Source organism: Lagopus muta, chromosome 13 (genome assembly GCF_023343835.1).
Source record: "Lagopus muta isolate bLagMut1 chromosome 13, bLagMut1 primary, whole genome shotgun sequence".
NCBI classification, from domain to species: Eukaryota; Metazoa; Chordata; class Aves; order Galliformes; family Phasianidae; genus Lagopus; species Lagopus muta.
This window is the reverse complement of record NC_064445.1, coordinates 3,986,157-4,096,753: the sequence shown is the minus strand read 5'-3', so window position 1 is coordinate 4,096,753 and position 110,597 is coordinate 3,986,157. Positions and strand designations below refer to the sequence as shown.

General features: G+C 45.1%; 4 protein-coding genes, 1 long non-coding RNA gene and 1 other non-coding gene across 12 annotated transcripts; 4 read left to right on the top strand and 2 right to left on the bottom strand.

The window, feature by feature from the left end:
* Positions 1–10,778: 10,778 nt before the first annotated feature.
* MOSPD1 (motile sperm domain containing 1) lies at positions 10,779–30,695 on the top strand. Of its 4 annotated transcripts, none has more exons than XM_048959181.1 (6): positions 10,779–16,921; positions 22,384–22,513; positions 22,820–22,895; positions 25,753–25,982; positions 27,556–27,717; positions 30,027–30,695. In XM_048959181.1, the coding sequence occupies exons 1-6, from the start codon at positions 16,787–16,789 to the stop codon at positions 30,056–30,058; spliced, it is 765 nt and encodes a 254-aa protein (XP_048815138.1). In that variant the 5' UTR covers positions 10,779–16,786; the 3' UTR covers positions 30,059–30,695. The 4 variants fall into 4 exon arrangements, with proteins under 4 accessions (XP_048815138.1, XP_048815140.1, XP_048815139.1 ...); XM_048959183.1 differs by having other exon boundaries at positions 13,824–16,921; positions 22,384–22,641; XM_048959182.1 differs by having other exon boundaries at positions 13,827–16,921; positions 25,753–25,979.
* A 3,924-nt stretch (positions 30,696–34,619) lies between these two features.
* Positions 34,620–47,925, bottom strand: LOC125699773 (P2R1A-PPP2R2A-interacting phosphatase regulator 1). 4 transcript variants are annotated; one of them, XM_048959651.1, is made up of 10 exons: positions 47,551–47,925; positions 45,926–46,004; positions 42,614–42,670; positions 40,351–40,394; positions 40,217–40,271; positions 39,704–39,796; positions 39,091–39,179; positions 38,422–38,486; positions 37,720–37,816; positions 34,620–36,685 (listed from the first exon to the last, which is right to left on the bottom strand). In XM_048959651.1, the coding sequence occupies exons 1-10, from the start codon at positions 47,664–47,666 to the stop codon at positions 36,526–36,528; spliced, it is 855 nt and encodes a 284-aa protein (XP_048815608.1). In that variant the 5' UTR covers positions 47,667–47,925; the 3' UTR covers positions 34,620–36,525. The 4 variants fall into 4 exon arrangements, with proteins under 4 accessions (XP_048815608.1, XP_048815609.1, XP_048815610.1 ...); XM_048959652.1 differs by having other exon boundaries at positions 38,422–38,483; XM_048959653.1 differs by lacking the exon at positions 39,704–39,796.
* A 1,907-nt stretch (positions 47,926–49,832) lies between these two features.
* On the top strand, positions 49,833–60,297 carry PABIR2 (PABIR family member 2). The gene is made up of 10 exons (XM_048959621.1): positions 49,833–50,047; positions 50,262–50,340; positions 51,599–51,655; positions 52,022–52,065; positions 52,145–52,199; positions 52,426–52,527; positions 53,726–53,814; positions 54,362–54,426; positions 56,632–56,728; positions 57,782–60,297. Exons 1-10 carry the CDS (start codon positions 49,932–49,934, stop codon positions 57,930–57,932), a joined length of 855 nt encoding a protein of 284 aa, XP_048815578.1. The 5' UTR covers positions 49,833–49,931; the 3' UTR covers positions 57,933–60,297.
* On the top strand, positions 57,552–57,696 carry LOC125699982 (small nucleolar RNA U109). Its single transcript, XR_007379749.1, has one exon. It is a non-coding gene; the product is annotated as a small nucleolar RNA U109 (small nucleolar RNA).
* Positions 60,298–80,966: 20,669 nt separating the features above from the next.
* Positions 80,967–87,458, top strand: LOC125699742 (uncharacterized). The gene is made up of 2 exons (XR_007379694.1): positions 80,967–81,044; positions 82,891–87,458. It is a non-coding gene; the product is annotated as an uncharacterized LOC125699742 (long non-coding RNA).
* HPRT1 (hypoxanthine phosphoribosyltransferase 1) lies at positions 87,211–102,879 on the bottom strand. The gene is made up of 9 exons (XM_048959583.1): positions 102,745–102,879; positions 101,496–101,602; positions 99,902–100,085; positions 94,821–94,886; positions 93,921–93,938; positions 91,850–91,932; positions 89,583–89,629; positions 88,665–88,741; positions 87,211–88,094 (listed from the first exon to the last, which is right to left on the bottom strand). Exons 1-9 carry the CDS (start codon positions 102,769–102,771, stop codon positions 88,047–88,049), a joined length of 657 nt encoding a protein of 218 aa, XP_048815540.1. The 5' UTR covers positions 102,772–102,879; the 3' UTR covers positions 87,211–88,046.
* Between the last annotated feature and the right edge of the window lie 7,718 nt (positions 102,880–110,597).

Here is a 110,597-nt window from a genome sequence, read left to right as displayed (position 1 = left end):
CTTTATCTTTCCAAAGCTCTGGTAACTATATGGCAGAGTGGGGGTATAGAGAATTGTATCTGAGATGGCAGAAGCTGAGCAAATTCGAGACCTTTGATATTTTGTGCTCTATCAGGGCTAAATACTCTCACCACTCAGCAGTTTGCCATTCTTGAGCCAGACAATGGAAGAGAACAGGCTTCTTCTGCCACTCTGTCACACAGCCCCTTCTGGAAAGAAAAAAAATACAAAAACAAATACAACAACAAAAAGTAGATGAGTATGTCCCAGGACATCGCTCAGCAGCACTTCTTTTCCTTTCTGATTTTGTAAGTACGCTACGTGCTTCCACAAACTGTAACTCAGCCCTTAAAGCCTTCTGCCCCCTCCCCTTGCTCCATTTTCCTTTCTGTTATCCCTCCACTAAAGACAAGTCAGTTTGAAAGTCAGTCAGCTTTCTACAACATTTGAAGAGTGTGCGTTTGCAGAGTAGAGGACAGTAACTGAAGCTGAGGTGCAAATCCCACATTACTGTGTGCCTTCAGACTTTGTGTGAACATCTCATGGCACTTGAATTTCTTTTCACAGGCTTCAGTGAATTCAAAAATTCCATTTTCAGCTGAAGTATAAGAAATAGACAACAGATACATGCCCTGTCTGCAGCCCATTTTCTGCTGATTTATTGACTGTGCATAAATACAGCACTATAACTGTCATATTTAACCACAAAAGAGAAAGCTCTATGCTCAGGAAAATAATTCAAGGAACATTTGAGAGTTTCATTAAGTCATGTCATCTCTTCCATGCAGTAAAAGACGCCTTTTAGTGAAGGGGAAGAGTCCAGCCAGCATTGTTTCCTCTCTCTCTCTCTCTCTCTCCCCCAACCCAAACCCACAGTTTAAGCTTTTGCTGTACATTACAGAAGCCAGGAAGGTGGGCAAGGTTGCATTTCAGTTCTGTTGCAACCACACTGAGGAGAGATGTGAACCTCCAGCTACACTCCTTGCCACACAGCCATTCCTAGAAAGCTGCTGCCAGCAGGGCAGCAACAGTGTGCAAACACAGCTCCACAAAACAGACTGAACTGTCCTGTCTTTGGCTCTTTCAGGAAAGAAAGCACAATCCTCAGGCCCTCACAGGGCTGCCAGCTGCATCCACCAAAGAGTATCATGGTCCAGAGGGCTCCCAAGTGTCTCTGCAAGGTTTCCACGTGAACACAGCTGACACTGCCTGTGGTCCAAAGGTAAAAGACAGATCACCACTACCTGCATAACAGCAGGTACAGCTTAATTTCTATTTTGCTTTAAAGACCAGTGAGAAGGCTATGAAGAAGTGATTGATTGCATAAGATGGTGGATCGTTTTGCAATAGTGGTAGATAAGCAAAACTCTGACAAAATGTCTCCGAGGAGAAGCTTTGAACAGCAAAACATGCTGTAACAAACTTCCAGAGGCTCTCCATTTGAGAGCTGATTTCAAAGTCCAACAATCCCTCCAGAGAAGAAACAACATTCAGAAAGTTTGAAGCAATAACAGAAAGCAACAACAAACAAAAACCATCCTGACAACTGGAAAAGAAACCGAAACAGTAAGCATAGCAAGCTGGAGAAATGAGTTACTGTGAACGTGAAGATGAGAAAAAGAAATTAGAATACTGCACATATCTATGCATCCACAGAGAGGTACAAAATCAAAAATACAGGCCTCAGCTCCATGCATCTTTGTGATCAAACTGCAAATAGCATCAGATTAAGACCCTGCAAATCTCACTGAGTTTTCCCAACAAAGATTATCATCTCTTATGCATGCTGGGAGACAACAGAGAAAAGAACAGAAGGATTTCTGGTGGCCTGAGGCAGGAGCTGTGTGTAGCAGGCAGTCACAGCCACAAGCAGGGGCTCAGAGGCTGGAGGAGCCCTGGGGATGCTCTGACCTGTAGGTGCGTTTGAATTGACAGCCAGCCAAGAACTGTGTGAAATTCCCCGTTACTTCCTTTTACTGGTCTTATGCTAAATGTTGCTAAGCTGTACCTGGGAACTGGGCCAAAGCAGCTTGAGAATCTTTGGATGAAAGGCATTATATTAAAATATATATATATATATAAATCTGGAGTAGTACCCCTGTGGAAAGCAGCAATATGAACTACATGAACGTGCAAAGTAACAAGATTTGTTTTTTATTACATTCTACGAGGCAAAATACAAGATAGACAAAGAACACTCACATAGGCTGGGGATCTACTCTGAACTGAGAGATTTTACCATAAAGGTAAAGCCACACCTGTTTCATTGCTGGACACAGTTATGGCTTTCTACTATATCATCTATGCACGTCTTGCCTGCAAGAGAAGTTACCCCTTACAGCTTTCAAAAGTATCTCCAACAGAGAAAGTTTACCTGATGGTGCATTCCACATCCTGCCTGCACCTGATCCAAAGCACACCAAGCCCACTGCAAGTCTCAGGGAGCCCCAAGTTCTGTACATACCCATGACTGCTTTTGGGCTGTGAGTCACTCTTCAGCCCTCAGCATCATTTCAGTCCACAGGGGAACACCCACTATCCCCAGCCAGCACAGAGATGGGGCACAAGGTAGTGTCTCAGAAAAAACATCACTTTAATAGGTCATCATTTTCACCTTGCTGAAACTGAATTTTTTAATGGCCTCAATACATTTATCATTATTTAGTTGTCAAGAAAACAAAACTACAACAAAACAAACAAACAAAAACAACACAAAGCTACTACAGAAAACACTGTGTAACGAAAATGCATATGGTAAAATACAAGGCATTTAGAAAATGTTATTTTTTCCCCAGAAGAGTTCAGAATTTTATCCAAATGACTGTTTTTCACTGAAGATGGTTAAAGAAACAGAGGATTGTCTACACAAAGCACAAGCTTTAGTGCTACATAAGCTCCTACTGTTCCTCCTACAGACCTTCAACCAGCATCTTCTGCAGCTACCTGGCCTTCCTGCCTTGGTTTCCCCAAGCTGCACAATGACTTATTTTGCTGCTATCACTCCTCACCCTGCCCCCAGTCTGAAAGCCACTCAAAACTGTGCCAAGCCCTCAGTAAAAAGACAAGAAATCAACCCTGCCCTGTAGTTCTCTCAAGCTAATTTCAGACATGATCTAATGAGTGGGTGGTAACAAAACAACAAGACGGGACAGGAGAGAAAGGCCCAAGAAGCACTGCTGGCGTTAGAAGGAAACTCAGCAAAAAGCAAGTGTACAGGAGAACAAAACAAAGGTTCTTAATTAGTCAATAATTAGTTTTATTTTAGATAACCAAGGAAGAGGAGGGAAAGGCTCACCTCCTTCAGTATCCAGTAGGTGTTTGGAACAAGTTTCCAGTAAAAGCATAATCAGAGATAAAACCTTTGTCTTGTTAGACCAGCTCCACGCATAGGGTGACACGATGAAAGGAGATGGCAGGAGCAGGCAGTGAGGTGCAGCAGGACTGCCAGCAGCACAGACCACACGGGAAACTCACAGAACTGAGACACAGCAGCAAACCTTTGCTTTGAGTTTTGAAGAGCTTGAATCTGATGCAGTGGGACACACACAACAAAAGGCACAAGGTGGAAAACTGCAAGTCTGCCAGAATGAAAGGACAGCAAGGTGTTCCTAGCAGATGCTTTCCCATGAGTCTGAAGACACCTGCATTTGCCTTTCTCAAACTGGATATTTATGCCAGATGGGAACATAGAGAAGAGAGCAACTTTTCATTTAATTTTTTATCTCCTTCTCTTTCTCTTAAGATTTACCCATGTCAGAAGATGCAGCACTGACTCTGGACTAAATGGGGAGGGAAAAAAAAGCCACAAAGAAAAAAACAAACAAAAAGAAAAAAGCCAACAACCCACACATTCTGCTCTCTGTTCCTGTTTAGCTCTGCTGACGTTGCTCAGTGCAGCCTTACTGAACTTCCTGATCTCTCAGGTCCCAATTTTGTCACATCCTTGCACTCAATCAAATTCTGTGTATTAAGCTTGAAGGTTTGTTGGCAGTTAAGAGGACTTCAAATCCAGACATTTCTCCTGTTTACTTGCCGTGTGCTCTTATCTACTTTAGGATATGAATGCAACCTCAAACTGGAGAGGTTTAAAGAGCAGTTTTCTCTTCCTTTCAGAAACTCTTGGCAACTTCTAGGAGCTGAAGGCTAATTATTTTAGCACAAGGAGGGACCAAATAATCTTTTAATATGGTATTCCTGTATAATGTTTCCTCAGCACTTCTACATGAGAGAAAGAAGAAAGAGCAGTAATAAGAAGTCTACATTTATCTTTTTGAGGTACAGAACAGCTTCACTACAAGAAGAAATTAAATAAGCAAAAGCTCTTCAGGTTGGAAAAAAAAAATGACTGCAGAGAGAAGTGATAGCAGTCTATAAAATCCTGAATGGAGATGGGAGATGCAGTGTAACTGTTTGCTTTCTCTTCTAGTATAAAAGCTGAAGGAGCATCCAACAAAGTCATTACGCAGGTTTAAAACCAACACACCCAAAAGAAAGCACTCTTTGGTGCAGTCCATCATTACACAGTGGCAGTCGTTGCTTCAAGAGATTGCGGAGGCTAAAAATGGATTTGAAAAGACATCACACAAATTCATGGACAGTGTGATCAAACAGCAAATAAATACAGTTTACAATACTGTAAATGAAACCTCTGGGTTTTCCCAGAACCTTTACCACACTGATCTCCCAAAGCCAGGAGGATACACAGGATACACCAAGCCAAGATGTTTGTGCACGTGCACTTTTTCTGCATCTCTCACCATCTGCCACTGGCTGTTCCTGGAAACAGCGTGGCAGTTCCTGTTGCTCAGTGCAGAGCTACAAGGCCAAGTGGTGCATGTTAGTAATGAGTGGTCAAGAGTTCTCTGCATTCTCCTGCTTGGCTCTTTCATATCTTCTGGCAGCCTTTCTCTTAAGGTAGAAGATACTTCTGGCAAAGCTTCACAGTCCAACCAACCACTGTCCCTGCAGCAAAGATACTAGCAATTGTGTAGACAGAATGTAGCATTCACTCTTTCCAGTTAAGTGCAAATCTCACATTAAAACAAGGAAAAATGTAATTTATGTTTTTGCATTTAATTGTGGCCTCTGTATCTCATATTCAGTTTTGAAAGAGAAGACATTGCAGCTGCCCTCCATTCTCAGTAAAAAAAAAAAAAGTTCCCAATCCTCAGTAACAATTTGATGCTCTTTACAAAACAGTAGAGGCGTATTAAGGCCTCCATAATTAAGTGCAAGTAGCAATTTACCTGAGAGCAAAAAGTCAAGGAAAAATGCAAACAAAAGAAAAAACAAACTCCACCTTGAAGTCATTCAGTTTCATTAAAAAAAAAAACCACTTTAATAGAAGATTTTATATGCAACAATTATAATAGACAAAACTTTGCAATTATGATTTTGTCCACCCTGTTTAAAAAAGCTATAACAATGCCAGTTCTCTTCCAAACAATTGCAGAACAGTCAGAAACATTTTCAAACTGTAATCATTCCCTATTCAACTAAATCCATTGTGTTTGCAAGGAAAATCCAACTGAACAGGGAATTTGTGCCAGCCATTTCCCGTATCACATCACGCTCGTTCATCACCCCAATACTCCTCCAGATTTGCACAATTTATGTACTGTTGTGTCCCTGTGCCAATGGCAGGCAGCTTGTCCCTCACACCCAAGCATTCCCATCCTTTCTTGTTGTTCCTTTCAATATCTCTTCTCTAACATCCCCTTTGCTCCCAACACATACGCCTCCTGTTCCCTCTTTTTACTACTCTGCAGCAGGACAAAATAGAAATAGAGAAGAAAGCAGCAGAGTGGGGGAGAGAACAGGACATGGTGGGTGATGAACGCTAGGCACAGACTTTACGTACGCGTAAGAAAGAAAACAGGATGGAAGATCCAAGAAGGAAGATCACAAAAACCGAACGATGGCCAGGCACAGCAGAAGTTTGCAATGAGCCACTGATGACTCAAGGTTTCCATAGCATTTGTATTCTCAGCTTTGGATCACACAAAACAAAAAATACAAAATAAGTGGTACTTGCAGTAAGGCAAAGGTGTCCTAAATTGCCCAACACTGCTGCAACTTGGTTCTCCTGGGAAAAGTCACTAATATGGACTGTGCCCTACAAGGTTTATTCTCAGTCCTTACAATTTGGAGATTCCTACCAGGACCACACGGCCCCTTTTCCCTTCTAAGACTAAGAGGGCAGCAGGACCCTAAAATCCAAAGATATTGCCTGCATCTCTGACAGAGCAATGAACAGAAAATAGAAATACTCTGATAGCAGCATCTAAGCATATTCTTTTCCATATGTGGCACAAACTGCTAAATGCAGTACTGCATGAAGTCCCTGAGATTGAAGAGAGAGCAGGACAGCACCTGTAGTTACGTGGGTAGTGGCTCTTATAGGGAATGCTGCTATGGCCAGTGCATTCCTCACTAATTAAATACAGTCCTTTGGCTGCCAGCCAATTACCCTGTAACCCTGCCATGGCTGTGTTTGAAAACCTGTGGTCAAACAAGGGATATGTGGAGAGCGTAGAGGTAAGTAAACTCAAATTTAAAGCCTTGCTGCATACCAGATAAAACCATAATATTTCTCTTGCTCATCTACTATTTTCAAAACAAAAGCAAAGGGTATCTGTTATCAAGCTGAACTCTTACTTCCCATCTTGCAAAGCTGCAGCTTGCTGAAGCTCAGCTCAGACTCAGAGGCCTGTCCCATGGCTCCTTGCACCCAGACTCTGCTACCAGCACGTTCACAAGATCACAAGCTAAGGCAGCTGGTGATGTGGCAAACAGGGAGGGCAGTAAAAGAGGGTAGGGCAGGGTTACAACAGTGCTACAGAAAGCTGCTGCACTTGCTGCATGTACGATATGCAGACTGTTGTAGTTCAGTGCAACTCTATTGGAGCACAAAGTGAAAATCTCACATTTTTAAGAACTATTCTTGAAGCACTATACGAAGCTGTCTGTGTATAAGCATTATATTCAGCTAATCTTTTAGTCAAGAGTGCTATCTAATTTCATTGACCAGGTCTTTCTCAATATTTTTTTCCCTAACTTCATTAAAATAAATGAAATCTGAGGTCAGTGAATGACTTACGAGCTTTAGGGTTTTGCTAACTGTTCTTTCCTACTGAGATTTACTTTCTCATCATAGCCTAATTGTTAATTTCACAGAGGTATAGAACATATACATGCTCAACAGGCAGCTGGCAGTGGCCATATCCTGACTCCTGCCAAAATCCACTTATGGGGATCTAAATAGGCTTGGGAAAACTCTTCACTTTGTGGCCACTTTCTAACAAAGAAAGCATGCAGGCACAACTCTCACATCTAGGTCTCTCCAGAGATTCTGCCTTCATCTTAATTTTTATGTATTGGTACATAGGAGTTTCCTGTATCATGAGCTAGAAATTGCTTCTGTTACATTTCCAAAAGACATCAGAGGATAGCAATATCAGTCACTGTGGCACAGAGACCATAAATAAATTTTAACATGCAATAGAGGAAAAAATCCTGAACCAAGACCTAGAATGACAAAGCAACCCAGTCCTCCCTCTGAAAAGACTATTGCTTATTGCTTCCAAGGTTAATGAAACTATAAGCAAGCTGCTTTAGCAAACCCTATGAATTTGCATATGTCAATGTTCTGAATTGTTAGTTTGGAAGATATTTGAAGAATGATTAAGCTCAGAAGTAGGCAGGCCTCAAATACAGCAGCTGAATGAAAACTCAGTGAGCTTGTGTGGCACTGAGGCTAACCTGCTGCTTCTCCAACAGCTTCCCATGCTACCTGAATTTTGAGCCAGGGGATCAAACATGACAATTTCCAGGGACCTCAATGAAGAAAGTGTATGAATTTCTGGCTTCAAGTCTAGAGGCTGTTTGCTGTTGCCTCCAGAGGACCAGACCTTTTTCCAATGCTGTGAGCCTTGGCAGATGTGCACCTCAAAATCCTGCACGGCAAGGAAAGAAGTCAAAAACCTGACCTGAGTTTCTTAAGGCCATGTTAAATCTCAGTATCAACAGACAGGAGGAAGCTCTCTGGATGAGCTTAGATCTGGTTTGGGATCATAACACAGTGAAAGCCTTCTGTCCAACCACAGCTATGGGCATATCAAATAATTAAATTATTTCTTTGTATGAAAGTTGTGCCTTTCATATCTCATCAAAGGCAATAAAGGAGCTCGTAAATGACCAGCAAGACTGAGAATCAGTGATGCACTTGTGTTACTTTTGTACTTGCCAATATTTTGGTTCAGTGACAAACATTAATCCCAACTGTTACCAGTCACATAAACAAACACATTCAATATGCTTCCAATGGTTCAAGTGTTTTATTCTTATTCGCTAGGGGAGAAATTAAATCAGTAGGATTCAAAGGTACTTTTGTCACTGAAAATCACAGCTGACTGCTGTTTGCCTCATTTTCTTTACCAGTAAAGAAAGCACAATTTTGACTTTTGCTCACAAGTTTGATTTTTTCTCAGAATTTTTACACCTAGTACATTTCTAATGTAAAGGAGGTGACATTTGCAGCCTGGTTTTAAATGCTTGTCCAGGGCCATGGAGTAAATGTATGACAGAAATTACAGCAGAATCTCTATTCTGTTACTTACAATAATGAGCTTTAACAACTATTCAGTCTGCCTCCCTCACCTAAACAGGAAATCATGAATGCAGGTGGTTCCAGTTTTCAAATTATACGATCCCAGCCTTCCTCTTTTGTTGTTGTTCATTCATCCTTTTTATGTAACTGTTCCCTGTGAAAAACATGAAGGTCAAGATGACACTGAACTCTATCATTTGGAAGAATTATCAAAATTGTGGATAAAATTTAGCAGATTGCCACCCATTCTCCGATTTTTGGGAGACGAGATGTTAGTAACATGTTAGATAGAACCACCCCCGTGAACTGCACAGCAAATCTGCTGCCTAGGATTGTGTATGCCACAAAGCTGTACAAGGGGGAGCTGTAGTTAAATGGCATATTCTTGCTAATAGCAAGGTCAGATAGCAGTGCTGTTGCATTCAATACATTTGGGGGATCCAGTTTATATCACACATTGCCATAATGTTGGTGGCATGATTTCATCAACTTTTATCCCAGTACAATCCAAAGTGTCTCACCTGCAAAGTGTTTTTTGTAGTCCAAAATTTCTTGTGAGTGTAGTAAGGTCATGGCGAATTTATCAGCATTTACTACAAAAAGCACAAAGAAACTAAAATAGAAGATACACCAAGTGCTGTATCTGCATTGTCTGTACTGTGCTGTTTTAACTGTGCTGTTAGCATTGTATTTGGAAAAGAAGCAACACAAAGGCTGTACTAGACCAGAAATTTTGAGAGGATCTGTGTGTCAGTTTGTGCTGGAAACACCTCTGCCATCAAAGGCCCACTCTTATGGTAATTGAATCTTTCAAGAAATCAATAACTTTGTCAGATATTCACTTCAGGGGAAAAGCAACATTTCTGAGAGCATCTGGTGTCATTTCAATATTTTTCCCTTCAGAATAACTTTTCAGTACTGAGCCGTGCAGCACAGTGCTGATAAATACCGCACAGACCACATTACAACAGATTCTACATTTCAATAGATCCATAACGCACGTCTTTTTCTGGAAGTTTCAGTTGCACTCCAAATAACCTACTAAACTTCACAGATCTCTTAAGAGAGCTCTCTCCCTCCAGCATTCACCGTGGGATTTCCTGTTTTTCTGTTTCTCGTGGCTGAGCCAGGAGTTAGGTGGGCAAATCCTGAAAGAACATGGCAGAAAGACTGCATGTGGGCCTGCTGTGATGGAAGAGAGCTGCAGTTCAGGCTAGAGCTCAAGGCACAGCTTTCACCACACTCGCTCTCAAGCTGTCGAGCTCTCGTCTCTCTTAGCTGCCATCAGTGTGTTTATCAGGCAGAAGTGGGGAAGAGGTGAAAAGCAGCATGTGGAAATGCCAGGTTGCAGCAGGAGTGCTGCTGGGCCTGAGCAGTGCAGGGGCACAGAGGGCAGTTCTCCCATCAACTCAGCGCTCCCAGCCTGTGTGCATGCAGCACGGCGCTGGCAGCCTGCTGCTGAGTGTCAGAAGCTCTGAAAGAAAGTCTGCAGCTTCAAACAGTCAGAGGCTGTGCTCCAGCAGGGCTGCAGTTAGTCCTCATTTAGTCAACCTCTGCTTTCTCACAGAATCCCCACAGCTCGGTTCAGAACCATCCCCTGCCTTGCACTCAAGCAGCATGCACACAGAGCACACAGAGCTGTGATTAAACCTCGGCGTAGGCCACACTTCTCCTGCCAGCCCTGGTAGAGACATGGGACTTTTGTGATGTTTTAATGAGCTTCAGAAGGGAGATTCTATCTGAGTGAAAGCTGGTCATAATAAAGAAATTAATTTCAAATCATATTCTCTTATGTTTGCATTTCAGAATGAACATAAATATCCAGGAGAACAACAGGCAACGTGAAACAAGACTTGTAAACGTGCTGGTACAAGCTTGCGTGTGAGCCAGTCACAGGTGACCAATGTGCTGACTGACACTACAGTTCAGCTTCTCATGCAGCTTAAATGAGCACTCAGTTCTGCATCCTTTCATGACAAAGTGGCATTTCATCTCACAAGCAGTTAGCTTTAGTTCAATAAGAGACAGAGTTCCCAACAGGAAAAGGCTGAGTAGGATGAGGCCTCAAAAAAAAAAACAAAAACCAACCCTTTCCCCCCCCCCCCCCAAAAAAAAAACAGATTAAAAGCATTATTTGAAAAATGAAATATTAATACGGGCAAGGCTTCCAACCAAATGTTTCCTTTGGTATTTGCACAAGAGAATGTTATACCTCTAGTGGCAGTAGGAGTGAATTACTTAATATAGTGACTGGAAAATTCAGACTGCAGTTAAGTAGTTTCCCCATCTTGGATACAGGTACATACAAAAACATATGTCATTTTTGAAAAATGACATCTTAAATTCCCATGTCAGTAATTCACACAGCTCAGAGCCTGAAAGTCAAGCAAAAGACACGAGCAGGCCATTCCAAGTTAAATACTGTAATTCGTCCAAATAAAATGACAGAACAAACTCACACCCAGAATTCGGATGTGCCTATGGCTTCTGCTGGTCATCAAACACCTACCCTCAAAGGAAAGTCTGTTATAAAAATGCTAAGGTACAGTTCATCCCTTCAGGTACGTGGGAGGGCAAACTGCACGCTACAGCACTGCTGGAAGACACATTATCTTACATTTTGGAGGGAGGTGTAAGGGAAGACTGGTGCACACTGTGACAGTGCGGGGAGCTGTGTCTGTGGACACATATCTCCTCCCAAACCCAGCTGTGTTGACAAAGAGTCCTCCCTCAGTCAGCCCAGGGGTTTGTGAGCATTGCTTTGCAATAGGTTACCACCCCTCTGATCTGGATATACTTGTTCGAACACTCCCTAACCTCTTTCAGTGAATATCATCTGGGCCAACAAACACTTATTACTTAAAATGTTAGGCCACGCTTGCATAGTCATTTTTCTCCCTTGCAAAGCAAGTTCCAGCTATTTCTGCACCCCAGTCTTTGGCTATGCCCTTCAACCTCAGCATCCCCCACTCCAATAGATCAATGCTCTATTTTCCATATTTTCATAAGCCTAAATTGATAGGCTTTAAATTGGATTCCTTCCATGCTCCCGACTCACCTAACTAAATGCTAAGGTCTACGTTGACAGAACAGAGGATATGGCAAGTGGTTGGAAAAAATGGCCATGGGGTTCCTAGGTCAGATTTGTCCAGAGGAGAAATGTTTACAGAGCCATGGCCCTTTGCATTTGTCCCTGGGAAATGACAAGATTTATTTTACAATCACGTCACAAACAATCTGAATGTCCTGTCAATGTCACGCTCTGCTGATCCATCAAACCGAGTTGGATCTCCACAATCAAAGCTCTTTATGGCCTGAGCCTTAGTGTAAGTAATTGAAGATGTGGCTGTTGCTGAGTTGTGTATTCCCATATGTGGTTCAGAATTCTCCAAAGGCCTGTTGCTTTTTAAAGCCTTGGAGCTTTCTGAATTTCCAGATCAGAGGTAACTCCAGCCCATATGCCTCCTAGACTCCAATTTCTGTAATATGTTCACCACGTACTGAAGGTTGCATGAACTAAGCACAGATATCTGCTATCAGCAACAACAGTGTCTTGTTCTCTGCTCCCAGCCTTTTAAAAATCCTCTGTCCTGCTGACCTTAATAAAGAAAGAGTTCAATAGCAAAGGTGCATGGTTCCCAGGTATATTCCCAGCAGAACTCCATGCAGGAGCCCAGAACACATCTCAGTTCCACGCTCAAGAAACAGCGTGTAATGCAAAGAGTCCTTCAGAAAGTAGCTAGGATCAGAAAGAGAAGGACAAATGGTACTTGAGGTCAACTTTTAAAGACAAATCTAAATATCAGCATAGGCATTTGCCAGCAGGACAGCAGAGCCCTCAGTAAGGCTGCCCTGCCTCCACACTGTACAGCTGCACAAAGACTTAATAAGTTGCACACGTGGAACAACTGAGCAGCGGAGGTGTAGAATGGATTGTACTGAGAGCGAAGCCGTTAATAAGATTTGTATAGCAATGCTTTTTATGTTAATCTCTAAAGAGTTTGCTTTTGTAACATTTAACTGATAAGCATATAATCTAGTTTTAATTTAATCTCTGCAGGTGTTTCCCAATGGTAAATGTTAAATTTTTATTGCTTCCTTGGGCAGCAATAATAGGGAAAATCTCTTTAAAGCTCCTACTGTCCATTTGTATGCAGATAGCATCATATTTTATAATAACTGTAAATCTGTCAGGAGAGCCTCTTTCTTTTGAGATGACATTATAAGTGTCAACCCTGAAGTAAACATATTTGGAAGGAAAATGAAGTAGAGATGTTATTAGAGGTCTAATGAAACAACCGTAACTGCTGATTTCTAAGAGATGTATGCACACATCCTTGAAAGAAGCAGAGCCCACGCTGAGTTTGCAGCTTTGTGTTGAGCAGGACAACGGAGGTTCTCAGCAGGGTCCAACAGACAATACAGAAATAGATCCTACACTTCATAAAGATGATGACTATCTATAAAACCCTCAGTGATTGCTCTCTCTGAGGTTCCTAAATGATTATAAATATCATGGTGTCTAAGAACCAATTATGGCTTCTTTCATATAGCTTCGCAGAACAAAGGATATATCAAGAACTCCAACATCAATAAACATAAGTTCAGACACCAAGTACAAAGAAGCAAATCTTGATACCTGTGTGAAGTATATTTGGGCAAAATTGACTCAACGTGAGACCTGAGTGAGAGTTAAATGAATGTTTAGATCTTACACTGGCTTCATTCTCAAGAATGAGCATGCATGAAACCTGCCCTTGTTTAACTTTATTATTTTGAAGTGAGCTACACTTTAGGCAGTAGTTTTCCCAAATCACTGTATCTACTCTGAAGGAAATACAGCTTTCTGCATGCTGTACTCACCAGGAGAATGTCACAGGGGCCATTAGTGGAGGCACAGAAGGTAAAGGACTTCTATGCTCGAACAGGCTTGCTTCCAAGGCAGCTTGGAGCATGGGCAGTTGAGAGCTTTCAGATGTCTTTGCTCTCCTGTATGGACATGCCTTGAAAGGGATTACACTTTAACAGAGGTTTAGATATTTCCTCAATGGCGCTTTGATATGTGGCTCCCAAGGTCCACATTATTAGTCATAAAAACAAACACTGTAACCCCTGACACAAAGAATACATGCTAGTACATTTAAGTCCCAAGTGACATAGAATGGGAATGCAGCATGCTGCCACTGAGGGGTGGAAATTTCAAAAGTTGCCTCAGAAGCAAGTGGAAAAGAAAGCCAAACTTTTAATGGGTGATTTAAAGGTACAAGAACTGTTTGGACAGTACAGGTTGAACAATTCTTACTTTTATTATAAGTGAGAACATTTAGGCTGCTTTAAAAGGTGGTAGTTTGAATGCAGTATTTTTTTTTTTCTTCTGAGAGTCTTTTAAAATGAAACAAATATCTTTCATGATGTTGCCTGTTTTTTGCGTTGTTTTCTTTTATAAGCTGGTATTAACTAGAAAACACTGTCCAGAGAAAGACAAGATAAAAACAACACAACGTGGGTGTGAATGGAAATATTGCAGATAGGTCACCTCATTTCCTGAGGTATTTGAAAGGAGAAGTGGATTTGCAATGCCGTGCCATGGAGAAGGCAACTGTCAAAGAGAACCAAATTCACAGGGGTAATCGGGCATTAATGCTGTTTTTCTCACAACTCAAGAAAATCTCCACAACAAACGAGTTTAGAATCTCACATATAAAGTATTTAAACAGATGGATAATCACCACAGCAACCAAAAACACTTCCAGAGAAGTCATTCAGGAGCATTCCGTATTTGCAGACTCCGGTCTCAGGTTTCTGGCAGCAAGCAGGCAATATTTTATGTAACAAAGACAAGCCAGTGTTTTTAGGTAACTCACAGTGGTTTCCAAGGTGGGTAGAAAATTAAGAGGACCAAACATAAGCTGCAGGAACAGAATTTTTTTTAACTCCTCCAATTACACTTACAGCGACCTGACCAGCTTGTCGCATATTCACTACTGCATCTTATGTCTCTGCTTCTTTGGATCTATATTTCTGACTTCCTCCTCATCCACATATTTTTCTCACTTTTTCCTCCGCCTTACCAGCATTGCAAAAAGGACTGCAGCCTCGGTCCGCCTCTGATCCAGAACACAGTTATTCTGGCAAAAATAACGTAAAACTGAGAAGGAGAAACTGAAAGAAACAATAATCTGACTGTAAAGAACTTCACATAAATCTGTGAGATAATTCTCATCATTGCCATACATGGCAGCAGTCTCTATTTTCCACATCTCAGATGAGCAGCCTACAGACAGCACAAGGCACTCCTTACAATACTCTTTTCAACCATCTGAAGTATTGGGCACTGCTGGCAAGGCAGCAAGAGGCAGGACTGCATCAGTCTGGGTTTGGACATGCTCCACACCAAAAACTCTGCATCAGTGAGTTTATCAAGCAGCTCCGCAGTATTTTTGCATGCATCAGTACTTGTTAAATAGCAGCAGCACATCCATACATTCAATAACGTCCTGTATGAAACACAATCTCTCTCAAGGGCTCGCTATTGCAAAATTGTCAGTGACGTGGGGTGTGTGCTCTCTGATGCATCAGGCACAGCAAACAAGGACGGAACACTGACTCCTACTCAGCTGTACACAATACACATTTAATTGGAGTCAACACAGGGCTTTTAAGATACCAAAATAACTCAAAACAAAGCCCAGATAGGTGAGTGGAAAAGGAGGAGCCCAGTGTGATTGCTGATTGTCAACAAGCAGTCAGTATGTGTAAACACCATTGAAAGTGAGACAGTTGTTTTTACTGTTTAAAGTTGAGTGCTGGAAACTCACAGAATCACAGAGTGGCCAGGGTGGGAAGGGACCTCGAGGTCCAAACCCGCTGCCACACGCAGGGCCACCAACCTCCACATTTAATACCAGCCCAGGCTGCTCAGGGCCTCATCCAGCCTGGTCTTGAACACCTCCAGGAATGGGGCATCCACAGCCTCTCTGCACAGCTGTTCCAGCACCTCACCACTCTCATAGTGAAGAACTTCCCCCTGACATGCAATCTAAACCTTCCCCCCCTCAACTTAAAACCATTTCCTTTCAAAGAGTTGATTCCCCTGCTGTTTATAGGCTCCCTTTAGGTACTGAAGGGCTGCAATCAGGTCATTCCACAGCATTCTTTCCTCCAGGCTGAACAAGCCCAGCTCCCTCAGCCTGTCTTCATAGGGGAGGTGCTGCAGCCCCCTGATCATCTTAGTGGATCCAAAATGAGCTCTCAGAGAAGACCAGTCTGTCAATCAGTCTGAAAACAGTGATTCCAGCTTATTTGTAAGCATTTAGAACTGCTACTTCTAGCTGATTGAAAGTTGTTCAGACACAAAATAAACTAGTTTTCACTGCACAGACTTCCAGAAATTGACAGGATTATAATTCCTACATATATTTCAACTGTAGTATTAAGTAATTTGTGGCTATGAAACTTCCTAATGAACTACGAGCAACGATGAGACCTGCAGAAGGATTTGGTAAAAGATGAGCGTTAATGCATCTTGGCTGAGCTGCAAAAGTAATAGTTTTCTTTTACTCTGCCTTTCACGACTTTTAACAGACAAAATACGTTGCTTTCTGTCCTGCATTGCTTCATGACACGAAATGCCAATGGCTGCTGTTTGTTTCATGCAGAATTGCAAGTCGTTTCACTCTGCTAATGGGTAAAAGATTTTGCAGCCCTACTGGCTTGGAAGGCTTAATTATAAATCTTAATTATTCACCTGGCCCGTAATAAAAGCGCCGCAGTGTCCATCTTACAGCTGCTAGTGGCCTCGCACACTGACTGTGGGGCTGGATTTTTCGCACCATGCAGTGCTAAGAAGCCCAAGGCAGAATAAAAACAAAGGCGATAACGGACAGTGCGCAAAAGGAGCCGAAGTCCACAAACAGCTTAACAAAAATGAGGCCGCTAAGTAAATAAGAGGAACAAGGAACAAACGCAACTGCAGAGCAGCTCACAGGATCCACGCGTCGCTTCAGGCGTTCTGCTGGACGACGGCCTAAGGGCACTGGCCAGCCGGGGGGAAGGAAAAACACCCCGAAAGCACCCGCAGAACGGCCCACAGCGACCGCTCCCTACCGACGGACCGGCCGACATGGTGGCGGGAGGCGGGAGCGAAGCGGCGGGGGCGGGGCTCGCTGACGTCTCGCGATGGCTGGAGGCAAGAGGGAGCCCGCCGCCATCCCGGCAGCCATAGCGACGACGCTACCCTCAGTGACGGGAGCAGGCGGGGGGGCGCCGCACAAAGGGGGCGCCGGGCGAGCCCGCAGCCAGCGGCCCCGAGCGGTGAGTGCGGGGAGGGGGGCGCCGCGCGACGCCGCCGGGGCGGGACAGGAACGCCGCCTCCTGCCCGCTTCTCTTACCGGCACGGAGCGCCGCCGGACCCGGCGAGGCCTCGCTGCCAGGCCTCAATGCCCAGCGCGGGCAGCGGGCCGGGCCAGGACGGGCTGTGAGGGGCGGCGGGGACGGCGCGCTGTGCCGGGCGGAGCGGGGCCGGGCTGTCGGAGCCCCGCCGCCGCCTCGATCTCCGCTCCCGAATAACAAAGGGGATACGTAGAGCGTGTGCCGTCGCTCCTGTTTCTCTGCCTTCAGTAGGTGCGTCTTAAGAGCCCAATTAGAGCGGCTTCTTTCCCGTGTTTCTCTCAAGGAAGAGCGTTTCCCGCAGTGAATCGGTGCCGTCCTGACATTTGATCTGTGCAGCTGAACCTGGGGATGAAAGGCCGTGTAGCGCCGTGTGAGTGCGAGGGCCGGGGCACAGCGCCCTTGTGCCCCCATAGCGCCCTGTGGAGGGAGCAGCAGCTGAGCCCGGCTGGGATTCCACGTGTCCCTGCTGCTGCACGCCCCTCAGGTGTGTTCGAACAAAGCTGCTGTTGTCACCTTGTCGGCGTCTGAAAAAGTCAAGGAAAAATAACTGGGCTGTGTTCTGGGTTGCGTTAAAAAAGGGGTGGCCAGCAGGAAGAGGGGGGTGATTGTCCCCTTCTATTCAGCTCTTGTGAGGCCCCATCTGCAGCTCTGCGTCCAGACACGGGGCTCCCAGCACAGGAAGGATGTGGAGCTCTTGGAGCGGGTTCAGAGGAGGGCACTAAGATGATCAGGGGCTGGAGCAGCTCTCCTGTGAGGAAAGGTTGACAGAACTGGGCTTGTTTAGCTTGGAGAAGAGAAGGCTTTGGGGAGACCTCATTGTGGCCTTCCAGAACTTGAAGGGAGCGTATTACAGGAGGGAGAATGGCTGTTTACGAGGCTGAATAGTGATAGGACAAGGGAGAATGGTTTTAAACTGAGATGAGGACGTTTAGGTTAGATATTAGGAGGAAGTTTTTCACTCAGAGGGTGGTGATGCACTGGAACAGGTTGTCCAAGGAGGCTGTGGATGCCCCATCCCTGGAAGCATTCAGGGTGAGGCTGGATGTGGCTCTGGGCAGCCTGGTCTGCTGGATGGCAACCCTGCACACAGCAGGGGGGTTGGAACTAAGTGATTATTGTGGTCCTTTTCAACACAGACCATTCTGTGATTCTATGATGAAAGGTGTGGATCAAGCAAGTTGTGCTGTTGGTTCTAATAAGTGACCTCCTCTGAGAGTCTTCTGATTTCCAGCATCCTGAGGACAGTTCAGTGACGCTCTCATTGCTCTGTGCAGTAGCAGAGGGTTTGAGAAGTCTCAGAGTGGTTCTGCCAGTTCTGATGTCACTGTCCACCCACTTCAGTGCTTTGCAGAATATGTGCCCTCATAGATCAGCAAACTGAAGTGAGGTTAACCAGCTTGCTCAAGGTCACAGGGTCAGTGACAGAGCTGGCAATAATGGAACGCAGCCATCCCCACCGCTGGCTCTGTGCTCATCACTGGATGACTCTCCCAGATAATTGCAGGTAGTTTAAACATTGCGTTGCAATGTTTGTTTTGCGTTTGCAAAGTGTGTTTTGAGGCCTTCACAAGCTTTTGGAAAGATGAAACGTTAATAGATCTGCTTCTTGTGCTCTGTTTGCACGGAGCTCACGCTGAAGCTTAAACTTCTCCTGGCACTGGGAGAAATTTCGAGGTCTTCTTGGCTTATTTTGTGAATATGTGCTCCAAAGTCATCTGTACCTCAGTTGTGTGTTTGTTAAGTAAATGGTGTGGAAAAGCTCTTGTGAAGCTTTAGAGGGTAGATTATGGGATAGAACAGACATAGATTACACCTTAATTACAGTTTTTAAAAGGAGAATCTGGAAACTATGGCTCTAAAGAGTTCTCTGAATAAAGTGTTTACCAAATGATGTTCTGTCATTTGCCACTGTTTGAAAAAAGAAAAACCAAACAAGTGTGCTGGGAAGCCATAGTGATGAGCTGATGAAAGTTAAAATGGAACAAAAAGCTTCCCCCTCCTTGATTTATTTTTTCTGCACGTAATTGTTAAATAAAAACAAATCAGAAGGGCTGTCATTTCTGAGCCTAGAGAGAAGTTTCACTTCATGTTTTTTGTTTTTTATTCCTGTTAAGCTTATGAAGAAAGGGGTTTCAGAGGAAATGCTGACAGTTCATGCTGGTGTGACACATGCATTGTATATTTAGTAGCTTCAGGGAGGAGAGATCCTTAGTGAGCTGAAGAAAATATCACGGATAGTGGTTGGTGTGGACCTCAGAGAGCGCTGGAAAGCAGGCTGGCATTGCTCAGGTGTTCCACCTCAGCCCTGTCCTGCAGGGAGCCTTGAGTTTGGCACAGTCCTAATGCTGCGTGGAGTTGTGCTGGTGGTCATAGATAGAGACCACAGGTCTGTGTTTTGTAAGCGTTTGTTTGTTCTTATCTTTGTGTTCTGGGATTAATTCTGGTGACCATTGGCTGCACAAAGTGATCTGATAGGAGTTGCTGTGTTGTAGTGCAGCGTGGAGAACAGCAATGGCCACGTTCCTTTTAAGTGCTCTGCCAACGGTGCCAAAGCAGCACTGCGTAGCTGTGCTCTGGGCATCAGCAGGAGTCCTGCTCTGGGTTTGATCCATGCAAAGGCATTTTCATGATACAGGCTTCCTCTGTTTAAAAAAAAAATGACAGTTTGTTGTTGATGAGCACTGTGTGAAAGCTGCACTACTAAACTGCCATACCTCCCCTGTGTTTGTACAACTTACAATGCTGTCTTTAGGAAAAGTACTTGTGCTGATATTACCTGGTGAGGTATCCCAGCAAGGCAACTTGTCAGCTGAAATAATTCTCTCAAAAGGAATGCTTGTGGCTTGCCTAGAAATCTACAACTTTATATCCTGAATGACACTGCTGTGTCAGCAAATGAGTCTGTTGTAGAGCTGAGTTTGCCAGACTTTACTTCTGCCAGTTTGAGTGCTAACTTCTTATCCAGCCAAGTTAAATAAGAAAAGGAAGCAATAATGGGATGCACTTCTTTTTAGGGTTGGTAGCTTTCAATGTGAAAACTTGTGGAATCGAGGAAGGTTTGTGCACTGTTACCAATGGATGTGTAAGAGCAAGACCTGCTGGTAGGCTTATGGTGCACAGCTCTGCGTGCTGTGATGTGTGGGCTGGGAGCACCTGGCTGCTTGCTGTTGGCTGAGCTGAGGAAACTGGAGCTGTGCAGTGATGCCAGAAATCAGAATGAAACCCATGCAGAGTTTAATGGGACTGTGGTACTCCATCCCTGGAAGCATTCAAGGCCAGGCTGGATGTGGCTCTGGTCTGGTGGTTGGTGACCCTGCACACAACAGGGGGTTGAAACTAAATGATCATTGTGGTCCTTTTCAACCCAGGCCATTCTATGATTCTGTGATGCTTCATTTGTAATCATTAAATAAAAAACAAATGGTTTACATTTTAATAAATCTGGTCACCTAAATATCTGGCAGTATTTTGGTAGTGGTTGTACAGAAGTAGAACACTTGTTAGGAAAGCAATTGTTCATTTCAAGAAGATGGCTCATATATCTGATATGTATAATGTATGCAGTAGGTCTGTTTGAGTGCCAGGTGTTCTCATGTGAACTTACTGTATACTGTGTTAATTTTGGGAGGAAAAAGAAATAAAAAAAGTACAAAATCTGTGCATCAGAAGCTTCAGAAGACATTATTTCCTATGCTGATTATTTGGCAGATAGTCATATTAATAATGTAATAACATATTTGATGTATATTAATCTATTTAATCTCATTTTGCAATGGCTCGTACAGTTTTGCAGGAAATATTGTTTGCAGCTGCTCCACGCAGTGATCTTAGAGCTCGTTCATTCCTCTGAAACAAAATGCATTTATGACAATTCTAGGAAGCACCACGGAGCCCAAATTGCCACTCACAGATCTGTTTCTTTTTCCAGTCCCTTCTTAATAAGGTAGCAGAGCATCAGCTTTGGAACGCTCTCACTGGGGATTTGTTTTCAGAGTATTCTTAGTAGCGTTGCAGTGAAGCGGAAATCAACCTGTGCTCTGCACAGCAAGTGGGCCCAGGGAAAGGTGTCCAGTGAGAGCAGTTCTCTAACGAGTCGCTGCTTTAAAAAGGTAAAGAAACAGAAGGGCTTAACGAGAAGCACAGCCTGTGCATTGAAAGATGGGGCTACAAAAATACCTTCTAGCAAACATTCATTCCTGTCACGTTTCGAATACAAAGCGCAGATTTGGTGTTGGAAATGTAAACATCACGATGTTCTGAATGCAAAAATCCAAGCTTTTATTTTTGTTTGTTCGGGGTGCTATGGGAATTCAATGTAGACATTTCAGAAACTGAATTTCTTAAGGTGCAACCAGATCAGGTTATTTGTCTGGAGAACAGCTGGAACAGATGTTCTGTAAGGCTGCATTGAAAGCAGACATCACAGCTCGTGAGACTGTGGGAACTTTTAATTCGTTTATTATTTCCTATTGTAGAATAAAGCTGAGCCTCACAGGACACCTTTAGTTTGATAGTAAACCTAGGGGAAGTACAGTAAAATCTGACAATCTTGGGGGAAGAATAGGGGAAGCTGTTTCACTGTGTTGTGTCTGCAGTGTGTAAGGTCACTGGCATGCAGCGCGTGCTGAGGAATCTGCCCTTAATTTTATTGGACAAATTACATTTGGGATTGTTGCTCGATCAGGTCAGAGGTTCTGGTTTTAGTTCTGGAATGAGACTTGGAGTAAAAACTGTGGGGGTGGCAAAGGAGAATCACGATGGTTATGTTTTGTTTAGAGGCAGATTGGTAGAAAACCTTTCTCATTTCTTAACCCAGTAAGAAATCCAACATGTATCTCCTGTTATTCATCCCAGTTAATTTTCAATTCGTTGCCAGTAACTACTGTGCAATCATAACAAGACCTTAGTTTAGACAAAGCACGAAGATGTTCCCCATTCCTTTGTTCTGAATCTTCCTGTGTGAGCAGATACCTCAGTTACGCTTCATCCAGGAACGGCTGCACAGCTCACAGCGCACTGAGATCCTTTCAGTGATGCCTGCTGCTGTGTTTCCTCATTTTGCTCTTTTCTCAACTGTTTGTTTTCTGAGGTGAGAGTGGCGTTTATTTGTGTCGTTTGCTTTGTGTTGCACAGTCATGTCACAGAGTCACAGCAGACTGGGGGCTGCACAAGTGCTGATCCATTTCTTTTGGAGCAGTTTGTTAAATGGATGTGATCTGGTGGGAATAGAAAAGGCATTGCCACGTTTTTGAAGGACAATATTCGGTTATGCAGCTACCTGTATAGAGTTCTGCCTTCTTACATCTTTGTTGTCTGCCTCAGTTTACCAGAGGTTCAGGGAACAATCTTCTCACCTTCTCTCTTTTTTCCCTTTTTTCCTTCAGAATTGCCAAAATGCTTTGGAATTCTTAAACGATTCTAAAACTGAAGTTGCTGAAGATACAAAACTCATAAGAACACAAGAAGCAGCAAGGAGGATTCAGTGCCAATGCAGCAACAAAGAAGACAGCCAGAGTTAGTGGAAGGAAATCTTCCTGTCTTTGTTTTTCCTACAGAACTTATATTTTATGCAGATGACCAGTCGACACACAAGCAGGTGTTGACTCTATATAACCCCTATGAGTTTGCCTTAAAATTCAAAGGTGGGTTTCTTAGGTTAAGTTGTATTTAAGGATTAGTTGGTGATCTTGAACAATCCAATTATAGTTTGTGTAACGAATCATATTTGCGACAAAAGCAAAGCCCTGTCTTCACGTGTATCTGTTGATGACTCAGGTGTTGATGTGTGACTTGTCACCTCTGCTGTCCTTTCCTTTGCAGTTCTCTGTACAACTCCAAATAAATATGCGGTGGTTGATGCGACCGGAGCAGTGAAGCCTCAGTGCTGTGTTGATATGTAAGTAAAAAGTGGTTTATTTTTCCCCTGATGTCTGATTACCTAATTTCCTTCATTATTGTAAGAGGTAGTACATGATAGCAAACACAGCATACACTATATAAAAATTACCACGCTTTCCTGATCTCCTGTATTCTCGTGGCCATCCAGTCTTTACTGTTCTTTTACTCTAGGGAAAAAGTAATGGAGATTGCTTCTTTAGTTTTCTCTTTAAGCATAAACAACATGCTACTAAATGCATCCTGTAGTATAGTTTGTGAACCATCAGTGAGAGTATGGAGTCTCTGAGTGCTATCTTGTTATTTCTAACAAGAAGAACAAGACCACCCCTAGGGTTGGGATTTCTTTGGGAGAAATATTTGTTTGCAGATTGACAAAGTGAAAACGTACAAAGTTCTACTGAACACACTTCTGGGACATATTTAACGAAGGTACTTTTGCCCATCCTTCACCCTGACCACCTGTCTTGTACTCTCTGCTCTCTCTTCCACCCCTCCTTCCCCCTTTACTTCTCCTTTCAGGTCCCAGCACCATAACAGAGGAGAAATGAATGCTGGTTAAGTTTACTGCAGTAACATGCAGGGCCTGCAGGCTGCTGGAATTCAAAGTAGAGAAAGAACTAATAGATATGATACAATTGCCCAGGTTTTTTCATTATGTTTGCAACATTATCTCTGTGAGGTACAGATAGAACAAAATCAATGAGAATATCAGTAAGCCACTGGCAGAGTTTAGCAGGCATTTACACATTCTCAATGTTTAGTTCATCTTTGGCTTAAACAAATGTGTTAAATAAGAGGTATGCCTATTTCCTGGGGAGTTTTTGTGTGGCAAAGAAAACCCCATCTGGTTCTGTTGACGTTGTTGTCCAATGTCAGTGTTTACTGCAAAGCTATGAGCAGTACTAGGTAAGTGTGGCTGCTTGCCAGATAAACATATTCTACGGAGCTTCTAGTTAAGCAGTGGCCTCTGACAAGAAACATGAGCATGTATCTGTTTATAAGGGTCTGCAGAAAACATCTCTTTGCTTGGCAGCAGATGCAGTCTCATAGTGCAGCAGTATGTACAGATTTTGTTTAGGTCGATAGTAGCACATATAAGAGGAGAAAAAAAACTGTAAAGGAAGTCTTAAAGGGAGAAATAATTTATCAGAACAGCAGATTCAGTTCTCAGGGTTGTATGGAAGTGTTGTTGGGGAAAATCCCTCTGTTTTAATGAAAGCACTCACCCAACCACCACTGAGCTTGAAGCCTGACATAAGCACACTGCTTGGTTCCTAAAGTAAAACCACAGGCATTTCTATGCCCATCTTGCTTAGGAGGGATGACTTAGTTTCTGTTTCCTTGTTGAACGGTCTGTTCAAACTATGTACTGGTTATAAGCACTGCTCTGTGTTTATGATTGTAGATACCTTGCTGTGGCACAATTCATTTAAAAGAAACCAGAAACAAACATCTGTTTCTTGTAGCATTTTAATGCACATGTATCACAGAGATAGTGCTCATAATCGTTTCTGAAAAGTTTATCCTGTATTAATAAAGGTAAAACCACTTTTTTCCCTCAGGATACGGCAACCTTCTTGAAGCCACACCACTTATACACAGGTGTTTTTTCAGGTTAGCTATTATTACCTTAGAAATTTAGAATAGCCTCTGATAAAGAAGAAAAAAAAGTTTTCCACTCCAGAAAAATCCTTTGTTTTAACTCTAAGAGCTGCTATGACTTTTAAAAACCTGAATGTTTTCTTTTTTTAGTGCTAGATGGGTATTTTCATAATGAATCATAAATGCAGAGAGGAGGCAGGTGAGCAGAGCAGTGTTGCAAAGGTCTGTATTGCCTTTGATCAGTGTTATTTTTAAACTGTGCCTTTTACATGTCCTACATATGATTTTTTTTTTTCATATTAAATACCATAAAAGTAGAAGTAATGTAACAGCTATCACAGTGCCTTAATTTTGAAACCATCTTGGTCAACTTGTTCAAAACAGCAGAGTTCACAGTGGTTGCTGGGCAGTACAAAAGTCTGTGAGGGAACAAATGGACTCCAGGCATGGCTCAGCTTTGCCTGTGCTGCAGTTGGGGTCTGACTGCAGATGGGGTCGATAACAGCAGGCCTAACTCTTGCTAGCTGGTCAAGTGCCTGCAGTATTTCAGTTCAGGCTGCAGAATATGCTCAAGGTAGCAGGACTGCTGAGCAAAGCTTTGACAGCACAGAGCTCTGAGAGCCACGCTTGCTCACTTCTTGTATGGAAGGGATGGGAAATGTTTATATTGCAGTTACGTGCCTTAAACTGGTGAGTTTCTGATTTCAAAAATCTCTTTAAATCTAGATGACTCTTACCCATAGAGAGAATTAGTTTTGCTTTTGGGAAAGTATAATTTCAAAGCTTTGAGCCTGCAGAGACTTCTGCCATCACCTTGTCTGTCCAAGCACTTGGCAGTCCTTTTTTTCCCCTATCTACCCCACGTCCCCCTGTACCTTTTGACATATTGGACAGCATAGAGCAAAATTGTTTGAAGAGGAGGCATCTTTCAGATAATGGATGTTCTGTGAAAAGTGGCAGTCGGGCCCCTAATGGTGTCTTCTGAGAAAGAATAGTTGTGGTTTTTTTGGCCAGCCAATTGGGGCAGATATATTTAGGAACTAGAATGCCCTGCCATGGTGCAGCAAACGGGGAGGAGAGAGACGAGGCAAGATCAGAGCTTCAAGAACAGAGTGACTGAGCATAGAGTGGGGATGTGAACTACTGAATGCATCTGTGTGGGGAAAACAGGAAACACTGGCATTGCAGGGCGTGATTCCACACCAGGCATCGTTTTGACCAGCTCCTCTGCTTGACATTGTTGTACTCTGCAGTGTGATTCGTCACAGAGATGTTCGTGCTGCTCACTATGGTGTGATAGATAAATTCCGACTGCAAGTGTCTGAGCAAAGCCAGAGGAAAGCACTGGGGAGAAAGGAGATTATTGCCACTCTGCTTCCATCTGCAAAGGAACCACCACAGCAAAAGGAAGAGGAAGAAAAACGAATAAAGGAACACCTGTCTGAAAGTGTCTTTTTTGAGCAGACTTTGTGTCAACCAGGTAGTTGAAATCTTTATCCATCCTGTTCTCTGGATCAGTTTTGAATAGCTTAAATAATAGAAAGACTAGACTAAAATAAGCTTGAAAATAATTCTTATTAGTTACCTTTAGCACCAAAGGACGATTGCACTTGAGAAGCAAACTGTGACAGTTCTGCTTGTGCTGTCTTGATTAATAATAATTGTTTTTCTTCTTTGTCTGAAAAGTACAAAAAAAGCAGAATTGCCACTGGAAATTCTTTGTATGTTTTGTATGTGATGAAGTGAATCTAAAGTCTTGGGCAAAGCCTGGACCAAACAGCTCAAAGTGACAGGGAGAGAGAGAAAAAACATTGAGTCTTACTGGAAGTGCATCTGAATGGATCCTCAACCTCTGCTGAATTACAGTGTAATGTTCTTGTCACTGCTTGTTTTTCATGACAAGAACAAAAATAAGTTCCTGAAAAGAAACTGACTTGCTTGAGACTGTTTCTCCTGCTAAAATCAAACTGTGACAGCATTTATAAATGGTTTGCTGGCTGGTGAAACACCTTGTATTAAGAAAAAAAAACATCCATCTCAGTATGTATTGCAGGAGGATACGTGGTTAAACTAAACCTGCACTGTCTCTGGGCCCACAGAACACACTGTTAATGTGACAGTTGTTCCAGTACAGAGGGTTTGAACCATTCTGAACAACCTGATACTGGTCTTAATCTAAACACTGCTACTTCTTCTCTTTAAACCTTGAATTAAATTGTATTGCTTGCTTACAGAAGAGCAGCAAACAGCAACTTAAGGTCTTTGCATATAACCTGCAACCTAGAAAGAACAGTACTGGAATTAAAATAGGACACACAAGCCAGTCACAGTGAGGATAGAAAACTTGGCTAAAAGTATTTGGTAATGTGTTAGTTGACAGTGCTAAGAACCACCTGTTAGAAATGAACAGCTTGAAGTGTGTCAGTGAGGAGATTCCAGCCATTGAACTGCAGCACAGCAAAGAGCATGGAGGATAAATGAATCTGCAGTTTGCGTTTCCTTGTTTGGGTGACACTGGATTGTTGTGGTAGTTCAGTTCTCAAAGCAGGCTAAACATGCTACTCAGCTGTGGCATGTGAACTGGGGCAGGCCTTAAGTTCTCCCTTAAAGAAAGAAGGGCCACCAGCTGTGCTCTTGCTGTAGCCAAGACTTGTTTGGAGGTGTAAGAGCTTTCTGCCTCTGTACTTCCTTTTAGTGTTCTTTCCCAATTAACTACTAATTGCACAGGGAATGTATCAGTGTCAGGATGCAGAGTGAAACCTCAAGCATTGCTGAAACATCTAACTGCCAGGAGTGTGTATATATAGCTACTAGGCCTGGCAGACTGTTCCTCTAGAAGGGAGAGATTTGGAAAGTCATGTGAAAGCAAATTCCAGCATCAGCCTTGGAACAGGAGCAGCCTCCTGCACTGCAAGATGCAGAAAGCTTAGGGAAGTGGATGTAAGTTGTTTTCCATCCCCTCCAAACTCAAAAAGATAAAGAAAATATGAAGGTAGTGCAGCTCTGATGTTGTGTGGGTAGATGCTCCCTACAAGTGGTACTGTTTTGTTTTTCAGAAAACAGACCTGCCTCATCGGGACCGAGTTTACTAACAGTCTTCCTGGGAATAGTGTGTATTGCAGCACTAATGCTACCTACATTGGGGGAAATGGAATCCCTGGTGCCTCTCTACCTCCATTTAAGTGTGAATCAAAAGTTAGTTGCTGCTTATGTTTTAGGTGAGTATTCTGGATTTTGTGTTTTAGAGGAGCTTTTGTGATTGGGGAACTTCTCAGCTGTTTGTCAGCAGCTTCAGGAAACCTGGAGACAAAGAACTGCCTTACGTTTTCTTTTCCACCCCAGTTATATTTTACGTTACAGCCAGAATGATATATGAGGGAAAATTAATTATAAATATTTTAGACCAGATTTTAGTCAGTATTATATACAGGCTTCCATGTACTAGTTTTGCCTCCATTTGATGGCTGGCCCAATCACTCATACCTCTAATCACCTGCCAGCAAAACTGAGTGGAATGAATTATGTTTCTTACACTGAATACAGAGTTAATCTGTTGCAGAACCTAGAACTCTTCTGGTTCTGTTTCTCTCTCCAAGCCAAATAAGCTGGTCTGAAAGGCTGCATTTGTCGTCTTCTTGATAAGCAGTTGAAATGTTCAAAAATAAATGGTTATTGTTGCTTACTAAGAGATCACTGCCATCCACACCTCTTCCTGATTGCTCACTTGCTCCTAAATTAGGAGCATAGAGAAGTTGCACGCTTCATTTGATTTGTCTATTTTTCTGTAGCTATTTCAGATTGGAAGAGCACTCGCACTTAACTCAGTTCTCCCACCCCCCTGCCTGGCAGAAATGAGAATTTAAAGGAAAGGAGATAGGCAGCTTCAAACTGAGAGCTGGAGGTGAGGTAGTGGTGGGAAAGAACGCAAGATCTTGTTGATTAAATGCACGCAGTTTAGTGACTGACTTTGCTAAGTTCATCTGCTGAAAGGGTTTTAGATCTCGCCTGCTGCTGACCAGAAGCCTATGTCTCTATCTGAGCTGATGGCATTGTATTTTCAGATTAGAACCTTGCAGTAATCCTGGTTTTATTTTTACCTCTAGTTTTGAAAATAGTCCCAGTTTCTGCTGGTGACAACCACAGTGTTAAACCATTTGAATTCATACATTTGCAACAACTCACCTGTTCGTAGATGCGTTGTGAAGTTGCTACAGGTCTTGGTTCTACTGGGGGCAGGGTTCTTACTGCTCATAAAGGGCTCCTCTGGGTACAGCACTTACCTACAACACAAGTGGATTGCCCATACGAAGGTGCAAACACTTCCTTCCACAATGAAGTACAATGGATTGTTCAGTTTTTAACTGAAAAGGGAGGTTTGCTCCACACCAATGGGACTCAATGCCATTGGAGAAGAATTTGCTTCACAGAAATGAGTGAAACCCAGCTGTGGTGCAGGTTGTTCCGTAGCACCTTCCAGAATCCTGTTACTCTGCAGTGATTTAAATAATCTAAATCAGGGCCTACAGCAGTTCTGGTATTTGGGATTGTCTGAGCTAATGCAGACCTTGACAAATAGCTGAACTATAATTCCTCTTTAATGGGATGAAATGCTTGTCTAATGGAGGGCAGCATTACAATTCTGTTCAGTCATGCTTTTATGTTTAAAATCTTTATCAAGTAAGTTACATCAGTATGGAGAGGCAACATAGCAAGAGAGCCTCAGCAATTTCTTTGTCTGGTAAAATCTGTAGGCTGTAAGATCTGTGCTGTGAAAGGCTATTATAGAAACGTATTCCAAGCCTGAAATAAGATTGCCTAAGAACTGATGAATTACTGTTCTGGTGTTTCAGAAGGCCTGTATGTTTTTCCATATGCCTCTTTGCCCTGTACTAAATACATTCATGGCTATGAACCTTTTTCTTATCAACACAATGGCAGTGGGTTTTTCTGTGTGGCAGTAGTAGGTTTTCTAACCCTGTATTTTCAGCTTTCAGCCCTGGAGCCTATTTTTAATTGTTTGGGAGATTTTTAGGCCTCTGGAAACTTTTGTTTCCCTCCCTTCTCAAAGGTCACAAAGCCTGCAGAAAGCTCCCTGTGCAGACTGAGCAAAGACGAGTTCAGGACAAATATTGTTCTGCAGAGAACTGAATAAAAATCACCATCTAGCTTTTAGCTAACCTGCCTTACTGATGACTCAGCATTTGAATTACGCTGCCCATAACCATCCCACATCAAAACCAATGGCTTCCATGCCCTTGTTAAACTTAGATTTCAACATGGATGAGATTTTGCAGCAGGCAGGTGGTTGTGCAGAGCAGTTATGGCTTCTTTGAGATTTAGCTACAAGGCAGCACTTCCCTATAATGGAACACCTGAGTTTTGTCTACATCAGAATTTGGAGCAATACTTGTAGTACTTATGCAAGGGGTCTGTATGAACTCCTGCATGCATTACTTCTGCCCTATGACATAACTGTCTTCTCCATCTCGGAAAGTTAAAGCACTTGGTTCTTCATCCTTTCCTCCAGGTCTCATCACCATGGTTATTCTGAGAACATGAGCAATGACTTAGCAGGACATCAAACACCTTACTGTATATTCACATCATGAATGTGGACTGCCTTTTACTCCCATTGGGCTCATCGAGATGCTAGCAGCTCTGTTCAGTGATCTAAGATACCTTCAGAAGTGTAATATATTTTAACTATGTATAATAAATGAAAGACTCAAAGCACTTTTAGGTGCTTCTGTAACAGACAGCTATGAAATGTTCAGTGATACCTGTGAAAATAATTTGAAACACTTTTATATTTACGCCTACTGTAAAAAAAATCCTTATTAAAGCAAACATTTGTTATTTTTAGTCTATGTTCACATCAGTGCGTGATCACTATAAAAGCAAACTGTCATGTAAGCGTTCCTTTGGTTTGTGGCTGTACATGCTGAGGCTGATGCCTGACACTTCTGTATGTGTACCAGAAGGATGGCAGTCGTGGCTGATCATTGAAGCAAATGGAAAATTTCATCAGTGAAACTATGAAATAAACCATTACGTTTAGGTGAAGAAGTAATTCTCAAATTCCTTACTTCACTGTTACCCATGTATCACTGAGTGCTGGTTTTCTTACCTGGGGAAGTAATTTCTGCAAGAGACATTTTGTATCGGCTGTAGACAATAAAGACCAGTTCTGTAGTCAGATCCCTTCATTTCTCAGGGCTGCGTGCAACCTGTGAGCTACGTGGCATTAACAGAACCTGAACCCACACTGCACACCAGTATAGAATTCAGCCCCTTTTCCAGTTTTACAGACCAAACTAAGCAGAGCAGCAGAGGCATTTTTGTCCCCACCTTCCCCCACCACACCTTGCAGCTGAGGCAGGATTTCTTTGGTACGAGGAACTGCTGCTCAAAGTCCAGTGTTTCATTCCAGGTGAACATTCACCCCATTTCACATTTCATTGTAGAGATGTTTAATTATAACATTTCTACTGCTTCATTTCACTATGACTGCATTTGGTTCATGCATACAGATTTATAAGGAGTCTATATAATAAATATGCTTTGATTTGTATATGGAACATTTTGGAAGTTAAGCTTCCCCCTTCTGCATGTTACAGGTCACTTTTGTGGGCATTGTGCACAGAAGCACAAGGAAACCACACAGATGTTGCTGTTTAAAAAACAATGAGGTTGAATTTACATTAATAACTGCTGTAAATTTCTTCCATGTAACACCCCAAGTCTTTAAAGGGCAATAAAAACGTTACTTCAGCTTGATTGCCAGGTGAACTGAGACTGTGTCATCTATCAGCATCAGGTGATAAAGAAACAGACATTAATAGATCTTAAAAAAAAGAGTTGGTTTGAGCTCTTGGTGTTCCAGACCTGTGCTGCAACTGGAAGAGAGCTCTGGTTACAGAGGTAGGCATGGCTCAGATTCCTGCTCAATTCCTGCTGCTATGGAGCTGCATTCTCATAGCTTGGCTGATATTTTTAATCACCTGTTAATTGTTAATCACTGTTAATCTGGAGTTTGAGAGACACATTGCCAATGTTCATTTTCATGGGATTTGGAAAGAAGCAACCAGCACAGAACAAACACCTTGAGCAAAGAAATTGGGAGCAAAGAGTTATCAGCAACCAAGAGAACTAAAACACTGGAACGTTTCTTGTTCAAGGTCAAGCCAGGAACAACACACAGATAAAGTTTCTGTGCACAACATAACAGCAGCTGCAGATAAAGCTCATGCTTAGGCAAAATAAACATGAAAAAATGCAAATTTTGACTCTCTGATGTCAGGGAGGTGACAACATAGTCACAGATCTGCTCTTAACATTGGATAAATGAGACCTGAGCGCAGCTGCAGTTCAGAACGGGGGAAATGCCTCACCTGTGCCACAGCAAGGCACAGGGAGACACGAGGGAGACACTGGGTCTCCTCTGGGGTGGGTGTACAAGGCTTAAACCACGCTCAGGATGCATTTATCTGTCTGTGTGCACGTACCTCTGGTACCCTGAGGCCTGTTGAACAGGGCTGTGGCAAACACTGGATGCCTCTGGAAATCAGACCTGAGACAGCGAATGCACTTCCTCTTCAAACACCAGGAAAAATAGTTAAGTGCTCACGTCATTTCCCATTCCTGACTCCTTAAGACAAACAAAACAGTCATTTCCTTGAGATGGAGAAGTATTTTGAGCAGACAGTTAGGAGTGCTTTAAGATCACCCAGCAGAAACAATCAACTTGTTTACCCGCGACTCGCTGTGGCACTGGGATCTCAGACAAGCAATGCTGGCAGGCAGGAAATGAGAGCGCTGTGAGGATCCTCTCCAACTGCATCACTCCCAGCAGAGGGGCATGGTGCATCATCTCCTTCAGATCTTTGCTTTGTCTGATGAGAAAATGCTTAGATTTCCCCCTTTGTTCTGAAGAAGCGGATCACAGAATGCTTATAACTACAATGGATCCAACACAACCTTTCCAGAGCTCCAGGGACAGAGGGCTTTTCACACCACGGCTTCATCCCAGCAGGGAGCACAGCTGATGTCCCTGAGGCTGGAAAGCCGGCCCAGCAGCCTTACACAGAAATAGCCTGAAAAAGGACTCACCTACTGCCCCCATTTCTCAGAACATGCCCAGGGAACACAAGCAAACACACCGTCAGATGGTTGCATTCCTGCTCCTGAACAGTTGAACGGTGGCATTTGTGGCAGCCCAGAGAGGTCATGCACAGAACTGTGCCTCCACCAGCAAAGCAAAGGAACGCTTTTTGGAGTCAACCAGCTAAGAATTCTCAGTCAACAGCATGGAATTTTATGCTCATACGTAGCAGTATGTGATAACGAGCCTCGACCAGAGGGGGGCTGCTCAACAGATTTGGCAAAAAAATTGCCCTGTTTCACTCCTTGTTTTTCAATGCACGCTGAACATACACAGCTTTCAACCTGCAGAAGCTCTCTGCTGTAAGCTAATGAGCTGCTCACTTTACACAGTAAACCAAAGCTAACTTTACCAGCTCTCAAAGTTACAGAGCTCCATAACCACACTGATAATAAATTGTGGAATTAAATGCAAGTGAAGTAACGCAGGCTGGTCTGTGAAACAGCAGAGAATAATTACACAAAGGAATATATTAAGCAAGAGCAAAATCACAATTACAGCAGCACAAATGAAAGCAATGGCTGCCCTCAGCATGAAGAAAAGGCTGATAAGGGCTGCCTGAGTAACGGGTTTCCTGTGACACCTCTGCTGTGGGATATAAATTCAGACATGTCCAAAACGAAGAGCTACTGCTGAAGTCAATGTGCTTGTAATGAAAGGATCTGCATTTATTTTTAGCAGGAAGCTTCCTGCATCAGTTTCAGTGCCACCACCTGATTTAAGCTTCTTGAAAGACTGGAAGTCAAAACAGCGCACTATTTTTGTGCCACAAAAACCAACGCATGATACATACACCATGGTTTTGATTTTCCTCTGCAAAGGGGGGAAGCAGCAATAAGAACCAGATGTCCAAAGAACAGAACCTTTACCTCTTCCTACTTCAGTTCACGTCCAGTGAAATGACAAAGATTTACGTGCCATAATTCATCACAGGAGAGAGTGCTAAATAAAACAGGTTTGATCTGCTAAGTGCCAGATCTGCCTAAAGAATCTTCATGGCCTGCCTGTTTCTCAGGCCTGGGTTCATCACATCCAACAAGGATGCTCATTTTCAGAAACCACAAATCAAATGAGAAGTGAGAAGACTGTACTGCTACAGGCTAAGAGCAATAAAGTCATCCACAACATAATCCTTCAAAACAGACAGTACACAAAGCAGCAAGGTGGCAATTTTTGTATCTAGTTATTGAACAGTGTGTTCCAAGCAAAGTGCTCCTCTGTGGATTGAGACAGTTTTAATTATAGTATTTTAATTGCAACATTCAATGACACTTACAAATATTTTAACTCTGTGCTTATGAGAAGAGGGAACAACTTAAACTCCATCTGACAGCTGGCAACAAGAAAGGGTACAAAGAGCTCACATATTCTAATAGCAACTCCTGAACCTCTCTGTTTTAAGTTCCAAATGCAACATATGCAGAAACATAACAACAAAGTGAACACTTCTCAAGTGACAACTGCTAAGAAACGTTCAAGCTGTTACGTAGCTTGAAGCTGGCTGGTGGAGCTCCTGCAGTCACTTCTGCCTGCAGTGATTTCATCAGCAGCACTGGGCTCACAAACACACAACTGACCTGAGAATCACAAGATTGCCTCACAAGAACACGTAAGACTTTGCAGATCTATTTTGTCTGTGCAAGTCAGCTATCGCTTACAGCCCGGTCTTCAGAAGAAAGGTGAAAAGTCCAAGTTTAGGATTAGGTTCTCATTCTAATGATCAGGAGGACAGCTGGTGGGTATTCAGATGAACCGACTTGCTGACAACACACAGAAGACCCAAGCAAATTAATCTGGCTGAGGCACTGGCTCATTTTTCCTGGTATTTGTGTCACTCTCCCACCATGATGTATCTATTCCTCTGCTAAAGGCAGGAAGAGCTCATTCCAAAAACACAATCACAGATTAAAATAGTAATGCAGTTACCTTTCTAACACAGCACAGAAACAGAAAACCATGTATTTTTTTCTATTTATTGGCACTTATTTGAAAAGCATAAATATCCAACAGAAAAAAAGACAAGTTGACTTACACACAGTCACGGAACCCCCCACCAATGCATCTTTCTTGTAACATTGGAACAGACAACGGGGGGCCCATTCTTAAGAAGAAAGTAAGCTGAAAAAGTCAGTCCTGCCCTCACCACAGAAGAGTGAGCGCACAGCAACTCTTTGGCACATCATCTGAAATTGCAAAACAGAACTATGCCATATTAGATGGCAAGGAGACGTTACATACAAGTTCATCCATCGGCCACGGGGCAAAGGACAGCCTGAATAATAACAGAATCTGCAGGCAGGAAGTTGGCTACTGCAGTAATTTGAAAGGAATTAAATCAGAAGCGAACCTTACTGATATACCTTGCTTGAAAAGTGTAAAGCTATTAAATAGGTTCTATGTTTCTCCTACAATAAGGTAACGAGTTGTTGGTCCTAAAGTCACTAGGCAGTAAGTCATCCGTTTCTACTTCTGATGGCTGCTGTCCAAAGCTCCATCCATGTGAATATTTTGCAGCAGAATTCAAGATGGGCTTCTCTCCTACTTGAGGATCTTTCCAATCTTCTCATTAGAAAGATTTAGCATCCAAAAAACAAAGCATTTTGCTATGCTATTGACCTCTCCGGAGAGAAGGCTTACAACCACAAAGGGGGATCCAGCTGGGGAAGTTCAATTCCATAGCAGGAATCAACCACCAACATGAAGTTGCCACAGGAATGCTTGGCACAGTTCTCTATGCTGGTTTACAAATTTCTCCTCTTGTCTGGGGAATTTCAGAGCTGAAATCGGGATGCCTCAACCCAGTGACTTTTCCAATGAAGTACAAGAACCCTGAAACACAGCGGATCACCAACCTCTGCACTTCCAACCAGCACCCGAAGCTTACGGCAGCAGAAAAACCCTGGTGCTGTTATTCAAGGCAGTAACATCAAGAGATCAAATTCTAAGGTGATCTGATCACCTCAACCTGCATAAAAGCATTCATTGTCCCTCTTTGTTTTCATCCATCCAAAGTCACACTCAAGGACAAATGCTGTTTGTTAAAATAATGCACTTTTGGAGTACTAAATACTAAAACCTCACAACGTAGTGTTTTGTGCTAAACATGATAACTGTTTTTCCCAATGAAAAGATTAATGGAGCTTCTAACACTCTAATACATCATGTAAATGAAGAAAAAAAAACACAAAAACCCAGAAGGTTCCACATTAACTTTGGGTTTAGTCACAACAGCAGTCCTGATCATGAGTAAAATCCAAGACACACATCTAAGGTGACAATACACCAGCTTGTTCTTTTGGAATCTAATTAGAACAACAGAATTCAGTGAAGTCCATCCCAACAGAATACAGGGATCAATTATCCCCCCCTCCCCAACACTCTTTCGTAGCAGAGCAACAGCAAAACAACCTAACGCACACTGAGGGAATAAAAACAAATCAGTAAGCTGCTTCATTGGTTTAAGACTGAGGACAAATGTGAATTATGTCACTACACAAAGCACCACTTCATATTAGCAAGGACGCTGCCTCTTGTCTGCTGGAGAGCCAAGGCTTCCGCATGCATACAGTATTTGTAACTTACACCAACAGGAATAAATCCATAGGAAATCCACAGCTTGGATACTGATGTCAGCATCAAATATGTTTGCAATTCAAATGCTTACTGTATTTCAGTAAATGTCATACAAATCACTAGAAACGTGAATTCCTCCTCAAGGAACCATTCTGGCAGTTTTCTGGGAATAATGACATTTCTGGAAGTTCCTATGAGGAACAGAATCGCATAAAAGACTCAGTTACACGCAACAGGAAGCCTTATTGATATCCAGTCTGTTTCTCGGTATCCATTAGCAGACATTTGCTTCTCAATCGATAGGTAACTTAGCTGTAAGATCTACTGGTAAAAATGGAGATCTGGAGTCAGAAAGCGACACTGGAGAGTCGGTGCTGGTGCCAGCTTCAGCTGGTGAGTCACAGGAAGAGCCTGCACTGCTCCTGTTGTCATCAAGGGCGTGCGCCGACAAACTGAAAACACAGCGGCATCAAGAGATGAGAAACGAAGCCCTCCAGTTCCCCTTAAAAGTTCCAAACATCGGCACCTACTCACAATAAGCCCATTTCAAGAACAACACACCCCTGCAGGAATGGTAAACTTCACGTTTGAAATGCACCTGTCACAATACCTCTTGCCATCTCTTTCAAACAGACATCTGCCCCTTTCTCTTCACCCCAAAGTAGTTCACTCATTTACCAGTGCTGCAAGCTTTACTCCCATCTCTTACAAGGTCCCCACGTATCCAGATGCTCTTTAGTGCATATCCCACAGCATGCGAAGCACTGTTCCATCACCAGTGACAACAACAAAATGTTTTTTAAGAGTTACCATCTCCTAAAAGAAGCAAATAAAACCCATACTGCTGTGCCTACTATGAACAGGACATGCAAAAAAGCTGTTGTCTTCAAATACACCTATTTCACTATCACCATTGCAATGGGCTCAAAGCTTGTGCACACCTGTGCACTTTAGATGACCCCATAAACAATCTCACCTTGGTATCTGTCCTGGCATACCCTAGGTATTACTACGCCCTCCCAACCAAAATCCTAAATCCCCTTGCTATTTCATGTGGCTATTTTCCAATTAGTGCTTTTATCTCCTCCTAGCAGGGATGGTTGGGGTGGTCCGATATGACTAAGAACAAAGGGAGAAAACAGAACAAACAAAATAACCCCCTCCCCCCTCAAATATTAACATCCGTATTTAATTACAATTTGCAACTGGATTTCAGAAGTTGCAAGCCATAAGGAATCTTTCCCCAAAGATTTTCAACTCCTATGTACCTGAAGCATGTTAACAGACAAAGACTGTCTATCTGTTCTAGAAATTCTAAAGTTGAAGTGAATGGCAATGTCTGTTTGCTATCACACCTTCAAGGCTTCAGAAACACAGGATGCTTGCACTAATTCAAAAGGAATATAACTCCAAGTGTGAGCATTGCTAGATGAAAAGGAGACTTGTAGTGCCTGCGGTGCAGCCTGCACAACAAAGTGGCAATTACCATCCACTAAGGTCTGGTTGCTGCAAAGCTTCAGAGGAAAGCATGTTGGTGGAGCCTTGGAATAGCCTTTTTGGATGATCTTCCATTTCAGTTACACCTTTAGTAAGAGAAAGGGTGATACAAATTACTACTCGCTTAAACCAACATCTGCAGAGCAAAAAACAGAAGTTCAAACTTAGAAAGTAACACTCCATAAGCTGCAGTACTAAAAACAGAAGTTTGAAGCTGAAATTTTAAAGGCTATTTCTTAGATACCTTTTAGCCTAAGCAGGAAGAGAGTTTAAATTATGGACTGAGACATAATTATCAGCTATTTGTACTTCAGAAGAAAATGTTTTCATTTAATTCAGCTCAATCAATTCACCGACTTCTACCAGCCAAGCAAAGAACCTGAGAAAAAATAAAGCTGTTTTCCCTCTTGTAATTAATGCAAATGAAGTTCAGGATTAATTATCATTAAACTTATCACTAAACAACTACAGCAATGCAGACACATTGGGTCAGAAGCAGCTTTACTGAACAGTACGCACTCATTTATTGCTTCATCACCACAAACAGTTGTGTTTATTTAGTAATCTGTAACACCCTTTACTTCCAGTCACTCTGCATCAGCCAGTGGAACAGAATTACAAAGAGCTACATATGAATGATGGTAAAAGTAACCATTCTGCCTGCTGTCCCAGCCAAAAACAAATACTGTACCTTTTCTTTTTATTGGCCCAAGAACACTCGGTCGAATGCAGTTAATTGGACTCTGGCTTCTCCTGCTAAAAGAAGACAGATGCTATACTGATAGCACCATTACCAAGGGAAGCTTGAAAACATGTAAAGAACTGAAAGATTTTCAGATAAAGTGGAATACAGTAAGAAAACAGGCATTAAAACAGCCTCTCTAAAATAGTTTTCTGACATTTGATTTGCATGTATTTAGAAGAAAGACCAGGGAACGCAGTCCTCCACAGAAAAAGTTAGGTCTCACTGTCTCACAAGTGGAGCAGTCTGAAAGCTCAGGCAGGCACTTTGCTTAAGTGTTATGGCCCAATGAAACCTAATGGTTTTCTGCCTACAGCACTCAGAACAAAACAGAACCCATAACAAATCCTAAATCCACTGGTTTTTCCCCCTTAATATTCAGTCAGTTACAAAAAGAGCAAGACAGACATGATATTGCAAAGACAGATGCTGAAACGTAGCCTGCTTCCCTGCTGTTATAAGGATTTCAACAGCCATTTTAAGACACTGTAAAATCTGATGTTCAGATCACATTATAAGAAATATACTTCAACTATTGACAGAACATTTTGGTGTTTCAAAAGCTTTGTGTGAATAAGCTGTGCCAGTTTCCTATTGCTGATATGATCTGGAACTTACCTTGAAAATCGCCTTGTGGGACTTGGGCTGGGACTTGGAGGCAATCCACTGCTGCTCACCAGACTTTGCAAAGATGGTGAGAAGCATTGCTGAGAGCAGAAGTTTGTGTTATTTACACTTAGTATCACAGAGAGTAGAAACCAATCCTTATGCAGGTAAATCAGCAACCCATTCCACATTTAAAGCAACCCATCTAGCTGGCTATACTGAGCAATTTGGTTACTGAGAAAGGAACTGAAGTTGGACAGACTCCACTTTCATGCAGAATGCATGCAAGCTGGCAAGCATTTATTCCATCTCAGGCTGGTTAAACACACTAGTTAATAAAATAAGAACGTGTGCCTCCTCCTCTTGTTTTAAATTGAAAGCAAATTCAATTTATTTACCACAGACTAGAGGTGGAACACTCCACAGAAACTCTCATCTACAAGGCATACAGCTGCTAGCTGGGAGTTTCAGTTTGAGTCTTAGGAGGGTTGGTTTTCTGGTTTGCTCTAGTTTTTGGTTTGCAGCTGATGTAAAAGGAGCAGGTGGCTTGCTCTCTCGCTACTAATGGGATCAAATTTAGTTAGCACTGCTCAGGACAAAGCTTTTATTACCACGTTTTGCTCACCTTCCCTATTCCTCTGGTAGGTGAAGGAGCTGGAGAGACTGGGACAAAGTCTACTTGCTTTGGAGATGATGATTTTTCAAAATCATTGTTACTCTGTAAACAGTGCATACAGTGAATCTTGTGAGCAAGTGTCTTCACGTGAGAAGGGCTGTTTTGTGCAGAACTGAGCATGGATCAAAAGTTACAGGGCTTCATCCTCGTGAACTTTTTTCTTAGGCAACTATCTATAAAACAAGCCTTAAGCATTACTTGTTAAGTATTAGAACACGGAGGAAAATTTGGACATGCAGACATCCATGCAGTTTTCCTCTGACATTCCAGCCCAAGGAACCCACAGGTATCCTTGAGCAGCTGATAACTGCGTGCCTTACTAGTGTGAAAAACTGCTGGTCAAAAGCAGTGCTACATTAACCACCTTAACTGTGCTTAAACTACACAAAAAGAGTTGATGCAAGTTTCTGTAGTGTCCTGATACTGATAGCAGGAATACAAATTAAAGCACAAATGCATTACCAGGCTCAAGCTCTCCTCCCATGACTGGCTCATCTGCATTGCTACTTGCACTTCTCTATAAAGAAGAAAAGAAATGTATTGCCCTAGGCCCATAGAAGACTGGATTAAGTAAGCTAGCTTCCCTTAACGCTTACCTTTCATGTACTGTTTCTCTGTTCATTAAGTTCATTCCTTCTTCCTAAAAAATAGATGAAAAATTAAGACAAAAAAAAAAAAAAGCTTTGCTACAGAAAACCAGGAAAACTGATTTTATTTTACTTCTGTATAGAGATTTTATTCAACTTAGTTAAGTAACAATTACCTCAGGCTCTCACAAGACAAAGAGCAGAGGGAGAAAAAAGGAAAGAAACACATCAACAGGGACCATCAAGAAGTTGGGAGCTGACTGTTTTTCACACTGTTTTTTTAATTCATTTTCACTCTATCAAAAAAGCACTTCAAATGCAGAACAATGCCAACCAGAAATCCTACACACGCTGCAGTATCTTTATGTGCTCTTGCAGAATCTACTTCTTAAAGCAGAAACACGTTTAAGGACACAACTGGATTGATAGAATAAGGAATAGTCCCTATTCTATGTATCCAACCAGACTGCATCTCACTGCTGTACAGCACATGCAGTACATTTGGGATTCGCTGTTTTCTTCTAAAACATTCATACAGTATTACTAAAACAGATCAGAGATGAGGTATTAAACATTAACATGACTCAATCCCCTCTTAGGTACGTGTGCATCCTTCCTTAAAACTAAACAAACACTACACAGTCAATGGAGTGCAGGAGTAAATTCCCCAGTTCAGATCAGTTCAAGAATAAAAGCTGAACTAAATACATTCACAACCATCCTATGGAGAGCCCTACTAACACAGTTGGTTGTGTGCTTTGCTGGGACTTGAAAGAGATGAGAAGTGGAGCACGTTGTTCCCGTGCGCCGAGAAGCACAGAGCGCAGAGCACTTCAACTGTGAATTCAACCACCAAGGACAAGTTAGGAAATGTCAGCACCCAAATTTGTGGAATAACATTGAATACAGAAATATCTGAACTCAAAACAATTTGAGCAATCAACCTTTATTTCATGTAATAATAGAGCAGAGGAACCACAGACATTCATCTCCTTGTGCTCATCATATTCGTGTATTTCTCCTAAGTTTTTCTATACTGATAAAAACAGCTTTAAAACTGATTTGAGTGTTTCAGCATCTCTTGAAGCCAGTATACTTTTTACATAGTAAACAAAAGCAGTTGTCTTCTTTAGTGTTATTAATGCACTGACATTAAACACCTGAGTGGGATGCAGAAGCACCTCACATCACTTCAAACAACAAACCCTGAAAGTGCTGCCTGAAACTTTTGTTTCTACAAAGTCAGAGAAGCAGCACATCCATTGCAAACTTGAAAGTGCAGAGCAAAATTAAGCACTTTCAAGCTAATTTTGTAAGCACTTGACTGCCAAGAAGTCAATCACAGAATCACAGAATGGGTTGGAAGGGACATCAAGGATCACGGGGCTCCAACCCCCCACCACAGGCAGGGCCACCAACCTCCACATTTCACACCAGCCCAGGCTGCCCAGGGCCCCATCCAACCTGGCCTTGAACACCTCCAGGGATGGGGCACCCACAGCCTCTTTGGGCAGTAAAGAACCTCCCCCTGACATCCAACCTAAACCTCCTTCAACTTAAAACCATTTCCCCTCGTCCTGCCAAGGACAATATTTAAAATGGAGGAGCCACAAGAGTTCAAGTTTGCTAGTTTTAAAACGTGCATCTTCAGCCCGAGCCGTGCAGTGGGCAGCAGCATTAGTTAAACCTGCCCAGTTATCTGCCACCCTCCCTCCTCCTCCATGCTCCAACGCCCTTCCCCTCACGCTCTAACTGCACAACCAGTGATCTGGATGAGAATCTTATGCAGATTAAAAGCAGCCCAGCCAGGAGAGTCTGAACTTTTTTTTTTGTTGCCAGATTGCTTCCTTACCCAGTTGTTTTTCCGGCTGCAGTGAATGCTGTGCCAACACAAGTTGTCATTAGCCTGAAGTGTTTATGCTGGCCTGACTGCCAAAAAAACTCAGTGAAACTTTATTGGAAGGGTTTACATTACAGGTTTCCTTCCTAAAGTGTCAATTCTAAGACTCTTCACCTTTTTCAGTTCAAGTCTTCTTCTCACTGTAACACATATTTGTCTTTTCACAGAATTTGGGACGCTGCACACGAGATATAATCTTTACTTTTGAACATACCTTGAAGCAATAGAGCACTGCAGACTCTGAACTGATTCGTAGCAAAATCTGAAGTCATTTGAAAGACACTTCACATTAAACACGCGCCAAATGAAGCACAAAAACAACCCAGCCACCTACAAATAATTTCATATTTAGAGATTAGAACCTATTCTTACCTGTTTGATTTGATGAAGACGGCTGCTAGGAATACGGACAGGAGATGATGGCACAAACTGCAGAACAAAGCAATACATGGCTGAAACACACTTAAAAACCACAGGAGAGGGAGGGGGAAGGTACAGAAATGCAACTCTGTAACACTACTCTAAACTCAAACCATAGGCACCAAGGGTTCTGTTTGTTAGAACAGCATTTGTAGCACTCTCAGTATATAGAAACCCCACCAAGCACTCCCAAAAACAGGACCACAGGCATTTCCACATCATACTGCTGTGTGCTCACAGGTGAAGTTTCACTGGTGCCACTCTGGCAGACAGCACGACCAAAATAAGCAGTCAGCTGCCCCTTCCATTCCTGTCCCTGCACTGCCCTCTTTCTTCTGCCAACACAAGCATCCGTGGGGCCTCACAGCAAACAAGGGAAAAACCAACCCAGGGAAAGCTGTAGCTGAAACAGTGGCTAAACATTTAACCACAGCCTGGAGTGCTTTGCCTTAAAAGAAAAAAACAGTAGGAAAGAAAACCACAGCATTTATTCACTGGATGCCACTGATGTGTTCTGAAAGGAATTGCACAGATCCTGAGCACAGCTGATCCCTAGGCAATACATGTATTTACCAGAAATGGCATAGCAGCCCCTGCTGATGTCATTATGAAAGAGTCTGAGACTTGGAAAAGTTCATACAGCAAGAAAAGCTCCTAGAATTCAGCTGAGCAACTGGGACAAGCAGCCTAACAGCCCAGAGATGGGGCCAGGATGTGCACTTCTGCTACCTAAGCACTCTGACAGCTCCCACTGCTCTCATTAGAGTTAACACAACACTTTAGAAAAATTACTTCTTTCCCATTCAGCTTAACACAACGTGAAATATTAACTGAACTTAGCATTTATCTGTTGAAATAAACTGACAGCTTCAGTCATTTACTGAACGTTGTAACCATCTTTATTACAGCTTAAGCTGCAATAAAACCTAGATTAATTTTTCTAAACACATAAAAAGTGTTTTGAAGTACTAGTATCACCTAGATACTATGAAATTAAATGTATCAGGACAGATGTCAATCTAGCATCTTAGAATATTCTAAGGCCAAAAAAAACTACACTTATTTTGCTCTAGCATGAATACCAGGAGAAGTTGCTTAGGGCCCTTAATGCTGAAGGTTAATTATGTTCCAGAAACTGTTTAGCTGCAGCTGATCCTGGCTTAGGGCAACAGGAGGAAAGGATAATCTCTAAGTTCATTTCCAATTTCATTCCCCTTCCCATGCTCAACAGAACCAGAAACCAGCCCATCATACAAAGAGAAGAGGCACCAATCTAGCTGCTGATAAAGCACCTGATTTTTAGCACAAGTTTCAGCTGTATTTTGTCAGCATCTGGTCAGCAAAGAGTGAAGAATAAATACAAGCCCAAAAAAATGACTTATATGAGGCCACAGGGACATTTCCTCGTGGGGTCAGTGTTGAATTCAAGTCTCTGATGCATGCCTTGTGGAGTCTGAAGGGAAGGTCTTGGAAGGAAGCAGTCTCTTAGATTTCCAAATGCAACGTAAGCATGGAGGAAGAGCTCTTTGTACAAGAAAATGTACAGCAGGTTTAAGAAGATGAGACAAGAGACTGAAGAAAAGAGAAAAGAGACAAACTGCAAGGTATTACCGAAAATTCCTTTGTTAGCTCTAAATCAATTTTTGTCCTTAAGCACCACGTCTGTCTTTCCTAAAAAGTTTCCATCCTTAGTAGAAGAGTAAACCTGCTTTTCACTTCTGGGACAGCTGTAAGAACCAGCCCAGCAGTGCACCAGCTCCTGCTTCTCAGCAAGTTACAGCCAACCTCCCCAAGTTAGAATTCTCTTTTTTTTTCCCCCCCCCAACAATTGAGGAACTTCAAGAAAAGAACCTAACAAACTGAGCTTTACCTTCAGTTTGTTTCCCCTTTACTCTGACCATAAGAATAAATAAGTTTCCTCTAAGCTGCAGCCCTAGAAAGTACACGAAAATGAGACACTTGTTTAATAATTTGTTACCATAATAGTCTATCAGGACTTATTTCTCAATAATCTTTCTACAACTTCACATTAAGTACCCTGAACCTGTTACAGACACAAGCCTTTGCTTGTGTAGCTGTCTGTCCTGGTTTTAAAACAGAATGTTAGCAGAGGGACATCAGCCAAGGGAATATGAGAGTCCATTCTTCAGCCTCTAGCATGGAGCTAGCAGATTACTTCTAAAGCATTGCCAAAAGGCAGCTAAGAAGTAACAGGGTAACTGCAATCAGCTCTACAGGAGACTACAACACTGCCAAAGAAACCAAACAGGGAAATCCACACATGGGAATGCACCAAAGGCCATTATGGTAGCATCACTGGGTTACTGTGGTTTTTCCCCACACTTAATGGGAAATTGTTGCTATCCCTCTCCTACCTGAACATCAGCTTTTCCAAAACTTCAATATTGACTGCAGCTAAGCATTATCTTACATACATCTGTTTTTCCTAAGGCTGTTCTAGGGAAAAAGCTGCGTGGAGCTGGCAAAACTCCTTGTTGTTGGAGGAAGCAACTTCCAACATACCCCAGCCCTTCTGATAAGGACAAGCAAACCAATACATGCAACCTGTGCAGGTGTTCTCAGTCAGCCACAATCACACCCTCCTACAGCTTAATAGTTTACAAATTCAGATTTTTGGGAACTGTAGAAAGAAAAGCATGATAAAAATCAAAATGTTTCCAAGAGGTAGAATTCTTCATTTGGAGGGTCTCAAGCTCTGTGTTCCATCAGCCAGTCCTATCTCGTTACATCAGCTGTGGATTTCAGCAGTATGTTCTGACTTTAATAGAAAAAGAACTTAAAACTGGAACATGACTGCACTTGTTTTTTAAGCATCAGAAATTATGAGCACATCTATACAACCAGCTTTCTTTGCTATCCTACTCTGAAAACATCTGCTTGCATTTCCATAACCAAGTTGTGGACGCCCCATCCCTGGAGGCATTCAAGGCCAGGCTGGATGTGGCTCTGGGCAGCCTGGTCTGGTGGATGGGACCCTGCACACAGCAGGGGGCTTGAAACTAGATGATCTTTGAGGCAGTGTATGATTCTATGAAGTTACTATCACAGTGAAACATAAATACTCTGCAAGGCCAACCAACCTACAGCGAGCATTTCACTACAGCTACAGCACACTAATGTCAGAGCAGAGCCCTGTTTCTGAGAACGTGGTTAGTTTCAGAGATCACAAGCTCCTTTCCTTCTTGACTTCAGTTTGCACACTCTGCTTTGGGCCTGATGTGGGTGCTCTGATCGTGTCCTTACCAGGCTGTGGCGATTCATAACCGTGGTGCTGTTCCTGCGGGTTCGCAGAACGCTGCCCTGGAACACCTGTGAGTTATCACTGTGAAAAGAAACATCTGTCAAATGTGAAAGCCACTGCCTTCCCATCAACAAGCACCCCTTGCAATGAGCTCAGTTTCAAATGCTATAACACTTATCATTTCAAGGTGAAGCACAACCAAGCCCCAGTTACTTCTATTAACTGATTTATCTCATTGAGCCTAAAAATAACTAGAAAATTACAACAGACCCTTTCTGTGGGAATTCATTATGTTTGGAAAGGCTTACAGGCATCATTCGACAGAACAAATTTGTAATAGCATACAACCAGAAACCAGCTTCAGTGGCAGCAGAACATAACAGTGCAGAACCTCAGTAACTCTCACCACGAGGAACACTTCTTTTTCAGCAGAGGTTAAATTAAGCACACTGCAAGAACAGTTTAAAAACCCCTGAGACTTTTGGCTGCAGCGATGCCTTTAATCAGGAAGCAACACATCAATTTAAATGATGCAGGATTAAGTATTTGACATAAGCACAGCTCCTTTTCCAACACAATCCTCTTTCTATTGATTCCTAAACTAAGTTTCTCTGGCCATCGCTAGTATTGCCAACAGCAATTAATTAGTACCTAATGATACTAAAGGAATTCAGTCTTTGCAGAAACTTTGAGCCACATGGATTGAGTCCAACAATCAGTGCTTACCGGAAAGAAGAAGTAGCAGGGTGGAAAGATTGATCTGGCACGAAAACAAGAATCAAAAGTTGAGCGAAAGGTAAACTCTGTGCTCTAGGAAATGCCACCTGGAGAAATTCTTACCAAATCTGGTACCAGGGAAATGGGGCTGGTAGGCAGCCACAGAGCACAGCAGCAGCCCAGGAGCTGAGCTTTGTTCCAGTTTGCACAACAAAGCCATTCTGGGAAAAAGTGACGTTTCTTGCCAAGAGCTGCAATCTCGCAAGAAGAGTTTTCTGCTGGAAAATTCCTAGCAGGCAAACCACTGCAACCACCTGCAATTAGCTCCGTCGGGTTTCAGTGCCATTTGCATAAACACCTCACCGAGCGGATGCAGTTCCAAGGCGGGAGCTCTGGCTTACCTTTCTGTCTGCCCAGATCTTGAATTAAACGGTTTGTTTACAGTGTGGTGAGGAGATTTTAGGGTTTGTCGGTGTTGTTTTTTTTAATTTAAGAAGTGTCCCTGAGGAGCAGCCATCACTCACAGCGCTCCGGTCCTGCTCAGTGCAGGGACAGCTGCTTCCTTACAGTTACACAAACCAATCACGTTCTGCTTGCTTAACCTCGGCCCACGGTCGGCCAGGCAAGCACTGACGCTTTCTGAGTCGCAGCGTACACTCAGTCGTTTTGGTATGAGGTTTACGAGGTCTCTTCATCGCCAAAGAACGGCACTTGGAGACAAAACTGAACACCAGAACACAGAACCGCAGAGCGGTCTGGGTGGGAAGGATCCCACCCTTTGGCATCAGCCAAAGCAACGCACGGGACAGCGGACACCGCTTGGCGCTGAGCTACGGCTGCCGTACCGCCGAGTCCCGCGCAGCGGCGTCACCGCAGCGCTGGGCTGAGCCCGCAGCCCGGCCGCGCTCACCTGAGCCCGTGGATGAGGGGGGCGCTGTTGGATCTCCTCAGCCCGCCGCCGTCGCTCGGGGCCGCGGCGCTCCCCGGCGGCAGCTCCAGGTCCAGCTCCATTTTCTCCTGAGCCATCGCGGCGGCTCCGGCTCCTCCCGCTCCACCGCGACGCCCATTCAGTGCCACCGCCCGCCGCGGCTCCTCGTGCCGCGGCCGCCCCTACAGGCCCCGCGGGCAAACGGGACCCGGCGAGGGGGGCGGCCCAAGTAGTTCTCCATGCCGGCGGCAGCCCGAGGGCCGGACCCTTCACACAGCCGCTCTCGCCACGCTCCGCGATACCGGCGTCGCCACTACGGAGGGAGGAGCGCCTCAGACCGGACACCCCCCTCCTCCTCCCCCAGCACACCCAGCGCGCATGCGCCGCTGGATGCCCGCTCGGCGCCGTGAGCAGAGGCGCCGTGGCGGCAGTGCGCATGCGCAACATCACCTCCCTCGAGAGCTCGGGGCTCCGATGCTGTGTCCTCACTTACCTTAATTACCTTATACTGCTTTATCAACGGCCGCGTTTGTTTGGCGGCATATTACAGAGTCACCGGGGTTGGAAGGGACGTCAAGGCGTCATCGAGTCCAGCCTCCCTGCTAAACCGAGTAACGTATTGATGGCAGCGGAGTCCGTGCTGTGGGCTTTCATCTGCCTGCACAGCTGGCGGAGTTACAGACAGCTCTGCTTAGCACTGAGTGCTCCAGGTGCTCCTTGTGATTGTTAGCTCTGCTGTCTTCCTTCATGAAGATTTTATGCTTTTCAAATGCTGTGGCAAAGCAGCCTGCAGAGAACAGTTGGGGATGGAAGGAAGAGCCAGCGATGTGCTGGGCAAAACAGCAGTAATTGGCTTCTTTAATTCTTGCACCTCGTTGCTCTTGGGGTGCAGTGGGGATTCCTTGTCATTTCACAGAAAAGCGTCATTAGTAGCTATGAAATATCATGAAGAGTGGCTCGAGGTTGTAAAGCGTTTTCTTTCTGCTCTAAGACACTGCAGGGGGTTTGGTGTCTGGTTTTTTTGGTGTAAGGGCATATTGAAAAGGCTTGAAAATACTTAGAGCGGTGTAACATGGGGCCCTGGTAAGTCATCTCAGATCTATAATAGGCACAAGTGCTTCTGTAGTGTCAGAATAATGCAAGAAATGTAGATGTCAGAGAAACAGTCCCTTGGAAATACCTGTAGATGTGGAACTGCTGCCAAAACTGGCAGCAAACTCCAGAAGCAGTTCAGTTATCTACAGTCATACACATTTGGCCTATTGAAAGGAACAGAATTTATGCAGCCACATTTCCTCTTACATTTGAAATGGTGAAGAATTCCAAGTCTTTCATCCTTATTTTTTCTGTACACGGCAGCTTTGAATAGTAGGTATTTCCCAGGCACAAATGGAAACCTTCTGAAATCAAGTGCTGGTAAAAAGGCCCTTAAACCCCACATGTAAGAGACAAATGCGTCTGTTGAAATTGCTATTATAGAAAAGGATTTGAACAATAAATCAGTCAGCAAGCACAAATGTGAATGCTTTGATTGCTTGGAACGGATGGAGAAAATTGAGTCCCAGACTGAAATACTGCCAAGAACTGGAATCACAGGGGTCATAATGAACTTTACACTGGATTTTTGAATGTAGTACAGAGGCTCATATTCACATAAAACATTGAAAAAGCTTCATTTGTTAGCAGCAAAACAGAACTTCGGGCAGACAAGAAAAAATACCGGAAAGAAGTGCAGGATTTATATCACAGAAAGAGAGAACCCGAGCAGGGCCTCACAGAACGCTCCGAGCCACCCGCCACTGGACTCGAACCCGCGGCTCTCGCACGGCGCGCACTGCGCTATTTCAAACAGACTCCCCGCCCCGCCGGCCAATCAGCGCGCGCTCTCCTTCCGGAGGCTCTCGGGAGTCCGTCCGCGGCCGGCGCTGAGCTTTGGGTTCGACGCGCCTCCCGCGGGCATGCGCGCAGCGGCACGCGATGGCAGGACGCGTGCGCACTGTAAGGCGGTCCCAGGTCTCCGCCCCGTCTCCCACGCGTGCGCGCTGGGTGACGACAGCGGGCGCTGAGACTGCGGGGGGCGTCCGGCCTGAGGCGCTCGCTCCGTCCGCAGCGGCGGGACCGGCGTCGCGGAGCGCGGGCGGCGGCGGGAGCGGCTGCGGGAACGGGCCGGCCTTCGGGCCGCCCCCGGCATGGGGCGCTGCTGGGGCCGCCCCCCTCGCCGGGCCCGGCGCGCCCCCGGGCCCTGCCCGCGGCGCCGCCCGCGGGGCCTGTAGGGGCGGCCGCGGCACGAGGAGCCGCGGCGGGCGGCGGCGGTGAATGGGCGTCGCGGCGGAGCGGGAGGAGCCGGAGCCGCAGCCGCCGTGATGGCTCAGGAGAAAATGGAGCTGGACCTGGAGCTGCCGCCGGGGAGCGCCGCGGCCCCGAGCGACGGCGGCGGGCTGAGGAGATCCAACAGCGCCCCCCTCATCCACGGGCTCAGGTGAGCGCGGCCGGGCTGCGGGGCGCGCGGTCCGTCCGGCGGCTGCGGCGCTGCTCCGCCCGCGGCTCTCGGGGAGACGCGCTGTGTGACCTCAGCGAAGCGCCGCTCCCGATGCGCTCCCAGGGCTGCTCTCAGTGCGCTGCGGCGGAGTGCTGCCCGGCTGAAGTAAAACACGCCTCAGCAAACCTGTTCTCTGTTTTCCTTTTCCCTCCAGTGATAGCTCCCAGGTTTTTCAGCCTTATGTGCTGCGAACTCGCAGGAACAGCACGACAGTTACCAGCCGGCACAGCATGGTAAGGAATCCCAGGCACGCTCTGTTTACCCCTAACGAGGAGGGGGTGGGATGGAGAACCGAAGCTGAACTCAATTTGTACTTGCACTAAGCACCACGGCAAGCTTCCAGACTGAGAAGGAAACGATTTCTGAAGCTCGGAGTAGTTTCTGATTAAGTACAATCTTAAAATTAATTCCAACGTGGGTTGGAAGAGTTAACTGCTATTGTAACTGGAAGTGTTTAATGGCTGTCTGATTACTCACAAGGAATTCACAGAGCTTCATTCACCTGTTTGCTTTTGGTTTTGTCTTTTTTTGTTTGTCAGGGCCACTTGTTCTTTTGCAAAGCCTGATCAGACAGTAGGGATTTGTATGAAGAAGCGTATTTTATATGCTGGGCAACGTTTTGCCCTCTGTTATATGGGCCTGTTTTTGCACAGTACTGAACTTCTCAAAAATGTGGCGTTTCTTTTCTCTCCTGTTCCTTGTTGTCAGCTCTGGACCTCTGTGCTCTCTTCCCTAACGTTTTTCTTTCTTATCTGAGGATATTGAAGATTAAGGTTTGTTTTTCTCAAAACCTGTGGTCCTTAAAGAGTGTAGTTTTAATAGATACGTATTCATATATATTTATCGTTACTGTTCTGTGATTCTGATCAGGATAAAAATGAGATGGAGTTTTAGTTCAAAGTCTTCCATTGCAAATCTTCCTTAAAAAAAAAAAAAAAAAAAGCTTTCAAGATTTTGGAACTTGGATCAGTCACAATAAACAGGACATCCAGATTGAGAACTGGTGGCCTGCTTGGATGTGGCAGCAGCATCCAGAGGGAGTAAACGCACAATAAACTTTGCAATTGCAGAAGTAAAGTTTTGTGAAATACTGTTCAAGACAGAGATAAAACACTGTAGAAGTCAGCTGGTTGTGTAAGTTAGTACAGGATCTGTCTTATTAAGCTGGCCAGGAGGGAATTAGGTAACATTCTCGGCTTTGTTTCTAATGCCTGTCCTGTCTAAATGGCACACAGAGCTATTTGTGCACTTGAGGTACGAAGCAACACCTGCGTGCAGCTCTGCCACTCACTGAAAGACAGAATAAATTTGTAAGCAGTAAAACTAGTCCTTTCTCTGGAAGGTCAGTGTTTTCTTTTTGCAACATTATTGAGTCATCTGCATGCAGTTGTACAGCTCATTTTTAATTCAGTGGGAATTAGCTGATGCTGAATAAGGCGTATGCAGGCTGTTGATGTGTGCTTTAATTGTCGTGGCTGTCACTTTTTTCAGTTGCTGTCATCATCTCCTATTCGTATTCCTAGTAGTCGACTTCATCAGATCAGAAGGGTAAGTGCAGTTTTCAAACTGTATATCTAATAACAGAATGAGAAACGTTTATGTGATATTAAAGTACTGATCTGTCAGGAGTCTTTCCTACTGAGTTTTTCGAGAGCTAGAAAAAAACAGAGCTAAAAAGGATTTGATTTTGATGCAGAGGCATTATTGTGAGGAGTATTACTGTCACGTTTAAGTTACCTTGCATTTTTAGTGCTGTTTCATTAAGGAGAAATGTTGAAGTAGGTTTGTGGCAGTCCTCTTTCCTGCTGTCCGTATTTCAATTCTAAGGGCAAATTCTTGAATCGTGAGTGTAATGCCGTGTACTTATGTTGAATCAAATGTTATGGGAAAACTTAGAATGTTTATCTCCTGCAGGAGGAAGGAGTGGATTTAATGAACAGAGAAACAGCGCATGAAAGGTGAGCGTTATTGAAACAAGATGATAAAACAGTCCAGTTGTTCTCTTTGTATCTACTGATGGGATCTTTTGTATCCTAGGGAAGTGCAAACAGCAATGCAGATAAGCCAATCATGGGAGGAGAGCTTGAGCCTGGTAATCTCTTTGTAGATGTTTTGTATTTAATTCTACTTCTATGCTCAACTGGTGAATTTAAGGGAAAGAGAGGAGTAACTGTGGAAATAATTTGAGATAAACTTAAGTTCATCCGTTTTAGTTCTTTTGCTCACTTGGCCTGACTACTTTCCATCAGGAGGTTGTGGCTTGGGTTCTGAAGTAATGCTTTTTGCCAGTGTTAAGTTTGAAACCTTTGTATTTTCAGAGTGACAATGACTTGGACAAGTCTGAGAAATCTTCCTCCCCAAAGAGAATTGACTTCATTCCAGTTTCGCCTGCACCCTCGCCTACAAGAGGAATAGGAAAGGTAAGATAAGTGAGACACCAAACAGAAAACACATTTCAGAATCTAGCTAAACTGTGAAACTTCACAAATGGTGAAGCTCACAAAGCAATGGCAGAACCCAATGCAAATCCATTTCTGAGAATCGGGTGTTTATCCTACAGCCTGCAGTTGAAGCAGTGTGTGACTTCCTTCACGTTTTCTTTTCTGTAATGTTTGGGTGAGTTAGAGTTGTGATTCTAAGGGAGCTGAACAAGATCACTGTGGTAATGATTGTGATCCCCAACTGTGTAATTGGGGCGTGCTGGGGAAGAAGAACCAAAATCTGAATACATTGTACGTGGAGAGGAAGAGAGCAGACAGAGACTAGGGGCTGCACATCTGTGTGGTGAGGAGAATCAGTGTATGCCCATCAGTTATGGAAAGGAAGGCATAAACTCAACTGTCAAGAAGTGTTGAGCATTGAGCATGTCAAATTTGCACTGAGAACTGATGGCAAATGCTGGAGAGGGAGAAAGGCAGATGTTGGATGAACTACTTTTTCTTTTCAGTAGGACCGGGGAAACTGAAATGTAGCAAAGAAAAACTGGCAAGTGTGTTGTTTAAACGTGGGCTGCTTGACCTTGTTTCCACCCTCTTGTGGTTCTGCTTTTGTAGTGCTACTGTTTCATTGCAAGTCAGTTCCTAATGTGACACCACTACAGGACGCTGGCACTGTGCCTTTGGAATTGGAGCTGCATAGCAGCAGTAAACTTTACAATCGTTTTTGTGCTTGATTATGGGCATTTGTGGGCTAAAATCAAATTAGCTTGCAGGATCACAGAGCTAAATGCACTGTTCTACTCAAGCATATAGTGTTAAATTTTTGGATCAGAGGTATTTTCAGTAAAAACAGCTTGTTTAACAAACATCTAAGAAGTCCTGAGTGCTGTACTGCTACCTCTGAATGTGAGGGGAAGAACAGAAACAACAGTTTTATTTAGAAATGGTGTCTATTTCAATTTGGACTTCATGTGTGTGGGGTTTCTTTTTGATTTTTACATTGATCTGAGCAGTATTTTGTTAGCCATCATATCTTTGTAAGTTAAGTTTTAATTCCTCCAAGTTCGTGTTTGATTACTGATCTGTCACTAAGTTTTCTCTAACTAGAGATTGATGGGGGGAAGACACTTAGCTATTTAAATGGCAATTCTGAATCATCTTAAAATGACTTCTTCTGCAGCAATGTTTTTCACCATCATTGCAAATGTTTGTGAGCAGCAATGGATTACCTCCCAGTCCTATTCCCAGTCCAACAAGGCGATTCTCCAAGTAAGTAACTTCTGAAGCAGCAGGTATACATTGGCTTAAATCCCAAGGTAAGCACGAGGATTAGTTAAAGCTGATGCCAAAGCATTAAGAGAGACTTCATTTTTAAAATAGCTGAAGTGTTGCCACATAAAAATGCTCTGCAGGTTTGGCCTTTACCAATGATAGCTTCACGTGGATGATCTTAAAACAATCAGTGTTAACTTTAAACCAGACTTGGTACCTTGCAGGGAGATTCCTGGGTACTTCATATTAACTTTACTAATGAGGTAGCATACCCATTTTGTATACATATTATACTGAATCTAGAAATGGATTGAAGTGAGTATGTGATGCACTGAGGGCAAAGAAGACTCTGGAAAGTGTATATGGTAGATAATCCAGTCTAATAGGCAGCACTTCTTTGTTTACCTATTCAGATTTCCTGAGCATTCCAGTTCAGCTTTAAAGAGTGTTTGATACGATATGTTTGTGTTGATTTCATGCAAGGTATGGTGGTGTTCAAACTTGCAGCCCTTCACAGCCCTGACTGTCAGTATTCTCTCTGTAGCAGGAGGAGTCAAAGTCCAATCAACTGCATCAGGCCCAGTGTTCTCGGCCCCATTAAAAGGAAAGGTATGTGCCTTTGTGTTTGAAGTGCTGCAGTATGGATGTCATTTTGCAGCAAGATGCATTTTTCTCTTCTTAGTTGTCCTGTAAATATAATGCACTTGTTTCCAAGGTGATCTGGAATTTGCTAATTGTAATTTCCAAACTGAAGGTAAGGCAACTAGTCTAAAGCACAAGAATGAAAATCATTAAAGCAGCTGCTGCATGAAAGAGGCCAGTTATTCTTCAAACTACATATGTATGAATGTTTGCAAGCCCCGGCATTCCTCAGAGTACCACTGTGCAGTGCACACCCCTCAGATCATCCTAAGAATGTTGCTTATCATTCAATATCTTCTAAACTTAGTGCTGAATGTTTGTTTTCACTGTGAAAGTTCAGAAGGTGAGTGTTTGAGAATGGGAGAGAAGTGGAACCAACTGATGTTCTTCTGAAGGAGGAAAACTGCATTCTTTCTTGGAAGTATTCTGTATTAAAGATTTTCAAATTACATCCTAGAACAATTATCTGTAGTGGAGCTGTAAGATTAGAATGTGGAAATGTGTGTCTGCAGCTATATTTATCCTTTCTGGATGTGTGTATATATGTATATATACACATATATATATACATACATACTAACTGCACCAAAAACATTCAATTTTATAAGACTTACAGTTACAATTTAGCCTTCAAAACAAGTTGCTGTTTTGTTGTTTTTCAAGGCTGATTGCTTGTCCTGTCAGGTGGTGTCGTGCAATTCATATTAGATGGACAGAGAACACCAAGATAGTATAACATCAACAAGAAAACTTCCACTGGCTATTAAGTTGTATGGATTTTAGAACCATTAAAAGTTAAATAAGAGTGTATCAGGTTCATTGATAAACAGGTAACAGATATTCATGCTCCAGTGTTTTACTTGAAATGTTTTACAACAGACTGTACCTAAGTGTAATAAAAAAAATAAACACAAGGGCAGGCTTTGCTCACCTTATCCATGTGTTCTGATGGAGCACCTTTTACAAAGAGGAGATGCAAGCTTTCCTATACCAAGGAATTTTTGGGGTGTTACCTAATATTAAACTATCTAATCAATTGGAATGAATTTAGTGTCTTCTCCTAAATGCATCATGTATTTGAGAGCAATTCACTGCTGTAGGGAGTGCTGGCAGACCAGGCATAGCAGTGCAGCACTGACTTTGTGAACTTTTAAGCAGTATGCAAACTGGTGGTTTGGGTTTTCTGTGCTCATCAACTATTTTACATCTGTTAATTTGCCCATTCTGCTTCATAGAAGCTGTCATTCCTCCCTGAAGGAGGGGTCTGTATGCTCGTGTGCTAGAGGAAATAAGAAACTTGGGGTGTTGTCATGCTTATAAAATGAGTGGTAGTGTGATTCTCTTGATAACATGTCCACTGTTTTACTGTCATACTGCACCATAACTGCAGATGGGGAAAAGGAGAAACAAGTTACTCCCATTTCTTATGTTTGGATAGTCAAGCTAAAAAATCAAAACATACTGCAGCTGAGAGGGTTTTCTTTGAAGCTTGTTGGGAAGTTTGTGGTATTTGCAAATGTCCATTGTGCAGGAGCTGTTAATGAGCTAGACCATTCTCAGGGCAGATTATACTGAACAGATTATATCAGTTCTGCCTGTCGTGTTTAATATTCCAGTGTCAGTAGATGAGTACAGGTACAAAGATAGTCTGATCTGTGATGAGTAACTGGAAATGCAAACTCATGCTGATTTTTTTTCTGTTCAGCTTTTAGTTAGAAGTGTACCTTCATGCCCAAGTTTGTTTTACTCGGAAGGGTGAAACTGTGTACCAAGCTGGAATTTCTATTTCCATCAGCACTAAGTTTTAATCACTGGATTTTGACATATGCCAGTTGCCTTATCTCAACTGCTTGCTTAAAATTAAGTCACAGTAATCAGTTTGCTTTAGGTTGCTCTGATTGTATTCTAAAGTACCAAGTGCCTGTTTTGATGTCTTTCAGATCACTGTAGCCTCTCAGACAGAGCTGAAGCATCAGTTAACTTAAGGAATAGGCTGGATGATTAAACAGTGGCTAGAATAAAATTAATTTCTTATCCAAGTACTTGAGGGCTTATCATATTACAAATGCAAGCTTGCTGTATTGTGGGACAGGCCTCTCTTACATTAGGCAAATATTAAATGGACATTCCAGAGACTCAAGTGAGTTTGATTATTTGCACTGTTTTCTTTAGGTGAAATGGAAACTGAAAGTCAGCCAAAGAGACTTTTTCAAGGAACAACCAACATGCTTTCTCCAGATGTTACACATCTGACGGATCTCAGTTCATGGTAAAATATTGTGTGCCATGAAATACCAAACTTGGGAATGCACATTTATTACAAGATCTCTGCTTTTCAGAAAAAAAAAAGGATATTTTGTACGTGGTTTGCATATCTGCATTACTGGGAGCTCTTGCTGTGATTTGCAGTGTGGTAACATTCCTGTCTGTCTAATCAATTCCTTGTGGGCAGACAGTAGCCTGGATTTTACATATCCAAACTGTCATTCTGAATGTATTTGTTAGAAATCTCAGCTCCTAAGTAAAGTTACTTCATCTGGAAGCTGCCTTGTCATTCCAGTACGTTGTAGGCTATGGTCACAGTATCCACATCACTTAACTGAGTACTTAGAAAATGTGTGTGTGAATAATTGCAGTCACAGTTCATGTTGCAATCTTCAAGACATTTAGCTTTAATTGTCTGTCTGCTTTGTGTATTATGGTCATAAAAAGCTGATTCTTTTCTGTGTCAAAAGTCAGACAGTGAGTATTAAATCAACTCTGTGTTACTGTAATTTCAAGTTTACCTATAGAACTGGAATACCACAGATATTTTGTACGTTTTCATTCCAGCTGAATTCCAAAAGCATCTTTCTGCACGCTGTCTATGATCGTGTATCAAGACTTGAAAATTCAAAGTGATTCCTTACTTAAGGAGAAATGCATTTCAAAATGTCTCTTTGATCAGCATAACATTAAAATATATGCTAGCTAATTAATGACACATCAGCTGCATTGCTGTTGAGGTTCTTAGTATTCCTTTTCTATAACCTTTTATGTTCTTGTCCTGTAGTTCTCCCTACAACTGATTAAAATCAGGGTTGTGATTTATGATGCATGTTTCAAAAAAACACAGTTCTGCTCCTTGTTCCCTTAAGGAGCATGAATGTATCCATAACATGCTACAGAAAGCAAGGAGTCTTCAGGGCTGCCAGTCTTCAAGTAAAGGCTGAGTGGTAGTATATGCCTCCTACATGCCTTCCTCTGAAGGAGAAAACACATTAGCTGTGCACGTGAAGCCGTGGTGCCTGTGTTACTAAATAACCACTTTCTCTTTCCCCAGCCTGTCTTCAGATATTCTTGATGGGAGCAGCAGCAGCGTTGGCTCTTCCTCTGATTCACTGACTAAAGGCAGCATAACCACGGAGTCGCCAGTTACATGCTCAAACTCATGCTCTTCATTCATTCTGATGGATGATCTCTCACCTAAGTGACTTAATCGGTTCTGAGTCAGTGTTTGGCCGTGCTGTTCCCTTGCTGTACAGAGAAATGAACTCTGATCCTTGAACCATTAATATGAGGATTGTTAAATGGAAGATTAGTGTAACTGTAATCCTTGGAAACTTTCCAGTGATTTTGATTTATCCATTTAATGGACATTGTAGACCATATTAATGTCTGGTTTTGCTGATTTTATTTTTTAAACAAGATGTCTGCTCAGATTATACTAACTTCTTGCTTTTGAGAACTTGCATACACTTTTTGATTCTGAGATAGGTATCTACCTATTAGTGTTGCAGTATTGAGAAAAATACTTCTATCGTTATCGTGGTCGCTGTGTCTAGGGAAATAATTTGGTTCTGAAGGATTTGAAAATACTAATTTATTTTCTGGCTCTTCAACCAGTGAGTAAAACTATTTTCCTGCCTTTTTTTTTTTTTTAATTCAGGCACTAGCCTCAATTTCTTTGCAGAAGGGAGAAGATGTAAACGCTGCTAGTAATTTTGATTACAGGAGAGCATGGTGGGTCTGGAGATCTCACCATTGCATTACAGAAACCAACAACATAGGGAACGACTGTCACTTTTGCTGGCAGTGAAGAAATAACAGTATAAATGAACGTGATTCAAATAGCTGCATAGTTCTCTCCCCACGCTCTTCATCCTATGGATTATATGAAATAAGGTCAATATTTAGCAGCATTTGGCCAAGGAGAATTAACCCATGCCTCGATCTAAGACATACCACGCAGATAACTAAGTTATTAAAACTACTGTGTAGGAGAACACGTACGGCACCATCAATGTCTCCTGTGGCATTGAGGTCATAGGTATTTTTGTGCCTTAGGGGACATTGTTACGAAATTATGGAATGTAAACCGGAGGGGTGGGTGGGAAACGTCCTTTATGTACAGCTTGTTGATAGCGTGCTTACCAGGATCTGTCATCAGTGCTGCTTTCCTTAGTGTTCCTTTCCAAGGAGTGCTCCGTCGCCGGGTGCTGTGGGCGACCCCAACGAGCTGGCAGCTGTGCAGGAACTTTGGGAGCTGCTGCGTTCAGCGCTGAACGCCTTTGTGACGAGCAGGGCAAGTGGCCAAGGAACGATGGATTTCTAACAGAAGACTTCAAAGCTGAGGTTGAGTGGAAGCTCTGCAGGTTGGTTTGGCTTAGGAGTTACGTTGGAGCCGTGACTCGTCGTGATACAGTACTTTGGTCAGTCTGAAGTGAGACAGCAGAGAATTTACTTTTTAAAGACTTTAACGGGGCAAAATAAATCTGTTTGTAATCTACTGTGTTATGCTATTTATTATTTATAACTATGTAAAAAGTCTGTGGTGATGAATTATAGTATTTTTTTATGATTGAATAAGTTTTTTATGTTCAGTACTTGCTGGCTGGTTTGTATTTAATACGCAACGTTGTCTGCCAGAACCGTAAGCTTCCATTTCTGAATGTTTGTAACATAAATGCTTTTGTTATCTCTAAGTACAACTTCTGACCTTTTTTGAAAGAAAATAGCACTGACTTTAAATTGAGATAACGTGCTTCAAAAGTGGGCACAATCTCTGGCAATACTGTCTGGCTAAAAGGGACAGGAAGAGATCCGTAGTCCTTTCTGCTCTGAAGAAGCTGTTGATTTGCAGAAGATGTGTACCTACCAGATTATTTTTAAGAGTGTTTTCATTCAGCTGTGAGAAGTACCGTGATGGGCCAACGCTGGCACTGTTATTTGTATGATCATTTTCACCTGTGGAGCGTTAGTTCCCCGCCTCCAATAAATGTGCATATTGTAATATATTGTCCTTTGGTGCCATTTTTAAATGAGCTCTGCAGTACGGAATGTTAATTTTATTTGTATATGCCCAGTGCTATTTCTTCAATTTTGGATGTCTTAAATTGCTTAATTATTTTTTTATTCATGCTTGTATCTTCTCTGCCTTCCTGTTGCTGAAGAGGGCTGCTTTTACATTTGCAAAACTGTCGATAAACGGTCTGTGATGAAATTCAACCTGTTACCTGTGCCCCACTTTGGTTATACTGTGCTTTACTGGTTCTGTGATCTAGAAACCCGGGCAAGGGGTGGCAAAGGGGGGGAACTATTGCATGCTTTCTTAAAACAGAAGAGCATAGCTGTCGCTTATTTTGGGCTGACTTACCTGTACAATTGATGTATTCCAGATTTGTTTGTTAGTGGAGAGTCCTATATAAGTGCTGGCCTTTGTAAACGTTAGAATGTAAGCTTCATAAAGCAAACGCACAAATATTGACTCTTGTTACAGCATCTTCTTAGCGTTCTGGCTATTCTCCACTCTTCAGAAGGCATTGCTCTTTTATAAAATATATATACAATACACACGTGCTTTGTCTGTTGTTTCAGAATGAAGTGTCTCACTGGAGTTGTAACAGGTCCCCTGTGGGACTGTGTTCTGATCCGTACCCAGCTGTAATACCACTTGTGTTAGAACCGACTGGGGCAAGGCTTCTACTCTGACAGCTGATATCTGCACTTTGCATGTGAGTTTCTGCTGCTTATGGAATCAGCCTTGATTGCAGTGGAAAGGTTAGGATGGGGCGCTCTGCACTGGCTGCAAGTTGGAGCTGAGGATTTATTAACTGTCTGGTGTGTAATAAATTAGATGGCGCTTCGGGGAGGAGCACCAGCTGGTGCTGGGAGTCAGCTTTAATAGATAAGCACTGACAGCACGGTGGGTTCCTATGACTCCAACAGGCTGACTTGTGCTGAATTGCCGTAACGAACATCTGAGAATTCCTGCCTTTCCTCACCCTCTTCATTTATTTGTTTTTGAAATGAGAAACCATTGGTGCAGATCTATTGCTGAGAATCGTCAGTGGCCAAATGCTTCTGACGTTGTGACCGTGGAGAAGTGAAAGCAGCAGCCAACACCACTGCTGTTTAAGCGACCGTTTAATGGAGTAGTTTCAGTGTGTGAATTAGCTGCCATCAGCTTTCACCTGAAGTACACTTGACCCCTCATTCAGCAGCATTACATGCTGGAAGGCTTTTACCAGTGGGTTAGACCATATATATATGCCAGCTGTGGAACTCTGTTTTGATAATATCAAATGTTCCAAAATGGATTGCAGTATGGGTGTTTCATTTAATTCATTGCATTTCAGATTGGGGATCGCAGGCCCAAAAGGCTTTATTTAAGGGGCTGTTTTTCTGACTGCATGTGATTAAATACTTTCTCCTGCAATGAAAGTAATTAAACTGTCTGTGAGGATGTAAATCTGAGTCCTGCAGGCTTTGTTGGAAAGCTCATTCTTACGATGTCCAAGGAAAGTTGGACTGCGTGGAAACACTGAAGTCCATCTTCGAAAAAATTCCTGAAAATGCTCATTGTAACAACTTGAAATGCTGAAAGTGTTCCAAATGCACGGCCTGGAGCTGGCAGGTTTCTCCAGGCAGAGCCATGGTGGGGGCTGTATGCAGAGAATAACTTGAACACTTGTAGGTTCAGGACTTACTGTGTTGGTGCACTGCAACAGGCACATCCTTGGGAGGTGATTTTTTGCCTGCGACTGCAGACCCAAATGTTACACTGTGTGATAGTAAAGATGAGAACTTGCTTTTCCAGGAGGAATTTCATCCGCATGTGATTTTCCTGGTAACTTCATAACAACAAAAAAATCTTTGCATTAATATTGGTTCAGATATTTCATGAAGTAATGAGACTGAAGGCCAATAAATATTTTTGGTGTTCCAGGGCTATTGTATAAATGGCAACAGTCCATCATAAGAGAGAAGGGACTTTGCCTACCATTCAGTGTTTCAGACTGGCTCGAGATCTGTTAAATCATTCTTAGCAAATGTAGTGAGTGATGCAAGGGGGGTCACTGGTGTTCAGCCAACCTGCTGAGCTGCTGGAGGATGTAGCAGTGAGTTCCTCAAGTACAGATAAGAGCTTTAGCCCTGAGTGCAGACCTGGTTTATCCAGCTTTCAAATAAAGAATGTTTCTGGCATTTGAGACTTTCACGAGTGTATGGGCTGTTCCAACTGACAGGAAAAGGCTGCTTGTCAAGCCTAGGAGTGTTTTGCTCAGTCTGTGGCCTTGCTGGTCAAAATTCGAGCAGCATTTGGCTTAATTTAACAGCCCTCTTTGGAGAGGGCACAGAGCTGGTGCTCGTGCTTCCCCAAGGACTCTGCTTATCCGACTCACAGCTGGGCCCTTGGTCATCAGGCTAACATGATGTTTTAGAGTAGGTCTGCTTTCAGGAGGAGAAAGGCTGCAGATCTGGCTTAAGCTCACTCTTCCTGCTGCAAATGAAGTCTTCTTGCAGGCAGTGAGTGTAGCTGCTGGCTTGGTGCTGCCATTCCCTGAAGTACAGAGGCACAACAACTTCCCCTTCTAACTTGGACCTCTAGGTTATCATAGAGTGCGGGGTACTCAGCAGAAGTGAAACAAGTGGATTTGTTTCAATCCAAGCCATTTTTTGCTTTAAAGCTGCTTTTTATTACGTGTTTTGTAGATCTAAAAGCCTTTTGATATGGGGCTGGTAGGGCTTTAAGTTCTGACTCGTGGCATGTTGAGTCAGTGTTTTCCTTTAAACCTGGAGCAAATGTTTTGTTCTTACATTGTAAAGTCTGGAGAGGCCGAGTAGGTCCTTGCTATTTACAAAGAATGTGCATTTGTGAGCATGGAAGATTTTTCCCTCTTACACCAACACAACTGTTGGCTGTTATTGACCACAGGTTGACTTTCTTACTGTGGCTGTGGTAAATGCCTGGTGGACTTGGTCAACTCCTGCGTGTCTCTCACTGGGAGGTATAACACAGTCTGGGATTTTTGGTTGTTTTTCCAATAATGAAATGTGTGTCTTCTAAAATAATTATCCATTGTGTTTCAGTTCTGCAGGGCGTTTGGGTATAGTTTACGCAGCAGTCTGTATAAAAGTAACTCGTGTAACAACATGAGTCTTCAACGTGAAACTTGGGGACAACAGTGGGGTTTGTTTATGCAGAAGTTGACCAAATGAACCCTTGCACCACCTAGCCAAGCTCCCTGCATTCTGCAGCGGTCTGCACTGCTTGTGAACTTTCCCCAAAATGAAATGAGCTGGCAGCAGAAGTGCCAGGCTATTATTTGTATTGGGGTTGTTTATAAGGCGAATTACGAAAACCCTATTGTGCTGGAACAAAAAGACTTTCCTCACCCCAGATAGTTTGCAATTTAAATTTGTTGTGAGGACTGTAATGGTTTATCAATGCAATGCATGGTCAACAATTCTTCCACTGTAGAAGTCGGGGTCTGTAATGCAAAGGTAAGAAGCAGGCAGCATCAATAACCAAAGGTAATGAATCCAGAATCCAAATCTAAATGAAAGCAAACCCTTTGCTCTCTGAGCACCCTCACATCCTGGGGAAAACTCACCTCCCTGCTCATTCTCAACTACAGTTAAGTGCCAGCATTACTTATCAGCAGAACCCCTAAGATTTGGGAAGACAAACAACGTAGCAGGGAGAAGTAGAATAAAAATGCCTCTGTGCCTGCGATATGTGAGTATTGATTAAATGGTATGGAAAGTGCAGCGAGTTGGGACAAATATCTTTGAATAAGTCGAGATGTGCTACATATAGCACGTGTAACATCCTGTTGATGTGCAAGAACAGTCTGGGAAAGGAACAGCTTTGTGCAGGAGAGAGAACATCAAAGAGATTGCAAGGACCAGCACTGTAATAGGAAACATTTGTCTTTTGAGGACTGCTACTGCTGGTGGTCAGTTTTTTTCCCCTGTTACAATGCAGCGGGATGAGGGATGCAATGGTGTGGGTACCAAGAATGTACAGGCAGTTCCCTCACCAGCACCCTGCTTGCATTGCTTGGAAGCGTGAGCTCACACAGCACAGCTCTGACTGTGATGGTGTGGTGGGCCAGGAGAGCCCAGTGGGTGTCTGTGTGACCACTGGATGGTACCACGGCCTGCAAACTCAACCAGCAGTGTGACCTCAGCCAGGGTTGTGTCCGTCCTGCAGCTCCTGTGCTGAGTTTGTGCCGTTTTCTTTCTTCCCACCCTGAGGGACTCACCTCTTCCCAGGGCTGCTGATATTTGGACCTCGTTGTACAAACAGTGGATTAAAATAAAGAGGTGAAGCCTTTTGGTCATAAGAAAGACATATTCCCATCCTAGAGGAGGCTCTGCTCAGCCTGAAGTAAATGAAAGGCCTTACTAGCAGGGGAGCTGTGCTCGGGGTGTTTTGCCTCTAGGCTGCTTTCCCCACCCGGGAAGCTGTTTGAAAGCAAGCTGTGGCACATTTCAGCTCGTTGCAATGAATTGCGAGCTGGGCTCTTTCTCCCAAAGTGCTGATGCTGCAGCATTCCATCAGACCGCAGGCAGCAGGCATCGCGCTGCTGTTCCTCACCGTGGGCACACACAGACCTCGGAGCATTTACAGCAGCCTCAGCTTTTCAACCTGGTGTCCAGGTGAGCATTGGCAGGAGCACACCTTGCTGCTTTGGCTGTAAGTTGGGTTGGCAGTGCCCCCAACTCGCTCCTGCTGCTGGGAGCTCTGCCTTTCCCAGGCCCTCACGTAGCTCCGGCTCATGGGGAGCGTTTCCTCTGCTCGTTCATAGTTTGCCTTCTCCTTTGCACGTCTCCAGCAGGAAGTGCAGATTCAGCAGGCATTGTGTGCTCGCAGCCTGCCAGCTGCCTGGCTGAGGCTCATTCACCATTCAAGTCACTCCCGATAAGTTTGCAAACAATGCGCGGTGATTTCACAGCTAGATAGCAGCTGAGCCAGGCTCCTCCACTTCCAGCATGGCTGCAGGACGGGGCTCTGCATTTACCCTGCAAAGCCCCCAGGTCAAACCTGCCCTCACACTTAATGCTTTGGGCTTCTGCGATGTTCCGTAGATTTGTTTATATTTGTTGAGGAATGGTTTGCAATGAGTGCTATCAGAGAAGCGTGCAGCTCTCTATCTCAGTCCATGTTCCTTTGCTGTTGGTCCACATCCATAGACTCAGAGCTGCCAAAGAGATGAGCTATCAGATAAGGATTTGTAGGCGAAACTGTGCCCACTCCCCCCGTGCGTGGAAAATGGGCTCTGTACACAGCACACACCATTTAATCTTACTGACCATGTTATTGTGAAATGGAATCCTCATGATTTGATATCTCAGCTTGGCAGACACTCCTTTTGTTCGTGCATACATACAGTCAGAAGTCAAAAGTGGAGCAGCCTTGAACTGCAGGATGGATTTGCCCGTTTTGTGAAAAAAGTCATTATAACAAAGAGGCAAAAGTAGGAATATGTCTGTATCACCCCTGCCAGGTGACAGCACGGTTTTGCTCGTGGGTAAGCCTATGGAAGCTCACCTGGGTGCAATTCCACAGGCAGACTGACGTGTTGAAGTAGATTTGTCATCCTGCCATATGGTGGTTTGTTGTTTTTTTTTTTTTCACTCCTCCTATAGTATTGCAATTGGAAATTCAAGCCGGAGAAATGTGAAAGCAATTGGGCCTAATCCATTCCTGTTGTTACTCCTTTTGTTTTCACTGGAGTTACTCCAAGGCTGAATTCAGCACTCGGTGAACAACTTGTTCTCCAAAGCTGGAACTTAGGGGAGAAGGTTTCAGAGCCGATCACGCAACTCGACGGCTCCTCCAACAGCTGAACCTCCCCCGGGAGGGACAACTCATGCTGAGCTCAGGTTATTGAATGTAGTGCAGCATATTAGTAATTAGCCCTCCAGTCATAATAGTATAGTATTATCCATTAGAACAGTTACTTAAATGAAACCCAACAGCTGTACACTGAGGAAGCAGAGAGAAAGAACCCTTGGTTTTTAGCAGTAAAATGAAGCAACTTACAGTCTTATTGGCTTCAGCTTACTTCTTTCCACAAAAGAAAAAACACTCCTTGCAGGTCGGTCGGCGTGAAGGCTGGTGAGATGATGCCCTGCTCAGATCTCAGGAGGTTTTTGGGAGAAGGCAGAAAGAGTGATGCATTCCATACCACCACTGACCTCAAGGCTCGGCGGAGGAAGCATCAAGCAGCCAAGGAAAACAGTGAGAAGAGTTAAATCTCACACAGCACAGCACTGAGGGATTATCTCCCCAAAGCTTGCTTAAAGTTCACATATCAAAGGGGATCTCTGGCTTCTGAGGAACTACAGCTCCTACTGTTTGTGCCCCACAACCTCCCAAACATCTCTTGGTCATTATCTTGACCTTTACTTTGAGCCAAGGCCTTCAGAAGACTTCAACACTAAACCAAATGTGTTATTGCCGAGCTTCAGCCCAGGATCTGTTCTCACATCCATGTCTGTGCATCTGTAAGGTGCCCCAAGCCAACGTAACTCTGGGTCTATGGGTTTATGGAACTCGATGCTGGAACCTACTTGTTTTGCCTCCTCTTTGGATTTTTGCTTCTCTTCCTGTAAGCTTTTGGCTCCAGGAGCTGGAGCATCTCATCCTTCACTTTGAAACTCTCTGTTCTTTCTGGCTTTGGAGTCACCTGGGAGTTGCAGCTCCTAAAACTTCAGAAAAATAGAAGGTTTTAAGAAAAAAAATAAAGTGAAAAACCATATTGGCTCAATTCATGGAGGAGGTAGATTGTAGCTCATGTTCTTAAAGGCTGTGGTTAAGTGTTCAGCCCATTTCTCCCATAAGCTAAAATTGTATTTATTTGCACTGTGAAGTATTTGCCTAAGGACTTTCTGCTATTCCCAGATTAGCAGTAGTGCCTATGGAGAAGGATTGGTAGCTCCTTAAGCATAGGGCCGTATCAGGGTGAGGGACATGGATACACACAAACACGCTGGTGTGGAGAGACCTGGATGATGTTTTCCTCCTCAACAGATACAATCTCACACCCCAAAACAGAGGAAGTTGTGGGCTCAGCTGCACATCACCACCCAGATGGGTGTCAGTGCCTCTCCTCAAACCAAACCATAGCTCAGTCCGGGCCATCGTGACACCAGGCATGTGCTGGGTGCTCTGCCTGTGCCCCACGGGATCACCATGGAAAACCCACTCATCTTTCTCCCCAGAAGTAAATTGTGAAGGCTTGGACCTGCTCTCAGCTTTATCAGGACAGCTCCTTTCCAGCCAAGCTTTGCTAATCAGGAATGTTGGGTGGGAGCTGCTCTTCTCGTGTTTCACAGATGGCCTGAGTGAATGATTTACTAGGAGAGTAAAAGATTAGCCAGATTCCTCCAACTGCATCCCGAGTCACATAAAGCACTGCATTTTACAGGGGCCTGGCAGTTCCTAATTCTGTAGCCTCATTAGGCTGTGTTACAGTGACTAATTGCCCCATGCTCCCTCCCCCAGGCTCTCCTGGGAGCCACTCTCCTGTGCAAGCTGCTCCCATGGCTTCAAAGGAGATGGAGGTAGGATGTCGCCAGGATGGAGATGGTAAAGGGAATACTCAAAGTGCTTCCATAAAATTATCAAGAGCTTTGCAGAGTCCTGCGATGGAGAAGAGCCATAGAGAGCTCACGGCAGCTGCTGCTGGGCAGGGCAAAACCTCCTGCTTCAATACCTCTGCTGGTCTCCAGAGCTTGGATGAGCTCTTTAGGGGGAAGGGAGGTCACCCCGCGTTTGCCTCTGATGGGGTTTCTCACATTTCTCTTTTACATTTGGCAGCCTGTGTCTGACTCTCTATGGCAATTCCTGCAGAGCCTGGCTGTTTTAAAGGGCTGTAATACTGATTTAGGCATCCAAATTGGAAAAGCAGTGTTTTAAGTTGATGTATTTTTTCCCTTCAGAGTGATACTTGTTAGAGATCTTCGTTAAATTATTTACCAGCAGTCTTGCAAGATCAACAGATCTTTCCATTTACCCACTGGCATGACATCCATCATCCCTTTTTTTTTTTTTTTTCCTTTCTTTTCCCTTAAATAAAAAAGGAAAAAAACCATAAAATTGTGAGTAACCCTTTCCCCCTCCACCCCCAACAAGAAGACACTTCTACGAACTCACCAGGAAGTCCCTTCCCGTGCTCCCCGTCTGGATGCCCTCCTGGTGCACAGCTGGGATGCTCCTCTGCTCCTGGGCTGCCCGCTGGTGCTGCTTCGTGGATTCCAGGAGCTGTAGGCTGTAGGCTGTAGGGAAGCCTGGTCCTCCTGTGCTGCTCAGACTTCAGTGCCTGGTTCTGGCTCCATCGACCCGCCTGGGACCGCTAGAGGGCTGGCTAGGATGGCTTTTGTGTTCCAACAGAGGCATGAAGTGCACGGCAGACCTCGGGTACACAGCCCCGGGTTTATAGCAGCCACAGATGAGCGCTGGGAGAATCAGGCACTGGCAGAGCTGTTTAAACGATTTGGGTTTTAGCCAAGAGGTTGAGAAAGGAGGCTTTGTGTCTCCCTTTCTCACTGCTGTGATCTCCCCACGTGTGGTGCTGAGCACCCCAAGGAGCAGCCCTGCCAGCCTTGGCCCTAAGGCAACCGAGGAGGCTGCCCCAGCAATACAGGGTAATAACATTTGCCACGTTTCTGATTTATGTGTCACTGTTTACCTGCTAAACTGAGGCTGGAGCCTCCTCTCTTCCCTTTTTGTTCAACCATGGCATTAGGGAGATGAGGTCCATTCCATAAGAGCTCTCCTAACACAGTTCTTTGGGGTGATGAGCTCTGCCACCACCCACAGTGGGGAGACGGGAGAGTTACACAAGGTGCAGCAGTGCCAAACCCTGTCTTCTTTTAGTGAAGGCAGGAAGAAAGCATGTGTGCTTGTTTCCGTGGACCTGATGCGGATGAGCTGTGCATTGGCACCTGTTGGATGTACAACTCCTAAAGCACATCTGTTAGCAGAACACAACCTGCAGCACTTACTGTCTTCCCCACAGTGCAGCTGACTCCTTTCCAACCCTTCAGATACATCCCAACACAAACAGCCTTCCTATCACTTTACATGCAGTGTCTAATTGGAATGGAAAAGAAAGTGGTCGGCAATGTAATGAGTTCTGTTTTCATTTTCCTGCTTGGTTGCAGAAAGGAAATCTGGCTGGAGTTAATCTGAAAGCACTTATGGTACATGTGGCATAATGTACACGGAACATCAGAAGATTCTGGCAACTCTGAATGCACTGAGACTTTCAGATGTGAAAATCAAAGCTGCCTTTAAAGGATTCCCATTCATTATGGAAAACCCAGTTGTACCATGGGACAGCTGCTTGCTGGGATCTATACCTCCAATGTGAGCAACCAGAATAAACAGTGCTGTGCTGAACACAACCCAGGGGACAAGTAAATCATTATTTTTAAGGAGAAAACCTCGTACAGATCCCTCCTTCTTCCTCCCATCCCTCCTTCTCTCCACCTCCAGTTTATTGCTTCAAGAGAATAAGACAGCAAACAGTGTAAAGGAGGGATGACAAATATATGAAAATTTAACTGCAAGATGAACCAACCTGTGGGTCTCCCTTTTCCAGCATCTTCATGCTTAAATTCATGGAAGTGAGATCGATGGATTAGGCTGAGGGAGGACAATCTCCACTCTGTTGCTGCTAGAGATTATTCTAATGTAAATGTCACCATCTTGGTCAGCCTTCATCTCACCAGTGTATGATTTCAGAATGCTTGAAATTACGTCTGGAGACTCAAATTGTGTTAGTCACTGCCCAGAGAGCACAGGGGAAGCAGGGCCCTCTAGTGTTATTGCTAGCACCAAGCATTTGGTTTGTGTTTGTAACGATTGATTCTGTGGTGGGAGACAGGTAAGGTAAGGTGACATCTTGGAAAACAAACTGGAGAAGATCGGGGTTTTCAAAGATCCAAAGCCATGGTTAAATCAAAGTTGTCTTCAAAAGGAAGATATAACTTGACTGTGCTCTTTGGACACCACGCAACGCTCACGGGGTTGGCCAATATTTCTGGAGGCAGCGTTGGTCACTCTGGAAGCTGTTGGTCCTCCTGAGTGCAGGATCCCATTCTGATGGATCCAGATCCAGCCAAGCAGTTCAATTGCCAGCAAGAGCCAGACCAGAGGGAAACACACCACGTTTCTCAGTGTTGGAATGATTCAGGAAATCCTTTCTTTGGAAAGATGTAATGCTTACATACTTTGAAAGAAGGACTTGAATCCCAGTAGGGGAAGATGGGCGCATTGCCATTGCCATTTCCATGAGCATCTGACCATGGTTGTTTCAGTTTTGAGCCATTGGAGATGTCTGGAATGTGCAGCAGGGCTTTGTGAGAGCTTAGCAGAGATTAGAGAAGAGCCTCTGCTCGCTTCTCCCAGTGTCTGATCCTTGGGAGGGGTGAAATGGGCCTTTCCTGCACAGCCAAATGGTGCACTGCCTTCCTCTCCTAGCAGAGCAACCAGTGAGCAATGAGACTCATCTCCTTCAGGTCACGGTTGGCCAACCCCAAGGGAACGAGAGGCCAAGGGCAAACCCTGGCTCCGCAGAGCCCACAGTGGTACAGAGGAGCCCAGTATTGGCACTGCACCCTCACAGGGTCTCATGGGGAAGGAGCTGCCCACCCAAGCCCTCCCTTCCTCATGTCTGTGCACCACACCCAAGATACCGTGGATCCACAGCAGCAAAGTGTCCTCCAGATGGCCAACACCTACCTGCAGCCAGCCCAAAATTGGAAGAAATAACCCACATTTGGTATTGGTTTACCTGCGGTAAACCCTACATGCACCGGCTGGACCTCAGCTCTTGGTGTAAGTTGGCATCACCTGGTGAATGTCCCAGTGTTGAGGACAGCACCAACAGCTGCCATGTCCCATAGTGTCCCAGTCACAGCATGAGGACCAAACCAACACGGGAAGTCTGTGAGCTGCTGGATTGGAGCCAGCTGCCTGCGTCTGCTGGAGGCAGAAGAATGTCCCAGTGCAGGATCCACCCAGCCCGGCAGCGTGGGGCTTCTTGGCCAGACGGCAGGGCTGGCTCCCTCTGCAAAGTGGACAAGAGCCAAAGGGGATTTTTAATTTCCAGATGCTTTTAAAATAAAAAAATAAAGACTCTGCTGTAAACTGGCTTTGAATGGACGGCTCTCATTTGGCCAAGTATTTGGCTGATAGGGGCTCAATGAGTGGGCAATAAAACCCTTTGGTTCTGGTGAGTTCCGTGAGCTTGAGGCTTATTTTATCTCTTGGGGGGAAGGGAGCTGCTTGCTGGCAATAGCTGAATGGGAATGGGAAGGTTGGGGGAATATTGTCCTGGACATGCGGATGCACTGTGGCAAAGCAAAATGCTGCCTGGAACCAGACAGGGCAGGAGACAGGGCAATGTGGTGACACTGCAGGACCCCATCCCTGTGCCCAGGGATGGTGACACACTGGGAAGCCATACTCTCCAGAGATGTCTTTTCAGGTGTGGAGAAAAGGAGGGCTGAAGCAGCCCCGGGCCACAGTGTCCCCTGTGTCCCCATCCTTACAAGCAGGTGACATCCTCCCAGCTCCTCTGCCCAGGCATTGGGATTCTAATCCTCAAGGCAGTTCACAAAAGGCTAAATGGGCAGCAAGTATAACAGCAAAGTAATCCTTGTGCTGGGAATGCCTTCAAGCAGCCCTGAGCTGGCTCTGCAAACATTGGCTGGCACAAGGGATCCACGCAGCTGAGCTTTGTTTGCAAGTTTGGTGGTGGGAAGTGGGGTCCTGCTTAAAGTGTTTCCATCTGGATTGGGTTCCCAAAGCTCAGAACATGCATCTGTGTTCATCTGTATTTCTCCTTACTTAGTTCCTCACTTGTCTGTGTGCTCATTGGGCAGCAACACAGCAAATTTGCTTTCTTCGCCCTCTTGTTTAGTTCCATAATGACACCTCCTGTTACACCACGCTCTGGCTGCAGTGGATCCAGCTGTGATCTCCTGAGCTCTGCATACAGCAGCACAGATAGCAGCACATCATCATTTAGCATAGGAATGCTGTCCAATAGTTTGATCAAGTCTGAAATTGCTGTTGTGCCCTGTGCCGACCCGTTGTGAGTGCAGAAAGTGAGCCAGGCTCCTGAAACAAAGAGAGATTGCAGCCCGGCCCTTTGCTGCTCTCTGCACTTAATTTCTGAGCCCTGCCCTGTTCCACCTGCTCCAGAACATTAACCTTATTACGGATCATTTCTATGCAGCCCACTCCCGGCAGGGATGTTTGGAGGAGCTCTGGGAACGAGGGCTCACACCGCTCGTGTTTCCCTCCTGCTCGGCGGAGCCGCAGCATAAATTGCTTCATCAGCACTTCCCCCGAAACGCCAACGTGCAGAAGCTCGAGTGCTGTGTTCCCCACGGCCGGACCCCCCCGCGGGCTGCTGGAAAGCAGGAAAGCTGCTTCGGGGGATGGGGCCAAGCGCAGGTCCTTGCCGTTATGGTTGGGATGCGGCGCGGCGGCTCGGTGGGACGCACAGCTTTGCGTTGTGCCGGGTCCGGCTGCTCCTCACCGCGACTTCGGGGCTGCGGGAGGAAACAAGAGGTTCCTGGAAAGCATTGTTCGGCCGTTTGTTTGTTCCGCGCCCTCCCAGCAGCTGCAGACGAGGAGGTCGCGGTGCGGTGTTTGTTATTGCCGGGTAGGAGCACCCAGCAGCACGCTGCAGTGGGACATCGCCGTTCTGACCCGCCGCGCAAAGCTCTTTTCTGCAGCAGCATCTCCAAACCTCACTCACGCCCGTAGCCAAAGTGGTGGAGAATGGGGTGGAATGGGGTACGTCAAACTCAGTGGGGATCCCGTAAGGCACAGCCCAATGGATCCTCTCCACCCACTGAGCAATATTTCACACCAGGTGTTCACTACAAAATGTGGTGTTTTGTAATGCTCTCTTCAGCCATCCCCCAAACGGCTGCCTCAGAAGCCCTATCCCTCATCCATCCCTTGGGTGCCAGTTACTTTTTCCCTCAGGGTTTCTCAGCCCTGCAAGCACCAGTCCTTGCAAGAGGACATCCTGCAGTCCCAGCCCTCAGCCTTCAACGGGGGGGAGGCAGGGCACAACACTGGCACTGCTGCAGCCAGCACCCCAACAGCCCCATGCAGGCTCTGGTACTGCACCTCTGGGACATTGCTTGTGGGCAGGCAGAGAAGAAGGGAAAAAAAAGCAGCCTGTCTGCTGAGCAAAATGTCCAGGAGGAGGAAAAATAAACACAGGAAAAGCCACAATGTTCGAGAACACTGCTGGATACTCAGAAGATGCCAATGTCCTTAAAAACTGCTTGCGTCTGCAGAAATGTTTCTGAAATGGCATAAATTTTTCATGAAACAAAATTTTAGAAATGAGAGCATCACAGACAGTACCTGTTTTTTGCACTCATTGCAGATGTGGTGTCCAACAGGCACAGAGCTCATGTGATTGCAAACGGAGCAGTTCTACCCACTGTGAGGTGAGGAAACTGAGGCACAGGTTTGTGCTGCAGTTCTTCCCCTGGGATGGTAGCTGGAGGGGTCTGTCACCGGCCTGACAGCTCTTCCTACCCCCACCCTACCACATCTCATCCTATCATACCCCATCCCATCCCATCTCACTCTATCCTACCATATCTCATCCCATTCTAACCCATCCCAATCCAACCCAGCCCATTCCATTTCACCCCATCCCACCCCCCCCCATCCCATCCCATCCCATCCCACCCCATCCCATCCCATCCCATCCCATCCCATTCCATCCCAGTGTCTCCATCCCAGACTGGGATAGCATCCCATCATGCCAGGGAGGCTTGGGAATATCCTACATGCACTCCAGGTGCTTCCCCAGCTCTGATGATGGGATCCACAGCAGCATTTGAGCTCTGCAAAGAAAACCTGAATTCATCCCAGCATGGCACGTCTCCCACCCAAAGCTTCTGTATCCTAGTGCAAAACCAGCTCCTGAAGCTGCTCCCAGTTGTGTCTGGGTCTGTTTTGTGTAGGAGTATGAATGGGAGTACAGGGGAACTAAGGAGGATTCTTGTTCCCAGTAATTACTGGCCTGACATGGACAAATGACTCCTCTTCTTAAAATATGGCAAAGACTATTAAAAGTATGACTGATAAAAGGCAAGGAGCTGGGAAAACAGACTAGACTGGACTATTTTTAGAAGCAGTGGCATCTGGACAGCATGAGAATTGCTTTGCACAAATTTAGTACAGCTGAGATTTGAACAAAAAGTTTGCTGGATAAGCTGAAATGGCACAGCACAGCTACCTAGAGAAACAGCCACCGGCCAAGTCATCAGGCAAGAAAAACAAAGCCAGGAGCCACCCAAGGTCCCCTTGTGTCACTGCTGCGTGGTGCCAATAGGGACAGTCCCTGCACCCAGGGACACTGCTGGGCCATCACGGTGCCTGTGCCAGCCAGTCCCTGTCCCCTTTTTGGTGACAGAAAGGGGAGACAGAGCAGAAGCAGCCCTCCCCTTCCCCAGCTTGAGTTTGCTGTGGTTCATTTTATTCATTGTTTGTATTCAGACAACTTCTGGGTGTTGGTGCAAACCCTCGGCTCCCAGACACACAGAGCCTCATAGTTTTCATCACCAATGATTATTCATCCAAGAGCCCAGACCAGAGTGTGGGATTCATTATTCGCTGCTCTCCTGACTCCTGTTTGAAATGTTCCCAGCCCAGGAGCAGGAGCAGATGCTGTATGCTTGTACAGCCCTGCACAGACCTGCACACGGGCACAGAGGTGTCTGCAAGAGACCCAGCCCTGCTCTTCCCCAAAAGGTGACTCCACTCACTATGGTTATTACCCCTCTCTCTATTGACAGCCATTATAAAGGAGCAGCTATTCTCCATTCCTGGAGGATGTGACTGTGTGCTATGACCAGGACCAATGATTCCTGGGGCACAGCCACTGGCCAACATGGGTTTGGGGCAGGGGCTGAGCTCAGGAGAATCCCTGCAAGGCAAAGCAATGGTACATCACTCTTGTTTCCCCTGCATGTCCCTGCTCTACCCTTTCTATCCACACCAGGTAAGTGCACAACAGCAGCTCTGTAGCAGAGCGATGGGGTCCGCCTGCCCCGTGACCCCGATTTCACATCCCTGCTGTTCTGAGCCAACTGCTGGCCAGAGCCAGCCTGACGTCAGCCTAAAAATAGTGGTGTCTGGGGCAGCACTGCGGTTAGCCCAGGCTCCCAGCACCCTGCCAGGCTGGGTCCCTCTGCTCTCATTATGGTCCACTTTCCCCCTCTCCCTCCCAGTCCCCTGGGGACTCGCCAGCAAATCAATGGCTTAACATGGGACAACAATGGCTTCTGCCATCCATCTTCATGAAATGTGGTTTGGTAGCTCTGTGAGAAGCGAGCCGGCTGCCAGCACGGCCCCAAGGAGCTGGTGGGGGGAAGGAGAGGCACTGCGGGGTCAGGCAGCCCCTTCTGTGCTGAGCCAGGGAGTCTCAACCCCATCCCTTCTGCCACCCCAAGCAGCATCTCCACAACTGCCTGCACAGCTCACAGCTGCCTGAGTCCCAGGCAGCAGCACCAAAACACAAGAGAGGTGCTTAAAGACCTCATGGGCCACACTTTGGGTCTTGCTATATTCAGGCACATCCTCAGAACGCAACCTGGTGCCACACACACTGCTCTACACGTGGCATTATTGCTGGGCTGTTCACTTGGAGTCACTCCCTGACCCCGCACAGGAGCTGAGCAGCATTGGCACTGTTGGATCCTGGTGACAGCGTGCAGGTGGTAGAAGTGCCCACCCTGACTTTGCTGCACAGCACTGCAGGAGATGGGCGACTGCAGCCTGCAGCCGGCGAGACCCCGCAGCACCACCGGCTGTGAGCAAGAAAGCAGAGCCTCCCAGTGTTTGAGCAGGACACGTCTTTCACAGCCAAGTGGCCCCTGTCTGCTTGGGGGAGCATGTGCTTATCTCTAATTCATGTGGTTCATTTCTGTAGATTAATGCATCGCGTTGGCTTGTGACCAAACTCTCAGTGAAGTCTCTCTTTTCACGGGACCGAACCACACAAAGTTCCGTAGCCTGTTTGTTTGTGGAAATGGAGGGGAGGTTTTCTTTATCTCGATGGTAAAGCAGGATTTAGGGGGATGCAGACATAAGGAAGCCAGCATTGTTTTGATCCGTGAGCAAATGACAGCCCATTCTGAGTTCAGGGAAGGCTCCTGCAGCAGTCCTCGCAGAGACAGGGCAAACAAAAACAGACAGGAATGTTTCTATTCATATAAGAAGACACGAAAGCAAAGCAGGGGAGGCGAGTTAATGATCAGCTCATTGGGCTGTTTACTTTTACATGCCACTGGAGTAAATAGAGCCATGTCATCCCCTCTGTTTATAAATATACAATAACGTTTACAGCAGAGCTGTCTGCACTCCCCTGGGCCAAGGCTGCAGGAGCCGGCCTGATCTGGTCCCCTGACCCTGTGTGGGATGAGCCCTCCTTCCAGGCTGCCCAACTCACTGTGCTGCTGCAGCCCTGCTGTCCTGCTCAGCGTTTGTGCTTGTGTGTGCTGGATGGCACCAGCATGGCTCCAGGGAGATGTCTCATGAGATGTCCCACTGGATATGTCCTGTTGGAAATGTCTCGTTGGAGATATCCAACAGAGATGCCCCAGTGGAGATGCTCCATTGGTTACACCCAGCTGGAGAAGTCCCTAAAGATGCTGCATTGGAGATGCCTTGATGGAGATGCTCCAACATCTTTCCCACCCCATTCCTTTGGCTACTCGGAGCCGTCCCTTTGCACTCCTGGGCTCAGAGCAGCAGAGGACTCAGAGCCCTGTCAGCGCTCCACAACGGCCTGACAACACACAGACACCAACAGGCTCAGCTTTGAGTCAGCCAGCCTACTACAGAGAAAGGGTTTGAAGTTATGGGTGTTATCAGAGGCAATTCCTACCCTTCAAAGAAATTACCCCTAAAAAATACAAAGTTCCTACAAATGCTAGAAAATAACGTTCCTGCAACAGGCAGGGTGTGCTGCAAGCAGGAGCATGAACCTCTGCAAGGACACAGCACATGCAGCCATTCCCTCCCCGCAGGATCCATCTGAGCACAAATTTGCATTGGCTTCAACACTGCTGCAACTCCCTGTACAGACACGACCACGCTGGTTTCCAGTAGACTTTTTCTTGTGGTTTATTTCAAACCTCATCCCAGACAATTTAATTAGGCATACTCTATCGTAGTGCAAGACCTAGCTGTGCCCATCTAGTTTGTTGTTCCACATCAAATTTTGCATTGTTAATCAGTGCAATTCCAGATGCGCCCGTAGAGACAAATTTCTTTGCAAATAGACGCTGTGAATCTACCTGGCACTTGTACTAAATGACTTCTGTAATTATCACATTAAATAATTCTGTTGTCTTTTTTCTCTTACGCCAGAAATCGCATGGTTTCTGGTTCTGTAAATGCTCGATGTAAACACCAAGGGCTGCTCATCCTCATTTTCATTACCAAAACCACGATCCTGTGATGATGGCAAGGAACGCTGTGGGAATAAGTTGGTTTACAGAGCAATGCATGTTTGCAGAAAGCTTGTGCTCACAGTGTTGGCTGATGGACCAGACTGAGTGCCTAATGGAGCTGTGGGTGCTCTATTCATGGCAGGAACTTGGACCAGATGGCCTTTAAGGGTCTCTTCCAGCACCAAGGATTCTATGGTTCTATGTTCCTGGCCTGTAGAAAGCAGTTAATGCCTTCAGTTTACATGGGTGCTGGCTCATGTCAGCCCACTGCTGGCATTTCAGGCTCCTATCAAGATTAGCACAGGATAAACAGTGGAAAAATCTAATCACTAATTATTATGCAACAAAAAAGCAAACGCCAAACTTTGCACAGAACCTTATTCACAACAAATTATCCAACCAGCCACAACCAAGGTCATTTCAATCTGAAAGCATTCTCTATTGAAAAGCACAACAATATTCAGGCCCCGTCCATTGCCCAACAGCAAGAAAGCCACAATTGCTGCTGTGCCTGTGGGGCTGAGCCCAGGGATGCACCCACCAGAGCCCCTCAGGGCCGCAGAGCAGCCCAGCCCATGCACTGCAACTCTTTCACCCCAACATCAGCCCTGGGCATGGCTCATACATTCCCAGAGCTGCCATTCTATCCCACCTCCTGCCCTTTCTTCCTTCCATGGCAGCTTCAGGTGTGCACGCAGGGCTCTGCCCTTCTTGAGCTCTGATTGCCCATCCAAACAAGTGACGTGCTGCCCCACTAAGATGCTCTTCTGCTCTGCATACGTGCAGAGGACCTAGCTTGCCCCGTAGTGACCGTTCAAGCTGCCCAGTGCGATTTCATTCCTTTTCTCTTTGCCTTTTTTCCTCCCTTAGCCCGTGCTGTAGTTGGTGTCCATCACTGCCTGCTCCTGGCTGCATTCAGAGACTCCTGCACGAAGGCAGTGATGCTGCAGACCCTGACGGCGACAGCGGACGCCCTCAGCACGCACAACCCGGAGCCCTCTGCCCTCCCATCTCCCAGGTGGGATTCTCGCACTCTTGTGCTCCCTCTGCCGGCCCTCGGCCCGGCCCAGCCGCCTCCGCTCCGCACTGCCAACACGTCGAGGCCGCCAGCGCCCGGTGGTGCCCCGCAAACCGTCCAGGAGGAAGCATCATCACTGTCTACAACTGCCTGAAAGCAGATCATAGCGAGGCGGAGCCAGCCTCTGCTCCCAGGTAACAGTGACAGCACGAGAGGTCATGGCCTCGTGCTGTGTGTCAGGGGAGGTTCAGGTTGGATGTCAGGAACAACTTCTCCAAGAGGATGGGGATGCACTGGCACGGGCTGCCCAGGGAGGTGGTGGTCGCTGCCTTTGGAGATGATTTGTTAGCCCATATTCAGGAACACAAAGGGCACTTTATGGAAACACTGACGCCCCAGCAGCAGAGACATGCCCTTGAGGTTGGGATGCTGCAGGGCATGGAGGCTCAGTTCTGTGGGGTGGGAGAGACAGCGGTGGATGCAGAGGGTGCACCCATTGCCAGCAGCCTCCTGCTGCTTTCCTGCACTGCAGCCCAACTCCACACCTCCACCACAACACCCCCACGACTCAGAGCTGCTGTCTGAGCAAACAATAACTCTTGTTGTTGTGTGGGGTTCTCTGCAACAGACAAATTCAATGGTCGAGCTCTGCACAAAGGCTTTTCCTGAGCGCTGTGGCTCTGTGCCCATCACCCTCCTCGGGGACACAGGGCAGGGAGGTGAGCTCCGGCCCAGCCTGCAGCTGCTGCACAAACACAAATCTGCCCAGCAATTCCCACGTGCCCACAGCTTCCCTTAGTGCAGCCATCCCATAATGTCGGGCTGTGGCACAGCCCCGCAGCCCCCGAGCGTCGCAGCCAGCACTGCTGCAGCGTTTTGCAGATGGGTCTGCAAGGAGATCGAGAGCTGCATCTGGGTGAGCTCTGCAGACGATGTGTGTGCATGCAGCAACATGCGTGTGGGGCTTTTTGGAGGTGAAGGGCCGCCGTACGCCTTTCTGCTCTGCACAGCACCGAGATGAAAACGGACTCCTGAGAAAAAGCTCAGCGCGAGCAGCTCTGTAGGTGCAAACAAACGGTTAACACGTGCAGTTGTCTCCCGTGTTGACTTTGCTCGGTGTCACCGACAGCTGCTTTCCTGCAGCACCAGAAACCGCAGCGCTGGAGGAGTGAAAGTGCAGCAGTGGGGCTGGGAGGGCAGCACCTCCCTGGGGGGGAGGATGGCAAAAGGCAGCGCAGTGCCCGCGGATCCCAGAGCAAAGCCCTGAGAGGTGCAGGTGAGCCCAGCAGGGCTGTGGCGACGGCTGTGGGAAAGGAACAAATGTCATTCCTGCACTAATCCGACAGCGAAACCATTTTCCCAAATCTCCCCGCTCGGCGCTGCTGCAGCTCCCCCCAGCCCTTCTGCAAAGCACTGAGTGGGGGTGGGGGGGGATCGGGGGTGGGAACGGGACCGGTTTCAGTGAAACTCATGGATTTCTCAATGCGTGTTATCATTCACTGACATCACGAAACTCATGTGGGCTTTGCCTTCACTCTCTTTCCAGTTGGGTATTTTCCCTGAGCGGAGAAAACTTTCACTAAAACAAAACTGCATTTCTCCCCTGTAAGGAGAGCAGAAACACGGTTTCCCTCCCAGCTTCCGTGGTCAGGGGCCATCGGTGGCTGCATTACATCTCCAGACCAACACAACGCACAGCTCTGGGCTGCCTCCATTGCCCCCCACCTGCCGCACCCAGGTGCCCCTGCATCCCCAGCTCACCCGTTCCCCTCCACCTGCAAACAGCCCCATTACCGCACCCACCCACTCCCACTCTCATTTAGGAGAGGCACTAATTAAGCACACCCTGGGTGGTCCCGCTCCCAGGGAGGGGCTGGAGGTACCGACCCTGGAGGTGTTGAACCGTGGAGGTGCGGCACTGAGGGACGCGTTTATGGGCGCGGTGAGGCTGGGGATCAGAGAGGCCCTTTCCAGCCCTAAGGATTCTACGCTCAGTCCATCCTCTGCCAACGGCACACGCCGACTTGTTCGTGATTGCGGGCACGTTGGTGCCCCAACCCCGCCGCGTGCGATGCTCCCGATGGGCGCTCGGAGCCCGCACGTCCGAGGACGGCTCTGTGCAGCCCCACACTGCGGGGCAGTGCAGCCCGCGCTGTGTTTTCTCGTTCCCCAAACCCCGATTTCGGCTGCGATATTTTCGAATCGGCGGTTTTCTGCAGAAATCCGCCTTCGTGGCTGAAAGCCGCGGGGCAGAGCAGCGCTTTGTGCCTCCAGCAAACAGAGCGGGCAGCTGAAACTCGGAGGGGAGGAGAGAAGGGTCGGCGATTTTGCAGGAGGCTTTACAAACAAATAAACAAACAAACAGCTTTGAAACGACCGTTATGGGGCAAACAACTGCTTTCTCCCCAGAACGGCCCACGCTTGGTGGGTAAAGGAGGGCGATGGCGCTGAGCATCGGCGGCGGCGGGTGCGCGCGGTGCGGGGCTGCGATTGCGGGCAGCTCCGGCCGATGGATCAGAGAACGGCCCGAGCTGGAAGGAGCCCACGGAGCCGCTTTGTCAGCGATACTTTCTCCACCCCCCCGAAGGCCCGACCGCGGGGCGCAGTCCCGGCGCTCCCCGAACCGAAGGCACCGCACAGCCCCCCACCTCCCCCCCCCCAGCACGGCGGGTCGCACCCTCCGCCCCGCCCCTCCCCGCCGCCCCCCCGCTCCCAGCAGCCCTTGCAGACGCCTACAATGAAATTGGCGAAGTTTTTTCGGTTTCGGCGCCATTTTCGAGTGGACTCGGAGGTGAGGACGGAGGGCGGGCGGGGCGCCGGGGCCGGGGCGCTGCAGGGGGCCGCCCCAGCGCCGCTAAACGCTTCCCTTCCCCCCCCCCCCCCCCCCCCCTCCCTCACGGTGTGGTACGGCCCGGCCCAAGGGGGGGTTGAGGGGGGGGGAGGTTCGGGGAGGCACTGCGCGACGGTCCGAACGGCGTTGCAGGAGTGGGGATGGGAGCTGGGGAAGGAGGAGGAGGAGGAGGAAGAAGGGGGGGAGGTGGGGAAGAACAACGGCCCAACCGTCCCCCACCCCCCCCCCCAGCACTGTGAGCACTTTGCGAAGTGAGGGAGGGAGGTGGGGGGGGGGGAAGGCTGGGAAATTTAAAAAAAAAAAAAAAAAAAGGGAAAAAATGAAAAACCAAACTTTTATAAAGCACAAAGGGCAGAGGGGTGCGGTAACAGCGGGGCGGGGCCGAGCCCCCCGCACCCGCACGGACCGTTAAGGCGGGAGCGCGCCCGCGGCTCCGCGCCGCCACCGCGGGTACGGCCCCACGTGCGCGCGCCGCAGGTGTGAGCCGGGCGGGGTGCGGGTCCCTTTAAGAGCCCGTTCTGCACGTGGGGGAGGCGTTCTGTATCGCTGTGCGTGTCGACGTTTTCTTTTTCTTTTATTGATACCAGAAAGTTGAAGCCGTCGGGCTGATTGGAAATAACGGCAGCATATTGGCATTTTTCGCTTTTTTTTTTTTTTTTTTTTTTGTAAAGCTGTTATTTTATCCGTGCAGGAAACGGGAACATCCTGCGGGCGGAGGGGTGGGGGGTTGGTTGGGGGGGTGAGGGGGGGGGGGGGGTTGCGGCTGTGCGCTGCCCCGTGCTGCAGTGCCGCGGGGTTATCCTTCGTGCACCGCCGTCAGATCCATCGGTAGGACCGTATCGGAATGGGGCGGGGGGGGGGGGAGCGAAAATGAGAAGTGGAAAATGAGAACTGCCCGCCTTGGCGGACATCGCTGGAGTTTTAACGGAGCGGTCACACAGATGGGCTGGGGGGGGGGTGGGGGGGGGGGGTGGGGGGGGGGGGCAGGGGGGAGAACGCGGTGCGGGGATTCCTGCGGCCCCACCCGGACGTCTCCCTCCCCCGGCTTCTCCGTGTCTTTCCCTCATGTGATTTCTCATTGCTGCGTCGTTGAGGCTTTGTGCAAAGTGCCCCCCCCCCCTTTTTTTTTCTTTTTTTCGTTGTTTGTGCCTTTGGAACGCAGACAGCTCGGCTGGGAGAGCTGTGATAGCTCCGGGTTGGGTCGGTGTGCTGTTTTATCCCTTCCCTGTGCTTAACCCATATAGGAAATGCTCAATGCTGACTTATTGCAGAGCTCACCCCGTGCTGCAGCGTGCGAGTAGAGGAGGGCGAGTGCGCACAACTGCTCCTCTATGGGATTCTCCTTTCCTTCCCCTCTATCACATTTTTTTTTCCCCTTTCTTTTCTCCTTTTTCCCCTATTTATTTATTCATTTCTGGTTGGCGCTGCTGTTTTCAAGCCCCCCTTCATATCTCAGGGTGGCTCTATCTCAGGGCGTTGGGGCTGTGCTGTACTCCACAGCCCGAGTTGCTGTACTAGGAGGAGCTGCATTGCATTCATGCATTCGTGCACGTTCTGCTCCTCCCATTATATGGGGAATTCACTCCACAGGTGCTGCATGGAGCAAATCCCCCAATTCCAGTCCTGCAGTGCAAATTCTGGGGGGGGAATATTCTCCATATTTAAGGCTGCTGGTGCAGCAAACGGCGTCTTGGTGGAGCTCTGTGTTTTCCCTTAATTGTGTGCCCACCCAACCCATTGTCACTGAAGTCCCAAACCCTTCTCTGCTCTCTGTGTTGCTTTCCAGCTCCCATGTGGTTGGAGGCACTGGCAGGAGGAGCTGTAGCCCACGGCCAGGTGAGGGCAGGTAAGTGCTGGGAGCCTGCAGCACTCGCATCCCATCCCACACCTTACACAGTGAGTGTAGGGCAGCTCACTGCTGTGACACGCAGAGCTCAGAGCCATTCTCCATCAGAAGCACACAGCACTCTCCCAGGTATGTATTTCCCCACCTATCCCAGATTTCCAGCTTCTCTGCGAGCTGCTTGGTGGGCACGTGTTGAAAGCTTTGCAACAGTGTCCTGCACCTTGTCCAGCTACAACCAGGACTTTGCATTACTTAATATATTTATATAAGTGGATGCTACGACTGAGCTGGTTTGCTATTGCCTTTTTAACGTATTTTATTCTGTTTTCTCGAGCTGCTTGAAGAGATGGAAGCAGTGATCCTCCCCATGTGCAGCCCTTCGCAGTGCTGTTGCCGAAGCAGAGCTGAAGCACTGCAGGGCTGCTCTGCTGCACCCCGGGTGGGTTTCCCTTCGGCTGTTGGCTCTTTACAGCACAGCAGTTGCACTTTGCAGAGCTGGAGCTGCTGCCATCAGCACAGAGGACATTGAAGTGATGGAAAAAATACTTTTTTTTTTCTTTCCTTTTTGCCAATATTGAATTGGCTGTTTCCAATAGGCTGGCACGGGCCGGGAGGGCTCTTGAAATCCCGTTCTTCAGTTTGCTAAAGGGGCAGAGCAGCACAGGGGCTGAGCTCCCTGTGGGACAGGCCTGGCTGCTGCCGTCGTTCTGCGCTGCTGTGACGTTGCTTTTTGGGAAAATGAATTGAAGGAAGTTGTCACATAACTGGGGGAAAAAAGTCAAGAGGAAACAAAGAAGTGCGGGCTGTCTGCACAGGTCTGGGCGCTCTGTGCTGCAGCCTCAGCCTCTGCTCTGCACAGGGAATGATGGAGGGTCAGAGGACCTTTATTTTCTGGTTGCAGATGGTTTGTCCATTCTAAAGGTACATGAGCATCATGTCAGCTTGAGGAAAAAAAGCTTTTCCCCCTTTCCTTTCCTTCCTTCTTTCCTCCTTTCTTTCTTTTTCCCTTCCTTCCTTCCCTTCAGCAGTTTAAGGACACACGAGGTTTGCCCTGCTAAGCTGTGCATTCAGCTGCTGGCACTGTGATTCCTGGCCAACAGCTGATGCACCACAGCCCCTAAGGGAAGAAGGAAAGGCAGTGGATCATTCCCCCACAAGCTCTGGGGGTGCAGCTGTGCCATGTTGCAGCACTGTGGGTTTGGGGAGTGGGGTATTTCTGTCTGTTTGCACTGTGTAACTGCTTGTTCTTTGTAGTTGCAGGTTGATAGCACCTGGAAGGCAAAAAAAAAACCCAAACAAAAACAAACCAAATCAACACAAAAGTCCTGAGGTGGTAATGCATGCATGTTCATGTCTTCATGTAGAGCGTTCGTCACTGCCTTATGTCATGATTTACAAATAATAATAATAATAACAATAATAATAACCAAAATACCATTTGGAATGCCAACATTCAGTGGGCTTTGAGGAGATGTAGCAGCACATCATGGTTTGTAGGGACAAGGAGATACAGACCATTCTGGGCTGCCTCATTACCTCAAGGATAAGACAAGAAAGTGAGCTTCTGGTTATCATAGGGGTGGAGGCTGACGTGTCCCCATAGCCCTTAGCTCAGGAGCACGGGGATGTGCAGGTACACCTGTCTGTGGGGTGGCCGTGCAGGAAGGGCTCTGCTCCTCCTGTGCTCTTTGAGTCCATCCCGGGTGGAGCAGTGCCTCCAGAGCAATATTGCTCCACGTTCAGCCTTTTCCCAGCCCCCTCTGATTTGGGGGGTGGATACGGGGGGATTGAAGGCTGTGGGGAGATGCACGGGGCTGGAGAGCTGTCAGCAGTGCTCTAGCAGCACGTAAATACTGGAGTGGGGGATCGCCTGTTGCTCTCCAGTATTGCATTGCTGCTTTAGTGAGGCTGGAAATCAGTCCCTGGCACCTGGGGGTTCTGTGCTGCAGGGGGTGGGGGGGGAACCTATCTCCAGCACCAATAAATCACAGTGAGTAACGAGGGCCTGGTGTCATTAATGGGGTCAGGACTCTGGCATGGGGAGACCGAGCCCTTCCCCAGCATCCTGGGTGGGAAATGAGGTTCTGGGGAGGTGGTGGGAGCTGGAGGTAGGGTAAGAAGCAAGTGCTGTGCCCTTGGCATCTCCCATGCTGAACTACCCAGTTCTGGTGGCAGCAAAGGGGCACCTGTGGGCTGAAGGCTGCTTCCCTTGGGGCTGCACCGCACTACTGGGCCATCAGGGGACATCCATCCTCTGCAGCAGCAGTGAGTCCACGCGTCTTGCAGGTGATGGTGCCTCACTGGCAGCCCCAGTCCTATGCTGTGCTGGGGGTTCTGGTGGCTGGCTGTCCCACAGCAGTGGGTTTTCAACTGTTTCCTGCAATTACTGAATCCCAGTCTAGTTGTGGGGCAGGAGGGTGGTGGGGAAATGTCCCCTCGCTGCTTCGTGGCTCAGCTGTGGCCCAGCAGCACGGAAGGTGAGCACTTCTGCATTTCTATTCTTAATCTTGCAAGTTTTACATCAGTTTTTTGTTTGTTTTTTTTTTTTTAATGCTTTAAAAATTTTGCATCATCATTTTATGTGCAGAGGCAGAGAGTCTGAAACCAGACTTGCTGTGTTGCAGACCACAAAGGCACAGGGGCACAAAGAGGTGGTGTGGGACTGCTTCCTGCCTGCAGAATGCACAGGGAGGGTCACAGGTAGAGGTAGGGGTGCCTTGAACCACAACTGCCCTGAGCAGCAGTGCCATTCCCTGCACAACAGCTACTAGTGAGTAATTCAAGGCTGCACAGACCCTTGCTTTGAATTCTCTAATCCAGGACTTCTCTTTAACACAAAACCACCCCCCAAAAGGAACCACCAGCACAATTATCATACAAGCTTTCTATCACCCCTCCGAGCTCAGCCTGGAGCACCTGTGATCCAGATCACTGCGAGTTTAAAGCAAGATTTTCTCGGTGCTTTCATATACTTTAACAATTGCTCTTCTGCAAGGCCAGCCCCCCAGGCTGCACAGCTCCAGCACCCTTTCCTTGCTCCAACAAAGCCCCTGTTGTGACACCCATCCTCTCCAGCCTCTCACATCGCAGCATTTGAGTAACATCCTACACCAAGGCAGGAAAACACTGCAGAGCAAGAACTCGTGTCAGGGTTTAGTCCTAAAAGATATGAGCAAGTCTCACTGTTTCATTGTGTTTCATGTACTTCTACGCCCCCTTTTGAGTGCAATATCCAGATGCCATCAATTATTCCAGAATGCAGTGATGCAGGAACTATGCAGAGGTTGGAGAGAACATTGCTTTCTGTAATGAGGCCTTCATTCCAATGAAAACTCAAATAGATGTCATAATACTAAAGAGGGTTTGTAGTTTTCTGTGTTGCTTTTTGTGCTTCCTCTCCTCAGCCAAGCACCACCTGCTGAAAGGAAGTCCTGAGCACAGCACAGTTCTCCACACACACACATTCAGAAATGGAATCAGCCTATATAGTGCCATTAGAAAAGCTCTTTGGAACATTAACCATAACATGAACAAAAGTAAATTTCAATTGTGAGCAGTGTTATTTTTCTTACTGATTTGCAACTAGATCTCCAGCACACTGATCATTACACAATTACATGGTGTAAGTTACTCACGTTTTAGGGCTGCCATTAAGAGCCACGGTTGCAACTGAACACACCAAGGGCAGACAGTGCTGCAAGGTGCTTGGAGTGTAAAAAATACTACTCAAAAACCAGGAAACACCTTGCAGAACAGATGACAAATGCTTCATTATGTACCAAGCACTGCCAGCACCAAATCCCAGCACGCAGTGAGTCCATGTGCAAGCACACCAACTGCATAAGCAAAGGACAGAGCAGCACAGCAGAAGGAAAGGTGTGCACTGCCATGGTTAGCATTGCAACAGAAACAAGATGTGAATAAAAGCAGGTACTTACAAATTGGCTGGGTTCTCTCTCCCTGATATGTGTTTAATGAAGGAGTATCTGTCACTCTTCACTGTTGCCAAAACAGGAGAAGGGACAGCACTCGGAATGTTCTCTGAAGTCCAGTTTGGTTACAGCATATGCCAGCCTTCCTAAAGCTTTCCCTCAGGCCTTCATCATCTCCCATAGACAGCACTGCACTGACAGAAAGCTCTGCAGAGGTAACAAACGTGGAGCCTGCCTTCACTGCCAGAAGCACTGATGAAATACGCTGCTGAGAAGAGAATCTCGAGAGTACCTCAATGTACACAGTGAGTGCAATAGATGTGTGGGGCATATTTTAAAGAGAGAGCCTTTATTTAAAGTACTTTGCCTTGTAGTTCTTAGAAAGTAAACATTACAATACTTTTTCTTCTTTTTTTCCCACAAATATATTAAAACTGTTTAAATTTAAAAGGCAATTTCACTGTCTGATGGATATTTTTAAAGAAAAAAAAAATCTGAAAGAAACAGGCAGCTCAACTAAAACTAGACTTCAAACATTCTGTCATTCCATCTCAAAAAAAGAAGAAAAAGAAAAGACATTGTTTTTCACCCAGACTCCTTTTTACAGCAATAAGGCAACTCCAGGAGGTGTCAGTGGCTCCCTGGAGATTACAGATACTGTAACTGGCTGCTTCTCATGTTCCGTAACACCCAAAGGTGCAACTATCCTTTAATCACAATCACATTTGTGAATTAAAATATAAAACTTAAATTACAGCTTTTTAAAAATATTACTAATAGACTTCCCTATCATAAAATGTTTTACATTTACAGTACTCGAACTATTTCAGTTCTGGGTTGATGAGGTTTAAGCAATTTACCACTGCAAGAGTTAGACTCTGGAGCTCACAAACAGCACAACCCAACCAGGGGCAGCAATAGTCGGTAGAGTCATAGTGCAAATCAAAATAAGGAGTGCAGAACTGCACTGGTTGTTTACATTTCTATAATATAAATGAACAAGACGAGATTCTGATATTGTACATGCAATAAGTTACAGTAAGCGTATGACGACGGGGCGTTCTACAATTTCAGCTGGTGTACCAGAGTTGAAGCCAGTGAGAGATAGGACTTGGTAAACAAAACATTTCAAAGCTTTGTAGTCAGAGCACTTCAACCGTGCTTTCATGCTTTGTACTTCTGCTTCCCCGTCTCACTGATCACACAGATATGCTGAAACAAAACATTGAAACCTCCAGTTAGAGACGGAATGTAAGAAGCTGATGTTCAGGCACAGTCAGTACTGCTCTTCTGAAAGAAATGAAAGCATGCCATACAAGTGTCAGCCCTGAAGAGTGTTCTGACACTGCTTGTGCAGAAATCTTCAGCCTGTTTTTGGCTACAAACCTCAGCGTTGCCTTCCTTCTCCTTCCTCTCCCCCCCAGTGTCCATTATAAGGACATGTAAGACCCAGGTGAAGAATTTGTGTCTTAGTACAAAAAGGCTTTCGAGGTCTCCCCTCTTTATTTTTATGGAACTAAGCAAATTTAATGTAGATATCTGGTATGATAAGAAACTGCACACAAACTGCCTCCTCTGTTCTGTGTGAAGCAAAGTAAATGTTAGTTCTACCAGAGCTCCTAACACTGCTGTGCTGCTCTAAGGTTTGCCCTCATCACTGATGGAGTAACCTTGCACCTAGCTGTGATTTACACAGAGGAGGGAGAGCAATGTAAGGAGACTTCCCTTCCTTCCTCCTTCCTTGTTTTAAATGGACAAAAACATATGGGAAAAATTACTTACATTCAAATCTCTGAAGTATTCATTGTAATCGAGGGCGTATCCCACAACAAATTTGTCTGGCACTTCAAATCCAACAACTAAAAAAGAACATAAGTCACCAGTATGTTAGAAAGGAATTTCCTCGAGTTCACTAGACCTTTTCACGCACACAACTTGGAATTTTATCCACACATAAGCTGCTTAACGTTTCATTTCTTCCACTCAAGTATCCTCAGCTTCATACTCACGTTATTTTAAACTTCTGACATTTTTTGTTGATTGAATTCAACTAAAACGAAATTAAATAGGTTTATGTTTTGATCCCTAACGCATAACGGGCATGGCTCTAGCAAGACAGCCCTTGGACAGCTGGGCAGCATCCGTCCAACTGCACAGCCTGTAAGACAACCTAAGGAGCATGTGAATGAGGCTTCCATCAGCATTGTACAGTCTTGGAAAGGAGAAGGAAGAGGATGCGATCCTGTGGCTGAATTCACTCCATTTCCATTGTGAGAGTGCACAATCCACATTAACAAGAATTTGGCCTCAGGAATGGGGATAAAACACACATCCCTCCCTAAGGAGCTTCCAAATGGCACTGGGTGGCTTCATTTAGGCACCTGAAACACTCCCCAAAGTGCCAAAGGTGAGTCAGCAGGTTTAGCTGAGCAAAGTCTTGACTGCTTCTAAGCATGGAGAATTTACAAATGAAAGTGGATTCACAAGGACCAAAATATCTAAGTCTTCATTTCATATAGTAAACTAATTGCAAATATTTAAACTCAAGTTGCTGTTCTTCTTTGGTTGTTTTTTTGTTTGTTTGTTTGTTTTCTTTTAAAATCAATCAAAAACCATTCATGAAAACTACCTGCACGTGGACTGTGGCACAAAATATCAACGTACTTTTAAAAATGAGCAGTGGTTGTCAGAGTTACTTACAGTCTGGCCGATATCCCACACTTCGAGGAGTTCTTTTGACCAACAAACTGTCAAATAAAATCAAAGTAAAATTGAAACACGGCAATGCACCATGTAGGACTACAGGAAATTGTGATGAAGTCAACCTGGATTTCACTTCAGTGAGCCTCAACGTGTGGAATTGAAAGCACAGCCATAAAGGTTTTAAACATTTTTCCTTTGCAGGTGCAGCTGATCTCAATGATAAACTCAAAACTTTGTAGAATCACTAAAGGTTTGCAGCTTAAAGGATAACTACAAAGTCTGCAAGAAAGAGGCTGGGAGATCTTAATCTGTATGGATTTTTGTTGCCAAAAGTGACTTAGTGAGGCTTTCTGTGTGTTAAGAAATTTCAGGTGCAAGCACTTGAGCTCACAGGTGAAGAGGTGAAGAGATGGGATCCAGCCAAACCAGCTGGATTATCAGCATTACGAAGCAAAATCAGTTGGTTTAATACCACCTCAATTGCACAACGTGTCCTCAGTTGTTTTTCACTGGTAATACTAATTACCCCTATAAAGAAAAGGTTAACAGGTCTTGATGCTCAGCTGATACAAACCAGTTCCACTTTCCCAGAATTAAATGTCAGAGGTGTAAGAAACAGGAAGATAGAAGATACAGAGCTGGGGTACTGCAGCAGATAGAGATGCCTCGCTAGTTCAGTTTGAGTCGCTCTTTATTCAGTTGAGCACATCTACCTTTCAGAAGACAACTCCACCATCCTGACATTTGTTTGTATCAGAGAGTGAGACAGACTTTGGGAGGAAAGGAAAAGGTGGGTGATGGCCGAATGCACAGACAGAGCAACATAACTCTGTATTTGCAGACCTCCTCCCTTCCTGGATCACCTCTGAAGGTGAGACTTCATTTGTCACATCCACGGTTTCAATTCTAGACATTCTGTTTCTGAAACTTCTACTCCAGGCTTAACTCTTGAGTATTGTGCAGGCCTTGATCAAACAAACCCCAATTAGTGTTAGCATTAATTCACATTTCCCTGCTGCAATTGATTAATTGTCAGAGAGAAAGAAAACAAGAAAAGAAAGGCATGGGAACCAACTAAGAACACCACACTTGAGACTACCCAGTGACATCGTGCTCAGCCTTTGAAGACCCAGCCCACTGCAACAGGTTTAAACAACATGGAACTGGACTTGGCTGATGCTGTTTCATACTCACCATGTGTACTGACTGCAGTGCTAAGGTACTGAGCAGCAACAATTGCTTAACATTTGGTACATTTAACCAGGCCAGGAAGAAAAAGCTCACCTTCAGCAGGTCACCTTTGGATTATCAGCATGAAGAGCTGTTCTAGTACATCTAACAACTGCTTCAACATCGTTATGGCAACACAGCTGATCAGATATTACACACAGCTCTGGTTTATCTCTAATCCCCAGCACTCATTATGCTTTTATTGCAAAATACACAACTGTAGCATAGGAGTATAAAAGATGCCATTTAAAAAGATGTAGGAGGAATGCTGATATTAGCTGTTATTATTATCCACAACATTCCTTATTAAATTTAAATTATTCAATTAGAAAATGTTTCAAAACTAATTGATTAAAGATGCAACTAAGTAGAAAAGCCTGGAAGAGCATATGGCTGGGTGACTCTCACAGAGTGACCTCTAAAGCTCAGCTACACTACACACCCTACACAAACAGTAATGTCAGCATGCAAACTAATTTAATTCTACAATTACAGGCACCAGACCAAAAAAAGATCTTCACTGCACAGATACACCACTGAAATATACTGAAACTGCAAACAGTGCAAACAGAAATATGCTCAGATAGACACTGACACATGGAGATAACCACTTATTTTTTTAAATCCTAATCTCCATTAAAAGTCTGTATTTATGAACTCTATTCATGTTGAAAATCCTTCTGCCATCGCTAGGGGGTGATTTCTTTAAGCTCAAAAATTTTCGTTCTTCCATTCTAAACCCAATTTAGACAGCAGACATCAAGGAGCAATACGTGTCCCAGGCACGCACAAGCTATCCCTTCCTGAGACAGAAGGGTTTTAAGCAATAGGATTGGAGAGAATGGTGTTTCTGCCTCGTCACAACAAGCAAAGTGTAATTTATACACTGAGCTCCAAGTGCATCGCATACCATTTCTGAAGAAGTGCTCCTTGCTGTTTGTGTTTTATGGGAATGTATTCTACATTACCTCTTTTCACACTGTGCTCAGTCTGAAGGTGAAATACAGCACAATTAACCACAATTAGAAGCTTACCTGGCCACCTTCACCATCTTTGGATTGTACTGCTTTAGTAGAGACAGCAACGTTTTCATTGTTTTCCCAGTATCAATGATATCCTGAAAATCAAAACGCCATGTGAGAGCGAGTATGAAACCTGTCAAAGCAGCACTTTGAGTTTTTAATGCAGGAATTGCTCATCTGCAGCAACAGGAACACACACTGTAGCAATACTGTTCACCATGTGCTGTGAGGGAGATGGAGCACCACGCTGTGCTCAAGGCACGGCGCTCAGGAAAGAGATCACAGCAGTTCACAATGGCTCTTAATTCTTATGGACAACTACTTCATAAGCATGAACTGTGACCTTCCTGGCGCCTCTGGCAGATCTTATGGCTCGTGTTCCTTGCAGCAATCAGACAAACAATGTCTAATTCTCACACTGTAAGCATAGCATCCATCTTGCAGCTGAGCTCAGAGACACTTGCATACAACAGAAAGAAAAGGAACATAAGAAGGGAAAACAGTCACAACTCATTAATGTAATTAAAAAAAGATAAAAAAGAGGAGTGCAATTTACATTACAGATTTTAGAAATAAAGAAAGAAACTGTACTGGTAATACCTGGGTGCAGTTTGACAGTTTCTATTTGGATACACTAAACTGAAGTTTGATGCATCACTTTAATTCCACTTACTACATAGATAAGCAGAAAAAAAGAGTCTATGACTCACAACTGAAGCACCAGAAATGGATATTCTATTTGGACTGACAGATCACAGGATGTCCAGAGGGACAGCCCTCACCCTGGCTGGAACTTGGAGCTTTATTTGAAGTGAAGAGGCAGATAACACAGAAGTAGCAATGCTTACTCTATCATCTCTTGATTTCTGCTTATTTTCTCAGGACTCTCAAATAAAATACATCAATAAACACATCAGTGTCAACAGAGCACCTGTCAGCTATACCACCTTTAACACCTAAGGCTTTTACTCATGGTTATCAACTCAAGAAAAAGACAGATATACATGGATAAAAGCTGACATATAAACAAAAGCAACCACTTCTGTGCTCTCAAGTCAAAATAAAAGTTTTAGTGATCTTGTGTTGTTTGATTATCTGGTTTTTGAAAGCAAATCTCCATTTCATGGGGGTTTTTTTGCACATGAAAGGATGCTGTATGGAACATCTTAGTGCTCTGTGCAGAAGATACTGTTCAACTGCAACAATGGTGGTTGGTCAAAGGGCTTATATTTGACAATGCATAAGATGTCACTGGAGAGGTGATGCACTGAACAGATGAGAAACTAACCCACTTAGCTGCCTGGCACTTTAAAGGCATACATTCATCTGAAATGGAGCAGATACACAATTAAATGCATCTGCCTATCTGAAGCAAAATACTCTTCAAAGGAGAGCACTGGTCACAGATGACTGCTGTATACATATTAGTTTGGTTTTAAAACTGAACATGCTTCCTGTGCAACAATATGACAGAAGGGAAGAGCTTTCTCTTTGGTTGCTGAACTGGTTGCCACTGCTGTTCCTGTGCTTACCAACAAAGCCACTCCAATACCTGCAGCCTAAAAACATTGTTACACTGCACATTCATTTTTCCTGTCTAGTGCTTCTGCTTCCCCATCCTGCAATCAGCCATCTTACTCAAGGGCATCCTCTGAACATAAGCAATGCTGTCCAACAACAGAGAGGTGTGAAAGCCAGAGCGAAGCAACAGGACCTCCCAGGAAATCACACTCAGCTATAGGTAGTGCTGCCAGTATCATCCCAAGAACAGCAACGAGACAGAGGTATGGGAATTAGCAACAGCAAAATGCTGATTAGAAATCAGCATTCTCCATGTCTCTGTTCTCTAAACAATTCATCCACAGGGCTGGGCTTCTTTGTTTTTTCACTATTCTTGGATATTCCTACCAGGAACTTCCTTCTGCTCTTCAGTTTAACTTCCTAGCTTGCCAAAACACTACCGTGCTTAATTTCACTTGGCTCAGGTCACTTTTTAATAAGAATTTTAAAAAGTCATAATAAATCATGACAAGTAAGAACTGACAGAATCACAGAAAACTCTGAAGTGAAACACAATACTTACTTCTACAATTAAAACGTTCTGTTGGAAAGAAAAAAAAAAGATAAGAATCCATTAGTATTTAAAGAATACACAATTTCTAATATATCCTACAACTTTTTAATTTCATTTTTAATGCAGTTAAATATTTGTACCATGATTTATGCATGTCTGGCCATGTAACAGTGGATCCTACTTAGCTCACATTTCTGATGCTGCAGTGGCAATCAGCCTCAGTATCTCATGCCAGGTCTTTAAATTCTCATAATGCAGTGTCGTGCTATAAAGCCAAGCAGCTTTGTCCCACCTCAGGCCTTCACACTGAAATGCATCACAATTTTTTAAAGACTGCTTGTATGTAATCAAAAGGGGAAAGCAATGAACAGGAGGCAGCGGCGTTTTGCTCACAGATACCCAGCTCAACGACCTCTGTACAGCCACTGAAGAAAAGCAGACTCCCAGTTGACATTCTCTGCATTTCCCTCTCTCTTTGTAACCTGTAACAGGACCCTCAGCTCCTAACCCAGCAAGTTACGTGCCCAGGCAGGGTGAGCTTCCTTCACTACCACACTGAAACATCAGCACAGTAAATAAATAATGCCACACTCTTCTAAAGGAAGCTTAAAGACAACAACCCTGACAAGACTGCTCTTCTCTGGGAACACAGAGAAACAAATACCCTGAATATGGCTCATACTGCAGACACTGAATAAATATACACTTACTTTTAAGTTAAAACTAAACCAATGGCTCTGGTGGGGCCTATGCATGTCACAAAATTACAGCAGTGACTACTTAAAATGAAACATACCCATTTCCCTTGAAAAAACTCTATTATCCCTACATGTTGAGAAAGCACACCGTTGCCTGGGTTCTTTGGAGTTGTTTCCTTTTTGGTTTCTGTAAACACACAAAGAACCATACCTTTCCAGTCAAGGTTGAGAGATCATCCCCACCAATGACTTTTATATCTCCAGTTGACTGATCATTCTAATAGGAAAGAGAAGGGAGAGCATTAGCATTACCAGAATTGAAGTCATCTTTCTTCCAATAAATACCACAACTGCAAAGTACATAATGAACCAGTATTAATGCTACCAGTAGCATCTATTCACTTAGCAACTACAAGTAAGAATAAGAAAAATGAGCTACAAAACAGCCAGGGAAGCATGACTGCCTATTTTACAACAAAGGGTAATAATGGTCTAATAATTTGGTTTAGAAATTAAGCAGTAACACAGATTCCCAATGCTACCACTACAATAGTGCTGTTTCAGCAGAACTGGGCTTTGACACAGTCCTCAAGGAGCTGTTACATAGAGAAAGTGAAAAACAATGACGAAGAGCACCTCAGACCTCTGACATTTATTAAAGCTGACTTCAAAGCTCAGCAGTGCCTCACATCAGATGTGATAAGCTCACTGCTGCACTACTTATGGGTGATGCCATTATCCTACAATTTAACCATTTGATCTTTTAGGACCAGAGGGAATGGCTTCAAGCTACAGCAGGGGAGATTCAGGCTGGACATGAGGAAGTATTACTTTTCAGAAAGGGTGGTCAGGCACTGCAATGGATGCCCAGGGAGGTGGTGGAGTCACCGAGCCTGGGGGTGTTCAAGGAAAGGCTGGATGTTGTGTTGAGGGACATGGTTTAGTGGGAGCTATTGGGAATAGGTGAACGGTTGGACTGGATGATCTTTTAGGTCTTTTCCAATGTTTGTGATTCTATGATCCTATGAAAGTTTATATCTCTTGTCAAACTGTCTTCTCACAGCTCCTTACCACGTATCTTCCCTTTAGAAAGAAAGCCTTTCTTATTTTGCTGCCCTGTATCAAAGCCTAATCTTGCTGCATGATCAGTTCCTTCCCTAAAACCAGAAATAGTAGATATAGAAGGAAAGAAATGGCCACATACAACCTCCTGCTTTCACAGATAGGTATTCAAGGACAGGTATTCACCTGTATGAATTGCAGAGAAAACCTGAAAGTGTTATCACAAAAAAAAAAAAAGAAAGGAACCAAATGATTTAGGGAGACGCAGACACTGACTGTACAGTGTGTAACACAGGGATTACAGTAAAGAGAATAAGCATTGAAATCCTTTGGGCAGTGATGTCAGTGCTCTCGGATAACGAAGTGCTGACAGCTTGGGGGGATGTAAAAGCAGATGGTTAAACCTGGAAATACTTCCTGTGTATCACTCCTACAGCACAATACTGAACATCCCCACCCGCAAGCCAACTATTAGGAAAAGCATCTTTACAGTTTTAACTGTATGTTTTAAAGATAACAGCTGTTAGAGTCATACTGCTCCTTTGGATGAAAATATTTGGCTGCTCCAGCACTTCCATCGCAGCAGAACAGAACCAAACTGAACAACATAAATAATATAATATTATAGTGCTGTGCTGAAATAGTCCAACAACAGGATGCCCAAATCATCCCAGCAGACACGCAGAATGCTGTGGGTGCCTGAGACACTGCTTAGACAAACCAGAAGAATGCAACTGAGTGAAGCTCTGCGTTCATTATGCTGAGGGGCAGCTCCTGCCTTCACCCCATCTTACAGTTCTCTGAAACGACAGCTTCTTTGAGCTCTTCCTCATGTTGCAGGATTCTCTCTTACCTATTCCTCCGCTAACACGGAGTTGATCACTGTTCCATGGAAGCATCGTTCCTTATGAAAGAAAGATGCAGAAAGAAGCTGCAGATATTTGTTCCATTAGTGAGGGGCACAGATGATAGCCCAGCACTCGGCACACACATTAAGACGAGTTTCCTGGTCACCTCCCCGGCTTCAAAGCAACACACTACAATCAAAGGAGAGCACCACAGAACTCTGCAGAACACTGTAAACCTCTGGATTGTGCATATTCAAATGTAAAGACCAGCAGAGAATGATTTGACTGACAGCAACTTTCCTCCTCCTTCCCACCAAGAGCCATACAAATTGCTACACTTGAACACAAATCACAAATCATTAATGACATATTTACCTGCATTCCTATGCAGGCACTGAGCTCCAGAGCAATTAAAGGATAAAAAAAAAACGGTTAACGAATTTCCAATGCTGGTTCTAACCAGCTTTCCACTGGAACGAACTTTGTTTAATAATTAAGTGATGTTTTAATTATCTTCAGGCCTATTATTTCGGATTTCAGTACTGGTAAGACTTTAATGCTCTGTGGCTTAGCACAGAAGAGATTTGCTGGTTAGATCTGTTTTCACTGCGACTTCATTGTCACTGCTGGAAAATAAAAGCAACACTGAACTGCAAGATCAGAACTCCTTACCAGTGACTCAGCCATCACCTTTTGTAAAAGCACTGAAGTTCCTCACACTGTTTGCTATGAGGCTTGGGTAGCACGAGACCTTTCAGAGCGCTGCCTCCATCAGCCCAGTGAGGTTCTACCTCAGTGGTGTTGTGCTCCATCAAAAAGCCCAACCTTCCCCAGTGATGTGCAGCACACCTGCTGACTTCTGGCTGCCCTTCCTGACTCCTCATCAGCGACTTCAGCCCACCTCTAGACACAGGAGGCTGGTGAAAAGCCATGCTTTTTGCACAAACCAAACAAACTGCTTGTCAAGAACACAGCGATCCAGTTCTGATCACAAACATTGTCTCTCCATTTCTTAGCAGCTTGCCAGATCATTACCATCCACTTGTAAGCACTTTGAAAGCAGGAGTCAGAAGCAATGGTTAATCACAGCATGATTATCTCCATATCCTTTGAGAATTATTTCTGGGTGCTGTCACACCAGGAACTTTGCTTTATGAAACAAATAACCCACAAGCTTGCAAATATTAAAAGATGGCTTTCAAATAAGAATAGCACATCAACTGCATTGATTTTAGAACCATGATACAAGTTGGGCTGCTTTATTTGAGCAGTTGTGGTATTTTTAACATCACACACCCGGCCTGGCAAGGCAGGCAACACGACCAAGCAATTGCATCCCAAGGCAATGACAGGAGAGCTCCACTTCTAGCTGCCTGCTATGGTTTGTGAAGGTTTTCTCATCCCTGAGAATGCCAAGTCCTTCATTTAGTAAAGCACGAATAGAAATGATGGAGCCAATCTAGCACTGCAGGACTATCAGTAATGGAAAACCTGGTCAGTCAGCAACAGAGGGTGAGAGTGTCCTAACACCCAGTCTATCAAGCTGTGCAATCTAAAGAATACAAGTCTGGATATTAATAACCACCTAAGAGAGTCAACAGCAATGAAATGCTCATAAATACCGCCTTGGGGGAGGCATCAGGTAACTGCAGCTCCTCCTCTACAAGAGGAAAACTTTCCTCTATAGAACTGGCTGACAAAACCAAAACCCTGAAGCCAACACCTAGAGCAAAACATTCTGCTTAGACAGCTTTCTGTGCACATTTCTCTCCTTTCTCTTCATTTAATCCCTTCTGCTACCAAAAACAGGCTTATAATTTCCATTACTTATTTTGCTGCTTATTTCCTGATCAGAATCAAGGCGCCATCGTTACGGGTGACAATAAACAAAAGCAGCAGCATCAAAGCACTGCCCAATGCACAAAGCTGAACAAAGAAAGCTTACTGGGGAACAAGACTGACTTTTCAACATGATTTTTTTTTCAGGTGTTTCACAACATTTTTCCAACAGTTTGTTCCAAGTTATTTAGGAAGTGGAGAGAGCAGAAGGGTGGGGTGGTCTCATATTGTTTTTAAATACATCAAATAAGTTACTGGATGTGTCCCTTGAAGAAAGCAGAAGGTAGAAATTTCCTTGCCAACAAAGGTGGGTCTCATCATTTCCTATGCTGCCCAGCGTTGCCCTGCAATAGAAACATCCAGCTTGCTGACAGGCGCTGTGTGGACACGTGGTGGCTGTGTAGGATGGGCAGAGGGAGCCAGAACCTTCTGCAGGGAGCAGAAAGGGAGCACCATGCAGCTGCTGCCACGTGCAGAGAGCTTCCCAGCTATGTGGGGATGGCTTAATGAGATGAATGATGAAGCTGACTTTCTAATTTAGCAACCTCTGTTTTTTCTACTCGAGCAGGCAATGCTCTGTGACTGTGACAACAGCTCACACTGCTGACCTGAATGCAAGGGTGCTGAGACACACAGCACAACCTTCGGAAACAACTTTTTTTGGCACCACAAAGTGAATTTAAAAAAGCATTAACTGTTTCCACACTACAGGTGGTCTGATGGATGACCTCAAAAATACCCTCAAACTATCAGACTATCAAGAAAACACAAGACTCAGCTGCTAAGTCAGCAAACAGAGAGTGCAGACATCCGCCTCTTCTCTGACCTCACAACAAAATCTCATACTTCCTCTATCAAAAAATTACCCATTATCTCATGCTCCATTTTCCCACAGAGTCAAATAGAATCATAAAACTGCTCAGGTTGGAAAAGGCCTTAAAGATCACGAAGCCAAGGCAACCTGCACACAGTTACTGTGAGGTAGCACCTTACTCTGTGGCCACTAACCATAAATCTATGCGTAGGAATCTAGTATTTCCTTATGGCCAAACATAATTAATTTGTTCACTGTTCAGTTGAGCAAAACAAAAGATGATAAAGGGAACTCAGGTACAGCCATGTTTGCAGTTTCGCAATCTTTCAAACCAGTGAATGATGTCTGAGCCACATCAACATTTCTGGAATTCTTTTTTTTGTCACAATATTTGCAGGACTCTCCTCTGTATTATTCACAGCATTAGAGATGTGGAAGAGAAGAGAGGAAATTCTTGAACGTATAAAGGACACAGCAAAGGTCTCTTTGCTCTAAATGAGGACTTTACTGAACTGAGGATGTAAAGACTAAAAGCAAACAGATTATATAAGATAGGCAAAGAGCAAGTTAACTTGAGACCACCGCTTTTCCCCTCTTAATTCTCTCATTTTTTTATATGACATGAGCACATCTAGGCAGCTTTCACAGTATCTAGTGACAATACGGAACTGTGTGGTTAACTAGAAGTTAGTTTATACAAAAATAGCAGAGTACTGCAGATATACTTACACAGTAACTCTTCAACCTAATGAAGTCCACAGTCATGGGGATTGATTTGTCACTGTTTCTGTTCAGTGCTTTGATGTAGTCTAACAAATCAGCAAAAAATTTATAGCCGCCCTTCAGTACACAGAGAGCTACAATGTGGTGTCCTCCCATGCCCTTCATAATTTCACGTGCCAGTCTCTCTGTCCTATAAAAAAAAACAACACAAGAGTTAGCTGTCATAACACATTCTATTTGCTTACCCTCGCAGTATTTTGTCTTGCAAACAACAGCAGCAAACACATGCAAACTCAGAAATGGATTTTCCTTAGAAATGTTTGCCTACCACTTCAGCCACTTTTACACACTACTGGCCAACCCAGTTTTGCTTTTCAAGGTTAATCAAACAGTAACGCTGCCAAACTCCTCTGTTTTCATACTTCATGCTCAGCCAAAGCAAATCTTAACACTCCGAAACTGTTCCTCTGGCAGATAAACCACATAAAGGTTTCCCCTTTCAAACATAGGTTCAACTTCCATGCAAAGAGCAAAACAAATCAATACATACAGACAGCAGCCCTCATTGACCAACGAGCAGGAGAACTCTCTAACTGTAAATAACAGCTTTATATTTTGCCAAGCTGCAAATCTGTCCCAACTGCAAAGTACAACAACAAGGCAGAGCAAGAGAACACTGACCTGCTTTTCTGCAATCATTGTTTCTAAATTTGTACTGCTGTTTATCTTAGAAAGCATGGTACACATTTACAGAGCAGCAGCAGGTTACTCAGGGAATGCCCACCACTATAAACTTCACTTCCATTACTCAATGATGTGTACTTGGTCCAATCTTTTCCTATATATGGTCTTCCATTGCAAAGTTATTACAGCATTTACAATTTAAAGAAACAAAACATTTTATAGGAACTATATTAGTTTAGGTTAGGATTAGTTTAACCTAATTGATCAGCACTACACACAATCCAGAAGCATTCCTATTCTTAAGGCCTGTCAGAGATCTCCTCAGAACCGCTCTGAATTTGCTGCTCATTCTAACAGGAGCTAGGCAAGCATCACAAAGGGAAATAAAACAAGATCTTATGTCCTCATGGACCCATTCTTGACAGCATGAGATAAAACCTGCAGAGCACCCTGCAGATTTCAGCAACCACAGGTGACAAGGTTGGACCCCCCAGCAAGCAGGGGATGCTGGATATTGCTTATCTATCACAGCAACACAGCAAAGTCTACAATGGTGTGATTAAGAACTTATGGTTGTTAATATCCTAGGGAAGTTCAGGAGACTCTAATCGTTTCAGATTGAACTAGCACAACAGGTAATGTGCTCTCAGTAGGTTTTAAGAAGGTAAAACATCAGAGAAACTCTGTGAAGATGTCGCAGGTTGCTACATACCTCCTTGTTTCTTTTGAGGATTACAACAAATTTCCAAACAATTGTGTAACTGCAAAAGCACAAACTCTTAGAAACAAGGAACAGCGAATGAACACATGTACTACTTAGTCTCTGATTAAATATAGCCTATTTAGACAGTCACCAGGCAGCAAGCTATCAGTGGCAGTGCCATGGAACCAGTGCAGTGTCTGAAGGCAAACAAACCTGTCCATGATGAGCCCATGAGGAATATAGACTTTCTCCAGATCGTCCGCATAATGTTTCGGTATGCAGAACAAGTCCAGGTCGTAACCTTGTTCATCATCGCCAATCTGAAAAGGAAATCAGGTGAGATTTCTACCAAGACTTATAGAAAGCCTGCAGTGAGAAAGTGCAGATCTTCTGCTTTATCCAACACGTTACACTCATTGGGATCACCTGATTTTTTTCCTCTACAGAAGCATTAGTCACGGTGAACACAGCAGAAAGCGTCAGCCTGCAGGAATTGTCTGAAACACTGCAGAAAAATGGAAGTCCTACATCCTGCCTGATCTTATTTCATTGAAAAAAAAAAAAACAAGCAGCTTTTTGACACCTAGGATTTTAGCGGTGTAACGCAAAACCTGCACTGGCAACTAAGCGGGGAGGCCTCCGAACGTGGGCATCCACATCACAGCAAGAGCTCACAGCCGGCCGTCGGTGGGGGACGGCTGCGGGAAGGGGGCAAAACAAGGGCTGGGGATCACAGTGCTCAGAGATCCCGAAGCAGAAATCAAAGCTCTACTTCACAGCTGCGGGCACATCCCCTGCACGGCATAGCCCGCAACGCGGGTACGCGTGTATTAATTAGGCCGAGGGATTCATACACGCATATGATTACACGCCCAGTGCTGCGGCTGGGGGCACAGCATCAGAGCGGCACGAGCTTTAAGCCAGCCGCAAGCGGACAATGACGGCGTGCTTCGTAACCGCTCCGCTTTCCGGTCCCGCAGGTGGAGGCTCTCACGCACAAAACGAAGCCGAGGCTCCGAGGCACGCCGACGTTTCCTCCTGCGGGGCCGGGCGCCGCCAGCAGCGCGGGGTTCGGCCGCACGGAGCGGCACCTCAGCGCGCGAGGAGAAGCGACAGGAATAGGAAGCGGCGCCGCGCCGGGCAGCGCGAAAGGAAGTTATTTCGGGGCGGTTCTGGAGCTGCGGATCCGGCGTTTCCGACCATCTCTCCTCCGGGAGACGCCGCCGCGAGCACGGCCGGCGGGGCGGCACGGCGCGGGGAGCGGCTCCGCACACGCGGCGGCCCGGCCCGTTCCTGCGGGCGGCGGCGGGCCGAGCTCCTCAAGGTGACTCCGCACCGCCCGCGCGCGGAGCCGAGGCCCGGAGCGACCCGTCCCGCCCCGCGGCACCCCGCTCCGCGCAGCCGGGCCCGGAGACGCGGCGGCATCGGGAGCGCCGCTTCCCCGCCGCGGGCCCGCACTCACCACGATGCAGGGGCTGTGGGTCGCCATGGAGCGGCGCGGCCCGCCGGGCAGGCTGCTGAGCGGCAGCGAGGAGCGGACGGAGGCGCTGCGCCCCGCGGCGGCCCCGGCGCCGCCCCCGCGCTCCCCGCCCTCAACATGGCGGCGCCGCCGTACTGCGCGGCTTGGCGCGGAGCCGCGCGTCGTCAGGGCGTCCGCGATAAGCGCCTTCCCGCTTCAAGGCTTCCGAAGGGCTCTCGGGGCTCGGTCCCCGCGTACGCAGCTGTCTGTGTTGCGGGGTTTTCTCCGACGACTGACCGAGTGTGCTACCGTGCTGCGGGAACGGGCGCCGGTACCGTAGAGAGTAACGGTACTCTCACCTGACCGTGCTTGTGCTTTTTCACTTTCCTACAAACAAATGGAAAAGGATGCCCTGCACCCCCGCCACCTCCCTGCGCTGAGTGATGTGAGAGGTTTCCCGTTAAATGCATCTGTGCGTCTCCATGTGATGAAGACGGGGCTGAGCTGCCTCCAGATCTACACGGAGATGTACATCAGGCAGTTCTAGCATTACTACTGCGTTCCAGAAGCCACTTTGAGCGTTCCTTTGTACAAAACACCCCAGTAAGCAAATGTTAGCATCAGGCATCACCCCGAGCAAGTGGAGCAGTGTTGCACACAGGTGTTCAGCTATGATTTGGGTGGGTGAGCTCTGCATTAGGAGGAAGAAGCCTTTATCAAGTTGCCTAGAGCAGCAGAGTGAAATACAGCCAACAGCTCGCTAATATCAGCTACATGTCATAGCTGGCCTGTTTCCAGACGGCTGGGAAAAACAGCAGCTGCCCTGATGAGTCCATGGAGAGCCTGACATTACTGGGCATGGAGAGCCTGACATTACTGAGTGTTTCAGGATCTGCTTTGATTTGAGTTATCTAAGACATTTCTCATGAATGACTGATATTAATGTGGGCTATTCAAAGGAACATCCAACAGCATCTTTCTGATTGCATGCAAAAACCGTTGGCACTGAGTTCTGTGCCATTTCTCCCGAGAGGACAAAAGCATCAGCCCTTTTTTGCCCTTCTGGGTGAGCACGTTCTTTGTTCTTCCTGCCAACCAGCACATTTCTAGATTCAAAGCATTCCTGATCCTGCTGGCACCACATTATGGAGGGAAGCACAGATTTACAAAAGCAGAAATATTTGCTGATATTACAGGAAGTTGGTTAGCTGAGATCAGCAACAGATTTAGTAGATGACCAGTTTTTTTGTGTTTGTTCATATGGGAGCCATCAATGTTTCCAGGGCAGGGTGAAGAGAAGGGATTTGGAAGTATCTGGAAGCTGTATGTTTTCTGCCTAGATGATGCGAAAGGCTGGAGAGCCAATGCTGTGATTGCTCTGGAAGGAGAGATAATTTAACAAATAATGTTTTGTCTCAACTCCTGATTTCATAATTATTTTATCCAGGAATATCTTAGTGCTCAGGCCTGGCAAGTCACAGCCTGTGTGACTGGCAGTGGTGTGTAACTTCATTAACTCATTTATTAAAACCTGGCTTGGTGAAACCGTGTTCCCCCCAGTGCTGGGATACCCAAAGAAAATAACTGAGTATTCATTTTTGGGAACTTGTGCTTGAAGTATGTACTTTAAATCTGATGTGATATAAACCTGGTGTAGGGAACCTGCTTTGGCAGGGGGGTTGGACTCCATTATCTCTGGAGGTCCCTTCCAACCCCTACAATTCTGTGATTCTGTGATCTTTGTATTGCCACCCATTCATCAGTCCTCTTTCCCCTCCCATTTTTTTCTCCTAGCTTTGCCATTGCTGCTGGGTGACTCAGAAGGAATCAGTGTAATTTATCTGTGTCTCTACAGAAGACAGGCCTCCTAAAAAAGCAAAGAGCAGAATGATTTTTCAACAGATTAACAGCTGAGACCAGCAGGACACACTTTTGACCCAAAACTTGTCTGTGCAGACAGCATGAACACATAGAATTCAAGGCATGCTAAACTGATCCTGAGATAAACACCAACATTTTTAATCAAGTGGAAAGTCAGAAAGGAATATCTCATTAATGTTATATAGCACAAAAATGTGAATTTAGTCTGCAGAGAAATTTCTCTACTTTGACAACTGACTTAAACAGCACAGCATTCTTTTTCCAGCCTAATGTTTCAAATGGGAGAGGAAGCCAGATGTACCAAAACAACACTAAAAAAAGACATACCCTCCCTAGGAAAGGTATTTTTTTGTTGCAAAATACCAGCTTCAATAATGATATTACTGTTCTCAGTCTTGTTGACTTTTGCACAAATTGGTCGTCAAAGCGAATCTGGGAGGCGATTTTGGAAAGCAGTGTGTGTCTGCCTACTTGTTTCAAGACTGGATGGCTCTACCAAGATTTATCTCCCTGCTCAGCTAACAAACTACAACGTACTTACCAAATGAAAACAGGCAAAACCTCTGACCTCTGGAGCTGCAGGTAACTTCCTTTTCCATGTAGATCTTAGGCACTGGAAGCTTCTTAGGAAAAATGCTTTCATGCTCTTTGTGGGAGTTTTTGAAGAAATTACAGAGATTTTGCTCTTTGTTCAATAGTGCAAGCAATGGTCGCTGACACACGTGCTACAGAACGCTCACAAAATGTCAGCCATCCTCAGAAATGGAGTGCAGTCAACATCACCTCTAAGCTGACATGCATGGCATTTACCAGCCTTCATCTGCAAGCACACCCATCCATGAAGAATTATCTCGGTGGTTCTGGTTCAGCACAGAAGTACACAGCCAGACACGTGACAGTGCCTGTCACAGCACAGTGAAGAAGCTGCTCTAGGCACTGCACATACATGTGGAAATCCTGCCCAAAGGGATTTATTGAGTGCCAATGTGCTGCCAAGGCTTTGTGTAGCCTGAGTCCCACTTCCATGATAGAGCACATGGGGCACCCACTGCCCTCCCAGCAGCACAGGTCTGAGCTTTCTCCTCCCTCCACTCTCCAGGCATGGGATATCTATGGGGAGTGGCAAGGATGGGGGAGAAAGCAAACCTTAAATCTAGAGCCCTGCTCAAAAGACTCTCGTTTTCTTGGAGCCTGTCCTGACACAAAGGTTCAAGTCTCAGCAAGGTAACTATCAGGAAGGTCTTTTTCTTTAGGTTTAAGACAGCTCTTTTCAAGCTCGGAGTGACTCACAAAGTCAGAGCAGAAAAGTTGCTGACTTTTCAAACAGCAGAAGTAGAAAAACAGGAATTTGTTTTAACAAACAGCAGCACTGTGCTGGCTGCTCATCAGCCTTTGGGGCTGTGACGTATACTGCAAACGTGCAGCATCCCTGTTGCCACCTGAGGAGTTCTACTGGTGTTCATTAAACAGTGTATGTGTCACCCAAACCTCTGCACATAAGGATACCACACAGCCCAGGCTGACCTCCCCTCAGCCCATCTCGTTCTGCTGTATGCACCATGCTGAAGCAGCCACCTGAGATCCCCAGTCCCTGCAAAAGCAAAGCAGGATGAAGGCCTGTTATGAACATCAGATTATTCCCTTCGCTATGCAGACAGCATTGCTGAGAGGTACTTTTTCTTCATGCTGGTAAGAGGGTATGTTCTCTTCAGCACTTTTCTCAACAGAGTCTTTTCCAGAAACTGGGAGAACCAGCAGCTTTCTGTGCAAACTCCACCCAAATTAATGTGACTGATGGCTTACTTAACATGAGATGTTACAGGAGTCTCAGGGAGCACACGAGTGGACAGATGTCCTCACTGGAATATGCACATGCAGCAAACTCCTAGGAGTACACAGGCAATAAGGGCACGCTGGGAGATGGGAAACGCTTGCTCAAGTCAAGCAGCTTGTTTTAGGTAACAACGTAGTTAACACGTTCTCTCTTTCCTTTTTTTTTTTTCTTCTTTTTTTGGTTAATGCTTAGATGAAACTGTGCCAGCAAGAAGGCAAGGGAACCCTGCAGCAGAACCTCAGATGCACTGGGAGCTTTGTACTGTAGTTTCAGTGTTAGTCAGAGGGGGAGGCTGGGTGACCCCAAAGGCAGGGAATTGGTGCTGGCAGGAGATCTTGCTGTCAGGAATGGGGAAGTGGAGATGTGGGATTCCTCATGTTGTTCAGTTGCTTTCTAAGGAATGAACAGGTTCATCTCTCTCAGTACATACCTAAGTGCAGGACCTTCTTGCAGCTCCCACAAAACATTTCTAAATGGATGCAGAGGACTAGCTGTGTCGCTAGGCACTCAGTGAGTAAAAGGGGAGAAGAAATGAGGAAGATCATCAGAACACAAGGCAGCAATCCAATCAGATAACCTGCTGACAGGAGGCTGTATAGCTGAGGATTGCACTCAGCTGGCACTGTCTCAATACAGACTAGGCATCAGGTGGCAGAGCTCACATGCCAAAGCTGCTGCCTCCCATGCAGGTTGTGGTAGTCATTCAAGCACCTCAGCAATCACTCCTGGGCAGACTGTAAGGGAAGCAGAGATGTGAAGTGCACGCCAGGCCAGGAGTGACTGCCCACCAGGACTCCCCTCCCCTTTGCAAGTCCTCTTGAGTCACATGCTGGCAAAATAGTCATTCAGATCTTCAAGTATTAAAGGCTGTTCACACCAGACCACACCAACACCAGACCCTGAATCTCAATTTGTGTATAGGGTGCAAGACTGAATGAGATAAGGGCGAAGTCAGACACTTCAGTGGAAGAGTTGCCTTAAGAACTTCCCCTTAGAAAGGGAAATTAACGAATTTTTGGATCCCAGTATGAACCAAAAGCTGTGGGGATCTGCAATTCCTATGTACCATCATCTGTGCAGTAATCCTGCTCTACCCAATGGAAAGTTCTTTCAGAAATCTGCCCACAAAAATCCCCAAAAGACAAGGATGGAGACTCTTCCGAACAGGACTGTCAGATCCCACACTAAGGAGGGACAGAGAAACAGAATTTTGTCTGACCTCTCCCTGCAAGGTAAAAATCTGAACCCGCCAGAGAAAGAACTAAGCTTGAAGCTTTTTCAAGCTTATCTGGAAGGAAGCTTGATATTTAAAGTGAAACTTCAGTCTTCACTGTCAAAACATACAGAAGGACGCAATGTAGTTTGGTTTTGGGCAAAATTGGCACTAATAAATCTCTGGAAAATATGGTGAAACCAAGAAAATCATAGGCTTCAAGACCTGAATGAATCACTTCTATCATGCAGTTAAACTGCCTACAGAGTCCTGTGTACAAAAGGTTTATTCTTTTTAAGCTAGTCTAATTTAAGGAACTGACTTTCAAATTCACGTTTGTCAGGTCAGGATTTAGTGTGTTTAGTGAGCAGCAATTCAGAGAGCTTAAAAACTGCTTGCAACTTAGCTACTGCAATTTTTGCTCTTCTTGCACGTGTCACCCGAGTGTTTCAGTATTACGTTGAAGGCCTCCTTCCTTGCTTTGCACTTTGGAGTATTCAGGACTGCCAGCACCAGTCTTAACCATGGCTTAAGTCAAAAACAGCCAGTTCAAGTAAAAAAGAATGAATGACTTTTCTCTGCTTTGTTTCGGAGAGGTATCTAGGCTTCAAACTGTAAAGCAGTTGCGTGGCTCCATGCCAGAAGGAAGTTCAACATAGCTATTCGCACAGCAATGACCTATTTTTAGTATATGGCTTGGGAGTATAATTCTTCCTCCTCCTGCCCCCAGACTCTGTAATGCCCTCCACTGCTAGGCAGGACTTTTCTGAACAGGAGTAAGTAATGTGAAAACACACACATGTGTTCAGGGTACAAAAAGCAGGGCAGTACCAACCCTGGTTGGTCCCTTCTCAGTTTGAATGTTGCTTGACAGCAAACAGAAACAAGCAGAGAACTCATTTTAAATGCAGAGACCATCTCTGGCAAAAGTTCAGGTAAAGGTTTAAGATTGCAGCCACCATAATTCTGTAATAATTGGATAAAAGATCAGTAACTCCAATTGCAGTATGACTGCAGTGCACTTGTGCACACAGTGAAGAATTACCAGTAAGTTGCATACAGTAATCCCACACGTTTAAGTAAAGTACTGTTGTCACTTCATGCAACAGAAATGTATTTTGAAGGTTTTCAATCAGGAATTTGGGAGTGCTGAAGTACTCCTGAAAATTACAAGTAAAAGAAGGGAGAACGTCTTATGCTGGGTGGTGTTGGGAAGTTTGTAATAAGCAGGCAGACATGGGCCACTCCACAAGAGCACGTCAGTTTCCCCATGTATGTTAGTATTACCACAAGCACTATTTTAACTGAAAAGATGAAAACGGAAATGCACGACTCTGAGCTCTGAGGTCAGGCTCAGGACCTTTGCCAGTGCAGTGTTTAACTCCAGAAGAGGGGTTCTGACTTCCTTGCAGAAGGCCTCTGTGTGAAAATGTAAGAGGGCACTATTAAAAATAGAAGCTGGGAGGCACTTCTGTTGGCGTTATCCCCAGCACCTCTGACCTGCATTCACATCAGGTCCAAAAGATGCCCACTAACTTTTCCTATAAAATAAAAACAACCCCCCAAGGAAACATTCCAGAGCTTAACTCTTCCTGCTGTCAAGGCCAATTACCCATTTTGATGTCTAAGCTTATTGCTTCCTGCAGCAGTGTCATCTGTTTTTCTTGTCCTACCTGCAGTGGTGAGAACTGTTCGCTTCCTCCATCTCTACAACTGACTCTTACAGATTTGAAGACGTCTCTCCCACCACCTTGAAACAAGCCTGATCTTCCATCCTCTCATCCCTCTCATTGCTGAGTTATCTCCAGTTGCTCCACATTTTCCATGAAGTGCAGTGCCTGCAGCTGGACACCATATCCAAGAGAGGCTCTCCTACTATCACATGAAGAAGGACCACATCATGCACCTTGCAGACTACATTTCTCTCCACACATTCCACAACAATTTTTGTTTATTTTTTTGGCAGCACACTGTTGCCATGCTCAGCTGGTGACTGGCTATAATCCGAAGGCTATTTTTCTGTACCACTGCTGTCCCAGCACTCTGTCCTGTGCCATTCTGTAATTGCTCAGCTGACTGTTGCTTTGGAAGAGCAAAAATCTGCATTTGTCAAATTCACTGCTGGACTTATCGAATCGCTGTTACTTGAATTTATTAAGTTAACTTTGAATTCTAATTGCCTTCTACTCAGTCAGAAGTTAACTCAAGACTGCTAGCTCGGACTACAGGTGCTCCTACAATTCAATCACTATATGCCATCCAAGTCATTAATGAAAATACCAAAGAATATCAAGTCAGAGCAAAAGCACAGAGAATCCTAATCAACACTCCTGCAGTCTGACTGTGCATGGAGTTTTCCAATCAGGTTTCCAAAGCTTTACTTTTAAATTGACCTCACATAGAGCCCATTTCTTATGGAAAGTCATTAAAATAAAGCTGTACCTACTGCTTCTCCTTTCTTCAAAGAAGTTTGTCATGTCGATGTGAAAGAGCTACATTTGAATCATTTTGATCTTTCTTTTAGAGACCTGCAGGCAGTTTCTCCGTTCCATTAATTTTCCAGTTAAAATTATTGGCTCAGAGTTCTGAACAGAAGGGTGGAAGAAGAGACACAACCTGAGCTTGGAGACTTTACTGCATCTCCTTTTTGTCTTTAAGGCTTGAAAATAATTTACCACGTGGGATACATGACCCAGGCATAAAGATGACTCCTCTTACTTTGCCTATGCTGCAAATCTCTTACCTATGGTACATTAAGCAGAGCTCATTTAAGTGGGGGCAGAGGACAACTCACCGCTCTGCCCTAGCACCATACTGCACAAGGTCAATGAAAATCTTGTGCTCCTGTGTGGATTCCTTTGCCATTATACCAAGATTGCAGTGACCAGCTTCTCACCAATATCCTCAGCTTCCTTCACTGATCCCCCA

Excerpts from the sequence above, each read along its gene's own strand:
- PABIR2 (XM_048959621.1), top strand. The coding sequence starts at position 49,932 with ATGGCTCAGGAGAAAATGGAGCTGGACCTGGAGCTGCCGCCGGGGAGC. Across the intron at positions 53,815-54,361 it reads CCAACAAGGCGATTCTCCAA|CAGGAGGAGTCAAAGTCCAA; the intron begins GTAAGTAACTTC and ends TTCTCTCTGTAG. Across the intron at positions 54,427-56,631 it reads CGGCCCCATTAAAAGGAAAG|GTGAAATGGAAACTGAAAGT; the intron begins GTATGTGCCTTT and ends TGTTTTCTTTAG.
- LOC125699773 (XM_048959651.1), bottom strand. The coding sequence starts at position 47,666 with ATGGCTCAGGAGAAAATGGAGCTGGACCTGGAGCTGCCGCCGGGGAGC. Across the intron at positions 40,395-42,613 it reads GTCTTCATCAAATCAAACAG|GAAGAAGGAATGAACTTAAT; the intron begins GTAAGAATAGGT and ends TCTATTTTTTAG. Across the intron at positions 38,487-39,090 it reads CCCACAAGGCGATTTTCAAG|CAGGAGAAGCCAGAGTCCAA; the intron begins GTAAGTTCCAGA and ends GTCTTCTTTTAG.
- MOSPD1 (XM_048959181.1), top strand. The coding sequence starts at position 16,787 with ATGGCTGGAGGCAAGAGGGAGCCCGCCGCCATCCCGGCAGCCATAGCG. Across the intron at positions 22,514-22,819 it reads CAACAAAGAAGACAGCCAGA|TTCTCTGTACAACTCCAAAT; the intron begins GTTAGTGGAAGG and ends TTTCCTTTGCAG. Across the intron at positions 27,718-30,026 it reads AGTTGCTGCTTATGTTTTAG|GTCTCATCACCATGGTTATT; the intron begins GTGAGTATTCTG and ends CCTTTCCTCCAG.
- HPRT1 (XM_048959583.1), bottom strand. The coding sequence starts at position 102,771 with ATGGCGACCCACAGCCCCTGCATCGTG. Across the intron at positions 94,887-99,901 it reads TTAGGTTGAAGAGTTACTGT|AATGATCAGTCAACTGGAGA; the intron begins GTAAGTATATCT and ends CTTTCCTATTAG. Across the intron at positions 88,742-89,582 it reads TGTGGGATATCGGCCAGACT|TTGTTGGATTTGAAGTGCCA; the intron begins GTAAGTAACTCT and ends GTTCTTTTTTAG.